Genomic DNA, 134,937 nt, shown 5'->3' with positions numbered 1-134,937 from the left:
CAGTGGCGCTTTGGTAGGGATTCCCAATTCGTCGGTCACGACGTGACGTCGTAGTGACCGACTGAAAGGGAACGTCTCGGTTACATATGTAACCCTCGTTCCCTGAAGGAAGGGAACGGAGACGTCACGTCCCGTCGCCACAGTTTGCTGTTCCACTGCTGATATCGTCCGGACCCTTTCCTTCTGTCCAGCTTTCTCAGCAAAAAATAGCTGATTTGATAACTGCACCTGCCGCTCATTAAATACCTGTGCGGCGGGGCGGCGCCGGCAGATGCAATTATCTGCATGCCAAGTTCATTGGCATTTTAAAGGTTTCTCGAAGCAGATAGGTCACCCGCGAAGCGGTTCCCAATTCGTCGGTCACGACGTGACGTCTCCGTTCCCTTCCTTCAGGGAACGAGGGTTACATATGTAACCGAGACGTTTTAGTATATTTTTATATTGCTACATGGCAAACAAGTTACCAGTAGGTTCAGTAGATTCTCAGAAAACAAATGAGACCCAGCATTCATGATATGCACGCTCTTAAGGCTGTGCAATTGGGCAATTAGTTGAATTAGTTGAAAGGGGTGTGTTCAAAAAAATAGCAGTGTGGCATTCAATCACTGAGGTCATCAATTTTGTGAAGAAACAGGTGTGAATCAGGTGGCCCCTATTTAAGGATGAAGCTAACACTTGTTGAACATGCATTTGAAAGCTGAGGAAAATGGGTCGTTCAAGACATTGTTCAGAAGAACAGCGTACTTTGATTAAAAAGTTTATTGGAGAGGGGAAAACCTATAAAGAGGTGCAAAAAATGATAGGCTGTTCAGCTAAAATGATCTCCAATGCCTTAAAATGGAGAGCAAAACCAGAGAGACGTGGAAGAAAACGGAAGACAACCATCAAAATGGATAGAAGAATAACCAGAATGGCAAAGGCTCAGCCAATGATCACCTCCAGGATGATCAAAGACAGTCTGGAGTTACCTGTAAGTACTGTGACAGTTAGAAGACGTCTGTGTGAAGCTAATCTATTTTCAAGAATCCCCCGCAAAGTCCCTCTGTTAAAAAAGGCATGTGCAGAAGAGGTTACAATTTGCCAAAGAACACATCAACTGGCCTAAAGAGAAATGGAGGAACATTTTGTGGACTGATGAGAGTAAAATTGTTCTTTTTGGGTCCAAGGGCCACAGGCAGTTTGTGAGACGACCCCCAAACTCTGAATTCAAGCCACAGTACACAGTGAAGACAGTGAAGCATGGAGGTGCAAGCATCATGATATGGGCATGTTTCTCCTACTATGGTGTTGGGCCAATTTTCGCATACCAGGGATCATGGATCAGTTTGCATATGTTAAAATACTTGAAGAGGTCATGTTGCCCTATGCTGAAGAGGACATGCCCTTGAAATGGTTGTTTCAACAAGACAATGACCCAAAACACACTAGTAAACGGGCAAAGTCTTGGTTCCAAACCAACAAAATTAATGTTATGGAGTGGCCAGCCCAATCTCCAGACCTTAATCCAATTGAGAACTTGTGGGGTGATATCAAAAATGCTGTTTCTGAAGCAAAACCAAGAAATGTGAATGAATTGTGGAATGTTGATAAAGAATCATGGAGTGGAATAACAGCTGAGAGGTGCCACAAGTTGGTTGAATCCATGCCACACAGATGTCAAGCAGTTTTAAAAAACTGTGGTCATACAACTAAATATTAGTTTAGTGATTCACAGGATTGCTAAATCCCAGAAAAAAAAAAGTTTGTACAAAATAGTTTTGAGTTTGTACAGTCAAAGGTAGACACTGCTATTTTTTGAACACACCCCTTTCAACTAATTGCCCAATTGCACAGCCTTAAGAGCGTGCATATCATGAATGCTGGGTCTTGTTTGTTTTCTGAGAATCTACTGAACCTACTGGTAACTTGTTTGCCACGTAGCAATAAAAAATATACTAAAAACCTTGATTATTCTGGTTAGTCACATTGTACCTCTATTATTTTGAACAAGACTGTATGTATATATTGGGTTTGCCTACCAGTTTACTAGTGGGGGGGGGGGAAGGTACATCTTTTAGATTCTTACAATAATACATAAGACAATCTGATTTTGCTGCTAGTATAAAACAGAGGTAGGATGACCTGAAGGCGCAAAATGCTGTCAGATGATTCTACTAAATTAAAACATTTACTTAAGTACTGAAAACTGAATCACACATTCTCCCTCACACACACCTGAAGTAAATAATGTGCTTTAATTTTGACACGCGACCATCCCCCACATCTCACACAGAGCAGCAGCAGCCAGGAAGACATCATCTCCCTTGCTTGATTTATTTTTTAAAAGGAAAAGAAACCACAGACACTCTATTCAAAAAAACTTTGTGCTATTGTTATGCGTGTAACCTGAACAGCAGTTCAATGTTTTTTTTTACCAAAAAGCTCACCGTCACCAGGTCTCCAACATGTTCAAAAACTTGTAACATGAACTGAATACATCCATAAATTACCACATTTGCAGATGGCTAGGGTCTTGAAAAAGGCATCTATTCAAATATTAACATCACAAAAAAAACACTGTTTGGTGGATAAAAATTCCAATGAAAAAAACAGAACTAGCTTGTTAACATACATCATACCATTTCAAGCAGTAAATCTACAGTGGACAAGTGAAGCAAGACTGACAACATATTTTCAATCAGTCTTTTTCTGTAAGGCAAAATATTGCTAATATTTACATATGAATATGAGTAACATGCTTGATTATGAAACCTAATAATGACCTTGCATTCTTAAGGCTGAAGGTTTTTCTAACTTCTTTTAAATGACATACACAAACACACATTTCCCAAAGTTGTGTCCAATTACAACCTCCATGCACAACACACACCATTTGCAAAAAAAAGAAATCCAAAGTTTCAGTTGTGGTAGATATTGCCCGCCAGAAAATGGAGTGAAAGGTTAACCAGTAAAACCTTAAATCTATGTCATAACAATGAACAGACACGTATGTTAAACTCTGAAGCTCTCTCCTTTTCCATCAATGTATCGAATGCTGATTTTAAATCAGACAAATATGACCTGTGGGCCGGATAAAGATGATTGGAGGCAGTGTCGGCGCCACGAGCGGGCCCTAGGGGGCATGGCCCGGCCACTTGAGTCACTGTGCCCCCTTACTTCACAAAATAATAATGAACTTAATAATTTAAAAAATGTGCTGCAAATAAATTTGGTTATACAATGGATACTGATTAAAATTAGGAGTATAATTAATAAAAAAAATAATAATAATTAAAATACTAACCCACAATGCAATGCTAACATAGTCAGCAAGTTACATACACGCAGCCACTACATTTGAACAATACAAATTCTTAAAGCTATCCCCAGTGTTTTGTCTGCACTGAAAGTTACTGTCACGTTCGGGGTCTCAATCGCCATGCGTTAGAACTCATTCTTTATCTAAATAATGTACCCTTGTAGGCTAAGTCTCGGCATTTGAGCAAGACGAAGACATTTTAAAAGGACCCTCTTAAAAAGTTTTTAAAAGTCCTCTCGTCGCCTGCAGCTCTTCTAAAGGTAAAATGCATAGTTCATTCTGGTGTTAGATACGTCAGTGACATTGTTTTCTTTTGCTGTTATTTGGTTATATACTGGTCTTTATGATTTGCGTGAGTTTTTCAGTATTGCACTTTAGCGTCATGATAAGTTATAGTTTTTTTATAGTGAGGGATTTATTTGCGACAACAAATTGGCCAGCTGTAATAATCCCGCTTATTTCACGACTAGTTGCTATACGAGTAAATATATAGACATAACATTTAGATTTTATGTCTTTTATTAGCTTGTTTTTAAGAAATACAAACCTTCTGGGAACACGTACGTTTCGAAAATGGGTGAAAGCCAGACGCATTAAAACAAGTTAAAAGTCAAAAGACGAACATTCGGTTTAATAAATGTAAATACAATCTCATATACGTTATTAATTATGAATATTTATTCTGTATAATTTGAAGGTGTTAAACTCCCTGTTAACGTGACTCGCACGCAGCACTGGGTGAGGCTGTGTTTCAGGCGGTTGTTCAAGGAATAAAATACCTTTGAATATTGCGACTGGCCAATCAGTACCAAGCATTTTACAGTGCCATGTAGTAATAATAATAATAATAATAATAATAATAATAATTATATACTACTACTAATAATAAAATAATAAGTTGAATGAGGTGCCCCCCCAGTGAAACATGAGGCCCCCTCATTCTGTATTCTCTGGCGCCGACCCTGATTGGAGGGCCGCATTAGGCCCGTGGGCTGCCAGTTGACTAGCTCTGATCTATATCTATACTATCTAACATGAATTTACACATGAGAGGAGATTTTGCTTTATTTGACTGAACTTCATGCCTTTAATGAGGAAATGTTTATAGTAAAGCAAACAATTTGTATATGCATAAAACCATTTGGAACTGCGCACATTTCAACTCATCCAACAGCTAAATGTGCATAGTGGGATAATGGCCTGCACTCAACATGATAAGGTCTTTGGGTAAATAAAAGCTCAGACACCTGATAACGTCTCGGTTACGTATGTAACCCCTTGTTCCCTGAAGGAAGGGAACGGAGACGTCACGTCGTGACCGACGAATTGGGAACTCGCTTAGAGAGACCAATCTGCTTCGTACTCTACTAAAACGCCAATGAACTTGGCATTGAGATATTTGCATAATGCTGGCGCCGCCCCGCCAGGTGCGTATAAGCCACAGGTGCAAATATGGAAATTAGCTTCATTTTGCTGAGAAAGCCGGAAAGTGTGACCGGCCGATAAACAGCAGGGAGCAGCCCTGTGGCGACGGGACGTGACGTCTCCGTTCCATTCCTTCAGGGAACGAGGGTTACATACGTAACCGAGACGTTCCCTTTCAGTCGGTCACTATGACGTCACGTCGTGACCGACGAATTGGGAATCCCTACCAAAACGCCACTGAGGGCTGACCTCTTCCAGTGTCTGCGTAAAGCCCTCCGGTTCCACTTAAGGATAAGGAGAATTAGGTTTTAAGGCAGAAGGCCGGGCACTAGATGTTCCTTTAACCCCACAGTAGTGCCAGCGACTGGGAAGCGCCCTATCTGAGCGGTATAGGGATGCTGCGGAAGCCACCGCCCCGTTAAGGGCTATTGGTGGGCGAAAGTCAACCGTAGTTGAGGTATAAATGACAGCCGTGGCTGTGTAAGCAAAGCATTGCTCTGCTGAGGGAAACGTGGGCTAGTAGGATTAACCCCACGGAAAAATACTCACAAAGGAACCCGGTGGGACGCAATGTGGATGCCAGAGCCAAACACAGGTTCGCGAGGATGCAGCTAGTGAGAGGCTGGCAGCGGATGCTCCGCAACATCAGGCTGCCAAGGCAGCGGAGGAAGGCAAAACAAATTATTACGCGTTTTTGCCTTGTTGGCCTTCCATACTGAGCTCAGTTTGGAGCAGCAGTCGGAGGCTGCAAGCTGACCTGCGAGCCTGTTCTCTGTGCTTCCCCTAACGAGGAAAGGGCACAAGAGGAGACAGGCTCGACACGAAGACTAAAATCTAATGAACGTATTAGGTGTCGCCCAACCAGCAGCTCTGCAGATGTCTGTTAGCGAGGAACCACGAGCGAGTGCCCAAAATGAGGCAACACTTCTAGTAGAGTGAGTAAATAGACACGGAATGCTCTGCAGATTATAAGCAAGGGCGATAATAACAACTATCCAATGAGACATCCTCTGCTTAGTGACAGCTTTCCTTCTCTGCTGACCACCGAACAAACAAAGAGCTGATCTGAGGTCCTGAGGCTTTGTGTGCGATCCACGTAGAGGCGTAACGCTCGTACGGGATAATAATAAAGCCTTGGGTTGGGTCTGCCTCCTCCGGGGGCAGCGCTTGCAAGCTCACCACCTGATCTCTGAAGGGAGTGGTGGGAACTTTGGGCACGTAGCCTGATCTGGGTCTCAGTGAGACAGCAGGACCAAACTGAAGGCACGAATCGTCAACAGAGAATGCATGTAAATCTCTTACCCTCTTCACGGAGGCCAATGCTAGCAGGGTCTGAGTTTTCATTGATAAAAACTTCAGACTCGCAGACTGCAAAGGATCGAACGGGGGACCTGTAGGGCTTCAGCACCATGGACAGGTCTCAGGAGGAATAGAGGGAGGGCGCGAGGGGTTTAGCCTGCGAGCGCCTCTTAAAATCTAATAACCAAATCATGCTGGCCAACTGATCTGCCGTTAATAAGTGAGTGATGAGCAGAAATAGCGGCGATATCAACTTTAAAGGCGGAGGGACAGCCTACCATCTAACCTATGTTGAAGATATAAAAGTACAATGTTAAGCATTCTCAGGGGTCCTCGCGTTGAGAAGAGCACCAGGTGACGAAAAAGGGTTTCATTTAAGCGCGTAAGCCCGTCTTGTGGACGGTGCTCGTACCGCGTTGAAGGTGTTAGATACCGCTTGCGATAAATCACCTAAACCTTGCGCGCGCTCAACGACCATACATGGAAATCCCATAGGTCGGGGCGCAGTGCCATAATGTGCCCCTTCCTTGAGAAAGAAAGTCTTTCCTCAGGGGAATTCGCCAGGGAGGGGCTGTCGCGAGGAGCATTAACTCTGAAAACCAATTCCTGGTCGTCCATTACGGGGTGACTAATAAAAGGCTCTCCTCGTCCTGCCTGACTTTGCACAGTGTCTGTGCGATTAAGCTCACTGGAGTGAATGCGTATTTGCGCATTCCCCCGTGGCCAGCAGTGTGTCAGCGCATCCACGCCGAGGCTGTCCTCGGTTAGTGAATAAAACAGGCGACAGTGGGTATCGTCCGGTGACGCAAATAGATCTTTCTGCGCATGACCGAACTTATTCCAAATTAGCTGGACCGTCTGGGGGTGGAGTCACCATTCTCCGGGGTGCGCAGCTCGGGAAAGCGCGTCTGCCGCTGTATTGAGCGTACCCGGAATGTGAATGGCACGAAGGGACCTCAGATGCTTCTGACTCCAAAGGAGGAGATGACGAGCGAGATGCGACAGGTGACGAGAGCGCAAAAACCGCCTTAACGGTAAATAACGCAACAGTCGCAATGTTGTCGGTGTCGGCTAATACATCCTTCCCTCGCATCTCCATATCGGAGCGTACAAGTCCCAGATATACCGTGCACCGCTCGCGGCAGTTGGGGTGCTATGCACACCCCTGAGACTGCAAGCCCGTCATACGTGGCTGCTCATCCCATGCTGGGGGCATCGCATGTGCTACAGAATGCCAGGAGACCCGACTCAGAGGCATATCTTGCTATCAGAAATGCTGGGTCTGCCACGGGGTAAAATAGAAATGACACGCAGGTGTAATGGTTACACGGTGTATGCCATTGCGCCACGCTCTCCTCGAGACTCGATCGTAAAACCAATTCTGAAGCGGTCTCATATGAAGCAGCTCGAGCAGTGTCACGCCGCAGCTCCTGCCATATGTCCAGGAGCTTCTGAAATTGTTTCAGAGGGACCGCGTACTTCCCTCGAATTAAACCGAGACAAGTCAGAACTGACTGGTTGCGCGCTCTTGTAAAACACGCCAATTAGTCGATCGAGTCTATTTCCATACTGAGAAAAGGATCCTCTGCACGGGGCAAAGTTGCTCTTTTCCCAGTTGACCTGATGACTTAACGAGCGAGATGCTGAAGCATTAAATCTCTGTGTTCGCGCACGTCTGCCAAGAATGAGCTATAATAAGTTGACGTAAATATAAGCAGAATGCGAACAACGCTCTCTCTCTCTGAGATTTTAATGCCGTGACTAGCACTTTCATGGAGACACGGGGAGAGAGAGACAGCTCGAATGGTGTACTTAGTATTAGTATGTCCACTCCATGAACGCAGAGCGAAAAACGGTCTAAGGCGAGGGGAGATGGACACATGAAGTACACGTCTACAGGTCTATGCTGCAAACTGATCTGAATATTGAAATACGAGCCTCGGCGTATCATCCTAAAGGATCACATTTGTAGAGCCGGTGCGTAAATAAATCGGTCGTAACCCACCGCGTATTTTGGGTACTGTGAGATAAGGCTGGAAAAACCCTATCATCATTCTCGGTAAGAGTGACCAGCTCGAAACGTCCTTCGCCAGCAAGACATCGACTTTTGCACGCAGTACATGTGCATCGGACGCTTTCACTATAGTGAAACGAATGTCCGAGAATTTGGGGGAGTGCCGGTAATTGTATTTCGTAACCGAGGCGGATAGTGCGTAAACCCCAACGAGACGGGCTGGGAACTGAAGCGAAGCATCCAGGGACCGTACGAGGAGAATTAACGACACTACCGAAGTACCCGCGGTGGGGCAGCGAAGCGAGACAGGTAGGACTGCCAGTGCGTCTGCTGTGACAGCATAAACATCTACAGTATGTGTGTGTGTGAGACACTGACCTGAGCCCGCTGAGGGTGACCGTATTCTGGCGTACCTCAGGGATCAGTTCTAGGCCCTATCCTATTCTCGTTATATATGTTACCTCTAGGAGACATTATCAGGAAACATAACATAAGTTTTCACTGCTATGCGGATGATACCCAGCTTTACATCTCGTCACATCCTAGCGAAACCCACCAGTTTGCTAAGCTAACAGACTGCATTAGTGATATTAGGGACTGGATGGCACATAACTTTCTTATGCTAAACTCCAATAAGACAGAGATACTTATTATTGAACCAAATCGCTCCAAACATAATATGTCAGATTACAAGTTGCCCATAGATGGCTGCACGGTGGTGCCATCTTCCACGGTTAAGAATTTAGGCGTAATGTTTGACAGCAATCTATCTTTCGATAGTCATATCTCCAACGTCTGCCGCACAGCATTTTTCCATCTTAGAAATATCTCAAAAATACGCCATATGCTGTCTGCATCAGATGCAGAAAAGCTTATCCATGCTTTTATGACCTCTAGATTAGACTATTGTAACTCGTTACTCGGGGGATGCCATGCAAATCAGGTAAACAAGCTACAGCTGGTTCAAAACGCCGCCGCAAGAGTGCTTACTCGATCTAAAAAGTATGACCACATTAGTCCAATTCTGGCATCTTTACACTGGCTACCAGTTAAATATCGCATACAATTTAAAATATTACTAATCACCTACAAAGCCTTAAATGGCCTAGCGCCCTCGTATATAAAAGAACTACTATCAGAATACAATCCACCACGTAAACTGCGATCACAAAATTCGGGTTACTTAATTATCCCTAGAATATCAAAAGTGTCTAAAGGTGGTAGATCCTTTTCCTACTTAGCCCCTAAGCTCTGGAATGATTTACCAAATAATGTTCGAGTATCAGACACAGTCGATCAATTTAAATCTAAACTTAAGACATTCTTCTTTAACAAAGCATTCACATAGAATGTCCAGTAAATGTACTTTTCCCGCAGTAGTTATTTTGTCTAGAACAAAGCACTCACATACCTCATACGGGTAATTTACTCTTGCCGCAATAGTTAGCCTGTCTGGAACCGAGCTGAATTAAACCACTATAATGTATGACACTTGCATTACATGCGAACGGCCCCTACGCTAATAGAATTCTGTTTTTGTCTCCCTGTCTCGTCCTCGACTCTGAGGACAATGAGACAAACAGACCCAGTTCCTGTTGCTGTGAAGGTCATCGCACCACTAATCAACTGGCTGTCCTTCAACGTGACGCCCAACCGATGCGCAACCAACGGCCACCGGCTGAACCAGTTTAATCCGCTTACACGCTTCCTATCCCTACCGTGTCTATATATTATAAATATAAATATTAATCTCTCCCTAGGGTTTTTTGTCCTTCTAGGATTTTTTCCCATTGGGTTTTCTCCTAGGGGGTTTTTTAGTCCCAGGGAGAGTCAGCCAACTTTGGCTTAACTTAGCACTTTACTGTATACGTTACATTATTAATATGCTCGCTTACACGGTTTTTTATCCTTAGCCGCTATATTCTACTTCTTATACTATGTATTGATTTTCAATGTTCTCCTCTACATCTACTCATGTAAAGCTGCTTTGCAACAATTAACAATTGTGAAAAGCGCTATATAAATAAAATTGAATTGAATTGAATTGAACTCCGATGAGGGTGCTGGTGGTCCTTAGTGGAGAGATCGGACTCCTCAGGACACCCGCTGGCGATAGAGGAGAGGTAGGGTGAGCAGGTGTACGCTCACGGCTCTCTCGATCCTCCGGAAACCTGGAGAGGAAAGAGGAATGCACTCTTATGTGTGGTTAAGTGGGTACCGGCTGGACAGCCGGTGGAACATATGCAAACCAAGGATTTTCCACCCGACCCTCTACCGGGGGAAGGAGCGAATCACTGTCTCCTGAAGAGTGATCCTCTGCCACTCCGGGTCGCCCGTCTCTGGCCACTTAAACTCCCGATTTTCACGGGAAGCGGCTAAGCGGGCGGGGCGAGCTGCTGACGGCCGGTTCCCCTGCGCTGCCGAGATGGGGTCCGAGGAGGGGAACGGAGGTGGCCGCCACAGGACGCCGACGGCGAGAGGCAGACTGAGGAACCGGCGTTGGTGGACCAGGGCAGCTCTCTTCCGCCGGGGCATGACCTAGGAGATCGCCTCAGTCTGCGCAGCGGAGCTGTACGACTCCCCGGGCTCGCCGAAGAGGCCGGTCTGTGAGACAGGAGCATTCAGGAAGTTGTTCTCGTCTGCGTCCATCATGTAAGCCAGACACAGCCAAAAGTGGCGATCTTGAACCACTGTGGTGGACATCGCACGACTGAAGGTCGCGGCCTCCCTTGTAAATCTATAAAGTCACTGCAGCAACGTTATTGCGTGCAGGGATGAAGCCGCGTCTCCGCATGCCTGATGGGCAGCGCCCGTAACAGGACGACTGTCTATACAAACACGAGAGGGAAGGGTTGGGTGGTCTCTCCAGGAACGCAGCTGCAACGCAACCCCCGCTCTACTGAAGGGATCCCTGTCCTTATAGCGGCTCCGATGGTGAGGGAGGTGAGGGGTGAAAGCTGAACGGACGAGACGGCCGCAAATCACGTCAGCTCTTCGTGCCGTCGGGAAAGGCAGGCACAGGAGGTGAGGACCGTAGAGGCCCGGGCAGCTCCGAAGTACCAATCATGAGGGCGGGACGGTTCGGGCGGAGAGGGGTTAACCCCTCCAACTCTACCGTCTCCGCCGCTCGAGCGGGCACGGCCGCCATCTCCGGGACGACTCCCCCTCGCAGGGAAAAAATCCTCTGATGCTGCAGAAGTGACGGGACCAGAAGGAGGTCCAATGGATTCGGCAGAAATCGCAGAACACGACTCTGCAGTCTCCACCGGAGCCTCAACCGGCTGAGGATGAGAAGGCAGGTAGGTGAAGGACGCATCCTCCGTCCTACTCAGCGTAGTGATGCGAAGAGCGTCCTGCGAGCGCTTGACAGCCGCACCATGGCAGCGTTCAGCACTGCAAAGGCGCGGACGTCGTTCCCGTAGAAACGACAGTTGTCTCCGCAATCCAAGAGAGTTATGCTCTCACAGAGAGAGCAAAAGCTCTCCACGAACGCAGCCTCGGAGTGCTCGATGCCCAAGCACGAAGACAGCGCTCGTGACCGTCACTGGAATCCCTGTACTTCTCGCATCCAAGATCGCACGGAGGAAAAGCTATCCTGAAAAGGACGCTGATCTCCAAATATACGAGAGAGTGGCTGTCTTTAAAAAGACACAGAGCTCTCACGTATCACTCTTTAGGGAAATCACTCTTAGGTGCTCAGCTGATGATGCGCACAGGGAGAGGCAACGCACACACTAAACTCAAAACAAAAACAAACTGCGAGCGTCCGCTGTGTCAGTACTGCTTGTCAATCAACTTCAGCAACCGTTCCCAGAAGAGCAGAGAGTAGCTTCTCAGTAGCAGATAATGCAGGCTTTCGAAGCGAAAAGGCTAATTTCCATATTTGCACCTGTGGCTTATATACGCACCTGGCGGGGGGGCGCCAGCATTATGCAAATATTTCAATGCCAAGTTCATTGGCGTTTTAGTAGAGTACAAAGCAGATTGGTCTCTCTAAGCGAGTTCCCAATTCGTCGGTCACGACGTGACGTCGTAGTGACCGACTGAAAGGGAACAGTATTTATAAGGAAAACACATGATTATTAAAGTTATTGAAGTATACCAGCGTTTCAAGCTCAATTAGCCTATTTTTTAACACTTTTTTTAGTTTATGGCTCCCAGTTTTTGGGTGTTGCATAGTTTTTCCAACAACAATTGCAATGCAGCACATAACTTAGGTCATTGGCAAACACTCTTAAATAAAGCTGCGTTATTTTCAACCCAGCATTGGCTCAAAAAGGGACAAACCCAGACATTAGTTAAATGAACCCAAATTTTTTTTATAAATGACCCAGCAATGGATTAAAGCAACACAGCAATTTGTGTTGAAACAACCCAGCATAGGTTAATTAATTTGCCAGTTTGTTGGGTTCATCCCTTTTTGACACAATGCTGGCTAAAAAATGACCCAGCTTTAATTAGAGTGAAGGAAGTCATCCAATACCACATATTTTTGTAAATCTGACGTACCCTTATCTATCAATTAAATATGATTTGTTTTATAATTTATAAATAATCTACTGTTAAATAGGGTCAGTTGTGGGATGTAACAGTACATTTCTGTGCAAAAATACTTAATTAGGCCTCAATACGTGTAATTCCTCTTTAATCCTCAAGGTGACATAGTTTGATTAACAATGATAACATTTTATGATAACATACAATGATAACACAAAATTCAACTAGGCCAAAATGCAATTGCGTTCTCATTTTACATTGTTCATGGACACATGTAGATAAAACTGAAATACACATAATTTATATTTATTCACTGTGTGTGTGTGTTTGTGTGACTGGTTAATTGAGAGAGCATCTAATACTAAAAGCAGCTAAACTCAGTACATGTCTGGTCAACCAGTAGGTATAGTAATGGCCTCCGTTTGTTATCGTAGAAATAAGCCCAGACATTGTGATCAAACTGAAGCGGCTTGTTTTACAAAATTATCCCACTTATTAAACAGATATTTATCTCATGCGTAAGGTAAAAACCATTAAATATAAAAAACACCTTTTCACACAGGGCCATGTCGGTTTGGATTTTGTTTTCCCTTAATAATTAAAACCTTCATTTTAAAACTGCAAGTTGTGTTCAGTTGTGTTATCTTTTACTAATATTTTAATTTGTTTGATGATCTGAAACATTAAAGTGTGACAAATATGCAAAAAACATGTGAAAAAGGGTTGGCCCCCTTCAAACTTCTTATCACTGTATATAAATTATATTTACCAATTATTAGACCAAATAGCATGTTTACGACATTTGAACGACTTATTATCTTAAAACCAAAAATAAAGGGGTTTTCCATATTTAAGGTATGCATTTGTTAAAAAAATAGCTAATAAAATATTTCAAATGAATATTTAATGTTCCATATGAGATAGTTGTGTAATAAGTATGTCATATAAAAGACATATTTATATAAAATTTTGTGTGTAATATTAAACTGTACCTGTCAAAACACCTTAAATTCAATTAAAAATATAGCTGCAAGCAGCGATTACCGGGGTTCAAGCTATTTGGGATCACAAGACGTTTAAGGACATGGCCATATAGATATTCTGCATTGTATATTGTACACACACACATTTACCTGAGAAAGGAGAAACAAGACTGTTAAAGAACAAGACTTAAAATTGACATGGTTACACACTCATTTGGTATGTAGTTTTTTAAAATAAAAAAAGTCTTACTGCAAATGTCATGTAAGTGCCTCCAAAATTATGTTCACGTTTCACAGCTATCATAAAGTGACATGAGTGTTAAAACTGATAACTGAGAACAATTGAAGTGGTAGTCTTTCACTAAATGTGATTTTAATATTATAACAGTAAAATCATGAAGTTAAAGGTGCAGTGTGTAAATTTTAGCGGCATCTAGTGGTGATGTCACGAAATGCAACCAATGCCTTATTACACTGCTCACCCCTCGCTTTTGAAACACATAGAGAAGCTACGGAGCCGCCACCAGACAAACATTTCATCTTCGGAGACAACTTAGTAAAAAAATGTCCGTTAAGGGCTTCTGTAGAAAAATGGCAGAACAAAATGGTGACTTCCATGTAAGGGGACCCTAGGTGTATGTAGATAAAAAGGTCTCGTTCTAAGGTAATAAAGGATTTTAAGAATTCTAAGACAACATTTGAAGCTTTATAACTTTATTGGGTTGTTTCCCACAGGTTTAAATTGATGCATGACTAGCCATTAGTTATGTAAAAACATTTAGGTACTTTTTACAAACAAACCTTATAAAAACATTACTGGTGTACATCTTAAGACAAAACTATGGCCCTGATATATTTAAAGGTAGGCCAGTGTAAGCTATTTTCAAGTAAGACAACTAAAACTTAAGCCTAAATTTTAGTCTGGAACTACACTTAAACCAATGGTCATTAACATTAATCTCTAAGACTAGTATTCAAAGTTAGTAATACATTTTTACCTTTTTGATTGAAAATAACTGTTTTAATTATCATGTGAAAAAATATTTAAATTATTTAAATTATATTTAAATCCAAATAGTAAGACTGATTAGCCCTAACTAACTACTAGTTATTCAGACTAGTCCTTAAAGTCTTAATTATATTTTTTATATTATATAGTTTTTTAAATAACATTACTAAAATAGTATGTATCATTTTTTATTACGAGTTGAATTTGAATCCTGAGCAGTTTTAACCTAACAGACATGTTACTATAACAACAACTCTAGGATGAGCTTCGAAGAACCAAATAATTCAACATGAAGCTAAATTGTCAACAATGAAATCCAGCTAACCGAGTAATCTACGTATGAACAACGGACCCAGCAGTGAAAGCTTTTAACAACTATAGTGTATACAGCTCTTGCTTTAGAAGTCCCACAATCAGTTATAAAAGAGGTGGATATTATTTTGTTTAATTTCATATGGAAGAACAGACCGCACTACATTAAAAAGTCAATTCTATGCAATCCAGTTGAGGAAGGAGTTTAAAATGTACTAGATTTTAATACTGCTAACTGTGTTTTTTTTAAATAAGTGGATAAAAAGTTACTGAAGTTGCAAAGGTAGTATATGGAACATCATACCAGAAATGATTTTTAAGAAATTGGGTGGTTTGGAATTTTTTTGCGATACAATTTTGATATAAACTTTTCTCCACATAGATCTGTTATTTGGAATAACAAGAATATTCTATACAAAAACAAATCCTTATTTTATAGAAATTGGTATGATAATAAAATAATATTAGTGAGGCAGTTATTTAAAGATGATGGTCACCTATTTAATAATTGTGAATTCCTCAATCACTATAAGATTCCAGTAACTGCTAAGGAATTTGCAGTTGTATTTGATGCCATACCTAGTGGACTTATTCAACTATTTCAAGGTTATACATCTTATGATTGTAACTCCTTACATAATACTCAGTTATGTATCAAAGAAGTAAATATTCCAGAAAAAAAAATTAATAACTTTTTTATAAGAACACTATGTAGAAATGAATATTTGCCTAGATGTAAACCATACTGGAACTCCTTATATAGTCAACGTGTATGGAAAGAGGTTTGTAGTTTATCACATAAATACTGTCTCATGAATAAGGTTAGAGAAATTACTTATAAATTGGTTCATTTAATTTATCCAGTGAAACAAGTAGTCTTTAGATTCTAAAGAGATATAGAATTTACTTGCATTTTTTGCAATTTGGAAGTAGAATCCATAAAATATTTTTTTATCCATGTATATTTACTTAATCTTTTTGGATTGATGTGGAATACTTGATATTTAAACTCACAAAATATTAATTCAGTTGGCGGGTAAGGATATATTTTTGTATTATAAAAGTAACTGTGTGGAGAAAGACTTGTTAATCAACTTATTGATTATATATGGAAAATTTCACATCCATAAACAAAAATGGGCAAATAATAAACCCAATAGCATTTTATTTAGAACGGAATTAAGAAATTATTTTGAAACTATTAAAAGTCTAAAAAATAAAAAAGCAAAGCAAATATATAACATTTTTTAAACCTTTTCTTTTATTGAATTATTGTAGAATATCCCCATGTTGTTGTTAATTTATTTATTATTTTTTTGATCCATTGTTATGTTGAATGTTAAATAAGCACATTATAAACCTCTTGTATGTATGCAATGTTTTTGATCTTGAAATGAATAATAAAAAAAGCTTTTAACAACTACCCAATTATTAATCCTCTACTGCCATCTAGTGGATAAAATGTCAAAGTTTGGATTTTAATGTTGGTTTAACTCTAATCTGCAGTTCAACCTTTAAACAAGTTTTAATTTAAACTATTTGATTTTAATATTATAGTAGTGAGTTTGTAAAATTAATATATATATATAGAAATTATTCATATTTTAATTTGATAACAGAAGTGGAGATAATTAGATTTTATTTCAAGTTAATAGACACATTTGTCATTTAATACTATTGTTGTTTTTTTAAAAACAGTTTTAATACATTTTGATGATTTGATTATAAAATAAAACAAATATAAGATAGGTTATAAAAGTCAGATGATAAAACATGTAAAGTCAGTCTAGAGTAAGATTTCTACTTCTTAGTTTTCATATTTCTATTCAGAAAGAAACCACCCTGCTGAAAAAAACAATAAAACCATTACAGAAAATTGTAATTGTTTCTGTTAAAATACCAATAGGAACCATTAGCTTTTACCACTACACTATAGTGTATTTTGGGCCATATTCTATTAGAAACAATACATAGAACCAACAAAACCAATACATAGAACCAATAAAACCAATACATACCATTAGAGACCAACAAAGACAAAACAAGGTTTTTTAGCAGGGCAAAGGTCAATTCCTACACAAGCATTATGTCAATACATCACCTTAATTACATAAATTTGTTTGCTTGTTTAAATATTTGAGACTATTTTTAACAAAAGTAATTGTTCTTATAGAACATATATATTCTTTGACATAGATATTGTGTGCAAACTTACAAGTATTTCAGATGACAGAGTCTCTGTCATATTATAGTTGGCCTAAAATTAGTACTAAAGTACATATTTTTATATTTAACCACTGGCTATGCCCATACATAACTGATCCAGATGTGTTGTTTATATCAAATGGAGTTAATAACAAATATGGTGTCATTAAGCAGATGTCAGTCAGATTTGCTATCAAGCACTAATTTGTGTTCACACATGTGCTGTGCTAGAGTAAGTTTTCAGTAAATCATTTACATTTAAAACAACCACTTGTATCATAACATTACAATTTCATTGCAATAATTATATAAACAATTATTAAAAACTTTATAAGACACATCATGACATGTTTATGTCATGGAAAATAGATTAGAATACTAAAGCTACTGATAACCAAATATATATTCTCTTTATGTATGATTATTAGTTATTATTTCTAATGTTGGCCTGTTCTTTAAGGATCCACATATTTACAGCAATCTTTTTCATACCTTTAGGATTTGAAGAATTCTAAGACAACATTTGAAGCTTTATAACTTTATTGGGTTGTTTTCCACAGGTTTAAATTGTAAGACTGATTAGCCCTAACTAACTACTAGTTCTTCAGACTAGTCCTTAAAACACAGTCTTAACTGAATGGCTACTTTATGTTTATTCAACCAGCCCTAGTCTTGGAAAGACATATATTGTCTGATCTTAATAAAACTATTAATATTTTGTCATAAGCTTCACATTACTAGTTAATTAGTTATATATACTTAGTCTGGTCCATTTTGAAAATGTCATATTTCAAAATGCTTGAATTGATTACCTCAAGTCTTTGAGGTAAATGACTGCAAATCATTGAATCTTATAATAATTTTTATACAGATGCAAACCCATGGACAAAAGGAACATAACAGCAGCTACAAATGAAATAACGAATACAGATTACAAATGGTGCCCACATCACTATGTGACATCACATCAAATCTAGGAATACAACGGCAAAAGTTTATCTTATGTTTCATATTGATATTTGCCCAGATAGTACAGCAAATTCACAAAATTGTTTTTCATATAAACATAGAGCAGTACTTTCAACTCAGCGAAATGCAGTGGTTTCTCGAGACCCAATGCTCGGCACATTTTGTATGATTATCTCATCTGACACAATCAGTTCAGTTCATACAAATCTCTACTAATGATTAAAGTAGATTTGTTTAAAATAGAAGACTTTTGTATATGTGCAGATCAGTGGGCCTCCAGGAATAGGACAGTTAACGTAACACCCGTTGTTCTAGATGCAAATATTTCCGGAATGATGAGCCAAAAATCCTCACAGACACTTGAGAACATAAGACACACAGGCCCATCAGTTTAGTTGTAATCGCACACCATTACGCTGGACTCGTACATGGTCAATGCTGGCTGACTGTTGGTCGGCATGTTTTCTAAGATATGTAATTATCCTAATAGACCCTTATAAGAATCTGAAAGCAGATGTTAAGTGCAAAATAACAAGTAGGTCATACAAATATTTATGTGTCGTATACATATGCCATAGTCATCGTTCTTTGTTCTTAGGTTATAGCGCCACCTAGTGGACAATCTCTGGAATTTTTTGCATGTGACCTCAGCCTAGGTCTATACATATGTGTACCAAGTTTCGTGTTGATATCTCATTCCTATCATAAATGATAACCATTGTAGTATTTGTGGCCCCGCCTCTTCTTACTTTTGACCGTGGTGTTGCTACCAGGAGTGCAAAGTTCAACTTTTTTTTGATAATTATTGATATTCAGTGTCTAAGGAATGTTCTAGCACTTGATTGGTTCAGATCGCTCAAAAAACCTAGGACTAGTTCGCAAAAGTAGGTTTCAAAGAAAATGATGAATATCTAATAAACGATTCGACTGAGACAAGTGCTTCTTGAGGAAAAGTTATTCATTGTAAGTACCTCTATTAAATGATATGAAGATCTTGTTGATATCTGAAACACTGCATAATACAGAATCACTTAAACACCGCAAAAACGTGATAGCGCCTCCCGGAGGCCGAATTTTTTCTTACTCTGCACAGACCTTCATGGCCAAGAGACAAACAGGCCCACCGCGTTTCGTTTCGATCGGGCTCCGTTAACCCTGTCTAATAGCTGCTTTTTATTGATTGGCCGATGGCGGCCATGTATTTTTGACCTACGCGAAATTCCTTTCTCACACAGATAGTACCCTAGACCAAGAGTACCCGTGCCAAATCTCAAGTTGATCGGTCCCATATTTCTCTAGTTACAGCCCTTCAAAGTTGAGGTAGTGTTATAGCGCCAACTAGTGGTCAAGCAATGTAATTTTTTTCACGTGACCCCAGAATAGCCCGCTGTATATGTGTACCAAATTTGGTTTCGATACCTCTTTCCAATCCCAAGTTATAGCCATTTAAGTCAAAGAGGCTCCGCCCATTGGGGGCGTCTGGGCGTGGCTTGACGACGACGAACATAAAGTTCAACTTTTTTTTGATAACTTTTTATATTCACACTCCAAGGAATATTACAGCACTGGAACGGTTCCGATCGGACAAAAAACCTAGGACTAGTTCGTTTTTATTTTTTTCGACAAAATCGAAAATAGCGGAAAATTTTTAATGACGGAAATGAAATCGGAGATATACGTTTTATTCGTCTTGACGCAAGGAATCCAGGGATATAAGACACTTGACATTTGGACCAGAATTGTGGAAGTTATGAGCATCAACGCGTTTGCCATCGCTGTAGCGCCCCCCATAGGCCGATTGGGGTGACACTCTGTCAACTTCGCGCACGAATGAGACCTACCATTTGGCCAAGTCTCAAGTCTCTAGGCCTTACGGTTTGGTCTGCACGATCCGTTTTACGGCAGAAGAAAAATAATAAAAAGAATTAAAGCTGCAAGCAGCGTTTACCGGGTTTCGAGCATTAAAGCACATACAACATGTCAGATGTCGTCGACCAGGCTGATACACCACATCGCATCCAGAAAAACGTAAGAGATGGTCAGAAACGGTTCAGACAGACTATGTAGCTTACACACAGGTGCACCTATAGGACAAACATGTCACATCCTTAATGTTAAGTCATTCTGATAATTTGTTAACGAGAATTAGTTTTTCAGATTTATACCGTAAAATACAATTCAGAAATGGCCGTGTTTAGTTGAATTACAAGGCCATTGAGTCGGGTTCAAGCGATTTGGGACCTTAAGACCTTTAAGGGCATGCCTGTGTAGTTTTGCTGAATTGTACAAAATAAATTATAAAAAATAAGCTACCTCACACACCTGTTCAAAGTCATCAGCAAAAAAGGTGCTATCATTCAGTGAAATGTCTCCCTCTCTTCTCACGAAGCATTGACAAATAGAACACTGAAGGAAATGTTTGTGGTGCTTACAGTGGCAAAACTTGGGTCACAAAATGTTAAAATAGTGTAAAAAAGTCAAACGAGCCGAACCCCATATCTCTACGATGTTCTGATACAAAGATACAGCTCTTGCTAAATGGTTGCTAGGGTATTCTGATTGGTTGCTAGGGAGTGAATTGCAATCCACCAATGATTATACTCAAAGCCATGAAAGGCATAATCCACGATGACTCATGATTTTAGATATAAGGTTGCAGTATTTTTAAGTCAAAATAACAAATAACCACTAGGTGGCGCTATGAAAAACTTGTGCATGCAACGTCATGAATGTGTTACATCTAGCTAGTATCATGGCTATACACTTAAGTTTAGTGAAAAAAACTGTTGTATGACCATTGTGCTAGCTCAACGTCAAAGGTTTTGTTCAATTATGAGGCCAACTAGTGGTGCAGGCATACCATTTTTTTTGTATTGCCTCAGACTCTGCTCAGACATCAGCGTATCAAATCTGGTAAAAAAAATATCATTTCGTTGCGGAGTTATAACCATTTATGTGTAAAAAACACAAAATTTGGAGTAAATTTTTCGTTTTTTGCAATTTTCGGCCATTTCTGATGGAAATTTTAACATAATGCCAATAGAACTTTTTGTTCAGAAGGTAATACAATATTCTTCCTATGGTTGTTTCGAGTCGATCGGATGAACCCTCGCGGAGTTATTCGCGCATGTTTTTTAAGCGCTATTTTGCTGTGCAGAACCAACCGTAAAGCAAAACCTGGCATGCTTGGTATCATTGGACTCGGCAACAATTCAGGAGTCCAAGGAAAAACGTCGCATGAAAATACGTTAAACTCAGCCTAAGTTATAAGCATTATTCGATTCGTATGACCACTAGGTGGCGCTGTGACGAAACGATGCATGAAACCTCAGGCCATGACTCTCATCACAAGTACCAAGTGTCGTGTTGATACTTCATTCCTGTCCCCAGTTATAGCCAATAATGTTCTAGTGCCTGCCCACAATTCAGACGTGTGGGCGTGGCATGTTGACCGTGAGTCGAAAGTTCAACTTTTTTTTGATAATTATTGATATTCAAACTCCAAGGAACATTTTAGCACTGGAATGATTCCGATCGGGCGAAAAACCTAGGACTAGTTCGTTTTTATTTTTTTCGACAAAATCGAAAATAGCGGAACATTTTTCATGACGGAAATGAAATCGGAGATATACATTTTTTAAGTTTGGAGCCAGGGATTACAATGATACCAAACACTTGAGTGTAGGATGTCCGGTTTAGGAGTTATGAGCCCCAACGCGTCGGGCATTGCTATAGCGCCACCTATGGGCCGATTTGGCTGATTCACTGTATCTGAGTAGCCTGCTAATATACAACCAGTTGACCAAGTGGCAAGTTTCTACGACTTACGGTTTGTGCTGGGCGACGCGTTTTATGGCGGAAAAATAATAATAATAATAATAATAATAATAAATATAGCTGCAAGCAGCGATTACCGGGGTTCAAGCGATTTGGGACATTAAGACCTTTAAGGGGATGGCTGTGTAGATTTGCTGCATTGTACAAAATAAATGATGAAAAATAAGATACCAGACACACGTGTTCAAAGTATCAGCAAAAAAGTGCTATCATTCAGTGAAATGTCTCCCTCTCTTCTCACGGAACATTGACAAATGGAACACTGAAGGAAATGTTTGTGGTGCTTGCATTGGCAAAACTCGGGTCACAAAATGTTAAAATAGTGTTTGTGAGTCAAAAGAGCTGAACCCCATGTCTCTACGATGTTCTGATACAGAGATACAGCTCTTGCTAAATGGTTGCTAGGGTATTCTCATTGGTTGCTAGGGAGTGACTTGCAATCCACCAATGATTATACTCAAAGTCATGAAAGGAATAATCCATGATGACTCATGATTTTAAATGTAAGGTTACGGTATTTTTAAGTGAAAATAACAAATTACCACTAGTTGGCGCTATGACAAAGTCGTGCATGGAATCTCAGGTCATGACTGTGTTACATCTAGCTAGTATAATGGCTATACACTTTAGTTTAGTGAAAAAACAGTTGTATGACCATTGGGCTTGCTCAATGTCAAAGGTTTTGTTCAATTATGAGGCCAACTAGTGGTGCAGGCATACCATTTTTTTTGTATTGGCTCAGACTGTGCTCAGACATCAGCGTATCAAATCTGGTGAAAAAATATCATTCTGTTGCGGAGTTATAACCATTTATGTGTAAAAAACACAAAATTTTGAGGTAACTTTTCGTTTTTTGCAATTTTCGGCCATTTCTGATGGAAATTTTAACATAACGCCAATAGAACTTTTTGTTCAGAAGGTAATACAATGTTCTTCCTATGGTCGTTTCGAGTCGATCGGAATAACCCTCGCGGAGTTATTCGCACGTGTTTTTTAAGCGCTAATTTCCTGTGCAGAACCAACCGTAAAGCAAAACCTGGCATGCTTGGTATCGTTGGACTCGGCAACAATTCAGGACTCCAAGGAAAAAAGTCGAATGAAAATACGTTAAACTCAGCCTAAGTTATAAGCATTATTTGATTCGTCTGACCACTAGGTGGCGCTGTGACGAAACGCTGCATGAAACCTCAGGCCATGACTCTCATCACAAGTACCAAGTGTCGTGTTGATACTTCATTCTCTGTCCCCAGTTATAGCCAATAATGTTCTAGTGCCTGCCCACAATTCAGACGTTTGGGCGTGGCATGTTGACCGTGAGTCGAAAGTTCAACTTTTTTTTAATAATTATTGATATTCAAACTCCAAGGAACATTTTAGCACTGGAATGATTCCGATCGGGCGAAAAACCAAGGACTAGTTCGTTTTTATTTTTTTCAACAAAATCGAAAATAGCGGAAAATTTTTCATGGCGGAAATAAAATCGGAGATATACATTTTGTTCGTCTTGATGCAAGGAATCCAGGGATATGAGACACTTGACATTTGGACAAGAAATGTGGGAGGTATGAGCCTAAACGCGTTTGCCATCGCTGTAGCGCCCCCCATAGGCCGATTGGGTTCATGCTCTGTCAACTTCGCGCACGAATGAGACCTATCATTTGGCCAAGTCTCAAGTCTCTAGGCCTTACGGTTTGGTCTGCACGATCCGTTTCACGGCAGAAGAAAAATAATAAAAAGAATAAAAATCAGTACAAATACAATAGGGTTTCAGCCCTTCGGGCTTGAACCCCTAATCAGTACAAATACAATAGGGTTTCAGCCCTTCGGGCTTGAACCCCTAATAATAATAAAACAGACAAATACAATAGGTTTTCAGCACTTCGTGCTCGAAACCCTAATAATAATAATAATAATAAAAACCTTGGCAATTACAATAGGGTTTCAGCACTTCGTGCTTGAACCCCTAAAAATCTTAACAATTACAATAGGGTTTCAGCCCTACGGGCTTGAACCCCTAAATATAGCTGCAAGCAGCGATTACCGGGGTTCAAGCGATTTGGGACATTAAGACCTTTAAGGGGATGGCTGTGTAGATTTGCTGCATTGTACAAAATAAATGATGAAAAATAAGATACCAGACACACGTGTTCAAAGTATCAGCAAAAAAGTGCTATCATTCAGTGAAATGTCTCCCTCTCTTCTCACGGAACATTGACAAATGGAACACTGAAGGAAATGTTTGTGGTGCTTGCATTGGCAAAACTCGGGTCACAAAATGTTAAAATAGTGTTTGTGAGTCAAAAGAGCTGAACCCCATGTCTCTACGATGTTCTGATACAGAGATACAGCTCTTGCTAAATGGTTGCTAGGGTATTCTCATTGGTTGCTAGGGAGTGACTTGCAATCCACCAATGATTATACTCAAAGTCATGAAAGGAATAATCCATGATGACTCATGATTTTAAATGTAAGGTTATGGTATTTTTAAGTGAAAATAACAAATTACCACTAGTTGGCGCTATGACAAAGTCATGCATGGAATCTCAGGTCATGACTGTGTTACATCTAGCTAGTATAATGGCTATACACTTTAGTTTAGTGAAAAAACAGTTGTATGACCATTGGGCTTGCTCAATGTCAAAGGTTTTGTTCAATTATGAGGCCAACTAGTGGTGCAGGCATACCATTTTTTTTGTATTGGCTCAGACTGTGCTCAGACATCAGCGTATCAAATCTGGTGAAAAAATATCATTCTGTTGCGGAGTTATAACCATTTATGTGTAAAAAACACAAAATTTTGAGGTAACTTTTCGTTTTTTGCAATTTTCGGCCATTTCTGATGGAAATTTTAACATAACGCCAATAGAACTTTTTGTTCAGAAGGTAATACAATGTTCTTCCTATGGTCGTTTCGAGTCGATCGGAATAACCCTCGCGGAGTTTTTCGCACGTGTTTTTTAAGCGCTAATTTCCTGTGCAGAACCAACCGTAAAGCAAAACCTGGCATGCTTGGTATCGTTGGACTCGGCAACAATTCAGGACTCCAAGGAAAAAAGTCGAATGAAAATACGTTAAACTCAGCCTAAGTTATAAGCATTATTTGATTCGTCTGACCACTAGGTGGCGCTGTGACGAAACGCTGCATGAAACCTCAGGCCATGACTCTCATCACAAGTACCAAGTGTCGTGTTGATACTTCATTCTCTGTCCCCAGTTATAGCCAATAATGTTCTAGTGCCTGCCCACAATTCAGACGTTTGGGCGTGGCATGTTGACCGTGAGTCGAAAGTTCAACTTTTTTTTAATAATTATTGATATTCAAACTCCAAGGAACATTTTAGCACTGGAATGATTCCGATCGGGCGAAAAACCAAGGACTAGTTCGTTTTTATTTTTTTCAACAAAATCGAAAATAGCGGAAAATTTTTCATGGCGGAAATAAAATCGGAGATATACATTTTGTTCGTCTTGATGCAAGGAATCCAGGGATATGAGACACTTGACATTTGGACAAGAAATGTGGGAGGTATGAGCCTAAACGCGTTTGCCATCGCTGTAGCGCCCCCCATAGGCCGATTGGGTTCATGCTCTGTCAACTTCGCGCACGAATGAGACCTATCATTTGGCCAAGTCTCAAGTCTCTAGGCCTTACGGTTTGGTCTGCACGATCCGTTTCACGGCAGAAGAAAAATAATAAAAAGAATAAAAATCAGTACAAATACAATAGGGTTTCAGCCCTTCGGGCTTGAACCCCTAATTAAAGCTGCAAGCAGCGTTTACCGGGTTTCGAGCATTAAAGCACATACAACATGTCAGATGTCGTCGACCAGGCTGATACACCACATCGCATCCAGAAAAACGTAAGAGATGGTCAGAAACGGTTCAGACAGACTATGTAGCTTACACACAGGTGCACCTATAGGACAAACATGTCACATCCTTAATGTTAAGTCAATCTGATAATTTGTTAACGAGAATTAGTTTTTCAGATTTATACCGTAAAATACAATTCAGAAATGGCCGTGTTTAGTTGAATTACAAGGCCATTGAGTCGGGTTCAAGCGATTTGGGACCTTAAGACCTTTAAGGGCATGCCTGTGTAGTTTTGCTGAATTGTACAAAATAAATTATAAAAAATAAGCTACCTCACACACCTGTTCAAAGTCATCAGCAAAAAAGGTGCTATCATTCAGTGAAATGTCTCCCTCTCTTCTCACGAAGCATTGACAAATAGAACACTGAATGAAATGTTTGTGGTGCTTACAGTGGCAAAACTTGGGTCACAAAATGTTAAAATAGTGTAAAAAAGTCAAACGAGCCGAACCCCATATCTCTACGATGTTCTGATACAAAGATACAGCTCTTGCTAAATGGTTGCTAGGGTATTCTGATTGGTTGGGAGTGAATTGCAATCCACCAATGGTTATACTCAAAGCCATGAAAGGCATAATCCACGATGACTCATGATTTTAGATATAAGGTTGCAGTATTTTTAAGTCAAAATAACAAATAACCACTAGGTGGCGCTATGAAAAACTTGTGCATGCAACGTCATGAATGTGTTACATCTAGCTAGTATCATGGCTATACACTTAAGTTTAGTGAAAAAAACTGTTGTATGACCATTGTGCTAGCTCAACGTCAAAGGTTTTGTTCAATTATAAGGCCAACTAGTGGTGCAGGCATACCATTTTTTTTGTATTGCCTCAGACTCTGCTCAGACATCAGCGTATCAAATCTGGTAAAAAAATATCATTTCGTTGCGGAGTTATAACCATTTATTTGTAAAAAACACAAAATTTGGAGTAAATTTTTCGTTTTTTGCAATTTTCGGCCATTTCTGATGAAAATTTTAACATAATGCCAATAGAACTTTTTGTTCAGAAGGTAATACAATATTCTTCCTATGGTTGTTTCGAGTCGATCGGATGAACCCTCGCGGAGTTATTCGCGCATGTTTTTTAAGCGCTATTTTCCTGTGCAGAACCAACCGTAAAGCAAAACCTGGCATGCTTGGTATCGTTGGACTCGGCAACAATTCAGGACTCCAAGGAAAAACGTTGCATGAAAATACGTTAATCTCAGCCTAAGTTATAAGCATTATTAGATTCGTATGACCACTAGGTGGCGCTGTGACGAAACGATGCATGAAACCTCAGGCCATGACTCTCATCACAAGTACCAAGTGTCGTGTTGATACTTCATTCCTGTCCCCAGTTATAGCCAATAATGTTCTAGTGCCTGCCCACAATTCAGACGTTTGGGCGTGGCATGTTGACCCTGAGTCGAAAGTTCAACTTTTTTTTGATAATTATTGATATTCAAACTCCAAGGAACATTTTAGCACTGGAATGATTCCGATCGGGCGAAAAACCTAGGACTAGTTCGTTTTTATTTTTTTCGACAAAATCGAAAATAGAGGAAAATTTTTCATGACGGAAATGAAAACGGAGATATACATTTTTTAAGTTTGGAGCCAGGGATTACAATGATATCAAACACTTGAGTGTATGATGGCCGGTTTAGGAGTAATGAGCCCAAACGCGTCGGGCATTGCTATAGCGCCACCTATGGGCCGATTTGGCTGGTTCACTGTATCTGAGTAGCCTGCTAATATACAACCAGTTGACCAAGTGGCAAGTTTCTACGACTTACGGTTTGTGCTGGGCGACGCGTTTTATGGCGGAAAAATAATAATAATAATAATAATAATAATAATAAATATAGCTGCTAGCAGCGATTATCGGGGTTCAAGCCATTTAGATCACAAGACGTTTAAGGACATGGCCATATAGATATTCTGCATTGTATATTGTACACACACACGTTTACCTGAGAAAGGAGAAACAAGACTGTTAAAGAACAAGACTTAATATTGACATGGTTATACACTCATTTGGTATGTAGTTTTTTTTTATAAAAAACAAAAAATATATAATTCTTACTGCAAATGTCGTGTAAGTGCCTCCAAAATTATGTTCACGTTTCACAGCTATCATAAAATGACATGAGTGTTAAAACTGATAACTCAGAACAATTGAAGTGGTAGTCTTTCACTAAATGTGATTTTAATATTATAACAGTAAAATCATGAAGTTAAAGGTGCAGTGTGTACATTTTAGCGGCACCTAGTGGTGAGGTCACGAATTGCAACCAATGGCTTAGTCCACTGCTCACCCCTCGCTTTTGAAACACATAGAGAAGCTACAGTAGCCGCCACCAGACAAACATGTCATCGTCGGAAACAACTTAGTAAAAAAATTTGTCCGTTAAGGGCTTCTGTAGAAAAATGGCGGCACAAAATGGTGACTTCTATGTAAGGGGACCCTCAGTGTATGTAGATAAAAAGGTCTCGTTCTAAGGTAATAAACACATACCGGTTCATTATGAAAGGTCTTTATACACCCCTGATAATATAGTTTTGTATATAATTTTGCATTTTCGTCAAGAGATCCTTCTAAAAATTACACACTGCACCTTTAAATGTGTACAGAGTTCTATTAATAGTAGACTTAGTTAAAGAGTAATCATCTTCTGGGTTTTCTGTGAGTGCAAATGTCAGCCAGTGATTGATCCTCTACAGCCATCTAGTGGACATAACGGAAAATTGCACCTAAAAATCACAATAAGGAATTTGAGTATATTGCCAGATCTCAATAATACTTGTATGCTTTGTCATAAGCTTTAGGGGCCGTTCGTCAGGGCCGTTTTCAAAATGACTGTGTGATAGCTATACTTCTGCAAAGTTGTTTTTGTATTTGTATTATACAGTGTAGAGAAAATTGTACTGCACTGGCTTTACTGTTGTTGAGTGTAAGAACTGAAACAATTTAATAAAACAAAACCAGATACGTTATCTGAATGGTGGATGGTGTTATTAAATTGTGTCAATAACAAATATCATTTCATTTAGCAGATTCATGTTCATGTCCTTTAATCGAGTACCATGAAGGCTTTCTGTTTTCATTAGGTAAATAAAGTGAGGTATGCAAGTTATTAAACCGTATATATTTTTATGGACAAAAGGAACATATACACAAATATGCTCTGCACATTTTGTATGTTTCTCTCATCTGAAACAGTCATTTTAATTCATAGAGATCTAGGTCTTACTAAATGGTTGCTTGTTTAAATCTTTTAGACTATTTTTTTAAACAAAAGTAATTGTTCTTATAGAACATATATATTCTTTGACATAGATATGATGTGCAAACATACAAGTTTTTCAGATGACAGCCTCTGTCATATTATAGTAGGCCTAAAAATAGTACTAAAGCTGTACATTTTTTATATTTAACAACTGGCTATGTCCATACATAACTGATCCAGATGTGTTGTTTATATCAAATGGAGTTAATAACAAATATGATGTCATTAAGCAAATGTCAGTCAGATTTGCTATTAAGCACTTATTTGTAAATAGAAAATAGAAAATAGATTAGAATACTAACTTTTAAATCTAGATTAAAAACACATCTGTTTAACTCTGCATTTACTGAATGAGCACTGTGCTGCTTTACACTGACTGCACCTTTAACTCAAGCCACTATTACTCCTGTTTTATTCTGTTTAACATTTTAAACTGTTTTTATTAACATCACATTCATTTTCTTTAATTGTTATTCAAAATTCTCATGTATCTTTTTTTATTGTGATTTTATTGTGTATCTATTATTTTTAAATTTTCTTTTTTCTCTTTTATATATTGTTTTCTCATTTCTATGTAAAGCACTTTGAATGACCTCTGTGTATGAAATGTGCTATACAAATAAACTTGCCTTGCCTTGCCTTGCCTTGTGTTCACACACGTGCTGTGCTAGAGTAAGTTTTCAGTAAACATTTATATTTAAAATAACCAAGTGTATCATAACATTACAATTTCATTGCAATAATTCTATAAACAATTATTGAAAACTTTATAAGACACAGCATGACGTGTTTATGTTATGGAAAATAGATTAGAATACTAAAGCTACTGATAACCAAATATTTATTCTCTTTATGTGTGATTATTAGTTATTATTTCTAATGTTGGCCTATTATTGTTCTTTAAGGATCCACATATTTACAGCAATCTTTTTCATACCTTTAAGGCCAGTTCACACTGGTCAGACAACTACCAACTCCAACAGACACCAACAGACAACCACATTCTAAAGTCTCATTTACTTTGATCCAACAACTTCCAACAGGGGTTTCACACTGGTCAGACAGACTCCAACAGACGCGTCTGTTGGAGTCTGTCTGACCAGTGTGAAGTGACCTTTAGGATTTGAAGAATTCTAAGACAACATTTGAAGCTTTATAACTTCATAGGGTTGTTTCCCACAGGTTTAAATTGATGCATGACTAGCCATTAGTTATGTAAAAACATTTAGATACTTTTTACAAACAAACCTTATAAAAAACATTACTGGTGTACATCTTAAGACAAAACTATGGCCCAGATATATTTAAAGGTAGGCCAGTGTAAGCTATTTTCAAGTAAGATAACTAAAACTTAAGCCTTAATTTTAGTCTGTAACTACACATAAACCAATGGTCAGTAACATGAATCTCTAAGACTAGTATTCAAAGTTAGTCATACATTTTTGTCTTCATGATTAAACATAACTGCTTTAAGTATCATATGAAAAAAATATTTAAATTATTTAAATTATATTTAAATCCAAATAGTAAGACTGATTAGCCCTAACTAACTACTAGTTCTTCAGACTAGTCTTTAAAACACAGTCTTTACTTAATGGCTACTGTATGTTTATTCAACCAGCCCTAGTCTTGGAAAGACATATATTGTCTGATCTTAATAAAACTGTTAATATTTTGTCATAAGCTTCACATTACTAGTTAATTAGTTAGATATACTTAGTCTGGCCCATTTTGAAAATGTCACATTTCAAAATGCTTGAATTGATTACCTCAAGTCTTTTAGTTTTAATGAGGTAAATGACTGCAAATCATTAAATCTTATAATAATTTTCATGCAGATGCAAACCCATGGACAAAAGGAACATAACAGCAGCTACAAATGAAATAAAGAATACAGGTTACAAATGGTGCCCACCTCACTATGTGACATCACATCAAATCCAGTAATACAACGACAAAATTTTATTTTATGTTTCATATTGATATTTGCCCAGATAGTACAGCAAATTCATAAAATTGTTTTTCATATAAACATAAACATCTAGAGCAGTACTTTCAACTCAGTGAACCGCATTGGTTTCTCAAGACCCAATGCTCGGAACATTTTGTATGTTTCTCTCATCTGACACAATCAGTTCAGTTCATACAAATCTCTACTGATGATTAAAGTAGATTTGTTTAAAATAGAAGACTTTCGTATATGTGCAGAGCAGTGGGCCTCCAGGAATAATTTTGAGAACCATTGATCTAGGGCACAGTTAACGTAACTCCCGTTGTTCTAGATGCAAATATTTCCGGAATGATGAGCCAAAAATCATCAAAGACACTTGAGAACATAAGACAAACAGGCCCATCAGTTTAGTTGTAATGGCACACCATTACGCTGGACTCGTACATGGTTAATGCTGGCTGGCTGTTGGTCGTCATGTTTTCTAAGATATGTAATTATCCTAAAAGACCCTTATAAGAATCTGAAAGCAGATGTTATGTGCAAAATAAAAAGTAGGTCAGACAAATATTTATGTGTTGTATACATATGCTATAGTTATCGTTATTTTTTCTTAGGTTATAGCGCCACCTAGTGGACAATCTCTGCAATTTTTTGCATGTGACCTTGGCCTGGGTCTATACATATGTGTACCAAGTTTCGTGTTGATATCTCATTCCTATCATAAATGATAGCCATTGTAGTATTTGTGGCACCGCCTCTTCATACTTTTGACCATGGTGTTGCGACAATGAGTGCAAAGTTCAACTTTTTTTGATAGTTATTGATAATCAGTGTCTAAGGACTATTCCAGCACTGGATCGGTTCAGATCGGTCAAAAAACCTAGGACTAGTTCGCAAAAGTAGGTTTCAAAGAAAATGATGAATATCTAACAAACGATTCGACTGAGACAAGTGCTGCTTGAGGAAAAGTTGTTCATTTTAAGTACCTCTATTAAATGATATGAGGATCTTGTTGATATCTGAAACACTGCATAATACACAATCACTTAAACACTGATAAAACGTGATAGCGCCCTCCGGAGTCCGAATTTTTTCTTACTCTGCACAGACCTTCATGGCCAAGAGACAAACAGGCCCACCGCGTTTCATTTCGATCGGGCTCCGTTAACCCTGTCTAATAGCTGCTTTTTCTTGATTGGCCGATGGCGGCCATGTTTTTTGAGTTACGCAAAATTCCTTTTAAACATAGATAGTACCCCAGACCAGGAGCACACCTGTCAAATGTCAAGTTGATCGGTCCCATATTTCCGTAGTTACAGCCCTTCAAAGTTGAGGTGGTGTTATAGTGACAACTAGTGGTCAAGCGGCGCAATTTTTTGCACCTGACCTCAGAATAGTCCCCTGTATATGTGTACCAAATTTGGTGTCGATACCTCCTTCCCTTCCTAAGTTATAGCCGTTTAAGATCAAGAGGCTCCGCTCATTGGGGGCGTTTGGGCGTGGCTTGACGACGGCGAGTCGAAAGTTCAACTTTTTTTTGATAACTTTTGATATTCACACTCCAAGGAATATTACGGCACTGGAACGGTTCCGATCGGACGAAAAACCTAGGACGAGTTCGTTTTTATTTTTTTTGACAAAATCGAAAATAGCGAAAAAATTTTCATGACGGAAATGAAATCGGAGATATACGTTTTGTTCGCCTTGACGCAAGGAATCCAGGGATATAAGACACTTGACATTTGGATAAGATTTGTGGAAGTTATGACCATCAACGCGTTTGTTATCGCTATAGCGCCACCTATGGGCCAATCGGGTTGATACTCTATCAACTTCTCCCCAAATTGGGTCCTACCATTTGGCCAAGTTTCAAGTCTCTAGGCCTTACGGTTTGGTCTGCACGTTCCGTTTTACGGCAGAATAATAATAACTAATAATAATAATAATAATAAAAACCTTGGCAATTACAATAGGGTTTCAGCACTTCGTGCTTGAACCCCTAATAAAACAGACAAATACAATAGGTTTTCAGCACTTCGTGCTCGAAACCCTAATAATAATAATTAAAGCTGCAAGCAGCGTTTACCGGGTTTCGAGCATTAAAGCACATACAACATGTCAGATGTCGTCGACCAGGCTGATACACCACATCGCATCCAGAAAAACGTAAGAGATGGTCAGAAACGGTTCAGACAGACTATGTAGCTTACACACAGGTGCACCTATAGGACAAACATGTCACATCCTTAATGTTAAGTCAATCTGATAATTTGTTAACGAGAATTAGTTTTTCAGATTTATACCGTAAAATACAATTCAGAAATGGCCGTGTTTAGTTGAATTACAAGGCCATTGAGTCGGGTTCAAGCGATTTGGGACCTTAAGACCTTTAAGGGCATGCCTGTGTAGTTTTGCTGAATTGTACAAAATAAATTATAAAAAATAAGCTACCTCACACACCTGTTCAAAGTCATCAGCAAAAAAGGTGCTATCATTCAGTGAAATGTCTCCCTCTCTTCTCACGAAGCATTGACAAATAGAACACTGAATGAAATGTTTGTGGTGCTTACAGTGGCAAAACTTGGGTCACAAAATGTTAAAATAGTGTAAAAAAGTCAAACGAGCCGAACCCCATATCTCTACGATGTTCTGATACAAAGATACAGCTCTTGCTAAATGGTTGCTAGGGTATTCTGATTGGTTGGGAGTGAATTGCAATCCACCAATGGTTATACTCAAAGCCATGAAAGGCATAATCCACGATGACTCATGATTTTAGATATAAGGTTGCAGTATTTTTAAGTCAAAATAACAAATAACCACTAGGTGGCGCTATGAAAAACTTGTGCATGCAACGTCATGAATGTGTTACATCTAGCTAGTATCATGGCTATACACTTAAGTTTAGTGAAAAAAACTGTTGTATGACCATTGTGCTAGCTCAACGTCAAAGGTTTTGTTCAATTATAAGGCCAACTAGTGGTGCAGGCATACCATTTTTTTGTATTGCCTCAGACTCTGCTCAGACATCAGCGTATCAAATCTGGTAAAAAAATATCATTTCGTTGCGGAGTTATAACCATTTATGTGTAAAAAACACAAAATTTGGAGTAAATTTTTCGTTTTTTGCAATTTTCGGCCATTTCTGATGGAAATTTTAACATAATGCCAATAGAACTTTTTGTTCAGAAGGTAATACAATATTCTTCCTATGGTTGTTTCGAGTCGATCGGATGAACCCTCGCGGAGTTATTCGCGCATGTTTTTTAAGCGCTATTTTCCTGTGCAGAACCAACCGTAAAGCAAAACCTGGCATGCTTGGTATCGTTGGACTCGGCAACAATTCAGGACTCCAAGGAAAAACGTTGCATGAAAATATGTTAATCTCAGCCTAAGTTATAAGCATTATTCGATTCGTATGACCACTAGGTGGCGCTGTGATGAAACGATGCATGAAACCTCAGGCCATGACTCTCATCACAAGTACCAAGTGTCGTGTTGATACTTCATTCCTGTCCCCAGTTATAGCCAATAATGTTCTAGTGCCTGCCCACAATTCAGACGTTTGGGCGTGGCATGTTGACCCTGAGTCGAAAGTTCAACTTTTTTTTGATAATTATTGATATTCAAACTCCAAGGAACATTTTAGCACTGGAATGATTCCGATCGGGCGAAAAACCTAGGACTAGTTCGTTTTTATTTTTTTCGACAAAATCGAAAATAGAGGAAAATTTTTCATGACGGAAATGAAAACGGAGATATACATTTTTTAAGTTTGGAGCCAGGGATTACAATGATATCAAACACTTGAGTGTATGATGGCCGGTTTAGGAGTAATGAGCCCAAACGCGTCGGGCATTGCTATAGCGCCACCTATGGGCCGATTTGGCTGGTTCACTGTATCTGAGTAGCCTGCTAATATACAACCAGTTGACCAAGTGGCAAGTTTCTACGACTTACGGTTTGTGCTGGGCGACGCGTTTTATGGCGGAAAAATAATAATAATAATAATAATAATAATAAATATAGCTGCTAGCAGCGATTATCGGGGTTCAAGCCATTTAGATCACAAGACGTTTAAGGACATGGCCATATAGATATTCTGCATTGTATATTGCACACACACACGTTTACCTGAGAAAGGAGAAACAAGACTGTTAAAGAACAAGACTTAATATTGTAATGGTTATACACTCATTTGGTATGTAGTTTTTTTTTTTTAAAAACAAAAAATATATAATTCTTACTGCAAATGTTGTGTAAGTGCCTCCAAAATTATGTTCACGTTTCACAGCTATCATAAAATGACATGAGTGTTAAAACTGATAACTCAGAACAATTGAAGTGGTAGTCTTTCACTAAATGTGATTTTAATATTATAACAGTAAAATCATGAAGTTAAAGGTGTAGTGTGTACAATTTAGTGGCACCTAGTGGTGAGGTCACGAATTGCAACCAATGGCTTAGTCCACTGCTCACCCCTCGCTTTTGAAACACATAGAGAAGCTACAGTAGCCTAGCCTGGTCCAACCAGACTCTCGTACATTCATTTCATTTGTACAGAGAGTCTGGCCACGCTCCATTGCAAAGCGTTACTTCCGTTAAGGAGGGTCCTCTCTGTTGAAGTTTAAAACTATTGGATCTGCCCAGAGTCACTCAGGATCTGCCATAGGCGATCGCTAACGTGTGGTCGTGACGTATATCATGCGCCGAAACCGGCCGGAAACAACAAGTCCGAATAATCAGAACAACAAAACTTAGCAAACCTGGTTCTTGCTCCTTCTTTAACTTCTGTATATTCGGCAGTTTTGCAACAACGGACCGGATAGCTTTCTCACGTCTTTGTCCGCTGCCATAACTGAACTACATCAGCGTCATCGTTCTTAGCCAACCCCCTCTGTTCGCTGATTGGACCTGCAGATTTTTGCAGGAGAAAACGAAACCCTATACAGCAGTCCCAGACGTAGTACTGAAGCTAAATGAAAATTAAGCGGAAGCACGTAGGAGGGCGGAGCCAGGCTAACAGTAGCCGCCACCAGACAAACATGTCATCGTCGGAGACAACTTAGTAAAAAAATTTGTCCGTTAAGGGCTTCTGTAGAAAAATGGCGGCACAAAATGGTGACTTCTATGTAAGGGGACCCTCAGTGTATGTAGATAAAAAGGTCTCGTTCTAAGGTAATAAACACATACCGGTTCATTATGAAAGGTCTTTATACACCCCTGATAATATAGTTTTGTATATAATTTTGCATTTTCGTCAAGAGATCCTTCTAAAAATTACACACTGCACCTTTAAATGTGTACAGAGTTCTATTAAAGGCGGAGTCCACGATGTTTGAAAAACGGTTTGGAAAAGGAGACGGGCCGACTACCAAAACACACTTATAGCCAATCAAATCAAATCAAATGCCGGGTTGCGTATGTGTGGGGCGGGTCTATCAACAGAAGGTCCAGATTCTATTGGGGTAGGGGCGTGTTTGTTTAGGCGATTTCAAATATCAACACTGGCTTTCAAACATCATGGACTCCGCCTTTAATAGTAGACTTAGTTAAAGAGTAATCATCTTCTGTGTTTTCTGTGAGTGCAAATGTCAGCCAGTGATTGATCCTCTACAGCCATCTAGTGGACATAACGGAAAATTGCACCTAAAAATCACAATAAGGAATTTGAGTATATTGCCAGATCTCAATAATACTTGTATGCTTTGTCATAAGCTTTAGGGGCCGTTCGTCAGGGCCGTTTTCAAAATGACTGTGTGATAGCTATACTTCTGCAAAGTTGTTTTTGTATTTGTATTATACAGTGTAGAGAAAATTGTACTGCACTGGCTTTACTGTTGTTGAGTGTAAGAACTGAAACAATTTAATAAAACAAAACCAGATACGTTATCTGAATGGTGGATGGTGTTATTAAATTGTGTCAATAACAAATATCATTTCATTTAGCAGATTCATGTTCATGTCCTTTAATCGAGTACCATGAAGGCTTTCTGTTTTAGTTAGGTAAATAAAGTGAGGTATGCAAGTTATTAAACCGTATATATCTTTATGGACAAAAGGAACATATACACAAACATGCTCTGCACATTTTGTATGTTTCTCTCATCTGAAACAGTCATTTTAATTCATAGAGATCTAGGTCTTACTAAATGGTTGCTTGTTTAAATGTTTTAGACTATTTTTTAAACAAAAGTAATTGTTCTTATAGAACATATATATTCTTTGACATAGATATGATGTGCAAACATACAAGTTTTTCAGATGACAGCCTCTGTCATATTATAGTAGGCCTAAAAATAGTACTAAAGCTGTACATTTTTTATATTTAACAACTGGCTATGTCCATACATAACTGATCCAGATGTGTTGTTTATATCAAATGGAGTTAATAACAAATATGATGTCATTAAGCAAATGTCAGTCAGATTTGCTATTAAGCACTTATTTGTAAATAGAAAATAGAAAATAGATTAGAATACTAACTTTTAAATCTAGATTAAAAACACATCTGTTTAACTCTGCATTTACTGAATGAGCACTGTGCTGCTTTACACTGACTGCACCTTTAACTCAAGCCACTATTACTCCTGTTTTATTCTGTTTAACATTTTAAACTGTTTTTATTAAAATCACATTCATTTTCTTTAATTGTTATTCAAAATTCTCATGTATCTTTTTTTATTGTGATTTTATTGTGTATCTATTATTTTTAAATTTTCTTTTTTCTCTTTTATATATTGTTTTCTCATTTCTATGTAAAGCACTTTGAATGACCTCTGTGTATGAAATGTGCTATACAAATAAACTTGCCTTGCCTTGCCTTGCCTTGTGTTCACACACGTGCTGTGCTAGAGTAAGTTTTCAGTAAACATTTATATTTAAAATAACCAAGTGTATCATAACATTACAATTTCATTGCAATAATTCTATAAACAATTATTGAAAACTTTATAAGACACAGCATGACGTGTTTATGTTATGGAAAATAGATTAGAATACTAAAGCTACTGATAACCAAATATTTATTCTCTTTATGTGTGATTATTAGTTATTATTTCTAATGTTGGCCTATTATTGTTCTTTAAGGATCCACATATTTACAGCAATCTTTTTCATACCTTTAAGGCCAGTTCACACTGGTCAGACAACTACCAACTCCAATAGACACCAACAGACACCAACAGACAACCACATTCTAAAGTCTCATTTACCTTGATCCAACAACTTCCAACAGGGGTTTCACACTGGTCAGACAGACTCCAACAGACGCGTCTGTTGGAGTCTGTCTGACCAGTGTGAAGTGGCCTTTAGGATTTGAAGAATTCTAAGACAACATTTGAAGCTTTATAACTTCATAGGGTTGTTTCCCACAGGTTTAAATTGATGCATGACTAGCCATTAGTTATGTAAAAACATTTAGGTACTTTTTACAAACAAACCTTATAAAAAACATTACTGGTGTACATCTTAAGACAAAACTATGGCCCAGATATATTTAAAGGTAGGCCAGTGTAAGCTATTTTCAAGTAAGATAACTAAAACTTAAGCCTTAATTTTAGTCTGTAACTACACTTAAACCAATGGTCAGTAACACGAATCTCTAAGACTAGTATTCAAAGTTAGTCATACATTTTTGTATTCATGATTGAATATAACTGCTTTAAGTATCATGTGAAAAAATATTTAAATTATTTAAATTATATTTAAATCCAAATAGTAAGATTGATTAGCCCTAACTAACTACTAGTTCTTCAGACTAGTCCTTAAAACACAGTCTTTACTTAATGGCTACTGTATGTTTATTCAACCAGCCCTAGTCTTGGAAAGACATATATTGTCTGATCTTAATAAAACTGTTAATATTTTGTCATAAGCTTCACATTACTAGTTAATTAGTTAGATATACTTAGTCCGGCCCATTTTGAAAATGTCACATTTCAAAATGCTTGAATTGATTACCTCAAGTCTTTTAGTTTTAATGAGGTAAATGACTGCAAATCATTAAATCTTATAATAATTTTCATGCAGATGCAAACCCATGGACAAAAGGAACATAACAGCAGCTACAAATGAAATAAAGAATACAAGTTACAAATGGTGCCCACCTCACTATGTGACATCACATCAAATCCAGTAATACAACGGCAAAATTTTATTTTATGTTTCATATTGATATTTGCCCAGATAGTACAGCAAATTCATAAAATTGTTTTTCATATAAACATAAACATCTAGAGCAGTACTTTCAACTCAGTGAACCGCAGTGGTTTCTCAAGACCCAATGCTCGGCAGATTTTGTATGTTTCTCTCATCTGACACAATCAGTTCAGTTCATACAAATCTCTACTGATGATTAAAGTAGATTTGTTTAAAATAGAAGACTTTTGTATATGTCCAGAGCAGTGGGCCTCCAGGAATAATTTTGAGAACCATTTATCTAGGGCACAGTCAACGTTACAGCCGTTGTTCTAGATGCAAATATTTCCGGAATGAAGAGCCAAAAATCCTCACAGACACTTGAGAACATAAGACAAACAGGCCCATCAAGTTAGTTCTAATCGCACACCATTATGCTGGACTCGTACATGGTTAATGCTGGCTGGCTGTTGGTCGGCATGTTTTCTAAGATATGTAATTATCCTAATAGACCCTTATAAGAATCTGAAAGCAGATGTTATGTGCAAAATAACAAGTAGGTCAGACAAATATTTATGTGTTGTATACATATGCTATAGTTATCGTTATTTGTTCTTAGGTTATAGCGCCACCTAGTGGACAATCTCTGAAATTTTTTGCATGTGACCTCGGCCTGGGTCTATACATATGTGTACCAAGTTTCGTGTTGATATCTCATTCCTATCATAAATGATAGCCATTGTAGTATTTGTGGCACCGCCTCTTCGTACTTTTGACCGTGGTGTTGCGACAATGAGTGCAAAGTTCAACTTTTTTTTGATAGTTATTGATAATCAGTGTCTAAGGACTATTCCAGCACTGGATCGGTTCAGATCGGTCAAAAAACCTAGGACTAGTTCGCAAAAGTTGGTTTAAAAGAAAATGATGAATATCTAACAAACGATTCGACTGAGACAAGTGCTGCTTGAGGAAAAGTTGTTCATTTTAAGTACCTCTATTAAATGATATGAGGATCTTGTTGATATCTGAAACACTGCATAATACACAATCACTTAAACACTGAAAAAACGTGATAGCGCCCCCCGGAGGCCGAGTTTTTTCTTACTCTGCACAGACCTTCATGGCCAAGAGACAAACAGCCCCACCGCGTTTCATTTCGATCGGCCTCCGTTAACCCTGTCTAATAGCTGCTTTTTCTTGATTGGCCGATGGCGGCCATGTTTTTTGAGTTACGCAAAATTCCTTTTAAACATAGATAGTACCCCAGACCAGGAGCAGACCAGTCAAATGTCAAGTTGATCGGTCCCATATTTCCGTAGTTACAGCCCTTCAAATTTGAGGTGGTGTTATAGCGCCAACTAGTGGTCAAGCGGCGCAATTTTTTGCCCCTGACCTCAGAATAGTCCCCTGTATATGTGTACCAAATTTGGTGTCGATACCTCCTTCCCTTCCTAAGTTATAGCCCTTTAAGTTCAAGAGGCTCCGCTCATTGGGGCGTTTGGGCGTGGCTTGACGACGGCGAGTCGAAAGTTCAACTTTTTTTTGATAACTTTTGATAATCACACTCCAAGGAATATTACGGCACTGGAACGGTTCCGATCGGACGAAAAACCTAGGACGAGTTCGTTTTTACTTTTTTTGACAAAATCGAAAATAGCGAAAAAAATTTCATGACGGAAATGAAATCGGAGATATACGTTTTGTTCGTCTTGACGCAGGGAATCCAGGGATATAAGACACTTGACATTTGGATAAGATTTGTGGAAGTTATGACCATCAACGCGTTTGTTATCGCTATAGCGCCACCTATTGGCCAATCGGGTTGATACTCTATCAACCTCTCCCCAAATTGGGTCCTACCATTTGGCCAAGTTTCAAGTCTCTAGGCCTTACAGTTTGGTCTGCACGTTCCGTTTTACGGCAGAATAATAATAACTAATAATAATAATAATAATAAAAACCTTGGCAATTACAATAGGGTTTCAGCACTTCGTGCTTGAACCCCTAATAATAAATATAGCTGCAAGCAGCGATTACCGGGGTTCAAGCGATTTGGGACATTAAGACCTTTAAGGGGATGGCTGTGTAGATTTGCTGCATTGTACAAAATAAATGATGAAAAATAAGATACCAGAAACACGTGTTCAAAGTATCAGCAAAAAAGTGCTATCATTCAGTGAAATGTCTCCCTCTCTTCTCACGGAACATTGACAAATGGAACACTGAAGGAAATGTTTGTGGTGCTTGCATTGGCAAAACTCGGGTCACAAAATGTTAAAATAGTGTTTGTGAGTCAAAAGAGCTGAACCCCATGTCTCTACGATGTTCTGATACAGAGATACAGCTCTTGCTAAATGGTTGCTAGGGTATTCTCATTGGTTGCTAGGGAGTGACTTGCAATCCACCAATGATTATACTCAAAGTCATGAAAGGAATAATCCATGATGACTCATGATTTTAAATGTAAGGTTACGGTATTTTTAAGTGAAAATAACAAATTACCACTAGTTGGCGCTATGACAAAGTCGTGCATGGAATCTCAGGTCATGACTGTGTTACATCTAGCTAGTATAATGGCTATACACTTTAGTTTAGTGAAAAAACAGTTGTATGACCATTGGGCTTGCTCAATGTCAAAGGTTTTGTTCAATTATGAGGCCAACTAGTGGTGCAGGCATACCATTTTTTTTGTATTGGCTCAAACTGTGCTCAGACATCAGCGTATCAAATCTGGTGAAAAAATATCATTCTGTTGCGGAGTTATAACCATTTATGTGTAAAAAACACAAAATTTTGAGGTAACTTTTCGTTTTTTGCAATTTTCGGCCATTTCTGATGGAAATTTTAACATAACGTCAATAGAACTTTTTGTTCAGAAGGTAATACAATGTTCTTCCTATGGTCGTTTCGAGTCGATCGGAATAACCCTCGCGGAGTTATTCGCACGTGTTTTTTAAGCGCTAATTTCCTGTGCAGAACCAACCGTAAAGCAAAACCTGGCATGCTTGGTATCGTTGGACTCGGCAACAATTCAGGACTCCAAGGAAAAAAGTCGAATGAAAATACGTTAAACTCAGCCTAAGTTATAAGCATTATTTGATTCGTCTGACCACTAGGTGGCGCTGTGACGAAACGCTGCATGAAACCTCAGGCCATGACTCTCATCACAAGTACCAAGTGTCGTGTTGATACTTCATTCTCTGTCCCCAGTTATAGCCAATAATGTTCTAGTGCCTGCCCACAATTCAGACGTTTGGGCGTGGCATGTTGACCGTGAGTCGAAAGTTCAACTTTTTTTTAATAATTATTGATATTCAAACTCCAAGGAACATTTTAGCACTGGAATGATTCCGATCGGGCGAAAAACCAAGGACTAGTTCGTTTTTATTTTTTTCAACAAAATCGAAAATAGCGGAAAATTTTTCATGGCGGAAATAAAATCGGAGATATACATTTTGTTCGTCTTGATGCAAGGAATCCAGGGATATGAGACACTTGACATTTGGACAAGAAATGTGGGAGGTATGACCCTAAACGCGTTTGCCATCGCTGTAGCGCCCCCCATAGGCCGATTGGGTTCATGCTCTGTCAACTTCGCGCACGAATGAGATCTATCATTTGGCCAAGTCTCAAGTCTCTAGGCCTTACGGTTTGGTCTGCACGATCCGTTTCACGGCAGAAGAAAAATAATAAAAAGAATAAAAATCAGTACAAATACAATAGGGTTTCAGCCCTTCGGGCTTGAACCCCTAATAAAACAGACAAATACAATAGGTTTTCAGCACTTCGTGCTCGAAACCCTAAATATAGCTGCAAGCAGCAATTGCCGGGTTTCGAGCTTTAAGGCAACGTCAAAAACCTCACACTTCGCTTACCAGGCTGAGCAGTTAAACCCGAACACAGCCACAATGAATGTTAGACCACCTCGCTTCAGAAAATGAAAGAGATGGTCAAAAAAGGATCATACAGACTATGTATGCTTACACACAGGTGCACCTATAAGACAAACATGTAATGTCCTTAATGTGACGTTATGAGGATAATTTGTTAAGGAGAATTAGTTTTTCAGATTTATAACGTAACATACAAGTCAGAAATGGCCGTGTTTAGTTGAACTACAAGGCCATTGAGTCGTGGTATGGTGCAATGGTGCAAACAGACTGCACAAGTGTACATAAGAAACAAACACAGCAGCGCAGCAGACCGCAAGGACCTACAGTGAACATCAAACACAGCTGGAAAGATAATGCTTGACTTATTTAATGTCCTCCTGAATTGTGTTATGATAACCCCAGGCAGGGCCGCCTTAACCTAATGTGAGGCCCCGGGGCTAAGAGGTTTTGTAGGCCCCCCTTCCCCTCGATTTATAGTCTAATTTTTTTTTAAAGTGTAATATCTAGGTACATCACAAAATGCATTAGTTTCTTTCGAGACATACAACAGTGAGTTTTCCCTCTTTGAGCCAGAAAACACCATAATATTGTTATTAACATATCACTGAGCCCACTTGAGCATAAACACAAGACACTTTATTTAACAACCACACACAGCAACATGTGGTGATAATATAACCAAAATGTGTGAAAGTATATATGTTTATAAGCTTTATATTTATATAGTTTTTGGAAAATACAAATTTGCAGAAAATTGCCACTCACAACTAAATGCTCACCACAGTTTTAAAAATATAATAAGTTAAAGTTAGTTTTAAAGTGAAAATGCATTAATGATAACAAAAGATAAGTCTTTATAGACAGAATCTTGTTAAATGCATTAATGATAACAAAAGATAAGTCTTTAGACAGAATCTTGTTTTTTAATCAGTTATTTATTTTGTAGGCTATTGAAGATATAGTATGCATTGTATTTAGTATTTATGCATACATAAGCATGTAAAACGACCAAGTATGAATATGCACAAGACAGACAGGGAACATACCTGTATATAAGATCTTAAGATAATGAGATTATAATGGTGCTATCAGGGGATGATCATTTGAGATGGTCTAGTCGCTCTTTACTTTCTTAGACTTGCACCTTTACCGTTGCGTCTCTTTCTCGTCTTTCTAAACCAACAGATGTGTGTACTGTGAGCTAACGTCGCATCAAACATCGCTCCAGCTGCGCACGCGTCACTGATATAAACGCGAGTAAACTTAAACTTTATAACAATTAACAGCATTATGTGCGGGAACTCCTTTCTTAATTTAGCGGCACAGTTTCTTGTGCACGTTTGGAGAGACTTCTGCATGCCAGAGACTCAGACAGCTGCAGGAGCACAGAGAGAGCAAACGAGCGAGCGTGCGCGCGAAAGAGAGAGAGACCTGCACCTCAGTGCTTATTATGAAATTTCAGAAATTACTCTTACATTTGTTGGTGGATTATTTCCCGTTTCTCTGTCACACTCAGTCTAACATGCAGGAATGTCAAGTTGACAACGCGCACTTAATTACATCACGCGGAATAAAAAATATGTTACGTCTAACATTTTATTTCACGTAAGTTACAACGGACCAATCAGCAGCCATGTAACGTGCAATTAGAGTGATTGACAGAAAACCTGACAAGTTACAAAACAATATGACCTTTTCAGCTCATCATGAACGCAAACTTGGGAGGCCCTTGAACTTGGGAGGCCCCTGGGCTTCAGCCCAGGTAAGCCCGTGCATTAAGGCGGCCTTGACCCCAGGACTAAGCACAAGGCAAAACCGGGCATGTTTGGTATCGTTGGACTCTGCAACAATTCAGGACTCCTGTGAAAAAAGTCCCATGAAAATACGGTGACTGCAGCCAAAGTTGTAGGCATGTAAAATATGCGTCCGAAACTGCAGGCTCCCTCAGGTCCTGACTGCCATCAGAATTACCGAGTACAATGTCATTACGCATACGTTTGGTGAAGATACAACCTTAAATACATTAGTTATCAGCAAGAAAACGGCTCTCATTCAGTGAAATCTCTCCGCTCTCTACTCACTTCTAAGTGAAAATAACAAATAAGCACAGGGTGGCGCTACGACAAAATTGTGCATGCAACGTCAGGTCATACCTTTGTTACATCTAGCTAGTATCATGGCTAAACACTTCAGTTTAGTGAAAAAACTGTTGTAAGACCATTGGGCTCGCTCAATGTCAAAGGTTTTGTTCAATTATGAGGCCAACTAGTGGTGCAGGCATATAATTTTTTGGGTATTGCCTCAGACTCTGCTCAGACATCAGTGTATCAAATCTGGTGAAAAAATGTAATTTCGTTGCAGAGGTATAACCATTTATGTGTAAAAACGACAAATTTTGGGGTAATTTTTCGTTTTTTGTAATTTTCGGTCATTTCTGATAAAAATTTTAACATAACGCCAATAGACTTTTTTGTTCAGAAGGTAATGCAATGTTCTTCCTATGGTCGTTTCGAGTCGATCGGAATAACCCTCGCGGAGTTATTCACGCGTGTTTTTTAAGCGCTATTTTCCTGTGCAGAACTAACTGTAAGGCGAAACCTGGCATGCTTGGTATCGTAGGACTCGGAAACAATTCAGGATGCTAAAAAAAACAACTCCCATGAAAATCTCTTGACCACAGATAAAGTTATAGGCGTGAAAGTTGGAACCATTGCATAATCACAGTATTTAGTGCCATTTTCCCCGTTATAGCGCCATCTAGTGTCCGATCGGCGAGATTTTTATATCACGACCTTAGACCGATGGCCTACACATATGATTCAAGCCCTATGATGATATCTCAAACGCCTCTCGAGTTATGGCCGTTTAAATGTTTTAAGCTCCGCCCAGTTCGGTTTTTGGCCACTCCTTGCATGTTTGAATACAAATTTCAACTTTTTTTCGATAATTATTCATATTCACACTCCACAGAATCAATCAGCCTTGGTTAGGTTCGGATCGGGCAAAAAACCTAGGACTAGTTCGCAAAAGTATATTTGAATGTTATCGTCAATAACTAACGAACCGTTTGATTGACAGCAATGCTTCAAGAGGCAAAGTTTTTCGTCATGAGCCGATCTATCATATGATGTCATGTTTGTGTGTGTATGTCAAACGTCACGTGATACAGGCACCGAAATACGGTATTACGCCCCCTAGTGGCCAAATTACACCACAAATCTTACAGGCCTTCAGGAGCAGTACACGAAGAAGCACAGTGCATTTCTTTCCGATCGACCTCCGTTAACCCTGTCAAATCAGTCCTCAACATTCATTGGCTGATGACGGCCATGTTTTTGGAGAAACACCAATGTCCTTCTAGACCCTCATGGTACATTGCACAAAGACACACCATACAAAATATTACGTGTATCGGGCTAACGGTTGTGTAGTAATAGCCATTCCCGAGCTCAAGCCTGTTATAGCGCCACCTAGTGGCCAATATCTGCATCTTTTTTACTGTGACCCCGGACTGAGCTAGTACACATGTGTACCAAACCTCGTTAAGATATCTCAAACCGTTCACCAGTTATAGCCATTTCATTGATGGTAGGCTACTTCCTGTATGGAGTTTTGGCGCCCCTTAGTGACCCTAAAGCGTAATTTCAAATTCTGTTCGATAATTATTTACCTACTCACTCCACAGATTTCTCCTGCATTGGAACGGTTCCGATCGGGCGAAAAACCTAGGACTAGTTCATTTTGGCTTGAAATGTATATTATGCAAATTAGCGGAAAAATTTGCATACCGGAAATGAAATCGGAGATATACATTTTTTAAGTTTGGAGCCAGGGATTACAATGAGACCAAACACTTGAGTGTATGATGTCCGGTTTAGGAGTTATGAGCCCAAACACGTCGAGCATTGCTATAGCGCCACCTATGGGCCGATTTGGCTGATTCACTGTATCTGAGTAGCCTGCTAATATACAACCAGTTGACCAAGTGGCAAGTTTCTACGACTTACGGTTTGGCCTGGGCAACGCGTTTTACAGTGGAAAAATAATAAATAATAATAATAATAAAACAGACAAATACAATAGGTTTTTAAGCACTTCGTGCTCAAAACCCTAATAATAATAAAACAGACAAATACAATAGGTTTTCAGCACTTCGTGCTCGAAACCCTAATAAAACAGACAAATACAATAGGTTTTCAGCACTTCGTGCTCGAAACCCTAAATATAGCTGCAAGCAGCAATTGCCGGGTTTCGAGCTTTAAGGCAACGTCAAAAACCTCACACGTCGCTTACCAGGCGGAGCAGTTACACCCGAACACAGCCACAATGAATGATAGACCACCTCGCTCCAGAAAAATGAAAGAGATGGTCAAAAAAAGATCATACAGACTATGTATGCTTACACACAGGTGCACCTACAAGACAAAAATGTGATGTCCTTAATGTGACGTTATGAGGATAATTTGTTAACTAGAATTAGTTTTTCAGATTTATAATGTAACATACAATTCAGAAATGGCCGTGTTTAGTTGAACTACAAGGCCATTGAGTCGTGGTATGGTGCAATGGTGCAAACAGACTGCACACGTGTACATAAGACACAAACACAGCAGCGCAGCAGACCGCAAGGACCTACAGTGAACAGTAACCCCAGGACTAAGCATAAGGCAAAACTGGGCATGTTTGGTATCGTTGGACTCTACAACAATTCACGACTCCTGTGAAAAAAGTCCCATGAAAATACGGTGACTGCAGCCAAAGTTGTAGGCGTGTAAAATATGCTTCCGAAACTGAAGGCTCCCTCAGGTCCTGACTGCCATCAGAATTACCAAGTACCATGTCATTATGCATACGTTTGGTGAAGATACAACCTTAAATACATTAGTTATCAGCAAAAAACGGCTCTCATTCAGTGAAATCTCTCCATATAACCATTTATGTGTAAAAAACGACAAATTTTGAGGTAATTTTTCGTTTTTTGCAATTTTCGGCCATTTCTGATGGAAATTTTAACATAACGCCAATAGACTTTTTTGTTCAGAAGGTAATGCAATGTTCTTCCTACGGTCGTTTCGAGTCGATCGGAATAACCCTCGCGGAGTTATTCGCGCGTGTTTTTTAAGCGCTATTTTCCTGTGCAGAACTAACTGTAAGGCGAAATCTGGCATGCTTGGTATCGTAGGACTCGGAAACAATTCAGGATGCTAAAAAACTAACTCCCATGAAAATCTCTTGACCACAGATAAAGTTATAGGCGTGAAAGTTGCAACCATTGCATAATCACAGTATTTAGTGCTATTTTCCCCGTTATAGCGCCATCTAGTGTCCAATCGGCGAGCTTTTTATATCACGACCTTAGACCGATGGCCTACACATATGATTCAAGCCCCATGATGATATCTCAAACGCCTCTCGAGTAATGGCCGTTTAAATGTTTTAAGCTCCGCCCAGTTCGGTTTTTGGCCACTCCTTGCGTGTTTGAATACAAATTTCAACTTTTTTTCGATAATTATTCATATTCCCACTCCACAGAATCAATCAGCTTTCGTTAGGTTCAGATCGGATGAAAAACCTAGGACTAGTTCGCAAAAGTAGGTTTGAACGTTATCGCCAATAACTAACGAACCGTTTGATTGACAGCAACGCTTCAAGAGGCAAAGTTTTTCGTCATGAACCGATCTATCATATGATGTCATGTTTGTGTGTGTATGTCAAACGTCACGTGATACAGGCACCGAAATACGGTATTACGCCCCCTAGTGGCGAAATGACACCATAATTCTTACAGACCTTCTGGAGCAGTACACGAACAAGCACAGTGAATGTCGTTTCCGATCGACCTTCGTTAACCCTGTCAAATCAGCCCTCACACTTCATTGGCCGATGACGGCCATGTTTTTGCAGATACGCCAATGTCCTTCTAGACCCTCATGGTACATTGCACAAAGACACAACATACCAAATATGAAGTGTATCGGGCTTACGGTTGTGTAGTGATAGCCATTTTCGACCTCAAGCTTATTATAGCGCCACCTAGTGGCCAAAATCCGCGTATTTTTTCCTGTGACCCGGGAGTGAACTGATACACATGTGTACCAAACCGCGTTAAGATATCTCTAACCGTTCACGAGTTATAGCCATTTTCCTGGAGATAGTCTACTTCCGGTATTGAATTTTGGCGCCCCTTAGTGACACTGAAGCGAAATTACACATTCTGTTCGATAATTATTTACCTACTCACTCCACAGATTTCTCCTGCATTGGAACGATTCCGATCGGGCGAAAAACCTAGGACTAGTTCATTTTGGCTTGAAATGCATATTATGCAAATTAGCGAAAAAAATTGCATACCGGAAATGAAATCGGAGATATACATTTTTTAAGTTTGGAGCCAGGGATTACAATGATACCAAACACTTGAGTGTAGGATGTCCGGTTTAGGAGTTATGAGCCCCAACGCGTCGGGCATTGCTATAGCGCCACCTATGGGCCGATTTGGCTGATTCACTGTATCCGAGTAGCCTGCTAATATACAACCAGTTGACCAAGTGGCAAGTTTCTACGACTTACGGTTTGTGCTGGGCGACGCGTTTTATGGCGGAAAAATAATAATAATAATAATAATAATAATAATAATAATAAATATAGCTGCAAGCAGCAATTGTCGGGTTTCGAGCTTTAAGGCAACGTCAAAAACCTCACACGTCGCTTACCAGGCGGAGCAGTTACACCCAAACACAGCCACAATGAATGATAGACCACCTCGCTCCAGAAAAATGAAAGAGATGGTCAAAAAAGATCATACAGACTATGTATGCTTACACACAGGTGCACCTACAAGACAAACATGTGATGTCCTTAATGTGACGTTATGAGGATAATTTGTTAACTAGAATTAGTTTTTCAGATTTATAATGTAACATACAATTCAGAAATGGCCCTGTTTAGTTGAACTACAAGGCCATTGAGTCGTGGTATGGTGCAATGTTGCAAACAGACTGCACACGTGTACATAAGACACAAACACAGCAGCGCAGCAGACCGCAAGGACCTACAGTGAACAGTAACCCCAGGACTAAGCATAAGGCAAAACTGGGCATGTTTGGTATCGTTGGACTCTACAACAATTCAGGACTCCTGTGAAAAAAGTCCCATGAAAATACGGTGACTGCAGCCAAAGTTGTAGGCGTGTAAAATATGCTTCCGAAACTGAAGGCTCCCTCAGGTCCTGACTGCCATCAGAATTACCAAGTACCATGTCATTATGCATACGTTTGGTGAAGATACAACCTTAAATACATTAGTTATCAGCAAAAAACGGCTCTCATTCAGTGAAATCTCTCCATATAACCATTTATGTGTAAAAAACGACAAATTTTGAGGTAATTTTTCGTTTTTTGCAATTTTCGGCCATTTCTGATGGAAATTTTAACATAACGCCAATAGACTTTTTTGTTCAGAAGGTAATGCAATGTTCTTGCTATGGTCGTTTCGAGTCGATCGGAATAACCCTCGCGGAGTTATTCGCGCGTGTTTTTTAAGCGCTATTTTCCTGTGCAGAACTAACTGTAAGGCGAAATCTGGCATGCTTGGTATCGTAGGACTCGGAAACAATTCAAGATGCTAAAAAAGCAACTCCCATGAAAATCTCTTGACCACAGATAAAGTTATAGGCGTGAAAGTTGCAACCATTGCATAATGACAGTATTTAGTGCTATTTTCCCCGTTATAGCGCCATCTAGTGTCCAATCGGCGAGCTTTTTATATCACGACCTTAGACCGATGGCCTACACATATGATTTAAGCCCCATCATGATATCTCAAACGCCTCTCGAGTTATGGCCGTTTAAATGTTTTAAGCTCCGCCCAGTTCGGTTTTTGGCCACTCCTTGCGTGTTTGAATACAAATTTCAACTTTTTTTCGATAATTATTCATATTCTCACTCCACAGAATCAATCAGCTTTCGTTAGGTTCAGATCGGATGAAAAACCTAAGACTAGTTCGCAAAAGTAGGTTTGAACGTTATCGCCAATAACTAACGAACCGTTTGATTGACAGCAACGCTTCAAGAGGCAAAGTTTTTCGTCATGAACCGATCTATCATATGATGTCATGTTTGTGTGTGTATGTCAAACGTCACGTGATACAGGCACCGAAATACGGTATTACGCCCCCTAGTGGCGAAATGACACCATAATTCTTACAGACCTTCTGGAGCAGTACACGAACAAGCACAGTGAGTGTCGTTCCGATCGACCTTCGTTAACCCTGTCAAATCAGCCCTCACACTTCATTGGCCGATGACGGCCATGTTTTTGCAGATACGCCAATGTACTTCTACCTCATGGTACATTGCACAAAGACACACCATACCAAATATGAAGTGTATCGGGCTTACGGTTGTGTAGTGATAGCCATTTTCGACCTCAAGCTTATTATAGCGCCACCTAGTGGCCAAAATCCGCGTATTTTTTCCTGTGACCCGGGAGTGAGCTGATACACATGTGTACCAAACCGCGTTAAGATATCTCTAACCGTTCACGAGTTATAGCCATTTTCCTGGAGATAGTCTACTTCCGGTATTGAATTTTGGCGCCCCTTAGTGACACTGAAGCGAAATTACACATTCTGTTCGATAATTATTTACCTACTCACTCCACAGATTTCTCCTGCATTGGAACGATTCCGATCGGGCGAAAAACCTAGGACTAGTTCATTTTGGCTTGAAATGCATATTATGCAAATTAGCGAAAAAAATTGCATACCGGAAATGAAATCGGAGATATACATTTTTTAAGTTTGGAGCCAGGGATTACAATGATACCAAACACTTGAGTGTAGGATGTCCGGTTTAGGAGTTATGAGCCCCAACGCGTCGGGCATTGCTATAGCGCCACCTATGGGCCGATTTGGCTGATTCACTGTATCTGAGTAGCCTGCTAATATACAACCAGTTGACCAAGTGGCAAGTTTCTACGACTTACGGTTTGTGCTGGGCGACGCGTTTTATGGCGGAAAAATAATAATAATAATAATAATAATAATAATAATAATAAATATAGCTGCAAGCAGCAATTGCCGGGTTTCGAGCTTTAAGGCAACGTCAAAAACCTCACACTTCGCTTACCAGGCTGAGCAGTTAAACCCGAACACAGCCACAATGAATGTTAGACCACCTCGCTTCAGAAAATGAAAGAGATGGTCAAAAAAGGATCATACAGACTATGTATGCTTACACACAGGTGCACCTATAAGACAAACATGTAATGTCCTTAATGTGACGTTATGAGGATAAGTTGTTAAGGAGAATTAGTTTTTCAGATTTATAACATAACATACAATTCAGAAATGGCCGTGTTTAGTTGAACTACAAGGCCATTGAGTCGTGGTATGGTGCAATGGTGCAAACAGACTGCACAAGTGTACATAAGAAACAAACACAGCAGCGCAGCAGACCGCAAGGACCTACAGTGAACAGCAAACACAGCTGGAAAGATAATGCTTGACTTATTTAATGTCCTCCTGAATTGTGTTATGATAACCCCAGGCAGGGCCGCCTTAACCTAATGTGAGGCCCCGGGGCTAAGAGGTTTTTAGGCCCCCCTTCCCCTCGATTTATAGTCTAATTTTTTTTTAAGTGTAATATCTAGGTACATCACAAAATGCATTAGTTTCTTTCGAGACATACAACAGTGAGTTTTCCCTCTTTGAGCCAGAAAACACCATAATATTGTTATTAACATATCACTGAGCCCACTTGAGCATAAACACAAGACACTTTATTTAACAACCACACACAGCAACATGTGGTGATAATAAAACCAAAATGTCTGAAAGTATATATGTTTATAAGCTTTATATTTATATAGTTTTTGGAAAATACAAATTTGCAGAAAATTGCCACTCACAACTAAATGCTCACCACAGTTTTAAAAATATAATAAGTTAAAGTTAGTTTTAAAGTGAAAATGCATTAATGATAACAAAAGATAAGTCTTTATAGACAGAATCTTGTTAAATGCATTAATGATAACAAAAGATAAGTCTTTAGACAGAATCTTGTTTTTTAATCAGTTATTTATTTTGTAGGCTATTGAAGATATAGTATGCATTGTATTAAGTATTTATGCATACATAAGCATGTAAAACGACCAAGTATGAATATGCACAAGACAGACAGGGAACATACCTGTATATAAGATCTTAAGATAATGAGATTATAATGGTGCTATCAGGGGATGATCATTTGAGATGGTCTAGTCGCTCTTTACTTTCTTAGACTTGCACCTTTACCGTTGCGTCTCTTTCTCGTCTTTCTAAACCAACAGATGTATGTACTGTGAGCTAACGTCGCGTCAAACATCGCTCCAGCTGCGCACGCGTCACTGATATAAACGCGAGTAAACTTAAACTTTATAACAACTAACAGCATTATGTGCGGGAACTCCTTTCTTAATTTAGCGGCACAGTTTCTTGTGCACGTTTGGAGAGACTTCTGCATGCCAGAGACTCAGACAGCTGCATGAGCACAGAGAGAGCAAACGAGCGAGCGCGCGCGCGCGCGCGAAAGAGAGAGAGACCTGCACCTCAGTGCTTATTATGAAATTTCAGAAATTACTCTTACATTTGTTGGTGGATTATTTCCCGTTTCTCTGTCACACTCAGTCTAACATGCAGGAATGTCAAGTTGACAACGCGCACTTAATTACATCACGCGGAATAAAAAATATGTTACGTCTAACATTTTATTTCACGTTAAGTTACAACGGACCAATCAGCAGCCATGTAACGTGCAATTAGAGTGATTGACAGAAAACCTGACAAGTTACAAAACAATATGACCTTTTCAGCTCATCATGAACGCTAACTTGGGAGGCCCTTGAACTTGGGAGGCCCCTGGGCTTCAGCCCAGGTAAGCCCGTGCATTAAGGCGGCCTTGACCCCAGGACTAAGCACAAGGCAAAACCGGGCATGTTTGGTATCGTTGGACTCTGCAACAATTCAGGACTCCTGTGAATAAAGTCCCATGAAAATACGGTGACTGCAGCCAAAGTTGTAGGCATGTAAAATATGCGTCCGAAACTGCAGGCTCCCTCAGGTCCTGACTGCCATCAGAATTACCGAGTACCATGTCATTACGCATACGTTTGGTGAAGATACAACCTTAAATACATTAGTTATCAGCAAGAAAACGGCTCTCATTCAGTGAAATCTCTCCGCTCTCTACTCACTTCTAAGTGAAAATAACAAATAAGCACAGGGTGGCGCTACGACAAAATTGTGCATGCAACGTCAGGTCATACCTTTGTTACATCTAGCTAGTATCATGGCTAAACACTTCAGTTTAGTGAAAAAACTGTTGTAAGACCATTGGGCTCGCTCAATGTCAAAGGTTTTGTTCAATTATGAGGCCAACTAGTGGTGCAGGCATATTATTTTTTGGGTATTGCCTCAGACTCTGCTCAGACATCAGTGTATCAAATCTGGTGAAAAAATGTCATTTCGTTGCAGAGGTATAACCATTTATGTGTAAAAACGACAAATGTTGGGGTAATTTTTCGTTTTTTGTAATTTTCGGCCATTTCTGATGAAAATTTTAACATAACGCCAATAGACTTTTTTGTTCAGAAGGTAATGCAATGTTCTTCCTATGGTCGTTTCGAGTCGATCGGAATAACCCTCGCGGAGTTATTCGCGCGTGTTTTTTAAGCGCTATTTTCCTGTGCAGAACTAACTGTAAGGCGAAACCTGGCATGCTTGGTATCGTAGGACTCCGAAACAATTCAGGATGCTAAAAAAAACAACTCCCATGAAAATCTCTTGACCACAGATAAAGTTATAGGCGTGAAAGTTGGAACCATTGCATAATCACAGTATTTAGTGCCATTTTCCCCGTTATAGCGCCATCTAGTGTCCGATCGGCGAGATTTTTATATCACGACCTTAGACCGATGGCCTACACATATGATTCAAGCCCTATGATGATATCTCAAACGCCTCTCGAGTTATGGCCGTTTAAATGTTTTAAGCTCCGCCCAGTTCGGTTTTTGGCCACTACTTGCATGTTTGAATACAAATTTCAACTTTTTTTTGATAATTATTTATATTCACACTACACAGAATCAATCAGCCCTGGTTAGGTTCGGATCGGGCAAAAAACCTAGGACTAGTTCGCAAAAGTATATTTGAATATTATCGTCAATAACTAACGAACCGTTTGATTGACAGCAATGCATCAAGAGGCAAAGTTTTTCGTCATGAGCCGATCTATCATATGATGTCATGTTTGTGTGTGTATGTCAAACTTCACGTGATACAGGCACCGAAATACGGTATTACGCCCCCTAGTGGCCAAATTACACCACAAATCTTACAGGCCTTCAGGAGCAGTACACGAAAAAGCACAGTGCGTTTCCTTCCGATCGACCTCCGTTAACCCTGTCAAATCAGTCCTCAACATTTATTGGCTGATGACGGCCATGTTTTTGGAGAAACGCCAATGTCCTTCTAGACCCTCATGGTACATTGCACAAAGACACACCATACAAAATATTAAGTGTATCGGGCTAACGGTTGTGTAGTAATAGCCATTCCCGAGCTCAAGCCTGTTATAGCGCCACCTAGTGGCCAAAATCGGCATCTTTTTTACTGTGACCCCGGACTGAGCTAGTACACATGTGTACCAAACCTCTTTAAGATATCTCAAACCGTTCACCAGTTATAGCCATTTCAGTGATGGTAGGCTACTTCCTGTATGGAGTTTTGGCGCCCCTTAGTGACCCTAAAGCGAAATTTCAAATTCTGTTCGATAATTATTTACCTACTCACTCCACAGATTTCTCCTGCATTGGAACGGTTCCGATCGGGCAAAAAACCTAGGACTAGTTCATTTTGGCTTGAAATGTATATTATGCAAATTAGCGGAAAAATTTGCATACCGGAAATGAAATCGGAGATATACATTTTTTAAGTTTGGAGCCAGGGATTACAATGATACCAAACACTTGAGTGTATGATGTCCGGTTTAGGAGTTATGAGCCCCAACACGTCGAGCATTGCTATAGCGCCACCTATGGGCCGATTTGGCTGATTCACTCTATCTGAGTAGCCTGCTAATATACAACCAGTTGACCAAGTGGCAAGTTTCTACGACTTACGGTTTGGGCTGGGCAACGCGTTTTACCGTGGAAAAATAATAAATAATAATAATAATAAAACAGACAAATACAATAGGTTTTTAAGCACTTCGTGCTCAAAACCCTAAATATAGCTGCAAGCAGCAATTGTCGGGTTTCGAGCTTTAAGGCAACGTCAAAAACCTCACACGTCGCTTACCAGGCGGAGCAGTTACACCCAAACACAGCCACAATGAATGATAGACCACCTCGCTCCAGAAAAATGAAAGAGATGGTCAAAAAAGATCATACAGACTATGTATGCTTACACACAGGTGCACCTACAAGACAAACATGTGATGTCCTTAATGTGACGTTATGAGGATAATTTGTTAACTAGAATTAGTTTTTCAGATTTATAATGTAACATACAATTCAGAAATGGCCCTGTTTAGTTGAACTACAAGGCCATTGAGTCGTGGTATGGTGCAATGTTGCAAACAGACTGCACACGTGTACATAAGACACAAACACAGCAGCGCAGCAGACCGCAAGGACCTACAGTGAACAGTAACCCCAGGACTAAGCATAAGGCAAAACTGGGCATGTTTGGTATCGTTGGACTCTACAACAATTCAGGACTCCTGTGAAAAAAGTCCCATGAAAATACGGTGACTGCAGCCAAAGTTGTAGGCGTGTAAAATATGCTTCCGAAACTGAAGGCTCCCTCAGGTCCTGACTGCCATCAGAATTACCAAGTACCATGTCATTATGCATACGTTTGGTGAAGATACAACCTTAAATACATTAGTTATCAGCAAAAAACGGCTCTCATTCAGTGAAATCTCTCCATATAACCATTTATGTGTAAAAAACGACAAATTTTGAGGTAATTTTTCGTTTTTTGCAATTTTCGGCCATTTCTGATGGAAATTTTAACATAACGCCAATAGACTTTTTTGTTCAGAAGGTAATGCAATGTTCTTGCTATGGTCGTTTCGAGTCGATCGGAATAACCCTCGCGGAGTTATTCGCGCGTGTTTTTTAAGCGCTATTTTCCTGTGCAGAACTAACTGTAAGGCGAAATCTGGCATGCTTGGTATCGTAGGACTCGGAAACAATTCAAGATGCTAAAAAAGCAACTCCCATGAAAATCTCTTGACCACAGATAAAGTTATAGGCGTGAAAGTTGCAACCATTGCATAATGACAGTATTTAGTGCTATTTTCCCCGTTATAGCGCCATCTAGTGTCCAATCGGCGAGCTTTTTATATCACGACCTTAGACCGATGGCCTACACATATGATTTAAGCCCCATCATGATATCTCAAACGCCTCTCGAGTTATGGCCGTTTAAATGTTTTAAGCTCCGCCCAGTTCGGTTTTTGGCCACTCCTTGCGTGTTTGAATACAAATTTCAACTTTTTTTCGATAATTATTCATATTCTCACTCCACAGAATCAATCAGCTTTCGTTAGGTTCAGATCGGATGAAAAACCTAAGACTAGTTCGCAAAAGTAGGTTTGAACGTTATCGCCAATAACTAACGAACCGTTTGATTGACAGCAACGCTTCAAGAGGCAAAGTTTTTCGTCATGAACCGATCTATCATATGATGTCATGTTTGTGTGTGTATGTCAAACGTCACGTGATACAGGCACCGAAATACGGTATTACGCCCCCTAGTGGCGAAATGACACCATAATTCTTACAGACCTTCTGGAGCAGTACACGAACAAGCACAGTGAGTGTCGTTCCGATCGACCTTCGTTAACCCTGTCAAATCAGCCCTCACACTTCATTGGCCGATGACGGCCATGTTTTTGCAGATACGCCAATGTACTTCTACCTCATGGTACATTGCACAAAGACACACCATACCAAATATGAAGTGTATCGGGCTTACGGTTGTGTAGTGATAGCCATTTTCGACCTCAAGCTTATTATAGCGCCACCTAGTGGCCAAAATCCGCGTATTTTTTCCTGTGACCCGGGAGTGAGCTGATACACATGTGTACCAAACCGCGTTAAGATATCTCTAACCGTTCACGAGTTATAGCCATTTTCCTGGAGATAGTCTACTTCCGGTATTGAATTTTGGCGCCCCTTAGTGACACTGAAGCGAAATTACACATTCTGTTCGATAATTATTTACCTACTCACTCCACAGATTTCTCCTGCGTTGGAACGATTCCGATCGGGCGAAAAACCTAGGACTAGTTCATTTTGGCTTGAAATGCATATTATGCAAATTAGCGAAAAAATTTGCATACCGGAAATGAAATCGGAGATATACATTTTTTAAGTTTGGAGCCAGGGATTACAATGATACCAAACACTTGAGTGTAGGATGTCCGGTTTAGGAGTAATGAGCCCCAACGCGTCGGGCATTGCTATAGCGCCACCTATGGGCTGATTTGGCTGATTCACTGTATCTGAGTAGCCTGCTAATATACAACCAGTTGACCAAGTGGCAAGTTTCTACGACTTATGGTTTGTGCTGGGCGACGCGTTTTATGGCGGAAAAATAATAATAATAATAATAAATATAGCTGCAAGCAGCAATTGCCGGGTTTCGAGCTTTAAGGCAACGTCAAAAACCTCACACTTCGCTTACCAGGCTGAGAAGTTAAACCCGAACACAGCCACAATGAATGTTAGACCACCTCGCTTCAGAAAATGAAAGAGATGGTCAAAAAAGGATCATACAGACTATGTATGCTTACACACAGGTGCGCCTATAAGACAAACATGTAATGTCCTTAATGTGACGTTATGAGGATAATTTGTTAAGGAGAATTAGTTTTTCAGATTTATAACGTAACATACAATTCAGAAATGGCCGTGTTTAGTTGAACTACAAGGCCATTGAGTCGTGGTATGGTGCAATGGTGCAAACAGACTGCACAAGTGTACATAAGAAACAAACACAGCAGCGCAGCAGACCGCAAGGACCTACAGTGAACATCAAACACAGCTGGAAAGATAATGCTTGACTTATTTAATGTCCTCCTGAATTGTGTTATGATAACCCCAGGCAGGGCCGCCTTAACCTAATGTGAGGCCCCGGGGCTAAGAGGTTTTGTAGGCCCCCCTTCCCCTCGATTTATAGTCTAATTTTTTTTTTAAGTGTAATATCTAGGTACATCACAAAATGCATTAGTTTCTTTCGAGACATACAACAGTGAGTTTTCCCTCTTTGAGCCAGAAAACACCATAATATTGTTATTAACATATCACTGAGCCCACTTGAGCATAAACACAAGACACTTTATTTAACAACCACACACAGCAACATGTGGTGATAATAAAACCAAAATGTGTGAAAGTATATATGTTTATAAGCTTTATATTTATATAGTTTTTGGAAAATACAAATTTGCAGAAAATTGCCACTCACAACTAAATGCTCACCACAGTTTTAAAAATATAATAAGTTAAAGTTAGTTTTAAAGTGAAAATGCATTAATGATAACAAAAGATAAGTCTTTATAGACAGAATCTTGTTAAATGCATTAATGACAACAAAAGATAAGTCTTTAGACAGAATCTTGTTTTTTAATCAGTTATTTATTTTGTAGGCTATTGAAGATATAGTATGCATTGTATTTAGTATTTATGCATACATAAGCATGTAAAACGACCAAGTATGAATATGCACAAGACAGACAGGGAACATACCTGTATATAAGATCTTAAGATAATGAGATTATAATGGTGCTATCAGGGGATGATCATTTGAGATGGTCTAGTCGCTCTTTACTTTCTTAGACTTGCACCTTTACCGTTGCGTCTCTTTCTCGTCTTTCTAAACCAACAGATGTGTGTACTGTGAGCTAACGTCGCGTCAAACATCGCTCCAGCTGCGCACGCGTCACTGATATAAACGCGAGTAAACTTAAACTTTATAACAATTAACAGCATTATGTGCGGGAACTCCTTTCTTAATTTAGCGGCACAGTTTCTTGTGCACGTTTGGAGAGACTTCTGCATGCCAGAGACTCAGACAGCTGCACGAGCACAGAGAGAGCAAACAAGCGAGCGCGCGCGCGAAAGAGAGAGAGACCTGCACCTCAGTGCTTATTATGAAATTTCAGAAATTACTCTTTCATTTGTTGGTGGATTATTTCCCGTTTCTCTGTCACACTCAGTCTAACATGCAGGAATGTCAAGTTGACAACGCGCACATAATTACATCACGCGGAATAAAAAATATGTTACGTCTAACATTTTATTTCACGTTAAGTTACAACGGACCAATCAGCAGCCATGTAACGTGCAATTAGAGTGATTGACAGAAAACCTGACAAGTTACAAAACAATATGACCTTTTCAGCTCATCATGAACGCAAACTTGGGAGGCCCTTGAACTTGGGAGGCCCCTGGGCTTCAGCCCAGGTAAGCCCGTGCATTAAGGCGGCCTTGACCCCAGGACTAAGCACAAGGCAAAACCGGGCATGTTTGGTATCGTTGGACTCTGCAACAATTCAGGACTCCTGTGAAAAAAGTCCCATGAAAATACGGTGACTGCAGCCAAAGTTGTAGGCATGTAAAATATGCGTCCGAAACTGCAGGCTCCCTCAGGTCCTGACTGCCATCAGAATTACCGAGTACAATGTCATTACGCATACGTTTGGTGAAGATACAACCTTAAATACATTAGTTATCAGCAAGAAAACGGCTCTCATTCAGTGAAATCTCTCCGCTCTCTACTCACTTCTAAGTGAAAATAACAAATAAGCACAGGGTGGCGCTATGACAAAATTGTGCATGCAACGTCAGGTCATACCTTTGTTACATCTAGCTAGTATCATGGCTAAACACTTCAGTTTAGTGAAAAAACTGTTGTAAGACCATTGGGCTCGCTCAATGTCAAAGGTTTTGTTCAATTATGAGGCCAACTAGTGGTGCAGGCATATTATTTTTTGGGTATTGCCTCAGACTCTGCTCAGACATCAGTGTATCAAATCTGGTGAAAAAATGTCATTTCGTTGCAGAGGTATAACCATTTATGTGTAAAAACGACAAATTTTGGGGTAATTTTTCGTTTTTTGTAATTTTCGGCCATTTCTGATAAAAATTTTAACATAACGCCAATAGACTTTTTTGTTCAGAAGGTAATGCAATGTTCTTCCTATGGTCGTTTCGAGTCGATCGGAATAACCCTCGCGGAGTTATTCACGCGTGTTTTTTAAGCGCTATTTTCCTGTGCAGAACTAACTGTAAGGCGAAACCTGGCATGCTTGGTATCGTAGGACTCGGAAACAATTCAGGATGCTAAAAAAAACAACTCCCATGAAAATCTCTTGACCACAGATAAAGTTATAGGCGTAAAAGTTGGAAGCATTGCATAATCACAGTATTTAGTGCCATTTTCCCCGTTATAGCGCCATCTAGTGTCCGATCGGCGAGATTTTTATATCACGACCTTAGACCGATGGCCTACACATATGATTCAAGCCCTATGATGATATCTCAAACGCCTCTCGAGTTATGGCCGTTTAAATGTTTTAAGCTCCGCCCAGTTCGGTTTTTGGCCACTCCTTGCATGTTTGAATACAAATTTCAACTTTTTTTCGATAATTATTCATATTCACACTCCACAGAATCAATCAGCCTTGGTTAGGTTCGGATCGGGCAAAAAACCTAGGACTAGTTTGCAAAAGTATATTTGAATATTATCGTCAATAACTAACGAACCGTTTGATTGACAGCAATGCATCAAGAGGCAAAGTTTTTCGTCATGAGCCGATCTATCATATGATGTCATGTTTTTGTGTGTATGTCAAACGTCACGTGATACAGGCACCGAAATACGGTATTACGCCCCCTAGTGGCCAAATTACACCACAAATCTTACAGGCCTTCAGGAGCAGTACACGAAGAAGCACAGTGCGTTTCCTTCCAATCGACCTCCGTTAACCCTGTCAAATCAGTCCTCAACATTCATTGGCTGATGACGGCCATGTTTTTGGAGAAACGCCAATGTCCTTCTAGACCCTCATGGTACATTGCACAAAGACACACCATACAAAATATTAAGTGTATCGGGCGAACGGTTGTGTAGTAATAGCCATTCCCGAGCTCAAGCCTGTTATAGCGCCACCTAGTGGCCAAAATCGGCATCTTTTTTACTGTGACCCCGGACTGAGCTAGTACACATGTGTACCAAACCTCGTTAAGATATCTCAAACCGTTCACCAGTTATAGCCATTTCAGTGATGGTAGGCTACTTCCTGTATGGAGTTTTGGCGCCCCTTAGTGACCCTAAAGCGAAATTTCAAATTCTGTTCGATAATTATTTACCTACTCACTCCACAGATTTCTCCTGCATTGGAACGGTTCCGATCGGGCGAAAAACCTAGGACTAGTTCATTTTGGCTTGAAATGTATATTATGCAAATTAGCGGAAAAATTTGCAGACCGGAAATGAAATCGGAGATATACATTTTTTAAGTTTGGAGCCAGGGATTACAATGATACCAAACACTTGAGTGTATGATGTCCGCTTTAGGAGTTATGAGCCCCAACACGTCGAGCATTGCTATAGCGCCACCTATGGGCCGATTTGGCTGATTCACTCTATCTGAGTAGCCTGCTAATATACAACCAGTTGACCAAGTGGCAAGTTTCTACGACTTACGGTTTGGGCTGGGCAACGCGTTTTACCGTGGAAAAATAATAAATAATAATAATAATAAAACAGACAAATACAATAGGTTTTTAAGCACTTCGTGCTCAAAACCCTAATAATAATAAAACAGACAAATACAATAGGTTTTCAGCACTTCGTGCTCGAAACCCTAATAATAATAATAAAACAGACAAATACAATAGGTTTTCAGCACTTCGTGCTCGAAACCCTAATAATAAAAATCCATACAAATACAATAGGGTTTCAGCCCTACGGGCTTGAACCCCTAAAAATGCACCTTTCACTGCCATAAATGCGTAACCTTCTGTGTGATCGACCCAAAATAAAGCCAGTGCGATCCACGTTTTTAATCGTGAAAAACATGTTTTATGTGATCGACCACTAACTCCTCCTTGTGGATACATGCAATTGTCAACAAACTCTGTGAACAGATTTCTTTGTAGTGTATCATTTTATATCTCAAATGGTTTTGTCATGGCAAGGCAATAGACCAATAGGTCACTGAGTAGCAGTTTTCCAGACAACTTATCCTATTTCCAAACAAAATGCATGTTTGAGTTGCCTTAATTTAAAAGCAGCTTGTAATGAAATATACTATATAGGATCTTAACTTATTACGCTGCACATTAAAATGCTTGATTCTGATTGGCCAGTCGCGACATTCCAGTGTATGCTATTCTGAGATACAACAACCTGATAACACATGGCTACAAATAATTTTGACAGGTACCTCATATTACACAAAAATTAAATATAGTCTTTGAAATAGGCCTTATAATATAGTAACTGTATATAGTATAGTAGTATAGTACAGTGCTCCCCAACATGGTCCCTGCACAGAGTTTGTGAGTGCCCACCAAAGAACAATAGCCTCAATATTAATATTTGTTCATTACATATTTTTTATATTAGCTTAGCTTCTTTTATGTATGTTAACATTTTAAAAATTGATAAAACATAAAATCTAAATCAACAAGTAAAAGAAAAAAGTTTTGAGTAGACTATATAAAAAAAGTAGCCCTATTATCCAGTTTGGTAGCCCTTGCTTACAAAAAGGTTGGAGATCCCAGGTATAGTATAGTATAGTGCTAACTTTGAAAACTTTCCAGCAAAGAGACAAACAGTTTACACAATAACAGCAGGGTTTATATTCAGCCAGCACATGTAACAAAATAATTCTTTTTCTGTTTTTACAACCATTATTTTTCACAACCTTTATTGACAGCATTAGATGTTTTATTTTGAAACAAACACAGCACCAGTATTTAGCTTTTTCAATTTGTGATTATGTCCTTTTGCTTCTTCCTCGCTCACTCTGTTGTTTTAGATAAGAATCTCCAGCAGGTCGAGGTCAGGAAGGGGAATCTTCTGTCCTCCACTGAGCTGTGCTTGACCCTCTAGGCCTTTAGTGGATGAATACTCTGCACACAATTACAAACACACAGTATCCATAATTAAAGGGATAGTTCACCAAAAAAAAAAAAAATCTGTCTTCATTTACCGACCCTCATGTTCTTACAAACCTGCATATTCTTTGTTCTATTGAACACAAAGGAAGATATTTTGAAATGCTATAAAATTGGTAAATCACAGCATGAATTATGTTCATTTTGAATGAAATTTTATTTACACCATCAGTAAACAGTGTCTGGGGTATACATTGTGATATCTTGTATATTTTTGTACTGAATGGGCTATGGTGTAAGTAAAATGGAGAAAATGGAAATATATAGTACATTGTAACACCTTTAAAAATTTTCCCAGATACAACATTCACCAAGCATAAATAAGGTGAAGTGTAGATACTCCAACAACATGTACAAAATCATACTAAAGATTATACAGCATTTATAGACAACAACAATTCGTAAGCAAATAATTAATAATGTATCATTCACTGCGACTGCGCTACAATTTCCCAGTGGAACTGTAAGCAAATGTTTATTTATCAATAGAGATAAAATCATATTACTTCTGGAATAATATATGCAATATGCATCTAGCTCGAGTGTGAGGGAGAACCGTGAGTCTGTTAGAATGTGTTTTAGCTCAAGTTTTTTGTTTTAACAAGTAAAGAACTACACTACCCAGTACCCACTATCTTTAAAGGCGGAGGGCACGATTTCTGAAAAACGCTTTGGAAAAGGAAGTCGGGCCGACTACCAAACCACACTTGTAGCCAATCAGCAGTAAGGGGCGTGTCTACTAAACCGACGTCGTTGCATGGGTTGCGTATGTGTGGGGTGGGTCTATCAAAAGAAGGTCCACATTCTATTGGGGTAGGGGTGTGTTTGTTAAGGTAAACTCAAATGTCAACATTGGCTTTCAAAGATCATACGTCCTGCCTTTAAGTGAGATCACGATTATAACAGCAGCAGCCATCATGAGACCTCATGCAAGGGAACCCCAATAGCATAAGAACAACAGGCGGATGACATCAAAGTACCACAAGGGCGAAATCATACGGAAGAGTTTGCTTTCAGATCGCTCCCATGGCACTTTGATGTCATCCACCTGTCTGTTCCTGTGGTGTAGCATGAAGTCGAACACACATGTAAATGATCACTGTAAGTAATGTACTAAAGTTCAGATATGTTATTCTAAAAATATTTAAAATAATCTTTAATAAAAACCAATAGCCTGTTCATTTCTGCTGTTTTGTCTGAATACTAGTGTACGCCCCTGGAATCAGGCCTATTGTCTGCAGAACCACATTAGTTGGCAGCATCAAGTTTTGAACAGCAAGAATTTTTCTTAATCTATACTTTTGGTATTGGCCAATAGCTGTTTTTTACAATGAGTATCGGCCTTAAAAAATCCTACTGGTGCATCCATGTAATATCAATATCTGCTGGGAGTCAGGAAACCTGAAATAAGCTTTCATTGCTTTATGGCCTGGTTTCACAGACGTGGCTTAGCTAAAAGCCCGCACTAGGCCTTAATCAAATTAATACATTTAAGCATCTTTTGTGAACATGCCTTAGACAATGACGTTACTGGTGTGTATCTTGAGACAAATCAATGACAATGGCATATTTAAAGATCTGTCAGTGCAGGTTATGATTAGCTGAATCACCTCAATCTTGTGTTTTAGTCTTGGACTAGCCTTAAGCCTTGTCTGTAAAAACAGGGGTATATCTCCTTACAATGTTACAAACTTCAGATATGTTTGGGTGAGCAATTAATTTTAAAGCCTATTTCCAGCACAATTGTACAGATACAGAAATAGAAGTTTCAAGCTTTTTCATTAGTCAGTTTCTTGTGTCTCACCTGTCTTCTGGTGTCTTGTAGAGGTTGCAGCTCTAAACATCTCAGGACTTTGTCCTGTTTGACTGCTGCTGTCTCTGCTGGCTGATTTTGAATGAAGGGACAGAAGAGGAGTAGATGGGAGAGAGAACGAAGCAAGAGGAGGTAGAGAGGCAGAAGAGGGCAGGGGTAATGTGGAAGAAGTAGAGGGAGGGCTGGAGCGAGGAAGACAGGACAATGAGGGTATCAATGATGATCTTGAACCAGCAGAGGTCAGGAAGGGAGAAAAAGAGGATGACGAAAAAGATGGAGAGAGAGAGGAAGCAGCAGAGACAGAGACTGAAAGAGAGGGCAGTGAGGGTAGGATGTGCTGTACTGTATCTTTTCCCAGAAGTACACCTACAAATAAAAACACAGATATTTCTTTAGTAACACCAGAAGTAGGAATCAGGAAAATAATCCAAATGAGCAATTTTAAAAAAGCATGTAAAAATGTAAAAGTTGTACTGTACCCTATTTAAATAATGAGAAGCTACAAACTTCATTAGTTATCTTTAAAGGATTACCTGCCAGCTGAAATTAAATCAAGTCAGGTTTTTTGGCCATGCAGTGTGTACTTGGCCATTTACGTTTTACTTACTAATTACTTGTTTTCTTCTGGGCCTGTATTTCCAAAAGCATTGTAAGCCTAAGTAGATTGATCCTTAAGAAAAGTAAATCCTAAAAACGATCCTACAAATCATCTTAGACTTACAGACCATTTACATGGTGCATGGTGCCCGCACAGAGTCTGTGAGGTGCCTGACAAAGCCCATTCTAATAATAGTCTCAATTGTTATTTATTTATTAAATGTACTGCTTTTATGTATGTTAACATTTTAAAGAATGATAAAACATATCAACAAGTAAAATAAAAAAGTCAAAACAAAGTAAAACAAAAAATATTTGAGTATACTATATCATACTTTGTATACATTTTTTAAGTTTTGGCTGAAAAAAGTTGACATATCTTATCAAATTAAGTTGAAATTGTTTAACTTAAATTAACCAATGGTCCGATTCACAATTTTACATTTCTTTTGGTGTGTAAGTGTATATTAGTACATGTTAGTGATATGCAAAAGATACAAACCCCAAAGTAAATGATGACGCAAGTTATCGTCTCCAATGTAAATCTCTTTTCTTGGACTACAACAAACACACGGATTGTAGGCAACAGTTTACTTACTGGGATTTGTTACGTAATGAAGATCGACATTATCATAATTCCTCCCGCTTCAGACTCACCATGATCAAAAAATTCAGTTGCTAACAGGAGTGTAAGGAGTGTCAGAGGTATACAGACCAATCACAACGTACAGATTATCTGGCCTAATCAGGGACAGTTTTGTACAAAATCTGTGCGTTTTAGGAAGACAGGAAAATCGGGAGCTACAAAAATACGATGTGTTGAAAATAATGTGTTTTCTGAACCATAAACCACGCAAACACATTGTATTATACCAAATACACAAAATAACGTTGTTTTTAGCAATGAAATATAGGTGTTCTTTAAAGTAACATAAAAATGTATGTTGATTTGACAAAAAAGCTGCATATTTTTTACCGTATGTGATTAAATGTTTTCATGTATCATACACTGCCTACCATCTATTCTACTAATAAAAGGCCCTACCTGAAGTCACTGAATACTTGATTTGCTAAGAAATTATATTGATTTGACCTTCCCTTAATTTATTTTGAACTTTTAAGGTTTATAATGACCAAAGATTGTGCTCGATATGAATACTGTATAGAACAGTGTATAGAAAAATGCACTGAAAAAATGATTCATTCAATTTACATATTTTTTTAAGGTTAGTGGTTGCAATCAATTTATTTCAGCTACTTTTAAACAAAACAAAAAAATTAGAAAAACTAATTTGTTTAAATGTAGCTTAAATAAATTGATCTGTCTGCACACACAGAAATTCAGAAGCTACACAATTAATTTGCCTTAATAATATAAATTATAAACTAACAATATGAACTTCATTTTAAATAGCAGCAGACAACCCACAACTCAATCCCAGACTCAAGATATAAAATGTATAGAACTTCTATCCTTATGTTTGAAAAAACTATTAGCCGTTAACTAATCAAAACACTACTGGATAAGAAAACTTATAGGCTACTGAATTATTTCATTGGACCTTATGCCTTGAGTGGTTCAGCAAATACATGTATATATATTAGTCAACATTTGAAGTGGATCAAAACCTTTCCTAAAAGTTGTTATAAAACCAATACCCTTTTGTCTTAGGACAACTTTGATGAATGTTTTTGATCCAGTTCAAAATGTTGACTAGTGTATATTAAAAAATACACTGTAAAACCTAACAGTTATCTTAACTCAAACCATTTAAGGAAACCGGTTGCCTTAAACCATTTAAGTTTTAAAATGCATACATTTGAGCACTGTTAACTTGAGTCATGTGCAATTATGCACTTATACATGAATAACAGATGACGTCACTCACTTGTCTTCCGCCATTTTGAGTACCTGAAGTGGTCGCAAAAGAACTAGAAGCTATGCCTTTAATATGCTGTGAGTATCAAAATCGCTACTTTTACAACACTAAGAAGGCCCAACACAACATGATGACTTTGTGTTCACAAACAATGTTCTCAATGTTTGAGTTCATGTGACACATGTGATACTTCTAACAGAGTTTACTAAAAAGAAGGTTTTGAACAACTGACTTTGGTTGATTTGGCGTCTGCTCGCCGCCTTCTTCCCAGTCAAGATGTATCGATCTCCGAATGCGACGTAAGGATAGAGGAGAGTAAAGATGGAAAGCTCCCAAAGCAAAGTTCCATATAAATACACAGATATTTCATTGTTTTGTTGCAAGTGAAAAACAATATTGACCTTCTAGTTGAAAAAAGAGCCTCATATGAGATTCTTTCGCATTGAGAGATCGATTCTTTATGTCTGGCAAAGATGGCGAGCGGACACCATAACAGCCAAAGTCAGTTGTTCAAAACCTCTTTTTGGTAAACTCTGTGTACACAAACAATGTTCTCAATGCTCAAGTTCATGTGTAGAGATCCAGGTGATACTTTGAGCAAAGTTTCATGTTGTGTTGCGCCTTCTTAGTGTTGTAAAATAGTGGTAGTTCGGTAGCAGCGGACAGCGGCTGAAAGAACGCATCAGGGATCGAGTAGGCATCACACCCTTTCTTTTCATGACAGTCGAGGTGCGACATGTGGTCTTTCGTAGCCCTTTACTGTATCCGTAAGAATCATAGACAGTACAAGATAAGAAATCCGTAAATCGTAGCAAGCTAGCCAATGCTTGTCAGTAGCCTACTGGTACTCGGTAGGTACTCAAGATGGCTGCATGACATAAAAGGTCACATGACTGATTTCCATCTATATCACTCTGGGGTCGGCTGCGGCGCGGGCGCCGCAAACTCTTTATTTTTCGATCACTCCCCAAAGAGACTTGGATAACTCTGCTGATTTTTGACATACAGATATGATTTATACATCATTTAAAACGTTAAATTGTCTAGTTTTTTTCTGTCCACTCCCAATAAAAACAGCATGTTGTGCTTTTCGCAAAATTAAGAAAATAAACATGATGCACGTTTTGTTCTCTCTCCCTCAGTGAAGTCCTTTCAGAAACACGTCAGAAAAATGAACTGTAACTTAACGAATATTTGTCATATAAACAAAAGATAAATGTCTACATAGGCCTAATGCTTGGAATGTCTGCTTGTGAAATCGAAAACAAATATTGTAATTCGTTGTTAACTGTATTAGAAGAGAGAGATGTACCGTCTTTCTTCTGTTGCTTCATTATCTATAATGAGCCACGCCCCGCTCCATTGAAGAAAAGAGCAGAGATCATCCATATTCATTAGTCAACCCCACAGCAGTGTTGCCAGATTGGGCGGGTTCCCGCCCAATTGGGCGGTTTTGAATTTGATTGTGCGGGTAAAAATTGGCTTGGGCGGGTGTGCAAAAATTGGGCTGGTTTGGGATCAGTTGGGCGGGTTTGAAATGTGCATTTTATAGGCTAATAATTTAACAAAAAACCCAAGTGTGCATGTATTTCATGGCGTTACTAAACACACGCCCACTGCATGTGTTTGCGTTGACGCCACGCCGATGATGAGTCCGCGTTTAGCCAATCACAAGTGATAGCAGCCAGCCAGCTCTCTCAGCGGGAAATGAAGATGTTACAGATAGGAGTGGGAGAGTGACCCGGGCCTGAAGCAAATGGATAATGCCTTTTAAATCGGAAAATAGCACTGCAAATTCTGCAACACGGACTCCGGATTGCAACGTATACGTTGCTTGTCATACATCGGGCGTGTCTCAATGCGAATGCTGCAGCCTCCGGAGGTCGCATTTCTAGGCTCCATATACGTCATCAAGACTGTCTTGTTTCAGAATATTAACAGTTATAAAGTTGACTTTTATTCTTAGTTAATAGTAAATTGTTGTAATATGCTTATACCTTGCGAATATAATGGTCAGTTAACTAAAATAAACCAGGCTTGATGACGTATGCACCCTGCATATGCTACCTCCGCAGGCTGCAGCTGGAGTGAGAAACGGACATCAATTACACGTGTTTGAGCCGTGGATGAATTATCGGAGCATTTCAGGTGAACAGAACCAAATGTTCGGCTGTCATTTAGTCAATTGTGGAACCATGAACTTCAGCCAGACAGACTGTACATAGTTCTGAAAAGTTCAGATTTTCACAGTGTTCTTCAGCTTCCTTGCAAGTTAACACACAACCAACAACCTATTATTATTGTTCTGCATTTACTGCTTAAGGTAAGCCTATTTACGATCTCTCTTTCACACACACCTATTTATCAAGAGTAAAAATACATTATTAATAATAATATAAATAGATAAAAAACGTTATTAACGAATTTGGTATTTGAATAGTCATAAAACACTTAAATATACGCTGTAAAAGTGCATTGTGCGTGTAGGCGAGGGAGCATAATGTAGCTGTTGTGAACAAGTTAACGTTATGTCATTTTGCTAGTGTGGTTCTGTTCTGGTGTCGCTAGCTATAGTATGTTGCATTAATTGTGTAAGTTAAAATAACTAAATGCTAATCAAATTAAACCAAAATGTTGATTTAAATATTTTGGGCGGTTTTTGTGCGTTTGGGCGGGTTTTGGAACACTTTTGGGCTGGAAACCATCAACTCTATCTGGCAACACTGCCCCACAGTCAATGGACATTCCATTCCGTCTCTGCAGCCATTCACTGCTGTGTTGAGTTTTAATCCGAGTGCTGGAAACATGACATCTACTTGTTTACTCGTGACTGTAACTAAAGTTATCTCCAGACGCGAGTGTGACTCGATCGAAGTCCAAACGCACACACAAACACACACCTCATATTTGAAGCGCTTTGTGGTATCATTATAAAAGATGCGATTACACACATCACATACTTGTTTACTCGTGCCTAAATCTCCAGACAGACGCGAGTGTGTGTGCTTCGTCAGTGTGACGGGATCAATGTCCGACATATAAATCCTTATTTACTTGCGGATGTGTGTCAGTTTCTTCAGACGCGAGTGTTTTCTTTGTCTTCCGTCAAACAGCTTGCGATGGGAACGCACACACACAAACACGCGAGTCAGGAAACTCAACGCGCTTTTTGGTATTCTTATAAAATACGCGATTGCAAACAGTACAATCCTTATTTAGTTGCGTCATATCTCCGCACAGCAAGTTTATTAAACACAGGATCACTCGCATGTGCACACATTCACTGCTTTCATGATCAACACGTGAGGTAATGGCGGCGGCTGTAAACAAACATTGATAAGTTTATCACGCGTGTCCCTGGTTGTGTTTCTACTATAATGATTACAAAAACACAAATAGGAGTCCAGACAACGATAGGCAGTTGTTCTTTTGAGCTTTTTACTGCACAAAAGTAAACCTCTCGCTGGCCAACCAAACACAAACCCTGTGTTTACTTTATGATGGCCAAACAGTACCTTTACCATGATTAGGCTACTATGGTTTTTAAAAGGTAACTTATACTTGTGATATTAATAGAAAATATTTCTATATATATGTATATAGAAATATTTATACATATACACACACACACACACACACACATATATATATATATATATATATATAGGGTGCGATTTGTGAAAAAAACAGAGGGGGGGATGTTTTCATAGGCGTCGAGTTATTTTGTACCCACCACTAGTTTTTACTTTTTTGACTGTTTTCAGTGGTTATGAAGAGCAATATGAGAGAGAAATTTGGTAATTATTGTCTGACCTAACAAAAATCCATTATAATATTATTTTTTTTATATATATTTCTAATTAAAATATTTCTAATATTCAGAAATGCGCTCTCCGCTCACGAGCTCTGATCGGAACAAACCCGAACCTCACTGTCTGCTGAACTTGCGCAGAAACATCAAAATATAACCAGCTTTTTAAAATGGTTTTAAAACTTAACATTTAGACTATTTTAGCCCAAATTATGAGCTTATTGACGATTTTTTATCATTCTTGACATAATGCGTCTCTGTCCACAGCACATTTCAAAACATTTTAATTCATAAAAATAAATAATGAGAACATGAACTCATCACTGCATTTGCAGGAATTGTAAAATCTTTTTTCTTATTAACTCATGAAGCAGCCTTACGCAATATTTTTATTCTAATAGCTTATCTTTCCCCACACATATGAGCTGTGATCATGCACAACGAAAAAACACGCAAGAATTAAATCTTGAATGGCAAAACTGTATGGCACAATGTAGTGTCAACTTTAACATAAATATGAACAATGTATTTATTGCAAAGTTAAACCATTACAGTAGAAACAGTTTTACTGCTGCTTTTAAAGTAATAATATTAACTTTACACCGCAATGCGGAGCTACAGTGAAATGATAGAAAAGACAGATGCATTCTGTTAGTCACTTAGCCTCATTTGCGCAAACTGGACGCGCCCGCGCCTCGCTAAACACCTCATCTGCGTGTAACTTCGGCCATTCTCAGTGGTGTGACTGGGACACTAACTCTGCTTGTCATCATAAACAGATAATCAGATTGTGATGTTTATTCCCGCTTTATTAATATGCGGATGAATATGCTGCCTTCCACCGTTTCGACACACAGCTCCATAACCATCTCGCATGTGTTGATAGGCTACTCGTGAGGTGTAACCGGGTCTGTAACCAATCAGATAGCGCCGTGGGCCGGACATTGAGCAAGTCTGCAGAGTGGTGAATACAGAGAGGCTGCGCGAGGGAAACGGTATCAGAGCCAGCCAAAGCAGCGCATTTTAAAACAAAATTGACTTTAATCAAACCACGGATCAGTGATATGTTTTGTGATCCGTCTCGCCACTAGTGTAGTAGCACTGATCACTTTGAGGGGGGGATAAATTTATCCCCACCGGGGATAAAAATAATTAAGCAGAGGCAGGGATACATTGACCAGAAAGGGGGAAATCCCACGCATCCCCCCCGGCAAATCGCACCCTGTATATACAGTCTTGTTCAAAATAATAGCAGTACAATGTGACTAACCAGAAAAATCAAGGTTTTTAGTATATTTTTTTATTGCTACGTGGCAAACAAGCTACCAGTAGGTTCAGTAGATTCTCAGAAAACAAATGAGACCCAGCATTCATGATATGCACGCTCTTAAGGCTGTGCAATTGGGCAATTAGTTGAATTAGTTGAAAGGGGTGTGTTCAAAAAAATAGCAGTGTGGCATTCAATCACTGAGGTCATCAATTTTGTGAAGAAACAGGTGTGAATCAGGTGGCCCCTATTTAAGGATGAAGCCAACACTTGTTGAACATGCATTTGAAAGCTGAGGAAAATGGGTCGTTCAAGACATTGTTCAGAAGAACAGCGTACTTTGATTAAAACGTTGATTGGAGAGGGGAAAACCTATAAAGAGGTGCAAAAAATGATAGGCTGTTCAGCTAAAATGATCTCCAATGCCTTAAAATGGAGAGCAAAACCAGAGAGACGTGGAAGAAAACGGAAGACAACCATCAAAATGGATAGAAGAATAACCAGAATGGCAAAGGCTCAGCCAATTATCACCTCCAGGATGATCAAAAACAGTCTGGAGTAACCTGTAAGTACTGTGACAGTTAGAAGACGTCTGTGTGAAGCTAATCTATTTTCAAGAATCCCCCGCAAAGTCCCTCTGTTAAAAAAAAGGCATGTGCAGAAGAGGTTACAATTTGCCAAAGAACACATCAACTGGCCTAAAGAGAAATGGAGGAACATTTTGTGGACCGATGAGAGTAAAATTGTTCTTTTTGGGTCCAAGGGCCACAGGCAGTTTGTGAGACGACCCCCAAACTCTGAATTCAAGCCACAGTACACAGTGAAGACAGTGAAGCATGGAGCATGATATGGGCATGTTTCTCCTACTATGGTGTTGGGCCTATTTATCGCATACCAGGGATCATGGATCAGTTTGCATATGTTAAAATACTTGAAGAGGTCATGTTGCCCTAGGCTGAAGAGGACATGCCCTTGAAATGGTTGTTTCAACAAGACAATGACCCAAAACACACTAGTAAACGGGCAAAGTCTTGGTTCCAAACCAACAAAATTAATGTTATGGAGTGGCCAGCCCAATCTCCAGACCTTAATCCAATTGAGAACTTGTGGGGTGATATCAAAAATGCTGTTTCTGAAGCAAAACCAAGAAATGTGAATGAATTGTTAAAGAATCATGGAGTGGAATAACAGCTGAGAGGTGCCACAAGTTGGTTGACTCCATGCCACACAGATGTCAAGCAGTTTTAAAAAACTGTGGTCATACAACTAAATATTAGTTTAGTGATTCACAGGATTGCTAAATCCCAGAAAAAAAATGTTTGTACAAAATAGTTTTGAGTTTGTACAGTCAAAGGTAGACACTGCTATTTTTTTGAACACACCCCTTTCAACTAATTGCCCAATTGCACAGCCTTAAGAGCGTGCATATCAAGAATGCTGGGTCTTGTTTGTTTTTTGAGAATCTACTGAACCTACTGGTAACTTGTTTGCCACGTAGCAATAAAAAATATACAAAAAACCTTGATTATTCTGGTTAGTCACATTGTACTGCTATTTTTTTGAACAAGACTGTGTATATATATATATATATATATATATATATATATATATATATATATAATGTGTGTGTGTGTGTGTGTGTGTTTACATTATAATGAAAAGTAAACCTTATCATAGTTTTACTACAGAGAAAGTTGCATTCCTGTTGAACATCCCCACAAGGCTCATTATGTGGCTCATTATGTGGCTCATTATTCAACTCTTTTGTCTCTCAGCTGTCAATCACTGATTATTCAGGAGCTTTCCCGCCTCCACGCATACAGCCTTGCCCAAGCAAAAGTGTCTTAGAAATTGTAAATCAATGTATTGCTTTATGTGATTGAGTAGGCCATATGATTTTCACATCATTTTGAAGAAAAAACTCTAGACTACTAGATCCAGTTTGGAAAGTCTTGGGAAAACATGTTTAGAATGAGTTTTGTGGTGTTATATCAGTGACTTAAAAATTTTGCTTTTTCAAAAACCACGCATAAACATTTTTCTCTCAAAAATACAAACATGTACATACATGTTGATTATATGATATTGTAGCCCAGTTTGTGATGAACACAGTGTTATGAGACTTTTGCCATTAATATGTTTTCAAGCAACTTAAAAAAGCACAAATGTCACTGCATGTCAAAACTTCCCCAGGGCCCTAAAAACCCCTTAGACCCCAGAGGGATATTTAAGTAGTGTGAAATTAAACCACCGGTTGCATTAAACCATTTAAGTTTTAAAACACACACATTTGAGTACTGTGAACTTAAACAAATTGAGTCATATGCAGTTATGCACTTATATTTGAGTTGAGTTAACTTTTAGGTTTTACAGTGTAGGAGCTGCAAAAGACATGGCACAAAAAGCCCTTTTAGTTAAAATATTTTGAAACAATTCAGCCATCACTGTTACTGTACATTGCACTATACTGTTGACATGGATTAGAAGTTTTATACTACAGTACTCACTTGTGCTGCCCTTCCAGCTGTGCTGGTCTCGGCGTTCAGTCTGCGATGTCTGCCTTATGTGCAGCCCTGTTGCTATTGAAATGGAGGGCACAGAGTGTGCAGGTCGAAGAGGGGCAGGTTCACGACGGGAGCGGTGTTGTAGGACTTTAATCATGGCGTCTTTCTCTAGCAGCTGAGCATGCAAGTCCTTCATCCTATAACAGGACACACACAGAGTGAAGCATTTTATATATATAACGGTACGTGTATTCGTACCGGACCGTTTCGGTACAGGGCTTTCGGCACGGTGCACGTGTGCACCGAATGGCCAAATGCAATCTTTTGTGTGCGGAACCTAGGTCAATTTTCGTGTTTCCACACGAACATATTAAGTGGCGGAAATCTCCGCGTTCAGCGCAAGTCTGTCAAACATACAAATCTTTCTGCGGGCCGGATTATGTTATATTTACTTAGTTCTATATTCATTTGATTACCGATGTAAACGTTTACGTGTTGCATCTAAAAGCTTGTGTTAAATGCGTGTTAACACGCTGTTTTGTTCTTTCAAAGGCGCGCGAGAGGTTGCGCGTCTTTCGTTGCTAGGCAATCATGAGACGCGCTTTCTGTGAGACGCGAGAATACAGGAATGCGTGATCTGAATTTTCATCTGCACCTCACGTCAATCATATCATATTCACAATGGGATAATTTAATCTGGTCGGGACAGAGAAGAGCTGTAACCCAGGCTTACTCAGCTGCGGAGGGGTTTGTTAGTTTAAGTCACAGCTTACAATGACGACACAAGCAAAGATTAGGAGAAACGTGCAAAAGATAAAAGAAGGCTATGTATGCAACTCACTAATCTCAATATGAGTGTATAATAAGTATATCATCATGTTGCTTGCTATGCAGTTACACATAAAGCAGTTATATTATTTTTATACAGAGATGGTACATAACCAATTCAATACTGTGACTTAAAAAAATAAAAAATAAATAAAAAAAGGAAAATTTTTTGGCTGCAAAAATGTAGGCTAATAGTTCATAAATGTATTCAGGAAATTAATTTGTTAAGTGCAAGGTTTTAGTAGAAAAAGTTTAAGAGAAGGTTAAGAAAAGATTAACCTACTGTTATAAAATAATGTAAAAAAGTATGTTATTAAGTGGAGAACTTTGCAGCAGTATTTTATTTATTATTCTTTTTTATTTTATATATACATATATATATATATATATAGTGTTTAAAAAAAGTGTAAACAAATTGTTAAAAAAAGTTTATAGTAATAAACAACCTGCAGTTTAATGTTTGCAATTTTCCTTTACTGTACCAAAAATGAACCGAACCGTGGCCTCAAAACCGAGGTACGCACCGAACCGTGATTTTTGCGTACCGTTAAACTCACTGGGCACTTTATTAGGTACACCTGTGCAACTGCGTGTTAATGCAAATTTCTAATCAGCCAATCACATGGCAGCAACTCAATGCATTTAGGCATGTAGACATGGTCAAGACGATCTGCTGCAGTTTAAACCGAGCATCAGAATGGGCAAGAAAGGTGATTAAAGTTACTTTGAAAGTGGCATGGTTGTTGGTTCCAGACGGGCTGGTCTGAGTATTTCAGAAACTGTTGATCTACTGGGATTTTCACACACAACCATCTCAAGGATTTACAGAGAATGGTCCTGATAGTTGGCAAAAGTAACTCAAATAACCTCTTGTTACAACCGAGATATACAGAAGAGCATCTCTGAACATACAACATGCCGAACCTTGAGGCAGATGGGCTACAGCAGCAGAAGACCACACCAGGTGCCACTGATGACAGTTAAGAACAGGAAACCAAAGCTACAATTCACACAGGCACACCAAAATTGGACAGTAGAAGATTGGAAAACGTTGCCTGGTTCGATGAGTCTCGATTTCTGCTGCGACATTCAGATGGTAGAGTCAGAATTTGGCATCAACAACATGAAAGCATGGATCCATCTTGCCTTGTATCAATGGATTAGGCTGGTGGTGGTGGTGTAATGGTGTGGGGGATGTTTTCTTGGCACACTTTGGGCCCATTAGTACCAATTGAGCATCGTGTACTGTTTCTGACCATGTTCATCCCTTTATGACCACAGTGTACCCATCCTCTGATCTACTTCCAGCAAGATAACATGCCATGTCATGAAGCGCAACTAATCTCAGACTGGTTTCTTGAACATGACAATCAGTTCACTGTACTCAAATGGCCCCCACAGTCACCAGATCTCAACCCAATAGAGCATCTTTGGGATGTGGTGGAACGGGAGCTCCGTTCCCTGGATGTGCAACCAACAAATCTGCAGCAACTGCGTGATGTTATCATGTCAATATGGACCAAAATCTCTGAGGAATGTTTCCAGTACCTTGTTGAATCTATGCCACAAAGGATTAAGGGAGTTCTGAAGGCAAAAGGGGGTCAAACCCAGTACTAATAAGGTTTACCTAATAAAGTGGCCAGTGAGTGTAATATATATATATATATATATGCTAGATTTTATGATATAATCAACCACCATGGATTTCAAAAGAAAACTGAACTGGCGAGAGGAAGAAGCTCTGACTGCTCATTCAAGGGGCGCTAATTCAAAATAAGTGTTCGGAGTGTCATGTGTGTTGCTTGCATTTTTAAAGTGTGTGTTTGTTGCGTCATGTAAACCATGTGCATCACGTGATATGAGATAATAAAAGTATCTGGCAAACGCGAGCGTCTCTTTTATCATAAACCCTTTAGACGCATCTGCAGCAGGCACTTATTTAGACAAGACACGTGATGCACATAGGATCGCTCGACACACAGAACACATATTTAGGGCACGAGCACACTGGGGTGTGAGGACCCTATTGTTTTTGCTCAGTTTTTTTCTGCTTTTTCTTCTCCGAAATGAATCGCATTTTTGAGGGCCTAAACATGCTCGAAAACTCATGCAACTTTGCACACACGTCAGAAGTGACGAAAATTTACAGGGTCATCTATCACCTTAAGATCTACAAAAAAGTCCCTTGGAACCAGGCTCTAAAACCCACAGGAAGTCAGCCATTTTGAAATTTTGCTGTGATTTCTGTGCAAATTTTGGCATTTCCAGGCTTCATACTTTAACGAACTCCTCCCAGAGATTTAATCCGATCATCATCATATTTGGTCAGTATCATCTAAAGGCCTTTGGGATGTTAAATTGCGGAGCTTTTGACTTTTCATTGGAGGGTGTGTCCATGGCGGCCTGAAAGATTTTAGTGTTTTCGCCATGAAACAGGATGTTGTTCTTACTCAGGCATACAATGTTCAATCTGACCCACGCTTCACATGTTTGATAAGGGTCTTGCCCTGAACACATTTCCATGCCAAAATTCAGCTTCAGTCATAGCACCACCTAGATGCAGCAGGAAATGGCATGTTTTACGCCATGATTTACTGCTCTTAGAGATTTAATCAAATCATCATCATATCAGGTCAGACTGATCTTAAGCCCTTTGCGATGATACATTTTGAATATCTTGACTTTTCGTTGAAGGGCATGTCCGTGGCGGCCTGGCAAAGTGTGATGTTTCGCAATGAAACATGAAGTTGTTGTAATTCAGGCATACATTGTCCGATCTGCCCCCGACTTCACACATTTGATAAGGGTCCTGTCCTGAACACATCAACATGGCATAATTCAGTAACAGTCATTGCACCACCTAGAGGCATCAGGAAATGCCACGTTTTACAGTATGACTTACTGCTCTTAGAGATTTAACCATATCAACATTATATTTCATCAGTCTAATCTCAAGACCTTGTGTGATGATAAATAGCAATGACCTTGACTTTTCGTTAAAGGGCGTGTCCATGGTGGCCTTGCAAAGTATCGACAAATGAATCGCAATTTTGGCAGCCTAAATAAGCTCAAAAAGTCATGAAACATTGCATACGTGTAAAATGTGATTAATTTTTTTATTTGAAATAGGCTTTAGAACTGGAGGTGTAAAAATGGATCTATAGCGCCACCTACAAAACCTTAAGAGAGCAGCCCCCCCGCCACGGTAAACATACAAATATGAAATGTGAGAGGATAATGTATCACCCCAAGACCTACAAAATAGTCTTTTGGAGCCAAGCTCTAAACCCCACAGGAAATCAGCCATTTTGAATTTTCTCTGTAGTTTGAGTGCAAATTTTGGCATTTCCAGGCTTCATACTTTAACGAACTCCTCTTACAGATTTCATTCGATTAAAACCACATTTGGTCTGTGTCATCTAAAGGCCTTTGTGATGCTAAATTGCGGAGATCTTAACTTTTCGTTGGAGCGTGTGTCAGTGGGGGCCTACCAAATTTCTGTTTTTCGCCATAAAACAGGAAGTTGTTCTAACTCAGGCTTACAATATCTAATCTGACCCACACTTCACATGATTGATAAGTGCCCTGGCCTGAACACATCAACATGGAATTATTCACAAACAGTCATAGCGTCACCTGCTGGCATCAGGAAATGCCAGGTTTTAGAAATTTTATTAGATCATCATCTTGTTTGGTCAGACAGATCTTAAGGACTTTGCAATGAAAAATTGTAAAGATCTTGACTTTTCGTTGAAAGGTGTGTCCGTGGCGGCCTGGCAAAATTTGATGTTTCACCATGAAACTGGAAGCTGTTGTAATTCAGGCAAACAATGTTTGACCTGCCCAATACTTCACAGGGTTAATAAGGGGCCCGGCCTGAAACCATCATCAACATCTAAAAAGTATTGAATACATTAGTCCAATTCTGGCATCTTTACACTGGCTACCAGTTAAATATCGCATACAATTTAAAATATTACTAATCACCTACAAAGCCTTAAATGGCCTAGCGCCCTCGTATATAAAAGAACTACTATCAGAATACAATCCACCACGTAAACTGCGATCACAAAATTCTGGTTACTTAATCCCTAGAATATCAAAAGTGTCTAAAGGTGGTAGATCCTTTTCCTACTTGGCCCCTAAGCTCTGGAATGATCTACCAAATAATGTTCGAGTATCAGACACAGTCGAGCAATTTAAATCTAAACTTAAGACATTCTTCTTTAACAAAGCATTACCTTAAAATGTCCAGTAAATGTACTTTTCCCGCAGTAGTTTGTCTAGAACAAAGCACTCACATACCTCATATGGGTAATTTACTCTTGCCGCAATAGTTAGCCTGTCTTGAACCGAGCTGAATTAAACCACTATAATGTATGACACTTGCATTACATGCGAACGGCCCCTACGCTAATAGAATTCTGTTTTTGTCTCCCTGTCTCGTCCTCAACTCTGAGGACAATGAGACAAACAGACCCAGTTCCTGTTGCTGTGAAGGTTATCGCACCACTGATCTACTGGCTTTCCTTCAAAGTGATGCCCAGCCCATGCGCGACCAACGACCACCGGCTGAACCAGTTTAATCCGCTTACCCGCTTCTTATCCCTACCATGTCTATATATATATATATATATATATATATATATATATATATATATATATATATATTAATCTCTCCCTAGGGTTTTTTGTCCTTCTAGGATTTTTTCCCATTGGGTTTTCTCCTAGGGGGTTTTTTAGTCCCAGGGAGAGTCAGCCAACTTTGGCTTAACTTAGCACTTTACTGTATACGTTACATTATCAATACGCTCGCTTACACGGTTTATTCTTAGCCGCTATATTCTACTTCTTATACTATGTATTGATTCTCAGTGTTCTACTCTACATCTACTCATGTAAAGCTGCTTTGCAACAATTAACAATTGTGATAAGCGCTATATAAATAAAATTGAATTAAATTGAATTGAACATAGCAAAATACAGATACAGTCATAGCGCCACCTAGATGCAGCAGGAAACACTGATTCACTGCTCTAAGAGATTTTTACAATATCAACATCATATTTGGTCAGTCTAATTAAAATATCCACATATATTTGCACACTAAAATTCATATCCCCACTGTTCACAGTTTTTCCTACACTTGTGCCCTTCCATCGCTGCTTGCAGCTTTAATTTGAAATTACAACCACACACGACGGGCTACACACATGTTGTGACGAACTTTGCATCAAGCGCACCTCAAAAAAAGAAGTCACCGGCCGCCACTGTTCTCCTAAAAGATGTGTGTATGTAAAAATATGTTATATACCGTTTATTGTATATGTGTGAGCATATGATGTTTAAAATAATTGACCTTTGCTCCATTTCTTGACAGCGCCGGCCGGTCTGGCCCCTTTTCTCATCCTCATACTGCCAGAGTGAGCCATCGCTGTAACTGCCATTGCGAGAATGGTGGATTATAGTTGTGTCTCTGAAAACCGGCAAAACACACAACCACAAAATCACTTTTGGGTGATTGAATATTTCAAGTTTAAGAAAACAAGACATTTGTAACATCTGCTGCACAGTGTTTTAGGTCAGGGGTTTGCCTTCCAGGGTACACAAACTGATACATTTTTTTATGTTTTTGTAAAGTCCATTGGTTAAAAGCATCTTCCGAATACATAAATAAACTAAGGTTGTAAACTGTGATGTAAAGGTTTTATCTTGCAGCCTGGTAGTTATTATTAAGGAGAGTTTTGTGAACACAATTTTCTTTGCTATTGAAACAGGATGCTAGGGTGCAACATATCAGAGGGGTGTTTTTGTAAAAGGCAAAAGCCTTTACCTTCTCTTACAACCTTTCTCTCACAGCCTTGTATTTGCCCCTTTCTGGCACAGTGTGTCTTACATTTTTGGATGCAGGAGAAATGTGCGATCTGAGTGACATTGAAAAAGGCCCAATTGTTATGGCAAGGCAACTGGGGCTGAAACTTTTAAGGAAAATGCCCAGATTTTGGGAATTTAGCTTATTCACCATATCCCCAGAGTTAGATAAGTCCATACATACCTTTCTCATCTCCGTGCGTCCCGTAACTCTGTCTGACGCAGCCCCCGCTAGCTTAGCACAAAGTCTGGAAGTGAAGGGCTCCAGCTAGCAAACTGCTCCCAATAAGTGACAAAATAACGCAAACATTTTCCTATTTATGTGTTGTGATTTGTATAGTCACACCGTGTACAAATAACAAGGTGATATGAGACACAGCGATCTTTTAACAGTATACATACTGGGAACTATATTCTCAGAAGACGAAGCATTGCTACGTAGGCGGAGTGATTTGCTCGCAGCACCCGAGAAGCCCTTGGTGAGGAGCAGAGAGTTCGGTCAGAGTTGTGCAAATCACTCCGCCCACGTAACAGTGCTTCGTCTTCTGAGGATATAGTTCCCAGTATGTATAGTGTTAAAAGATCGCTGTGTCTCATATCACCTTGTTATTTGTACACAGTGTGACTATACAAGTCACAACACATAAATAGGAAAATGTTCGCATTATTTTGTCACTTATTGGGAGCAGTTTGCTAGCTGGAGCTATTCACTTTCAGACTTTGTGCTAAGCTAGCGGGGGCTGCGTCAGACAGAGTTACAGCACGTACGGAGATGAGAAAGGTATGTATGGACTTATCTAACTCTGGGGGATACGGTGAATAAGCTAAATTCCCAAAATCTGGGCATGTTCCTTTAAGGCAGCAATGGTTACCAACAGTGGTCAGAGGAGGGACGAACCACAAACAAAGGGTGCTGTAAATAAGCACAGTTTTATAACAACACATAAGCAAAGAAGTGAACCTTTGGGTCTGCACACTGTCTATGTTAATTTGCTTAAGCAGTGTGTGAGGCTTTAGGGACAAAATCAGTCCAAGAATTTAGTTTGTCAAAAAAAAAAGAATTCGCTGCACAAAAGGCCGTCAAGTGCATCTCGGAGAATAGCGCGGACATGCTTCACAATGTGAGCGGGCACGTGCGCCACACGGCCGAAATGACATGGTCCGTCACTGTCTGGAGGATAACTAGCCAGTTGATAAAACATCTCAGTGTATATAGGCATTTATCGTCGCATACCTAATTTATATATGTCTTAAAGTCTCAAAAAATTATATACCGGTCAGATTACAATCTTTATATGAATACAATAAAATTTGCAATCATAGCATGTATTAAATTTTTTATGTATGCTACCTATTTAATATGTTTCCTGATTTTTGTGTTTTTATTCTTGTGAAGCTTCTTTGAAACAATACAACATTGTAAAAAAGTATTTATTAAAAAAAATTGAATTCAATAGTATAAATGCTTAAAGGGACACTTCACCCATTTGCATTAAGCTTTGTATTGTTAGAACCCCAGTCATGTTTTTGAATGGTCATGCATAATTTCCTCAGTTACCGCTGAGACAGGAGAAATACAGATTTCAGTGTTGCACTTCCTTCTTTCAATGATGTAAAAATCATAATTTTGCATCATTGAAAGAAGGAAGTGCAATATCTTTGTTGAGGGGGTGAGACTACAAACACCGCTTTTCTCGGTCAAATAGGCACAAAATTCTAAATGTATGTTACATTTCGACTACAAATATGACACACTTTCAATAAAGATTAATGTTTCTATAAGTGAAATGCTCCTTTAAATGCTGCATATACACCAAATGCAAGGATTGTGTTTCTCTCTCTAGATTAATTGGGGGATTTAACTTCGTGTCATGCGAATTTTTCGATTGAGTTGAATATTTGCAACTTGCGCAAAAATTGAGGCGTATAGTGCGTGTTTTTGCATCATTCGCGTCACCCAATTTGCTTCTTTACACTGACTTTGTATGTAATCTACTCGCGCAAATCATTGAATTCGCATTTGGTGTGTACACCCCTTAAGTTTATACTGACCTCTGTGCTGCTGCTGTTGCAGCGGCCTCCATGGCGAAGTGTCTCATTGCACTTTCCTCTAAATACTTCTGCTCCCAACGTGTCATATCAGCCTCTAATCCCAGAATCCTCTCCTCTCTTTCTCTCAGTAAATCTAGCAGAGCAGGGGCATTGGTCTCACAAGCAGCAAGGGGTACTCCTATGCCAGCACGCTACACACAGACACACAGACACACACACACACACACAACAGACAGTGATTATGGAAACTGTCGGGCTGGATAATTGTAGCCCTTCAACCTTTAGCCCTGCTGTGGTTGACAACTCCCTTGTGTGGCACTAAAGAAAGCAGACAATATGTCTCTGAGCCTGCACGTTGTAGGGTGATGTTCAGTACGTAATATATGTTGATGTATGTGTAACACTATTTAGGCCAATAAAAGACATGGTGAATAAATGTGTCTTTTGCATGCCTGTTGTGTTCGCAAGGCCTCCAGTTCTCTTTCCAGGCGAGTACGCAGACGTCTCTCAAGTTGTTCTCGTTTCTCACATGCTGCCTGGAGCTGTGCCAGTGCCTGCTGCAACCGTTCCACCCGCTCCACATACATCTGTTTTTTACTTAACTGTAACACAGAAAGAGAAAGACATGTACACTGTTTTATATCAGTTCACATTTTTTATTATTATCATAATATCAACTTGTATTAATTACTTTGACGTTTATGTATCATGTTACTTATGATCCAAGATGCTTCAAAGAAACAATGATATTACCATGACATATGCTTTGAAACAATATAACCATAGTAGATGTTATGAAAAATGTTGGCATGGAGATTAGAGGCATGTCCTTAAAAAATTAAACAACTTGTACTGAATAATCCTTCAATAGTTATCTTGATTTGAACCAAACACACACATTCATTACAGTATACTGTCTGGCTTTAACATTACATAAAAGCGGCCTCTACACTGATATCAGCTTGTCTGGTCTCCTTGTCTTATCCTTGGGTTACCGAGGACACCCGAGATGGACAGACCCTGTTCAAATTTGGCCTGATGTTATTCTCAGAAATATAAATAAAATGTCATCTTCATTTCATAAATTAAAATAATTAATCCTTTTAAAGTTACAGAAGTGATTTTTTTCTTCTGTTGTTTAATTAATTAAATTAATGACAAAAACATTTTGCAGATTTCTTGAGGGCACTCAGGCACTGCCACTAAGCACGGATCCATATACTGACACATCTGATTTCTTTCTGAACAGTTTGCACTTATTTAAGACATAACTGACTGCTTAAATGAGAACACTTGCCAAAACTGTGGTATTTCAAGATAATTTTGTGTTTTTGAAACGCACGTCTCCGTGCGTGCACTTATGAGTAAGGGTCGATTTGAGTATGTCTGTGCCATGGTCTGTGCGCACAAAAAAAAAAAAAAACAGCTCACTTTAACATCTTCTTGCGCTCATATTGTTTAAAATCACCAGCACAGCACCAGAATCTTACATTTATACAGTGTTTTAATTTGAATAGAAACCAGGAAACCCCCCTAATAATTTTTTTTTGCTTTATTGTCCTGCCCATGGGGAGGCTTATACAACGACAGTCTTTACAACATGTTAAAAGACAACTGCGCTTATCAGTCACATTGGGAAACCGTGAGCTAGTGTTACAGTACAGTACATAACAGAGACCTGGCTTAAAGCAGACGATTACATCAGTTTAAACGAATCCACCCCACAAGACTATTATTATAAACACGTTCCTCGTCTAAAGGGGAGAGGGGTGGTGTAGCTACAATATACAACAAAATGTAAGTAAACCATAAATCCGAACTAAAATTAAATTCGTTTGAAATAATACTGTTGAATATGGAAATAACTGATCGTAACAACAAACAGCTTTCGTTCATTTTAGCTACCATATATAGGCCTCCGGGCCACCACACAAATTTTCTTAAAGAAATAGCAGACTTCCTATCTGAGCTTACAGTCACTGTAGATAAAGCTCTTATCGTTGGTGATTTTAATATCCATGTGGATAACCCAAAAGATGCATTAGGACGTGCGTTTATCGATGTTCTAAATTCTCTCGGTATTAAACAAAACGTGTCAGGGCATACTCGTAAGCACACATTAGACTTAATTCTGTCACTCGGACTCAATATTAATGACATCGAAATATCACCCCAGAGCGATGCCGTTTCAGACCATTGCCTTGTGTCATACTCAATACTTCTAGATAGAACCGCTCAGTCTACAACATGCTACAGATTAACCAGAACAATAATTTCCACCACTAAAGATAGCTTTATTAGCACTCTTCCAGACCTGTCTCAAATGAAACATGTAGCAGATAACCGTGAAGTTCTGGATAATGTAATAGAAAACCTGAACAACGTTTGCTCTAGCACATTGGATGCCGTTGCTCCCATTCGAAAAAAGAGAATCAAAGAAAAAACGCCAGCTCCATGGTATGACCATCATACTGCAGCCCTTAAAAAAGTAGCTAGAAAAATGGAAAGAAACTACCGAAACACAAAGTTAGAGGTATGGCGTTCAGCATGGAAAGAGAGTGTTCAACACTACAGACAGGCTATTAAGACAGATCTACCTATCTCAGTACGCTTATTAAAAAAAATCATAACAACCCTCGTTTCCTCTTTAGCACAGTTGCGAAACTGACTAGAAACAAAGAACAAACAGAAACCAATAGTAAACTCCAACACAATAGTAACGACTTCATGAACTTCTTTACTAACAAAATTATGTTTATTAGGGAAAACATAGAAACTACGCAAGCAGCCACCACTCTACCCAATAGTACATTTACCACTAGATAATCATACGAACATCTTGAGTCATTTAAACCTACTACAATAGAAGAGCTCTCTAAATTAGTAACGTCATCTAAATCATCATCCTGTATATTAGACCCCATTCCCACAAAATTACTAAAAGAGGTATTTCATGTAGTGTCCGACACGGTACTAAATATCTTTAACTCATCGCTAGAATTAGGATACGTTCCAACAGCTTTCAAACTAGCAGTTATTAGACCGCTCATTAAAAAACCAAACCTTGACCAGGGAGATCTTAACAATTTAAGACCAATCTCAAATCTACCTTTTCTTTCTAAAATATTAGAAAAAGTAGTGGCAAGTCAGCTACGCACATTCATAGCGAATAATAATACATATGAAAAGTTCCAATCAGGATTCAGGCCCCACCATAGCACAGAAACAGCGCAACGTCTGCCGCACAGCATTCTTCCATCTTAGAAATATCTCAAAAATACGCCATATGCTGTCTGCATCGGATGCAGAAAAGCTTATCCATGCTTTTATGACCTCTAGAATAGACTATTGTAACTCGTTACTCGGGGGATGCAATGCAAATCAGGTAAACAAGCTACAGCTGGTTCAAAACGCTGCCGCAAGAATGCTTACTCGACCACATTAGTCCAATTCTGGCATCTTTACACTGGCTACAAGTTAAATATCGCATACAATTTAAAATATTACTAATTACCTACAAAGCCTTAAATGGCCAAGCGCCCTCGTATATTAAAGAACTACTATCAGAATACAATCCACCACGTAAACTGCAATCACAAAATTCTAGTTACTTAATTATCCCTAGAATATCAAAAGTGGCTAAAGGTAGTAGATCCTTTTCCTACTTGGCCCCTAAGCTCTGGAATGATTTACCAAATAATGTTCGAGTATCAGACACAGTCGAGCAATTTAAATCTAAACTTAAGACATTCTTCGTTAACAAAGCATTCACATAGAATGTCCAGTAAATGTACTTTTCCCGCAGTAGTTATTTTGTCTAGAACAAAACACTCACATACCTCATATGGGTAATTTACTCTTGCCGCAATAGTTAGCCTGTCTGGAACTGAGCTGAATTAAACCACTATAATGTATGACACTTGCATTACATGCGAACGGCCCCTACCCTAATAGAATTCTGTTTTTGTCTCCCTGTCTCGTCCTCGACCCCAAGGACAATGAGACAAACAGACCCAGTTCCTGTTGCTGTGAAGGTCATCGTACCACTGATCTACTGGCTGCTTCTTCAACGTTGTCCTTCAACGTGATGCCCAGCCGATGCACGACAAACAACCACCGGCTGAACCAGTTTAATCCGCTTACCTGCTTCCTATCCCTACCGTGTCTATATATGTAAATATATATAAATTTCTCCCAAGGATTTTTGTCCTTCTAGGAGTTTTTCCCACCGGGTTTTCTCCTAGGGGTTTTTTTAGTCCCAGGGAGAGTCAGCCAACTTTGGCTTAACTTAGCACTTTACTGTATACGTTACATTATTAATACGCTCCCTTGTACGGTTTATCCTTAGCCGCTATATTCTACTTCTTATACTATCTATTGATTTTCTGTGTTCTCCTCTACATCTACTCATGTAAAGCTGCTTTGCAACAATTAACAATTGTGAAAAGAGCTATATAAATAAATTGAATTGAATTGAACTTTTGTTTAAAAACATTCCTAGACAACTTGACATTTGACAACTGACAGTTTTAGTCCAAAATATATTTAAAACTCATTACTAAGCCTATTTAGTCAGCCAAAAAGCTCCTATCATGATTCCTATTTAAATCTTTTTCAGTTGCTTACATCTGGCTGCCACAAAATCAGAACCAGCAGCTTTAAACAATATAAAATATTCACTATAATAAGCCCTGTTATTCACTTGCATCAGTGGTCTCAAACTTTGTGTCCCGCATGTGCTTTTAAGAAATTAAACATAATTGGGTACGAAGAACAACTTTTATTTACTTAGTTTCAAATTTGTTTGATAATTGATTTAATGGGTTTAAAAATGCATGTTAAATGCCAGTCAAGGCGCTTCTTCCCAAAGCGCTCGGGAGGATCTTCCGTTGCTACACAACCATGAGCCGTGCTCTCTGTGACAGTGAAAACAACGAAAAAAGCCTGATAAGAGTTTATTTGCTAATCTGCTCTTCACGCCAATCATATCATTGTCACCATGCGATCAGTTAATCTGGTCAGGACTTTGGAGATATGTTAAGGTTACTTTGTGGGGTTACTCAGCTGTTACTCAAAGAGATGCAGCGAGGTTAGTTCATGTCAAGTAACAGCTTCCAAAATTGACACCTTAGAGAGAGAAAGCGGGAGAAGTAATGCAACACATATTGAACTATGGATGAGAAACAGATGTTGATAAGAGGAGTGATAATGTATTCAGCTCACCCATCTTAAAAGGTGCAAAAAAGGATGTTTGTTTTATACATTTTTGCAATATTACTTGAAACTGTCTTTACTAAATGATAAAAGACTATTTATTAGCTGCACTGAAAGTAATTATATTTATATACGTCATCTGTGCACAAGATAGGGCCTTAAAAACATCAGCCAATTGCTTGGTCATCACATAACCGATTGGCCCTCTGGCTTGTCAATCACTGCCATTACGATCCCTGTGAGAGACGTGCATGCTCCAGTAACTAAACACAGGCGACGCATGCGCACAGCGCATGAAACTCTGTCTTAAGTTTCGGTTTGTTTTCATTGTCGATCCTGCTTTCTCCTCGAATTTGCACCACGGTAGAGAAGAAACTCGAAGGAGGACGCAAAAGAAAGACTTTTTTAAGCTGATGGGAATTTGAGAAAATTGTCAGAAGAACGTAATGTAAACAGAGTCGTTATTGGAGAAACATTTCAACGCTGGAGAGCAATGAAGGAACAGAGGGGTGTCAAGACAGACGCGCAGTTCGCAAAATTCTTCCCGACAGTGATTATTTTTTCTTTGGGGAATAATTATTGTTGTACTGTTATTCAAGTATATTGACGTTGTTCTTGTACTGTAGTTGTAAGGCAGTGACCAGTCTGCTACATGCTAGTTGAAATGGGAGTAGCGTCGACTGATCTAACGTTTTAACGTCTTATTTGATTATTATTAAATCATTTCACATAATGAATCCACTGACGCGACACAGCATATGCCGGTGGTAAACAAACACTCATGTTCAAATATTCGTGCACAAATTTTGGAAGGCGTTCCCTAGAAATAAGCCGTGAAGGAGGGAGGCTGTTCTTATGCATGCGCTCATTTCAAAAACTCAGTAACCGTTTTTGGATTCTCAGTCGGCGAAAAACATCCTCTTTTGCGCCTTGAATATTAGTATATAATAAAGTATATCTTATATATCATGATGTTGCTTGCTATGCAGTTACACAGAGCAGTAATATTAATTTTTACAGAGATTGAACATAATCAAGTCAATACTGTGACTCTTAAATCTTAAATAAAACAAAGCAGAATCACTAGGTGGCAAAAGATGTATAATAGTTCATAAATGTTTTAAAACAATTGAATTTGTTAGTTTAATGCAAGGTTTGAATAGAAAAAGTTATTTAAGATAAGGTTAAGAAAATAAGTCATAAAATAATAATAATAATAAAAGACGAGATAACTCGTCAATTAAGGGAAAACGCTTCCTTGCCAGTGACAAGAATTTTCCGGCTTTCCGCAATACCGCTATTATCCACCAGGTGCAACTTATACAACCCGGAAGTAACGCCTCACGTGAAAGAGAAAGACCTCCGTGTATGTTTTAAAGATCGCTTTGCATCTGATCTCTATCAAAAGTCCTTCACAAAAATGGAATTATCTCAGCTTTTTGCTCAAAATTGGGTGTTTTTGAAGAAACCTACCCATATTTGAGAGGTGATAAAAAGAGAACTAATGAAGGTAGAATGAAACATTTTTTTTGTTTGAAAGCAGAGAGTCTGTTCTTTCATTTGATATATAGTTTGTTTATATATTTAAAGAAGAACATTTTCTGAAAGGCATTAAACTTTTGTAAAAATTATGAAAAATGCTGGCGCTGGCTGGCAACTTTTTTTTTAAACGCTGGCGGGGAAAGAGTTAAATAGTACAGTACTCAGTAAATTGCTGATTGTGATGTTTTAAATGAATTATGGGTTTGTATGTTTTATTGTATTGTTTTTTTCATGGATTTATGTAATATAATGTAATCTTGTTTTATTTACTTGTCGGACCCCATGAAGAATTGCCACTACCTTGGTAATGGCTAATGGGGATCCAAATAAACAATAAACTTGTCACTTGAATGCTTTCATTATTTTGATTAATGGTTGTGTAATGACTCACCTCTTCTTCTAGTCTGACAACTTTACTTTGAGCATTATTCAAAGCCTGTTCTAATATTTCAATGTGTCGCTGCTGATCTTCATTGGTTGATCGAAGACTTGATGCCTCCATTTGTAATTTCTCGAGATCTTTCAGACTTTCTCTTTCTGAGAATAAAAAAACATCATGTTAAATTCAATGTAGTTTATTTTAGAATTAGTACCAGAGGCTTGTATAACCTCTAGAGTCATATGATCACATTTGTGACTGAAAAAAGCTGCCACCAAGGTGGACAGTCACACACTCGTACATTCAGCTGCACAAATGGTCTTTTTAAACACACAAAGGGCGGCAGTGGTTCAGTGGTTCATGTAGGTTCTCTACAAATTGGAAGGTTGGTGGTTCAATCCCCAGTTTCACCAGACCAATTGTCGAGGTGTCCTTGAGCAAGACACCTACCTCCAGCTGCTCCCGATGAGCTGTATGGCCCCCAAATTTTTCCAGAGAGTTATTGATAAACGAGTGTTTTGGTGGCATGTAAGTACATTTTTTCATCATATGTTTTTTTCAGTTTCTAAGTTGGGTGTGTAAGTTACCAAATCTAATGTTTTGTCATATTACTAGGTGTCTTGTTGACTAAAACATAGCATCGTTTTGAAATATGTCTGCAGCTATTAGCAACTTTTTTTGTGGGCTTGAAAATATTTTAAAGCTGTGTTACAACTAACCCCTCAGCACTTATGATATGAAAACCGCTTAAGTAAGCATAATTCTTGCTGTTGTTTTAAATAGGCTACACACAAATGATTGCTGGCTGCTAATAGACCTTTTGCGAGTTGACGTCACAGTTACATCACGCGCGCATGTGGTGGCAGAAAAACAGTGGAAATGAATGAGACACGAGTGAAACGAACAATATAACTCACTAGAAAATGTTTTGTTGTGCTGTTGAGTGTCAGAATAGGAATGCCAAAATAGATGACCTTCGTTTTTATAGTATATCGTCGTCGAAGACACATTTGAAGATAAACGTAGGTGTTTATGGTTGCAATAAAAGCCCTTAACCGGACAGACTGGAGTGATGAAATCATCTGAAAATCTTTTAATTATTTGAATAGAAAATAATTAGAGAAGATATCCGGTGTTCTGTCGAATTCTGATCCCTCTATGTGTTTCTTATAGCGTTTTCATCACGTTACGTTTATAATTTATTTAGAAAGATTAAAGATTTGAATTAGTTCATAATATCAATAATATTACCATTTATTAAAGTTTTCGTATTTTTTTCATTTTCTATTACTTCTTTTTACCATATATCTTAGCCTATGTCTTCTTCCTGTTTGTTCTAAATTATGATGTTTACTAATAAATATATAAACATAGCACACACACACACACACACACACACACACACACACACACACGATGTAAAGTGTTAATAATATATAAACAGGCCTATACAAGTTAATTTGTATGTAAACATAATAGTTTTAGATCAAACACATAGGATAAAAATATAAGGAAGAAATTGAAAACAGGAAATGATTAAATGTTTAATAAATGATATTATACAGAATACATGATAGTATTGCTCTTATAAGTAATTCAGAGATTCATACTGTAAAAATAATTGATTTACCAATAAAGAACAATACATATACATTACATACATGCAAGCAAGCATATCAGTGGCCAAGCCATTAAAACTTTTAATTTATTTAAAAAATAAACGTAACTTGGTGAAAACGTTATAAGAAACATTACATTTAAGAGAAATATAGGGGACCCAGACTTCTACAGAACACCGGATCCTTAAAAATCACAGTTTAATGCTAAAACACTTCACACAGCTATTGAGAAGCATTCACTTTCTGCCACCAGTTGGGCTCCGCCCACAAAAAACGTCATCTCTGTTTGCAAACACGCAAAAGGTCTATAAAATAAATGTGCCCGTCTTATCAAAAATTGTGTGTCAAATGTATCTTTGTTCATATCTTTAATATTGATTATTGAATAAGGTCACGTCAAAGATTGAAATCATTATAAAATGAATGGCTAAAATCAGACCTTGATGCTCATTATCTCAGAATATAATTTTTGAAACTGTAGTCTAGTTATTACAGACTGGGTCACATATAAACAAATGTTTTGTCATAATTGTTCTCACATTTTTAGACATTTGTATCCATTTATAATTGAACTATTGTTAGAAAAGGGCTGGATGACTGAATATAGTGTGGATACCTGTCTATTATAGACAGATAAATAAACAATATCCACTTCAAGTATATAGACAAAATAGTATTAAAATATTTGCCTGCAAGCTTAATTTTTATCAAGTGTTACAACTAACCCCCTGCCTGTTACAATTAACCCCACCTATGGGGTAAGTTGTAACGTTTGCACTTCTTTCACGTTTGGTGTAATTGTTCAAGAATGGTAAGTACTAGAAACAAACTTCAAATGTTCATTTGTAGCAGAGATGTGTGTGTTGCTTGTGTAAAAATATAATTAATCAAACTTAAATATTTTTTGAATGATTGAGCCAAAACCAAAAAGCATTAGGTTGTGCCCTGCTCTTCCCTACTACTTGTCTTGTGGCTTACTGTAATGCTTGTTTACACAGACAGAATTATTTAAGTGTAAGAGATAAAGTGAAACAGGAAGTAAAGGGAGGCGCATAGGAAATCATTTAGGTAGAGGGATTTCTAGACACATTTATTGCAGAGATCAGAACTGTAATCAAAATTTTTTTCTAACAAACATTTGTGTAATAATGTACAACAACCAGAAAAAGATAAGTGTCTTACTTTGTGAAAGATAAAAGTGTCCGTCTTCCTGTACCTTTAGCTCCTGATTGGCCAATTGTTGATTTGCAGTTTCCAAACGGTCTAGAAAACATAATAAAAAAGTCTTATTACCAAGTGCCCCAAAACAGCAACATCATAACAATGTACAGCTTTGTAAACAAATTAAATAAAACAATGTTTTAAATATAACTGCAGGCACCAATTACAGGGCCAATTGTAACATTAACAGCTTAAAGCAAATGAGCTTTAACACAAGAGTCATCAGAGAAATGCCTATTTAAATACACTTTTATCAACTTTTTGTAGACAATATTTGAATACTTTTTTTTGTGAGTGTTCCTAGATAAGACATTTTGGGCCAGATTTACTAAACAGGGCAAATTAGCGCATGAGCGCAATTCCAAAAATGCGCTGATGGGAGTGGTGATATCTGCGGGTTATTTACTAAAAAAGCGCTAATTAAATAACACAGGCGCAACAGCTGATTTCCATAATGACCAACCAATCTACTAAGAGCAGCGCAAATTAGCGCATGGTTGCAAATAAGCAGAGATGATGCTCCTGCAGGTGCATGTGATATACAGGCCGATAAATAAAGGCAGAGAGACGCGTGAACTTATCTGGTAAAATGATCCTGGAAATCCTCTCCCTTCTACCATGCAGTCTCTGATTTCTGCGATGTCTCCTCCTAGCAACAACAATTGCAGCCATTTCGAGCGCAAAATGATTTAAGACATGCTTTTTTTCGGCGTTAAATAGTCGCGCAAATGCCATACATAACACATGCGCAAACATTAGTAAATCGCGTTGCGTGAATCATTTAAATAGCCTCCTCCCAAAATGTTTGCGTCTGAAAGGGAAACTCCTAGAAATGCATATGCAATCAGGTCAGTCGCAAAAAGAACTAGACCACACCTTTTCAGCGCTAATGATCCACTGCGCGTCTTTAGTAAATTCCGACATCGCTATTTACCGCCAAAATGATGGTTTACGCTGGCGCAAGCGCTTAGTAAATCTGGCCCTTTATATTTGCCCAAAATATTGCAACACCGCTCTTCCCAATTTGTCTGTAACTCCTTGTTACTTCTGGACTCTATGACCCTCCTTCTGAAGGAGACCAGAGCATGTTTTATTTGAATAAATGTCAATGGATGAAAGGCTTCAAGCATTTTTGTGAGAAACAAAGTGTATTTATTAGTGTACTAAATTGACAGTTAATCTTCAACAAGTTTTACAATAAACAATACTTTTGTTAGGAACTGTATTTACTGTAGGGTTTTCAGTAAAATGCTATTTTATAAGAGAAGGCAGAGTAGTGAATGTTACAAAAGGTAGGACTCTTTTATGACATAAAACAAATTTATGACATTACCACCAGGGCCGTACACAAGATTTTATAAATACAGAGGTTCAAATATGGATTTTTGGTAGCACTTTATTTTACAGTACGTGTACTTACCTTGTACATATATGGTAAATAAATTGTACTTACTGACAAATGTGTGGTACTTACTTTTAGGTATCTACATGGTAATTAATTGGTATCATTACTGTACTTACCAGTGGTACATACTTGGTAGTTATTATGTAACTCTAGATAAGTACTGGGTTATAACAGATACATACTTATAGTGTAGGTATACTGTAACTAACAAAAAACATTACTGTACTTACAAATAAATGTACAATATAAGTATTTAGTATTTACAGGCCAATTAGGGTAAATGACAGGTATTTATACTGTACATATATGATAACTAATATCAAACACAACTGTACTTACAAATTGTATATACATGATAAGTGTGTAGGCCAGTGTAAGTTCATGAAAGGCACATATGGTGTATGTATACTGTAACTAACAAGAAATTCATATATTTAATTTATATATATAAAATAAATAAAGTATAATATATGTGCTGTTAATGTCATACTTAACATATTAGATCGGAAATAAACAGTGACACAAGGTTCTGTCAGTTTGTGTGATTACTTTGTTATAGAAGTCTGTATCAGACCTAAATCATCTTTACTACATAGTTTCATTTTTTCTAGTTACGGAAACTGTTACTGTAGTTAATGTAGTGATTACTTTTATTTCTGGCGTTATATTACATTATTATGTCTCTAATAATATCGGTCACAAACATGATTCCTGCACGATCTAATGTGTTGCATGTTATTAACTTACTGTCATGCATTGTGTGCAACATTATTTGTCTCCCTCTTCATGTTTTGTCCACTTTCCCGGTTGCTAAAAAAACTCTTAAGCCTCCTAAAAGTCCTCGTCTGTGCTCCTAACAATTTTGACCTTAAGACCTCTTTTAAGGGTTAAGATGCTTTCTGAATTACTTGTTTCTTTACTAGGATTTTTTTCTTTAATTTTAAGAGTAAAAAGAGTTTGCATTAAGATTCTAATGAATACGGGCCCATGTAGATACCTAAAAGTAAGTACCACACATTTGTCGGTAACTACAACGTATTTACCATATACAATAGGGATGCAACGATACCGATACTGGTATCGGGTATCGGCCTCGATACCACATTTTCTAAAGTACTTGTACTCGTTAAAAGTCCCCCGATACCTGGAATCGATACCACGGTCTGAGAAATGTCTATGTTTGAGCGGTGTGTAAGGGGTTAATGCCTCTTGTGTTGTCTAAAGAGGCAGAGTTTACAACAAACTGGAAAACTAGTCCTTTGTTTTTTGTTAAATTATATGACTAAAGCTGTTAACTGTAAATTTAAATCATGTTTTTTTAAGTACTCGGTATCGGTATCAGCAAGTACTGAAATGCAAGTACTCGTACTCGTACTCATATTCCAAAAAAGTGGTATCGGTGCATCCCTAATATACAAGGTAAGTACACGTACTGTAAAATAAAGTGCTACCGGATTTTTTTAGGGCCGGTTTATTCAAATCTTACCCTGGAGCCGAGCACTACAGAGTTTAGCTCCAAGCCTAATCAAACTTAACTACCTGTGATTGTTTAGTGATCATGAAGACCTTGATTAGCTTGCTCAGGTTTGTTTGATCAGGGTTGGAGCTAAACTCTGTAGTACTCCGGCCCGCTAAGGTAACATTTGAATAGCCCTGTTCTAGGGCATGCATCCCAGAAAAAAAATCTTATTTCCCTGCTCAACATACATGAATTTAAAGGTCACATTCCTCCTGATCCCAACTTTTAAACCATGTTAGTGTGTAATGTTGCTATAATATCATAAATAATACCAGTAAAATGCTAAAGCTCAAAGTTCACTGCCAGGCGATATATTTTCTTTAACAGTAGTCCCCTTTCAAACCCTACAGTGAACAGCCGGTTTGGACTACAGCCCTCAACTTCCTGCTTTAATGACGTCACTGTTTTTTTGACTATCCGCCCACTGAAAATACATCAGTCGCCAGCTAAGCTAACAATGCTGTTTTTTCTTTTCAATGCCCTCGGGAGGTTGCAATCCCATGACGGCTTCCTTTGCTAAGGTACCATGATTGTGTTCTCAATGGTAGTTTGTATCAAATCGCTTGCAATTACAACACCTCATAGGGAGGGAGAGCAGGAGATGTAATGCAACACATATTGAACTACAAAAAAAAGAGAGTCTTAAGCCATCAGGGATTTACAAAACATTGTTAAAGCGTAACTAAACCCCTGGTCAGAGCCTGACTCCACCCACTGGCAATATTTGAAAAATGAAAGAAAAGTGGGCAGATCCCAACGGAGATAGAGAGGTGTGGTGAGATTGTAACAAGGGCGTGGTGAGCTTGAACCTGCTTACGTCACAAGGTATTTTCTGGGCCCAACGTCCAATAGGAAAATTCAACTGCAGTAGCCACCTTTCAACCTGAAGAGGGCAGCACTCAGATGTTTTTACACCATATATTGTAGTATTGAAACACTTTATATCCACATGTCAAAAAAGTTACTCAAATAAAAAAAACAGCACTGATCAAGCCCCATTCTTACAGATCATTAACTAAAAAAAGTTGGTTTAGGGTTTAGTTACTCTTTAAGAAAATGTGTCTTAAATGCCATTTTTATCTTTAATTCAAGCTTAGAAAAAATATAATATTTTGTATTCTCAAAAAAGCTTCTTAAGAAAGTTCTTCTTTTTTCCTTAACCTCCTAATACCCAAGCTTTGGGTTGTCTTTTTTCAGATTTCTTCCAGCTATTTGGGGTTAGGAAGAACCAATAAATATAATAACCAAATATTTTTCTTTGAACATGGTGCAGTGTTATTTTCCAAGTTTGTGTACAACAGGTTCCAGTTATACAGAATTAAGTAGTATGGTCCAAACAACAAAAAATGTGACGTCCACGTTTGTGGACATCCATCCCTTAGGAGGTTAAGGATGTTCTTAAAAAACCTTAAGAATTCAAATTCTCGAAAAAGAAACGTTAGGATAACCTTACAGTAGTCTTAAATCTCAAAATGTAAGACGTTTTATAAGTTAAATTGATTGTTTTAATTTAATTAGGAATTTCACACTCATAATTAATAAAGTTTAATGGATTACTTATGTGACGAAACACATAAGTATTAGTGAAAATATTGCAGTAGCAAACATTTTACTTCCTTCATTATACATTCATTGTGAAATTACTAACAGCTCAAAGACGCAATGAGAGCGAGTCGAACCGGCAATAGGGCAGTCATGTGAGTTGAGCGCTTCAAAAGCCTAGGCACACTTCACTCCCCATGTCCGTGTCTGTTGTACTGCGAACGTGTGTGCTTGGGAGATGGAGCCGGGCATGCAAAGTAAAGCATGCAAGGGCCCAGAGCGCTCCATCCGCATGACAGACTGATTGGGAGATTAGGGAATGATGTTTACTCACCACACCACCTTCATACACTAGCTGGCCTCTGTTACAACAGCAAATAACATATTTTATAGTGTTAACACCTGACTTATTTATGTAGTGTATATATATATATATATATATATATATATATATATATATATATATATATCGAGAAAAACTGTAATGCGATATATATACAGTATATATATATATATACAGTATATATATATATATATATATATATATATATATACTGTATATATATCACATTACAGCTTTTCTCGATTGCTAAAACACTGAAAACAATTTCATAACCATTAAGTCATTTTTTAAAAACCACACCCATTTTGCTGAACTATAAACCCTATTCCCTTGCTTTTACACATGAGTCAGATTTGGTGAACTGTTACTTCAAAACTCTACACACAAATCCCTACATTTCTCAGTGCTTACACCATGTGGTCATATGGGGAGCACTACTGTTCACTCAAGTCAGCACAGCTTAAGTTCAATTAGCAAACAATTACTTTGTTGGCATCGGTTTGGTGTCCCTACCCTTGGAAAAAGGCACAAATGTAAACTAAAACGTAAAATCTAGATTACAACAATTAAGTTACAATTACATTTTTAGTGACTAAAATCATATATAGACAGTTTTAGCAGTAACAACATAAACAAGTGGCTTTCGTGAAACACACATAACTTCCGGTAAACTCCATTAAGAATACATAACAACAAAGTCCTTCTAAAGTAGTTTATGTAACAAGCTAAATAAACAACGCGTAGATTACCTAGTAAACCAAAACTTTTGTTATTTTCGACTAGGTATTTCTTCAATAGTTTAGTTTAGCAACTAGTCAGACCATTAAACAAACAGAAACCGGATGTAAAGTTCCGACCAGACGCGTAATTGCGTCACCGCGCGTGCGTCCAATATCAAATATCAAATATATATACATCATCATAGTATAGGTGAAGCTCTATCTATATAGCCAGACCTACACTGCAAAAAATGATGTGTTTACACTTGCAGACAAGACATTTCTGATTTAGCATCGCAGGACTGTGGCAGGCGGCACAATGAATATTAACACAGAAGGTGTGTTAGTTCAGGGACAACACATTTAATGTGTCGTCCCTGAACTAACAAACCTTGGGCCCCATCTTGCACCCAGCGCAATTGACTTTGTCAGTGACGCATGTATCATTCGTATTTTGCACCGGCGCACAGCAGGTTTTTCCCTCCACAGACGTACGTCGGCAAACTAGGGAATGAATTTGCGCTCCCTGGGCGCTTCAGCGCAAAAAAGGAGGCATGTTGCGGCGCAAACCATACCTGATGCTATTTTGCATTTTCAAAAAACAATTGCGCCACTGACCAAAAAAAAACTAGTCTAAAGTCAGTGGCGCGTTGCGCGTGGTTCATTATGCTATTTTAAGGGCGCATGCTTGACCATAATGTATAGCGTGCACAACGCGCACACAATTTGCTTATCTTATCTACACAGATGCAACAGTTATTTTTGCAAATCATAAATTGTTACAATAAAAAATATTAACACATGAGATAAGGGGAATCATAGTGGTGAGCATTGTGGTGATAATTTTTATTTATTGTGTGGCTGCGTTAAAAAATTCTCATGCAAATAACGATTAAAATATTTTCATAAGTTTGTTGTGTGGCTGTATTACGTTAATTGTATGTAAATAATAATTAAAATGTTTTCATAAGAAACCTCAATGTATATGAACTTGATTTGTAAGTGTTCTTTGGGGTTGGACCTTGCTTGCGTTTCTTGGGTCCGATTTCAAAGCCCCCAAACCCTTTCAGCGGTGCGGGTGGATGCAGATTTGTGTAGAGGCAGATCCACCTCCCGTTACACGGCGTGCCCGATTTATGCTGGCAAGCTTGGGATTCCCCCGTCTCCTGACATCATTGTAGCGCTTGGCGCAACGATGGGGATCCCAGCTGATGAGACAATTGTGGCCATTTCCTCTCACGCATGTTTAACCTCTGCTGATTTGGGCTGGTTTCTCCTATCGCCTTACAAAACAACTTCTCTGTCTTTGACTGCTCTTACAAGAACGTCGGTCTCCTCGGCTGTGAACCGCTCCTGGCGTGCGCCTGGTAAATCCGTCATAATAATAGCAGCCCGCCATGGAACTTGCGCCCTTGCGTTTAAAGGGAATGTTGGATAGCGTTCTGATTGGTTTATTTGACGTTACGCCCAAACCACACCTATGAATAATGAACCTACTTCAGACCAACCTCTTATTGATTTGCGCCTGGCGCAAGAGTTATTTCTCACGCCGGGAAAATAGCAACAGCGCCCAAGATCCGCCCACAAAGTCACTTGCGCATTGCGCTTCGAACTTGCGTTTCAGATCGTTAAAATAGGGCCCCTTCTGTGTTAATATTCATTGTGCCGCCCACCATGGTCCTGCAACATTAGATCAGAAATGTCTTGTCTGCAAGTGTTCATTTATCACAAAATAGAGTAACGCGAGTAACCAACTCATTTAAATTTCAGTAATTGTAACTGCGTTACTTGATTTAAAAAAAAATACTTCGTTACATGCTCGTTACCGCTAAAAGTAGTGGAATTATATTAACGGAATTACTTTGTAACCCGTTACTCCCGTCACTGTTTTTAACACAACTTGTGTTGGCCCTTTCATTTATTTGAACATGAAATAACACCTTAAATGGCATGACACACAATGTGAAAAAATTTAACACATAATTTTTTGCAGTGTATGAGCGGTGTACAGAGTCAATCAAAAATGAAGCTAAAAAAACATCCATGTTTTTAGAAAGGCAGAACAAAGTGGGTTTAGAATCAAGGTCGAAAAAAACGTTTCTTCAGCATAGTCAAAACATGTGTAAAAGTATGTGTCTGTGTGTGTCTGCGTGTGTATGTGCACAACACTCTCTGTAGTCACACATTAGACGCATCAAACTTTATCAACTTGGTGACAAAACAAAATCAATTCAAATACAAGTGCTTGTGCTGTCTGTTCAAAACTTGTCAAAGCAGATGCAAAAATCTGCATTGTATGTAAGGTCAAGCTCAGACAGCACAAACCCAGTTTTTAAACAATCTTTTAACCCTACACAGACCAACACAAGGACCATAAAGCATTTTGCAGACAGACATCCCAACTCGTGCAATTCAGTTACATAACTGTCATTTTTTATTTAAACAAAGGGAATTAAATGCTTAAACAAGGCAGGAACATGGTGACCAAGAGAGAGTTTTAATGGTTTATTAGAATTAATCATTAAAACTGTCCTCAGGTATACTTGAGTACTGACCAAAGTATCACTGGTATCATGACAACACTTCGAGCCATGTTGTAGCTATTGGAAAGTGTTTTCTGTTAGAGAGAATATCTTGGAATGGACTCGGAGGTTTGTAACTTTGCAGATCTTTACTTGCTCAAACAGCAACATTACATACTAACTAAATTTGAAAAGCACAATAGATCCAATTTGAAAATTCTTTTGATTATACAGATAAACTATGCAAAGTTTTGAAATAATTATGCTATTGCATTCAAAATACTGTTACAAAACTATATGTCATGGTCTTGTCAGACCTTCTGTACTAGATTAAGGTCTGAGTGCATCTGACAGGACCATGACAGTATTATGTTCTGTGTGGGGACACGTGGAGTCATATTGTGTATGTGGCTTCCACGTGTTCCCACTGTCTTGTCGCTGTCATGGTCTTGCCAGACCTTCATGGCAGCATTTGTGTTTTGTGTGGGGACACGTGTGTTCACATTATGTATTTGTGTCACGTGTTCCCAGTGTCTCGTCACTTTTACCCTACTCCCTTATGTGCTCGTGTCTTACGTAATTAATTATGTTCACCTGTTCCCCATTGATGTCTTGTCTTTATATTGCCCTCTTGTTCTCTGTCGTGTGCGCGTTCATTCGTCCTGATTCAGTGTTGTCATTCCTGTTATCCGGTTTACCTGAATCGTGTGATCTACATCAATGTTATTTTGTTCCTGTGTTTTGTGTTCATCATCCGTGTTTATTTACCTGTTTCACCCCCACGTGGGTTTTTGTGTTTGTTTATTAAATAAACCTTCAGTTTATTTTATACTTTCGTTGTGTCTGCATTTGGGTTCTCCTTTGTGTTAAAGCATACCGTGACACTATGACAATTTTCTAAATGGCAATCTTTCAAAATTCCCATCCAAGGAACACTGATCAAACTCTCAAATCAAAACTTAATGCCCCTTGCAGCACTGCATGAAGTCGAACATGCGTAAAATTGCTGACCTCCGAGCACTCGTCTCTGCTCCTCCACATAATGGAGCAGCTGTATTTGCAAATACAAACACACGAAACGAGTTTGCACAAACATAAATGTGATCATGGAAGCGTTCAGAGTAACAGCCACATGTAAACAGAGGTCGTAGTTTCGAGCTTTGGCGCATACTGTGACGTTGGCCGCCTAAACATCTGTTTGTCTCAGTTCACATGCAAGCATGCAAAACAAAGGTTTTCAAAATATCCACTTAATATCCACAATAAGTTTTGCCAATACTCATTCTCACCTCTCAAGTCTCTGTTAAAGTCATGAAGTCGTCTGATCTCCCCCTCAAGTTTATTCCTCATGGTTTTATCTAGAGCCTCCCTTTTGGATGAACTCTTTACTAAACTCTCATATGTTTCAGATAGGTGCTCAACCTCCATCTCCAACTGCAAAACAGAAAAAGTGCCCATAAATGTTGCATAATAGAACAACCATATATGTCTATCATATTTAAATAAAAACAATGTTTAATTCATTCATTAAATGATAACAAAATGTAAACAAGATTTACCATTTCATTATAGAAAACTGTACACAAAATATGTTCTAAAAATGAAAAGATAATTACATGACCTGGTGTGGCCACATATACTGTATATGGGCATCACATTTTTTGTTGTTTGCACCATAATACACATAATACATAATTCTGTGTAAATGGAACCTGTTGTACACAAACATGGACAAAAACACTGCTTTTTGTTCAAATAAAATATTTGGTTATTATATTTATTGGTCCTAATAGCTGGAAGAAATCTAAAATGCAAGCCAAACCAAAGCTCGGGTCTTAAGCCTGGGATACACTGCACGATTATTGACTATCCCAGATGAAAGATTACCATCATGAAACAATCGTCGGGATTTCTGTGATCGTGGCTCTTAAACAGTGAGTGAGGTTCAAAGGCTTCCATTTTCCCGGTCTTGTGCCCAAAGATAGCCTACGATAGTTTTCGGACAGTTGCGCTAATATGTGACGCAGCCGTCGAAGCCTTCATGTCATCGTCGTACAGTCTGACGTACCCAAGTTTAAACGATCCAAGTCGCACAGTGTGATAAGGTCTTATAAGATCTTATAGGAGTGCAAAAATCCTGCAGTGTATTCCGGGCTTTAGGAGGTTAATTTTCATGTTGGCAATGCATTGTCTCTGTCAAATTGAAATATAATATCCAACAGATGATGTGGCATTTCATTTACACTAAATTTAAATATTTGCGGTGTTGCCTTGAGATAAAGGCAAATATGAAAATTATTTTTAAATGATTTTTTTAATTAATGCTCAACACCATTATAGTGACAAAAACAAATTAAAATGTAAAGTTCAGTTTTCATGTTTTATTTTAGTAAGAACATACATTAAATAATGCAAATTATTGATGTAGATATTGTTGATTAATGAAAATGTAATTAAATTAGAATAATATAGATTTTCAACATAATGCAACAGTATTAGCAGCAGGAAAAAAGTAACAAGTGTTACTATCGTCCCGACAGGAACTCATGTCATTTAAACCTGATTTACTTGTATTTTGAAAAACTCTGAGACGGCAAACTTTGGGATGTATGTATTACAGCACTATATAACATGTAGATTGCTCAGTGCCGTAACACATGAAATGAGAAACACAACAAATGACTGCTTTAGGAATTTACTTATCATCATTGAAAACAGCTTTCTGGACCTACACGTGCAAAACCGTGACAAATAACACGATATTTGTCAGCTCTGTCAAGGGTTGCGGGCTAAAGATGCTGTCATAGTTTTGAAAGCAAATGTAATCAGGGCTCTAAGAAAATAACTTTGTAACTTTCTTCCCATGTTACTTTCGGCTCGGATCTCCCCTACACTGAAAAAATGATTCATTCAATTTACTCATTTTATTTTAAAGGGGGGGTTTAATGGTATTTCAAGCATTCTGACTTATTAACACAGTTATAGAGTTGTTTCCTCATGCTAAACGTAGGCAAAGTGTCAAAAATGCAGTATTTCTGTGCCGAATGCACTTCGCCAGGGTTCGTACAAGTTTCGGCAAATTTTTTTCGATTACGGTTCTAACTGACGTTTCAGGGGTTTTCGATACGTATCACTTCTTTATATGGGCTTCCGCCGGAAAACTTCCCCCGGAAAACCCCGCCCAGCCGTCAGTCAGCGGGAGACGCTAGAGCTTGCTAACAGCTTATCACGCCACTCAGCTTTGTTTAATTTCAAAAGTCAACAATGGCACAACAAGAAGTGTGTTTTTGGATGTAAGGAGAAGACATCCAGCCTTATGGAAACAATGGATATAGTTTATTATACGGATTAGCAGCGGAGTTTTGCGTGTGTGTTTGATGCGGTGGATTTTCATGACGAGTTACACGTGGTAAGTAAGACTTCTGTCTTATGTTGGAAATAGGCGCGTGTATATTATATAAATGACACAAACATGTAGTGAATCATAAGTTAAAACAGTGTTGTATAGTGTTCCATGACTCGTACTCGCTCCTCCCATGTTATAACTCCTCCTTCTTCATTTTTTCGTACGTTATCGGAAAGATTCGGTAAAGCTAATCTTTCTTTTATAAATCTGATTAAACTAAAGACTCTTCAGAGATATAAAGGATGTCATACTACTCCATAGGTACTCCAGATTAATATCAGAAATGCAGAAACAGCGTGTGTTACGTGAGCTTTAAAGTAAGCGGTTGCAATCAATTTATTTAAGCTACATTTAAACAAAATGTAAAAAAAATAAATGTATTGCGACCAATTACCTTAAAAAACTTAGTAAATTGAATAAATGATCTAGAAAGGATTAAGATCTGAACAAAATTGTTTATTATATTAGGCAATAAAAACGGTTTTCTTTTCAAAAAGTGGAGGAAAGGATGACAGTGAGTGACAGATGATATTTATGACCGTGTACATTAGCCTTTCCCAAAGACTGCAAAATACCAAAATGTGTTGTAAATTAAAAGTTTATCTTATATGTCACTTGTAAATTATGTTGTTAAGCCACATGCATGTATGCATCAGGATAGCACCACCTCCACCCTTATTTTGGGCCAGGAAAAACCCTGCAAGAGCGACGAGCATTTCATCAAAAAAGCAAGCCTTCACATTCATGGGGCAGCACAGGTGATGCGTGGCACAGAATACAGATGTGAAGCTACTATGTGCTTTTTTGTAAAAAAGTTGCTATGTTGGGAACCCTGCATCAGACACTCTCTGCTTTGTGAGCAATTAAACCCACCCAATAAGCCTTAAAACAAAAAATTATTTAGCGATTTTTTTCACATTTTCATTTTAGTATTGGCAGTTTTGCCTTGAGTAGTGCAAATGTAATGTCAAATCATCAGTTGGATTTTATTTTTCAATTTGACAGGGAAGATGCATTATCACATTGTAAATGAAATTAGTTATTTACATTTTTAAATTTGTCATGTTTTGCATAAAGTTTTCTATATTGAAATGGTAAATCCTGTTTTCATTTTTATCATTTAATTATTTTATCTAAAATTGAAAGAATATGCCTTTCATAAAATATTTTCATTTTAAAATTTTAATTACTCATGCCATATTTATATTGTATTCTTTATAGTATATTAAACTGTACTACTGTATATAATTTACATCCTTTAATATACAGTATAATTATATTTTTCCCTGCCACATGTATGCTATTGTTATGGAACAATTAAAAAATACCTCTCATACAGCTACATAAAAAATTGTTTTTATAAAGTCAAATGTGTGTTTTGTGTTTTCTAAACAGACATATAGATAGATATTAGATCTACATATTGTACCTAGACATTGTGCCACTGTGTAATTTTACAAAGAAAAAAAATGTCAGATACCCGCTTTAGTTTGCCGGCTTTCTCACTTTGCTTGAGAAGTTCTTGTCTCAGACTTTGGTTCTCTTCTTTTAGGATCTCTAGCATCTGCTGGGTATGGCTTACCATAGCAAACACTTCACCTTGGAAAGGCTGCCCTACAGGGGCCAGACGAACAGATGGCCCTCGGTTTACAGATTCAACCTGAGCAGAAGGAAATCTCATGGTATGTGGTTGTGATGTATCCTGATTCTGCTGTTGAGAACCCTGTGAAGGCAGGATACAGCTCTCAGTGTACACTAGACTGTTCGTCTGTTGGCATTGTGATGAGGCACTGGGAGATTCGGGCCACTGTCTAGAATGGAAAAAGACTGAGAGGTGAGTTGTGTTAACAACTGTCTATATAAAATTGCAAGAATGTAGTGTGCAACCTCTGAGCCTTTACAGCCACCAAACAGAACTACAAAACATAACTGTTCACATTCTGACATAGTTTGAGAACTTAAAAGTCCCTCTGCAAAATCATGCCATTGGCTGAAGTATACACTTGAAAAAATGCTGGGTTATTTCCAAACCAGGGTTGGGTCAAAAAAGGACAAACCTAGACCTTTGGGTTATAATTCAACATATACTAGGTTGTTTCAAACCAAAATGCTGGGTTGTTTTAACCTATTGTTGGCTCAAATATAAAAGTTTTAACCCAACTGCTGGGCTTTTCCCTTTTTGACACAATGCTAGGTTGAAAATAACCCAACATCTTTTAGTGTAAGTTGAAGAACAGACCAATGTTTTGAAAGTTCTATTAAATGATTCCTGGGATAAGAAAAAGTCTTTTAAAAGGCAGCACATTACTTTTAATAGTCTGTAACAGTTACCTGGCTACATTTGTATGTTGTACTGTTTCAAGCAGGGGTGATGTCAATGTGTCACTGTGATGGTGAGTGTGTTCCAGAGACCCTGGGTTTAAGTTTAAAGAAGGTGGAAGTATTGTCTGTACCCTGAATTTGAAGGGATATTCTGGGGGAGGACCTCTTTGCTCCAAAGACCATTTTGGTGAGGGTAAGGGAGATGGTGGTAGTGTATTCGTAGCAGCCTTGCGAGTTGCAGAAAGGAAATTTGGTGTGCTTTCAGCCTCATGAGTAGAGTCTCCTGCACTGGAGGAAGTAGAAGATCCTGCACTTTGCTTAGCTCCACTGGATTCCAGACCGAGTTGCAGGATTCTTTCACTAAGTGAACGAACATGACCATGTTTCAACTCTGACAGGGCTTCATCTTGAAGAAACATACCACCAGTGCCCCCTGGCTGGACCCATGGACGACCCTCCGCACTGGCCTTTACAGGTACTGCAGGGAGAGAGGTTGACAAAGATGACAGAAATGAAAGGGAAGAGAGCGAATGTGCACTGGACAGTGATGGAGGACAAGAGTGTGAACCAGTGGTGCTGTCAGATACTGTAGAACGTTGTTGCATCTGATGAATCTGGTTGCATTGTTGCTGACATTGGTGAACAAGGTTTTCATTGCTCTCAAGGCTCTGGGGGCTTTGATTTTGGGACTGAGGGTCAATTTGATCGTGTTCTCTTATGTATTGCGGAGATTGGACCTTAGCCTCCTCATAAGATGGAAGCTGCAGGGTGTCAAACCCGGACAAATTAAGAGTTGGTTGGACTGCTCCACCTGCACCCTGGCTTACTCCAGAAATCTTTTCCATAGAGCTACTATCCACTTGATGCTCCTGGCCTTGAGGTTCTTGTCGTGGCTGACTTTGTGGGAGCACAGGGTGATGGGCTATCTGACCCTCCTCTTGAAGGAGTCGGTTCTCTGTAAAAGGTAAATTGCTTGGCATGTGAGAGCTGTTGCTGTCTATCTCTCCTCCAGTTCCACTTCTTCCGTATCGCAAATGTTCTTGCATGAGCCTCTGAAGTACGGTTCCAGATTCACTGTCCTCAGATCCATGCATGTCTGCTGAAGTGGAGTTGGGCAGGAGGTAGCAGGGATATTCACAAATGACCTTGATGATGTTACCTGAGAAAAGAGAAGCATTAACATTTTTCATAGATATTTATTCATTTAGTAAAAAGACTTACAAATGAGAGAGAATTTGACATTTTTCTAAAAGCAACAATAATCCTAATTTTTACATCCTTTCACAAGTAAAAATTACTAAATCATCCTAACAGATTCTATATTTTGTCTTTTTTGAGAGTTCTAATGTACTGTTGTGTATATGTGTCATTTAAATATCTGCAGTGACATTCAGGATTACCAAATGTTTCAAGGTTGACAATGTAGAACCACTTACAAATTAACTGACCGACTCCACATATTAAAGGACCTGAGTCCTTTCAGCAAGTATAGTAAGATGCTTCATTCTTTTGATCTGTTGTCACCAGTGCCTCGTTCTACAGTATGCTGTATTGTGCCGTGGCACCAGGTTTTACTTACTTACTTATTCATTTAGCTGACGCTTTAATCCAAAGCGACTTACAATTGCTATATATGTCAGAGGTCGCACGCCTCTGGAGCAACTAGGGGTTAAGTGTCTTGTTCAGGGACACAATGGTGTATCACAGTGGATTCGAACCCGGGTCTCTCACACCAAAGGCGAGGGTCTTATCCACTGCGCCATCACAGTGGATAAAGACTGATATTATGAGTTCAAGCTCTGGTATTGGAGTGAATCTGGACATGCTTGAGGCTATTGCAGAGAGGAGATTCATACTCAAACTGCTGACCATCATGGACAACACCTCACAATACAATCGTGACATACTTGCTGAAATGAAAAGTACATTCAGCAATTGACTGATTCAGTCCAAGTACAACGGAGAACACTAGAGGAGGTCATTCATGCCTACTGCCTTCAGACTTTACAATTCATCCACCTTGTGCAGAGGTATCATTCATTAACCCTCTGTCATGGAACTCTGCATCTATTCTACACTGTGTTAAAACACAACCACAGTCTAAACACAAGCACCACTCTTCTAAAGAATGGTAAACACAAAACACCAATTTAAAACAGAAGCTCTTCTAAATCTTCAAGATAAATATAACAATGAATAAATTAGTTTAGATTAAACTCCTTTTTACAAATTTAAACACAACAAAATTAAGTAAGATTCACTTAATGTGTTAATTTAGAATTACTCATATAACATTTTTATATATTTATAACACAATGTATCAATACTATTAAATACACAACAAAAAAGTTCAATATATAATGCAAATTAATACAAAATAAAATCGCTTAGTTGTACTATTTCACTGTTTCATTATTATCCAATGGTGGTTGAAATCTCTATTCTTATTTTACCTTGGTGCAGCATTGACACAATAGATTACACAATCTTACTCGATCGACTAGAAAACTATTGGCATCAGTGGTCAGGCGTTAGCATGGTTTCGATTATATCTAACCAACTGCTATCACTTTGTTTATGTAAACGAGGAAGAGTCATATCACGCCCCTGTTAAATACGGCATACCACAGGGAGTCTGTGAGGTACCTGCCAAAGCACATTCTATTAATAGTCTCAATTAGAGCTGTAACAATTACAGTTTTTCTGAATTGCTAAAACACATTTTTTGAAACCATCACTCCTTTTCTCAAAACCTTAAACACAAATCCCAATTTCAAACACAATTTACAGAACCCCTGACTCTTCCAGCAAAATCAAGCAATTCCTTCAAAACCATTTCACTTGTACTCAAAATCAAACTAAGCTTTCAAATCATACACACATAAGTCTATTATATAAAACACTACAAGCATCCATTAGACACTAACTTAAAAAATGGAAAGCACAGCATCCAGGACATCTGCTTACAGAAAAATACACGTTTATTGTACATAACAACACACTTGACAAATACTGTTAAAAATCTCTATTACTGTAATCACAAGTTTAGTTCAGTAAATATAGTGAATACTTTACTGTAAGTATTGCAAGTAATAGTACATTTTCAATATTACTGTAAGCAGCACTTGTATTTTGTAAAAAGTCAGCAATCCAACTGCAAATTTTGCCAATTGCATCGTCTCTGGTGTCCTTTTCTTCCTCATACTCCTCATCCGCCTCTCATACTGTTTCCAATCCACACAATTGGTAAAAAATACCATTAGATAAAACAATTTTGAGTTGTTGTGTTTACTTGATGATAACTGTGTTGTAGTTGTGTTTAACTTTTGTATGCCTGTGTTTAGCATTTATAAAACAAGTGCATTGCAGTGTGAAATGTGTGTTTTAGTGAGAAGTTTGTGTTTAGTGTTTTGCAAAAAGAGTGCATGATTTGACAATCACCACTTTGAATTTGGTTCAGAGATTGGGGTTTAGTGTTTTAGCAATTCAGAAAAACTGTAATCGTGCAAATGCGCGTTTTATCAATGAATGAATTTTAATGAATTACGGTGAAATCCCGGCACATCCCAAAGCCAGGGGGCGCTCTCGTGCAAAAACTCCCTTTGTGCCACAGAAGAAGTAGCATTACAAACGCTATTCCAGGAAATTTCTGCAGGAATATTTATATCGCTGCTCTTCAAAGTTTCAGGTATTTTCATGATAATAACGAATATTTTGAATGATTTTGTTTAATGAGTGTTGGTTTTTGAATGCACGTTATAAACGACTCCGAATGATTTTAGATTGATAAGGACTTCTGACCACATGCCATAGTACACGCACAAGCTGTGCATGAAACACAGAATTGCAGCCTTGCGATTCAGAATCGATTTCAGACAAGCATTTTTAATGGGACACACGATTAATCGTTACAGCCCTATTGTAATATTTATTTATTACATATTTTTCATATTAGCTTGGCTTGGTTTACGTATGTTAACATTTTAAACAATACTAAAACATATCAACAAGTAAAACAAAAAGGTTTTGAGTAGACTATCAAAAAGTAGCCCTCCAGATTGTTTTATCCATTGTGGTAGCCCTGTTCTAGACCCTTTAGAAATCAACACAGTTCACATTTTCAGTCATTTTATATAATTTTCATTTAAATGAAAAGAAGAGTTTTATTAGCTTGCGCACAAAGGTAGTCTCAGGGCCAAACCATAAGCCTTACCGAAAGAATTAACCATTGTGAACTACAAACACTAAATGTTTTACGTTTCATCCTACATTCATTTAAATGTAAATACAAAATTAATTATTTTGTAAAGTAGATTATTTTAAAGATTTTTTTACAGTGCCACAAACACAAGCTAACCTTTAATGAAATAAACTGGGAATCAACGATACTTTGCAGTACAGTATTTTGCGATACTAAAAACCTGTAATGATACAATGTGCTTAACAGAGTGATTGGGATGTTTATACTCTTTTCATTTTATTTGATGACCAACTCTGAGCCAGCATCACATGTGCTTCACCACAGTCACACAGATATCGCTTGAATCACCTGCAGCTTGAACTAAAGGTCAGAGCAACATAACTTTGGACGAAAATGAAATTGAAATAGAGGATGCCCCGTCATCTTTTAAGTCCGACATCTGGAATAAACTAAACTTCTTTTAATGTAGGCACAATACTTAGTCCTAAGTATATTGCATGTCTGTGCAAACATATTTTTATATTGTATATAAAATTTATATTGTCTTTTTCACCATTATTTACTGTGGAACCATTAAGGTCCACCTTATGTGTTTCAATGAGGAATCCATTTAATTACAAACTTTGATGATTTTCTAAGTAAAAAGTGTTTAATGATAACATATCTTTGTGTGTTTTCACCTTACCAGCCTTTTACCTAACCTTACTTATTACCTCAATTTACAACTATATTTAGATGGGCCTGAAAATTACACACCGTGTAAGATCATTATATAATAGTTGTCTGCTAATGTGTATTATTTGTTCCCAGCAAGAAAAAATACAGCACCTGTCCAAAAATTGCTGAGGCATGATGCCTTAAACATAAGGGCACAGTACATAAGTTGTCTGTGTTAGCAAATCAGTTTGGTGTGGACAGAAAGTCTTCGAAGTAATAAATGAAGGTCAAGAAAGCCAAGAGTTTATGCTCATTCGGGATGACAACCTGATGAATGTTACTGTCACGTACAGGTGATGAGCGCTAGCAAACATTAGGAAAAATTTTTTTTATATATATTTCCCTGTAACTGAATAAATATACAGAATTTTCTTTAATTAATATTTTTTATATTTGTGAATCAATCATGCTGTGGGCGTATTTGGAACACATGTGGGCTTGCATGGGCTTTATTGGCACCATTTTAGACTTTTGAGTTTATTCTTAAATAAATTAAATTTAAATAATATATTTCCAAATGAGAGAGATATTGCATTTTAACACACCTTCCTTTTTTATAAGCCAAGTAAATATCTATGATAAACACCTAAACATTTAGTGGTCTTAATGGGTACACTTACCCTGAATCAAAAGATGTTTTTATGGGCTTCTGTTTTGGTATTATATTTTTATGCAAGGAGTAAATTAAAAACAAAACCACACTATTTATCTATAATTTAAGTACATACTGTAACCTCTGTGTGATTTGGCTATTTCAAATTCTATTCTATTCTACTTGGTTCTAAAATGTTAAATGTGTACTTCATGGGGTCTATTACTTTTCCAAGTGTCATTTAGTTTAGGCTTCACTTAATACAACAAAAATGTGATATGACTTAATGAACCTAACCAATTTTTTTTATAAGATTACGTTTTTTTATCATTTATTCATAAGCGTTATTTTAATAAGCACTATGCAGCTTCTTAGTGTACATTAGTTTCTAACAGGAAACAAATATAACCAAGCCACGATTTTAAAGCTAATACGGCAACACAAGAGAAATGGCAGTAAGGGTGGGCAGGGAAACATCTTCAGACCAGCAACACAACACATGCTGACACACATTTAACAAGTCCAAAATAGCACCACCAGAAGAACTTCAGCATTACGTAGCGAGCTTTTTATAAAGATTCCACAACACAGCAGACTCAGTTAAACACTGCAGGATTTTACCAGCCGAAATGTGTAATTAATGTATAGACTGAAGGCTTAAAAGTTTAAATTGAAACTTTGAATCCATTGTCCTGAAAAATAAATCTACCACAAGAAACCTTGGTGCTTGATAGACTTTTCTGAAATACAGATGAGCGTTAGTAAACACGAGTCACATGTTACATTGATCCCATCATCCGCTACACTGAAACAACCAGACAAACTGCACCCAAGGCGGAAAAGTGAGAAAACTTTCGTTGAAACATTACCCGGTAAAACCTTGACCACGGATTTATCAGTCTGTCACTTTTGTGAGTTTCCCGGGACCCTCAGGAGCTGATCGGAGGTCTGCCTTCGACGGCACATTTGTCGGATTCGCAACAATCACGTCCATTCACTGCGGCATGACAGGAATGCGCGTGTGCTCAGAGCGCTAACCTACGCGTGCACCTGGGTCCTAACGCCATACCCACTCTTCATCTAAAACGCACGGGCAGTAAAAACTGTTTAGTCAGCTAAAGCAGTGCTTGAATTGAATCAAGTCTTATGGGGGGTCCTCAATAGCAAATCCAAAACGGCAAAACCTTTTTAACACAACTGGATGGTTATAATTATAATACTTATATGATATCAAATAAAGAAAGAATATAACCCCCTAAAAATGTCAATAAAATGCTGTCTCTTCCTTTCGCTGAGAAAAAAATATTATTCTCCTTTTTAAAAGTTAAAGTTAGACAGTTTTGAGCTTAGAGTTCTTAGATGTATGTGCGTTCACATGTTCAGAGACACAACAAAACTATAAAATAACACTAAAAACAGACTTCACATTTATTACTGTAAATAATTAATTCATAAAATATACTGCATCCAAAAGATATTTTGTGAGTATGAGTATGTCTTATTCAAGCTCTCAAGTCGAGCACTGAGCTAAAGCAGGGGATGTTTGCTAATCAGGGGTGCAAAAATGGGTTATGCAGAACACACATTCCCATTGTGCCAAAATCATTCTTTTTTTTTTTTTTTTTTTTAATATTAATTATTAATGGAACGTGTTTGACCGTTACCGGAAGCTAGTTATTATTTATTAATTTATAAAATTTTATTTGTGTAGCACTTTTAACAATTGTGCATCGTACCAAAGCAGCTTCACATAAAATAGAAACACAAAAAAGCAAAGAACAACAAAGCATGTCAGTTTTTAAAAATAGTTAGGATGGAGTATTTGCAGTTACATGGAGTCATTTCTTACTAAATAATGTAATAAGTAGTACTCCATTCCAGGCCATAATATGAATACAGACTAGGATGGACTACATGGAGGTAACTTGAGCTCCCCCTGTTGGAAAGAAGTCCATACAGGTCAGAGGTGAACACCCTATTTAGGGAACACCTACTACTAATGGGTAAAATCGCCATTACGTGCTGAAGAAGGGGTTTATTCCGAAACGTTCGTTGTTGGTGATTTAAAACTAGGTTGTAAGTGAACTGTGAGTGCTGTCCTTGCTTACACTACACAATACCATTGTATATGAGGGATTCACCACCCAGTTCAAGATAAAAGCTACTAAATAAGTGTGAGCGTGTTGTTTCATATATTAGCATGTTAAAATGGCCACTTACGTGCAATCAAAAATGTACTCTTTTTAAGTGTGTCCTTTATAATGCAAATGAGCTAATGAAATGCAAACACTGATAGCAATGATGGTGACTACAAATGAAACAGCTGACAAACTTTACATGTTTCAAACAGAGATGGTGATAGAGAGGATAAAGTTACAGATTGCATTACAGGAGCATTAAAATATTAGTGCAAAAAAATAGTTTTATTTACTGTTCAATCTGCAGGACAACTCTGAACAACAATTTACTCTAAATTTGTTACATTTACTCTTAAGAGGCCCTATTTTAACGATCTGAAACGCAAGTGCGAAGCGCAACGCGCAAGTGAGTTTGTGGGCGGATCTTGGGCGCTGTTGCTATTTTCCCGGCGTGAGAAATAACTCTTGCGCCGGGCGCAAATCAATAAGAGGTTGGTCTGAAGTAGGTTCATTATTCATAGGTGTGGTTTGGGCGTAACGTCAAATAAACCAATCAGAACGCTATCCAACATTCCCTTTAAACGCAAGGGCGCAAGTTCCATGCCGGGTTGCTATTATTATGACGGATTTACCAGGCGCACACCAGGAGCGGTTCACAGCCGAGGAGACCGACGTTCTTGTAAGAGCAGTCAAAGACAGAGAAGCCAAGCGCTACAATGATGTCAGGAGACGGGGGAATCCCAAGCTTGCCAGCATAAATCAGGCACGCCGTGTAACGGGAGGTGGATCTGCCTCTACACAGGACCTGACGCCAGCAGAGAACATCGCTGTGTCCACCCTCACCGCTGAAAGGGTTTGGGGGCTTTGAAATCGGACCCAAGAAACGCAACCAAGGTCCAACCCCAAAGTACTCTTACAAATCAAGTTCATATACATTAAGGTTTCTTATGAAAACATTTTAATTATTATTTACATAAAATAAACGTAATACAGCCACATAACAAACTTATTATTATTAACTTATGAAAATATTTTAATCGTTATTTGCATGATAATTTTTTAACGCAGCCACACAATAAATAAAAACTATCACCACAATGGTCACCACTATGATTCCCCTTATCTCGTGTATTAATATTTTTTTGTGTAACAATTTATGATTTACAAAAATAACTGTTGCATCTGTGTAGATTAGATGCAAAGTGTGTGCGCGTTGTGCACGCTATACATTATGGCCAAGCATGCGGCCCTTAAAATAGCATAATGAACCACGCGCAACGCGCCACTGACTTTAAACTTTTTTTTTCTGGTCAGTGGCGCAATTGTTTTTTGAAACTGCAAAATAGCATCAGGGATGGTTTGCGCCGGAACACGCCTCTTTTTTTGCGCTGAACCGCCCAGGGAGCGCAAGTTCATTCTCTAGTTTGCCGACGTGCGTCTGTGGAGGGAAAAACCAGCTGTGCGCCGGTGCAAAATACGAATGATACATGCGTCACTGACGAAGTCAATTGCGCTGGGTGCAAGATAGGGCCCAAAGTGTTGAATTCCACTCAGAAATGTTTAACATTGAAAATTTTAGCTGTGTGCCAATTTCCTGCCCCCTCAAAACTTGCGACATCTGTGGCATTGTACTGTGTGATAAAACTGCACATTTTGGAGTGGCCTTTTTTGTGGCCAGCCTAAGGCACGCCTGTGCAATAATCAAGCTATCTTATCAGCATCTTGATGCGCGACACCTGTGAAGTGGATGGATTATCTCGGCAAAGGAGAAGTGTTCACTAACAGAGATTTAAAGGGATTTATGAACAATATTTGAGAGAAATAGTCCTTTTGTGAACATTGACAAAGTCTTAGATCTTTGAGTTTAACTTAAAATGGGGACAAAAACAAGGGTTTTGCGTTTATAATTTTGTTCAGTATAATTAAGTAGTATCAGATATAAGGCAGTGAGTGTTTACCAAGAAATATCATTATCACAATGCTTTGTTCTTTCTGGATATTTAAGGAAAGTGGTAAAAGATTCAGGCAGGATTTTCTATATTTAGAAAAGCACCCCATGATGATGTGTTTTGGCATCGTGTTGTAGATTGCCATGTAACTGCTAGATACAGTACTGATCAGTGAAAACAAGTAAAATATATTGAGATAAAGGAAATATGATTTTATGCTTACTAAATCAGCCTTTACAAGGCGTTCAGTTAAAGAATAAATAAAAGATTAAGATGCTTGGACCAGATTGCAACGTACTGGTTTATGAAACTCTGTGTGTGTGTGTGGGGGGGGTTTGCAAATGTGGTTTACGTGTGTGTGTGTGTGTGTGTGTGTGTGTGTGTGTGTGTGTGTGTGTGTGTGTGTGTGTGCGTGCGTGCGTGCGTGCGTGCGTGCGTGCGTGCGTGCGTGCGTGTGTGTGTGTGTATGATTACAGTACCTTGATTAGTTCATTACTGATAATAACCCAACATCATACTCAGATTTACAGATTTATAGTACATTTATTTCATGCTTTAGTTGACTTCAAAAGTAAAATTTTCAGGTGATATTTATTTTTATATTTATTTTATATTTACAGACCTGCATTACTACAGTAAAAGTTTAATTTCAAGTTTGTATGTGCCCCCCCCCCCAAATTTTTTTAGAATCAGCTGCCACTGCCTAATAGTTTGTTTTTGCAAGCACCATAATACGACATCAAGGTACGTATAAGGGATCAGTGCCCTCTGGCTGCCATCAGGTTATACATCCTGTGGTTACATTTTAAGGTTTTTTGCCTGATATTTTGGAGCATCTAACCCCACCCTTACCTTAAACCCAACCAGTTCTTAACCATATAAAACACAACACGCAAGCAATGGTACAGTCACATTGCATAAATTGACAAAAAAACAGCAGTATAGATGTATTACAAACAATTTGCATTGCAAACCTTGTGAACTGAAGCCATATCACTTTATATGAAGAAATCTATGAATGCAATGCACAATCAAACATAAACCAGGGCCTGGTTCCACAATAATGCTTGTTCTTAGTGCGAATATATTAAGTCATATCACATTTTTGTTGTATTAAGTGAAGCCTAAACTAAATGACACTTGGAAAAGTAATAGACCCCATGAAGTACACATTTAACATTTTAGAACCAATAACTATCTCAAAAAGATATATCTTACCAAAGTTGTTTATGTTCCTAAGTGTGTTCCCCGAAGTGTCCCTAAGGAAGCTTCTTAACACGCTGCCTCTAAGTTCGACATAACAAAGGTGCTGTCCCAAGTGAAGGTGCTGAATTAGTTGGGATCGATTGTTCAGGGATCAATTTTTCACTTCAAGCGAAGGTGCATTACGGAGTTAAATAAGACAACACGTTCTATGCAAATGAAACATTCCTTAAATTATTCCAGTAACATTTATTTTAACATAGTTTAAGTTATCCGTACAATATAGACCAGGGGTGTCCAAAGTCTGTCCTGGAGGGCCTGTGTCCTGCAGAGTTTAGCTAAAACTTCCCTCAACACACCTGCCTCAAAGTATCTAGTCTGCCTAGTAAGACCTTGATTAGCTGGATCAGGTGTGTTTAATTATGGTTGGAATAAAACTTTGCAGAGACACCGGCCCTCCAGGAGCAGGAGTGGACACCCCTGATATAGACTATAAATTAAATTATCAAATTGTCAGTAATATGTTCACACGATATGTTGTGACGGGTAGACAAACCGTAATTAATACACTTTAAGATTAATGGTAAGGTACTTTACAATAAGAATGTATTGGCAAGCAGCTGTAGTTACTTTTGTTTAATGCGTTATTGATTGTCATTGGTTAATATTTTCAATAAAAAGCAACCTATCTACAACCCAGCAGGCATTTCAACATTGGTTCACCAATAAATCAACGCCAAGGACAAGGTTGAATCAACGTTGAATTACCTTTTGATTTTGCAAATGTATTCAACGTTAAACAACTGACCTTATTTAAACTATATTTAAAAGTTGAAGGTCGGTCATATGCCTGCTGGGAATGAACAGAGAGAGAGTGAGAGAGAGTTAGATACAGAATATGGTGATGAATTTATTTTATTGTAGCCACGTCAGGCAAAATGTGAAAAGGGCTTAAGTTTTGCAGAATAAATAAATTAACATGGACTAAACCGAAGTCTGTTCCCCTTCGAAGTCTGGTTATACTAGAAAGCAATAAATATGTATTATATAATACAATTTATTAAATATTTCATACATTTGACAGTTTTCTATTAAGGTAAATCATTTCCAAATGCATGTCATTACAGTAAAATTATACCCCAAAATATAATTTTATACCCTAATATTTAAAGTTTCACCTGTGGCCAGTAGAGGTGCCTGATTAAGTAAACGCATCCGTTAGTCATATTTGAGGGAATAGACAAACGACCAAAACAGTCGTATGGGTTGGAGGATACTTTGTATGTTATGGTTGCACATTTGTTTGTATACAGTGATATGCACACGGGTAGAGATGTATGAAACTGTGTATTTAACTGTGTATCTATCAATCTATCTTTATTCATGGCAAAAATCAAATATTTTAAACAATGTAATCTGGACAGTTGATAACACACATTGGAGCATGGCAATTCGGCATCTCCAATTTGTCTAGGCTTCTGTAGGAAGAAACCAGAGTATCCAAGGAAATACATGCTGACATGCAAAAAAATAAATGTAAATTTACAGACTTTATTAAAGTAACAGTTAACAGAGATCTAAAAAGGTCCTGTTATTAAAGACGGACTGTATTTTTGTCTGCTGGAAGTTTTGTAGAATGTTTTTAAATATGCACTGTTATATGTTGCTGAACAGTAATTTTTTCAATGCTGTAAGGCAGGGCTATTCAATTGGCGGCCTGCGGGCCACTCCTGGCCCCCAAGGTAATTTGATCCGGCCCTTAATGTAGTCTGTAAAAAAGACATATCTAGAATAAATTAAGTAAGTTAGACAATGGGCCCTACATTTACGAGTTGAAGCGGGTGCGTCTGTTTCATACAGCATGAAACAGTCTTGTGAATAGTATGCCATACAGACCCGTTTGCCACTGAACCTGCATTAACGACGACAGTGGGGCCTCCAGCCTTAGTCAAACGTGTTGGTATGTATGGTCGGGTTGCGTTTTTCGCGCTTTCGTGTGTCTTGTGAATAGTATGCCATACATACCCATTTGCCACTGAACCTGCATTAACGACGACAGTGGGGCCTCCAGCCTTAGTCAAACGGGTTGGCACGTATGGTCGGGTTGCGATTTTGGCGCTATCGTAAGTCTTATGAATAGTATGCCATACAGACCCGTTTGCCACTGAACCTGCATTAACGACGACAGTGGGGCCTCCAGCCTTAGTCAAACGGGTTGGTATGTATGGTCGGGTTGCGTTTTTCGCGCTTTCGTGTGTCTTGTGAATAGTATGCCATACAGACCCGTTTGCCACTGAACCTGCATTAACGACGACAGTGGGGCTTTAGGCCTTAGTCAAACGGGTCGTCAGGTTTCATTTTCTCTTAAAGATCGGAAGGTGACCCTTATTTACCATATATACCCTCGCATTGGGCCCCCAATTTGCTAAATCCTCAACTGTGGATAACATAATTATGCCGCAATATTTAGTCTGTCTGGAACTAAGCTGAGTTAAACCACATCACTGTGTGACACTTCAATACATATGAACGGCCGCTACGCTAATACGATTTTGTTTTTCCCTCCCTGTCTCGTCCTCGACCCGAGGACGAGACAAACAGACCCAGTCCCGGTAGATGTGAAAGTCGGCACACCTCTGATCTACTGGCTGTCCTTCAACGTTATGCCCAGCTGATACCTGACCAACGAGCACCGGCAGAACCGCTTAATCTCCGCTAAATCTCCATTTCCGTTCTCCCAAGGGTTTTTCCCTCCTAGGACTTATTTTTCCTCGGATAAAAGCCCGGGGTTTATTTTTCTCCTAGGGGGTTTTTTACCCTGGGGAGGCAGCCTTTTTGGGCTTTACCTAGCTTCCTCTTCTATACGTTGCTTTAGTAATACGTGCAATTATAATATTGAGTCATAGCCGCAGCAAATTTAACTGCTCATGCTATCATGTATTTTGTTGTGCTATCTGTCGTTTTCTGTGCTTTTCACTGCTTCTATTTATGTAAAGCTGCTTTGAAACAATTGACTTTTGTGAAAAGCGCTATATAAATAAAATTGAATTGAATTGAATGAGCTGCAGAGCGCGAGTCACGTGACTGGTGCGAGCAGCTGTGTCACGTGTTTATATTCGCGCTTTGGTCTACAAGTTCAACGCGATCACCTCCCCCGCTCGCGCCCGCGTCTCGAGACGCGATAGCTGACAGTGGTGAGTTAAGAGACCGGACTCTATGGCTGTTTTAACTTTATTTGTTGTATTTCCAGCTTAAAAACACTGCCTTTTCAGACAATTGTTGTCTGATATGTCAGCTCAATTATGACTGGCTTATTCACAATGACAATTACGTTAGATGTCTTAATAAAGGAAACTCGTTGAAACGATTTTGTGAACTAGACAAAATGATCCTGCCGTTTCTCCAAAATGCAAAGCAGACAAAGGCTCAAAATTATGCGAGTCATCGTTCTCACACAAGAATGCAATTAAAATGAGTAACAGTTAGTCGGCCATCGCTCACAGCCCAGCACCTGCACCACTGAATGCAGGGTTGCCAACTCTCACGCATCTGGCGTGAGACTCACGCATTCAGCCTCAATCTCAGTTCTTGTCACAGGGTGACTATTATAGGGCGGAACCAAAAGCGGCGAAGATTGGTTCTGCCCGAAGATGGTTTCCGCCCAGACCTTTTTGAACACCATTACTTCCTGGTTGCTGGGGCAACACAATCACGGCTTTTACGAGCAACAGGTGCGGGAAGTTAATGTGGCGATTCGGGATTGGAGGATGTGTGAAGATGAGACGGATAAATAGAGTGGCAGAAACACCAGAGAACGGAGTTGATTTCGGGGCGAGCTCCGCTCCGCCAAGGGCGGATCAAATACCCATTTCTCCGAAGAGTCTGAAGGCGCCGTTGATCCGGGGATCGCTAAGTGAGCGGAAAGAGTGCGGGGCCGAAGTAGGCGAAAGGAAGGAGTGGAGGCCGTTTGTTAAAGGAGCACCACGGAATAAGTGCTTTTCTCTGCTGTTGTTGTGTGTTGCGAGTTCAATGAACAGTTTGCGGCCCCACCGTGGAGAGAAGCGTGGGTGAGCCGGGGAGTAATACTGGAAGTCTATATAGAGAGCCAACGCTGTGAAGCATTGACATCGCACGTGAGTAACGCTGTACATTGTACTGTGCAGAGTGGAAGAGGGTATATTACCTAACGTGTGTTGTGAGTTCAATGAACAGTTTGCGGCCCCACCGTGGAGAGAAGCGTGGGTGAGCCGAGGAGTACAATTAGGAGTAAACACAAGAGGTCCGGCGTCCATCATTTGGGTGCTTTTCCCTTCCTTGAAGAAACACTGCCTAACCAACCACACGACGAATCCGGGTCGAGTTTGGCTCAGTCCTTAGTCACATAAAGTGGGTGGAGTGTCGTGGGTGAGTCTTTGTCTTCATTGTGTGTGGGTACACCTAAAGCTTGCAGTGTAGTGTTTGTGTTGACAGAAGCCACTTCGAGTTCAGAGGAATCGTGAGGAAATTACAGCAAAGAATCTAATGAGCGAGAAGGAAAAATTCCGGTCACCTCGCTGTGGAAAAGTAAAAGTCCCAGTCATCTGTGTAATTCTTACCTCTGCTTACAGCCACGAAGCTGAGGAGGAACAGTAAAAGTTCTAGTTACCTAGGAAGGATTTACCTCTGAATATTTAATAAAAGTTGTTAAATTTTAATCCTCTGTCTGTCTGGTCATTGGGGTGTTTTGGGACCTCTTGGGGTGGAACTAGGAGGAATGTGACCCGCGACAGGGGCGGTCCGCTTCTCCAACCTGTGACACTCTCACGCTCAAAAAAGAAATCTCACGCTAAAATAGACATTCTCTGCTGTATTTTTTTCACTCATGTGCATGGCCGTACCGACCATTGAGGTATTCGTCTTTGTCTTATTTAACCCAATGCTCAGCGCTCGTTTGGCTTCTTGCGCTGCCACGCAGACCGATCTGCATGTGACGTCTTAGCACCGCGAGAACGATTCAACAGTAAATGACTCAGTATGCATTTAAACGAACTCGCGGCCGTGTGATGTCACATGCCAACTTGTCTGAGCTCCGCCCAATTAAGAAAGACAGTCAAATTGACTCCCAGATGACGAATCAAATCCCAGACAGAGGTGCAACTCAAAGGAGGACAGCTGCACGATTCCTCGTGGAAGAAAGTGCAAGAAAGATGTAAGTAATTATGGTTAGAGGTCGACCGATTTATTGTCCGGGCCGATTAAATGGCCGATTTTTGGCATATTTAAAAAAATCGGGTTTTGCCGATTTTGCTGCAAAATTAGACCGATTAATAGGCAGGCGCATCTGCGGGCACCTAAGCGTTGTTGTAGAACTCGTGACGCTGCCTCTTGCTGCAAGCAGATTGCTCCCGTGTGTGTGCAGCCGTGCCTTGTTCACAAACAGCTTAAAGTAAACGATGGCGGGATTGCGCGAATTAAGCAGCCAGTACAACAGCGCGACGGGCTTATGTCTCACGGTGCACTGTCCGTGCAAAGATTAGGCTCATTTCATGTGATTAATGAGTGATGATGATCTTTGTTTGCATGACAGAGAGAGCAGAGCCGCGCATGCACGCTTTCTGTCTTTAAACTGTCTCCCTGCTTTTATTACTCAAAACAAAACTGACTCGATGGCGAAAGGTCGGAATACCAAATCATATCCACCGAGGAAATGTTTTTCGTGTTGTTACAGTAACACTTTGTTTACAGTTTTGCGCTGCTGAGCCTGGATTAGAACACAACGCGTCCGATTCGCGAACTGACTCCTTTGAACGGATTCGTTTGAATGAACGGTTGAAACAACAGATCTGTCCCAACACTAACCTCACAAGCAGGGGCGCCGTTAGGGGGGGTGCAGAGTATGCAAGGCATGTGGGCCCATGAGTACGCTAGGGGGCCCCACCGTCATCACTTTTCCATTTTTTTTTTTTTTTTACACGTTTAATTATTAACACTATAGTAAAATGTAAAGTAAATGAATATAAAACTAATGTAAATGACTTTGTGATAAGTAAAATTGAGACACTTTTTAAAACAGCGTGCAAGCATGACCTTGTAGATGCAATTACATATTTGGCGGTTCTGGTGGTTTTTAATTTGATTGTGCAGGTATGGATATGGGTGGGTAGGCAACATTTTGGTTTGGGATCAGTTTGGTGGGTTTGCTATGCAATCCTTTTAAGTTACCACAAACAGTCGAAAGCTCTACTGTTTGGCATTTCAAGGTAAGATCTCACATGCCACTAAAAAGCGCTCATGCTGATCCGTAAACTGTTTGTTTCATGAAAAATTTAAAATATTTGTGTTAAAACAAAAGGACAGCAAGGCCTTTATTTAAGGAAATATTAGGATAGCGACTGCTGAAAAATAGGCCATTGCATTTCTAAGACGGACAATTACTTAATAGGCGCAGTTAAAAATATTATTTTCTGCAATTGTGGAATCTTTATTAAATAAAAATGAAATAGGAGAATTGTCTTAGCCATTGTAATTGAGTTAAATTTTAAACGACTAAGAGCTGGTTTTAATGTGACAGCGCATCATTTTCAAAGTGAAAGTGATTCATTTTTATTCAGGTTTGCAACGGAGGTTTAGCCCTTAGTACAGCTATATCAGATTGTTTTTAACATGTATCCGAATAGAGAATGTCTGTTCTATATTTATGTTTAAGTATTGTTTTGTTTAAATATTGTTGTAATGTTATTACTGTTTTGTTTCAATTTAATTCGATTATTAAGACTGTAATTTTAAACGCTATATATGGGGCGTTGTAATGGATTGAAGGCTAATATGACGGTAAAAATAGAGTGAATCATAAGACATAATTTTCGAGTTTAATTTAAGTTTTTGCTTTAAATGTTTGCTTAAAATAAATTTCGTTTAATATAATTAGTCTCTTAATTTTAATGAATGTTTTGTTGATAAGTGTTGTTAATATTAAAGAAAAAGTACATTAAAAAGAACACCGTGCATCATTACGTAACAAATATAAACTACTGCAATATGCTATCAAATGCCAAAACATGCAGTATTATTTTTGTAATAATATAGTTGTTGTTGGATGTGCAAAATCATATTATGGATTGCGGCATGCTTTTGACTGAAAATCAACGTCATATTATTTTTTAAACTTTTGCCGGCCACGCTTTTTGTCATGAGCGGAGGACGCGTGTGGGGGTTGCGGGAAACACATACCACACGCACAGAGAACAACGACATAAAGAGAATATAAGTTATTTGGTGTTTTCTGATGAATACAATCGGTTTGTAAGAACATTTTTAAATGGACTAAATGGACTATAAGATCATCAATATGAATTGAATTGAACTCTGAAGAATGAACTATTATAGGCTAAACATAAATGTACACATTTCGCTTCTAAAACCGCACAGAAAACTCGACTGGCGCGACTTTCAAAGCCCCTTCCATAGATTTCCATAGATTCAGAAAAGCATCTCCATGCATTATTCTTCTTTTAGTTATCTCTTTAAAATCAGTCATGTGAATGTTTTCTGCCATTCCAGATTAAAATGGTATTCGTTTTTCAAATGCAAATGCGACTTGTAAAATTAAATAAACACACTCAACTGAGTAATTTTCTATAGCTACACATTATGGTATGAAAATCAAACAATCATCTAAAGAAAGGGGCCCAAAATTTTGTCTCGCATACCCCCCTTGAAACTGTTCATTGCGCCCCTGCTCACAAGACGTCACTGTCAGCACAATCAGTCACTTATAGCGCCTCAGAAATGAAAATGTAAATGTGTTTAGAAAGATTTGCCCTAAATAACAATCTCAACTAAAAAACATAGACATTTACTATGTTAACTTTATGATGAATAAATAATTTATCAGGTCTACCAAATAAGGATTTTATCCTACAAAGCAATAAAAGCCATGGTAAAAAACTGATCAAAGATGATGACAGCAGAGTGTCAGGTAATATCTGTGTCTGATAAATGCATGGTGCAGAGGAGGTTGTAAAACTCTTCAGTCATAATTTTTTTAAACTTTGACTTAAATAGTGACATTTTTACATTTAAAATATCTGCTAATGATGAGAACATTTTGATTATTGTGTACATATAGAAAATCGGCCAAACATATCGGCCATCGGCTGTCCTGATTTCTAAATATCGGCATCGGCCAGAGAAAAAGCCATATCGGTCGACCTCTAGTAATTAAACGCTGACTATTGTATAGCTGTATAATGATTAGATTCACAGCCGTGAACTTGTAAATCTGACGCATCGTGCGCGGCACAACGCTTAAATAAGCCCATGTTCGTTTTTAGCTTAAACGGATAAATTCACATAACATTTGTGAATGTAGCTGTCTTAATGAGTATCATGGAAAAAAACTGATTATGTCTTAACCGAATGTAAACATTTTATTGCATTTTGTCTAAAGCCTGCCTAATAAACACTATCCATTTTGAAGTCATTTAAGTTAAACAAAAGAAGAGAAAATCACTCACTTGTCTGTAACTTTTGTAACTTTGTAAAAAAAAAGGATTAATCCATATTTACTTTTAAATAAATTACTTTTTTGCCAAAAAATCTTAGTGTTGAGCTCTTCTATTGAAGTAAGTTTAAGGTTTATTATGGAATTTAAATTTCCTGAACAACTTTTACTAAAATTACTTCTTCATTAACAGACATCAAATGTGAGAAGTTTAAAATGCAGCCTTGCATCATATCTTAAAGCAGGTAAGTTCAAAGATGATTATTTGTAACACCTGACCCTAGATAATAAACATGTGAATATTATCCAAATCAAAATTCTTATGACAAACAGGAGGCTGATGGACCATAAGGGCCCAATATATAGTAATTTCCTGAATATAAGCACCATGCATTGTTTTATTCACCGTGTTTTATGCAAACAAAAAACAAAAGCATGTATTAACCTCATCTGTGTATTAACCTCAGTTTACTAACACAACCTATTGAATCAGATCATGAGTTGACGATAAAGTAGAATAAATGCAATGCCATGTATAGTCCTCACTCATGCATTAACCTCATAGATTATGACCTTAGTTAATCAACCATACTTATTCAGGGGAGCTTGATGAACTTTCAGCAATGCCCTGATCATAACAATCACATAATAAATCAAATAGTCAAAGTAACATTTAACAAAAAGAAACTTATCAAAACAAAAAGAAACTTGCCAGAAACACAAAGAAACTTTAAAACAAAAAAATCTAAACAAAAACATCAAACATTTGGAAATGAATGTAGTAGGTGTAGGTATAGATGTTAAGAGGCTTGTGGTGTCCACCGGCCAAAATTTCCATTAGGCCGCTGCATGCGCACGTTTGGGGAGAATTCTCACTTCAGACAAAGTTGGCAACCCTGTGAATGCGTATTGTGCTGACAAACATACACCTGATTTTACTGCTCTTGCGCAATGTAAAAACATATTCTATCTTATTAGAAGGTAGGCTAATGTTTGTTATTAAGATGGCTGTTGTAGTTTAAATAGGGCTACTGTATTAATTAGCTTTAACAAAAATCAGCATAAAACAATTATGTTTCATATTATAAACTTTTTTGTTATGTGCACTGGTGTGAGTAAATGAGTTAAATTCTCAATGAGTGTGATATGGATCTTATTTACCTATTTAAATGTAGAATAAAGCGTACTTGGTAATCTTACAACGCACTTATGTTTTATTGCAATTTGAAAATACAACATATGAACATGTCTGGATGTAGAAAAAGCCTACTTAGATATCTAACAATGCACTAATGTTGTTGAATGCAATTTCACAATACATGTTTGTAGAAAAAGCCTATTGTACAATGCACTGATTTTGTTTTTATGCAGTTTCAAAATATAACATTAGTATGTTTAAATGTAGGAAAATGTAGTCATCATCACTGTTATATCTCCGGCCCCTTATTTGAGATGCTTTTCATGAACTGGCCCCCACGACAAACTAATTGAATAGCCCTGTTGTAAGGGGAGTAAAAGTTTGAATTATTGTGTTCATAGCTACACAGATATAGTTAGACTAAGCGCAGTGTGTTTATGTCTACAGTTCATACACCCTTAGGCAGCTTATTTGGTTGTCTACTTATCAGGGTACCAAGAAGAGTAGAGACACTAAACAACTGACATTCTTAAAGAATAAAAAATACAGCTATCCACAAACTGTGAAGGTGTTTAATCCACATACATTTTAAATCAATCTCAAATACTATTAAAATCAGTAATATGTGTTTATCAGAACGATATTTCTATGTTAATTATTTCTATGTAACAAAGGGCAGGAAAAACACATACATCCTTCTTTTGCCTTTTTTCCCTCCCAGATTATAATTTGTTTCCTACCTGGTTTGATGCTCCCCGGCTGTCGTTTTGCTGCTTCTAAATATAGTATTATGTCTACTTTCTACTACTTTCATCATCTATCTTTTTAAAAATATGTTTTGCAATCAAGGAAAGAGGGTGGTGTTCAGGAATCTGTGAGCATTGATATGAAAACAACGTAAAATATGCTGCTGTGCATGTGTCCTGACATGCCAGTCGGAGTTACATACATCCTCTGCCCAGACATGCAAGTGTAAGCAAACTCAAAAGACCTTGGAATGGGAACAAAGAATAATGGGAAAAGACATTGGTTGAGGAAAATACATGAGACAAACCATGCAGACGTATTATAGCTTGATATGCATGTTAAAGTATACAGAAACAGAGCTTTGAAATAAGGAATAAACTACAAACATGAACATTTCATAACAAGAGGTCTATCTAGCTCATTTTTTCAAACATGTAAGGAACACACAAGCAACACAGACACACGCACACATGTTGGCATATGTGGTTTACAGGGACGATTCCATAGATGTAATGCATTTTATACTGTATATTCTATTCACCTAATCTACCCCAGTCCCTCAATGTCACAAAAACCTATTGGCAATCTGTAATCTATGAAAAAGTACCATTTAGTATGTTTTTTAAGACGTTCAGTTTATAGCATAATAAACATGACATTATACACTATTCATGTCCACATGAGGAAACCAATTATAGGACCAAAGACCAGAGATAGGAATACCAGTGTTTTGTTGACCTTGTGGGGATATTTTGAGGTCCCCATGAGGAAACAAGCTTATAAATCAAACAGAAAGATGTCTATTAAAATCTGAAGTAGCAGAAAGTTTTCTGTGATGGTTAGGGTTTGGGTAGGGGAATAGAATATGAAGTGTGTACAGTAAAAATACCATTACGTCTATGGAATGTCCCCACAAAACATGGACACCAGAATGTGTGTGTGCGTAAGTATGTTGGATTTAGTTATTGTGCACTTTTTTTTAAAGTATATTTGATTTTATGGTTCAGTGATGCTTTTTGCAAATGTTCACTTGTAGAAAATGTTTACATTTTATTCACATAATATGCAACAGCAGTATTTCCACTGTAAACCTATTTTATTTATATGAACTTAAACTGTATGGCTATGCTGTGGTTCCTGTAGGCTTTGCATGCTTGGGGGGCCTCCATGTCCATTTTGCCTGGGGCCCCCAAATTCCTTCAAACGACCCGGGTCTAAATACCTTTAGTCCAATAACAAATATATAATGTCAAATTACAATTGGAAAAATATAGATTGTAATTCTTGGCAGGGTACTCAGTGAAATACATGGAAATACATGTTTAACCATATGCTGTATGGTCACTTCTTCGCTACCAAGGGTTATATACTACAAGATGTGTAATCAGGTGACTAATTGAAGGAAAAGCCTAGAAGATGAGGGGAAAAACAATAAATGTAGTTCCTCAACCAGAGCCGGATTAAATAAATGGACTACACTAGGCAGGCTGCATTTTTGCCCCCCCCCCATCGAGGTTTTTTATTAATTGAAATCTGAAACTTACCAAAGTTACTAATAAAAGTTAATTCACATTTACATAGCCTAGTCTTTGGTTACAAATTGGTTGTTTGTATGCCAAATTAAGTTGTGTTGTATATTAACCAGTCTATCAGACTATTTTTTGCTAAATGTAGTATTTATACGTCATTACACGGCTCTATTAAATTATCCTCATCTTATCCATTGGGAGTGTCATTGTTAAGGCAGTAGTACCAGTAAATCTAAAGTTTATCTTATTTGCTCTCTTTACATTTAATCAACACATTTAATTAAGATTTTCTGCAAAATGCAATAGCTTACAACATTTATAAATGTTGTAATTAGGAATAAGAAGGCAAACATGACCCCTTCACATTCATCAAGGATGGAGGATTTAAACTATGGAAAACTAAAGGTTTTCAGACTATTAAAGACTTATATATGGATGGGATACTTCTTACATTTCAAGATTTGTGTGATAAACACCAGATTCCCTTTTTTTAATATTCACAGCTTAAAAAGTTTTATGTCTTCCAGGTCTACAGATATTATGTACATTCCCAAACTGTCATTAATTGAGGAAATAATTGGAAAAAGAGGTGAAAAGGTCCAATTGTCAAAATATTATAATTTAAAGAGTCTGGAGGAAAGACATTCAAAAAGAAATAGAGGAATTTGAATGAACTGAAGCATGTTAAAAGGCGCAAAAACAAATTATTGGATTGTTACAGAAGAGCCATTGCTTTGAACTGGAAGAGCTCTGTTTTAAAGGTTTACTATCTATAAGTGATGCAATACAAAACACGATGAGCGGACTATGCTGTCTAATAAGTGGATCTGCTCGCAAACTTACCTTCGTGGCTCACGGGCTTCTTTCTGAGTGTTTTGAGGACATTTACCTCAGTGGACGTTTTGCTCGATGAGGATTTCGTTGCGATTCTCCATCTTGAAGAGAAATATTCAGCGAAGCTCTCCCGCGGAGTGAAGAAGAGGTGGAGTTACGAGGTTTCTCAGACAGTTGAAATGTCCAATGGAGTTAAGAGGTTTGCGCTCAAGCTTTTTCAGGACTTTAGATTGGTTAATAAATTGTAAAAGTAACAGACTCACGTGGGGACTGACCAATAGCATTGAATTGTGAAAAAATATGAAATTGACAAATTTTGGACATACGAGGTTTCCGCCCGACAGTGACGTTGTAGATGGGACATTTGTAAAAAATTTTCCCCCTCTGTCTGGGCCCCATCCCGCCAATCGGGCCCTAGGCACGTGCCTAGTTTGCCTTGGCGTTAATCCGGCTCTGCCTCCAACACATATTAACTTTATCCCATAATCTCAATATTGATGGGAGTTGTCTTTCAGAATGATAATGCTTCAATTCACAGGGCAAAATATTTAATCTTCCAACTAAAAAACTTAATTGTATTTTAGCTGATATTAACTCATTTTGAATTTGAGGCCTGCAACATACTCCAAAAACCTGGGACAGGATCAAGACTGGGAATGTTTGGAACGTTCCACAGGTAAACTGGTTCATTGGAAACACCTGAGTGTCATGATTGGGCATTAAAGGGGCATCCACTGGCATTCATTTACATGCAAGTCATCCTTGGTTGTGAATGACTATGGCTGCATCCGAAACAGCGAACTACCATACTACCAGTGCTGGGCAAGCTACTTGGAAAATGAAGTGAGCTAAGCTACCAGTTACTTCACATTAAATGAAGCTTCACTACACTGAAGCTACCCCCCTGGGAAATGTAGCAAGCTAAGCTACATCAATAGTAGGGTGGCCATTCGTGCCAGTTCCGCCGGACACGTCCCGAACATGTTTTCGGGTTCGTTCTTCGGAAGTCGCGTTGGTCGACCGCATACGTCATCAAGGTTTAATATTTCTGGTTTAATTTCAGAAAAGCAACCGTTATATTTCAAGGTAAGAATGAAACTACAATGATTGTATGTCTTAAAAGAAATAAATATTACTTTTCTAATGTATTTTAACTGAAATGTGAGAACCTCAATGACGTATGCGGTCGAGCAACGCGACTTCCGGAGAACGAACCCGAAAACATGTTCGGGACCTGTCCGGCGGAACTGGCACGAATGGCCACCCTAATCAATAGTAGCTTGCTACATCCAAGCTACTTTTTTATTTTTAACTAGTTTTATTATGTAATTATTTATTCAGTTTCAATTTATCATTTTGGTAATTATAGGCAATACAAGCATAATGTAGGCCTACATACTTCACATTTTGGGGCTGTTTGCTGAACTTATCCTACTCCCAGAATAAAATGCATGTTTGAGCTGCCTTTATTCAAAAACACCTGGCCCTGACATATCTTAACACAAGTCTCTCCAACGTGGGCCCGCAGGTAGCCTGCACAGAGCCTGTGAGGTGCCCGCCAAAGCACATTCTATTAATAGTTTCAATTGTAATATTTATTACATGTTTTTATATTAGCTTGGCTTGGTGACATAACCCAGTCAGAGGTAGAGCACGAGTCTTCACAGAATGCGAGTGGTAATGTTTTGTATGAATGAAGGCTGCACAACTTCGAAAAATACGAAACAAATGACCTCCTGTGACGATTCAAATGACGCGCATATTCTCAAATTCAGGACGACTTCAGAAATGTTTGGAAAATTGTAGCTTGTGTGGAAGCTACCTCACTACTTGGTCAAAAAAAGAGCTTAGCTACTGAAAAGCTATTTGATTTAGAAAGCAGCTAAGCTACCGCCAAGCTACTGAAAAATGCTAGTTAAACTACTAGCTTCGCTACTTGTAGTGAAGCTACTGCCCAGCACTGCATACTACACTGTAAAACCTAACAGTATAAGTCATTTAACGAAATTAGTTTATTTAACTTATTGTTTTTTAAAAAGTTAATTTCACTTAATAAAAACTGTGATATGAACTCAAAAACTGCAAATGATTAACCATAACTGAAACCGAATAAGTACCCAGCTAACAGGGAACGTTCCTGTAACTTTGGCTAACATTCTCTAAAGGTTCTCCTAAAGTTATCAAAAAACGTTCTTGCAATAACATTACTAGAACGTTTCTTTAACGTTATCTGCAATTTATAAATGTCCTTAAAACGTTAGCATTAGAAACATTATTATTGTATTGTTAGTGGAACGTTCTACACTTGTATTGAAAATGTTACTATTGTGTATGTAATGTAACGTTCCTTAAACGGTAGCATGACAAACGTTATAATTGCATAGTTAGCAGAACGTTCTTCATACCTTAGCATTAAAAACATTACTATTGTGTATGTAATGTAACGTCCTTAAAACTGTAGCATTGAAAACTTTGCCATTGTGTATGTAATGTAACGTTCTTAAAACAGTAGTATTGCAAACGTTATAATTGCATAGTTAGCAGAACGTTCTTCATACCCTAGCATTGTAATCGTTACGGTTGTTTATGTAATTGTCATGGTTTGTAAACAAGACACGAACCCAAGTGCAGACGTAGACAATAATAATGGAATTTATTGCAGAAAAACAGGGAAAAACAAAATGCAACTAGGGTTTCACAACATATAACAGACTAAACTAAATTACTCTCCATACTCACAGAAGACTGACACAGGAATACAACAAGACGAATGTGCACAAAACAGCAAATACAAGGACAATAAATAGGGAGAAC

General features: G+C 38.5%; 1 protein-coding gene across 3 annotated transcripts; it reads right to left on the bottom strand.

Moving 5' to 3' along the window:
• Window positions 1–63,875: 63,875 nt before the first annotated feature.
• Window positions 63,876–129,892, bottom strand: amotl1 (angiomotin like 1). 3 transcript variants are annotated; one of them, XM_065281899.1, is made up of 12 exons: window positions 129,754–129,892; window positions 108,603–109,752; window positions 107,752–108,082; window positions 104,155–104,299; window positions 94,777–94,857; window positions 91,988–92,133; window positions 85,293–85,442; window positions 84,841–85,031; window positions 82,277–82,393; window positions 76,093–76,286; window positions 66,022–66,396; window positions 63,876–64,172 (listed from the first exon to the last, which is right to left on the bottom strand). In XM_065281899.1, the coding sequence occupies exons 2-12, from the start codon at window positions 109,685–109,687 to the stop codon at window positions 64,075–64,077; spliced, it is 2,913 nt and encodes a 970-aa protein (XP_065137971.1). In that variant the 5' UTR covers window positions 109,688–109,752; window positions 129,754–129,892; the 3' UTR covers window positions 63,876–64,074. The 3 variants fall into 3 exon arrangements, with proteins under 3 accessions (XP_065137971.1, XP_065137970.1, XP_073671740.1); XM_065281898.2 differs by lacking the exon at window positions 129,754–129,892 and adding an exon at window positions 114,973–115,142; XM_073815639.1 differs by lacking the exons at window positions 82,277–82,393; window positions 129,754–129,892 and adding an exon at window positions 114,973–115,147.
• Between the last annotated feature and the right edge of the window lie 5,045 nt (window positions 129,893–134,937).

This window comes from Paramisgurnus dabryanus, chromosome 8 (assembly GCF_030506205.2).
Source record: "Paramisgurnus dabryanus chromosome 8, PD_genome_1.1, whole genome shotgun sequence".
NCBI lineage: Eukaryota > Metazoa > Chordata > Actinopteri > Cypriniformes > Cobitidae > Paramisgurnus > Paramisgurnus dabryanus.
Note: the sequence above shows the minus strand (reverse complement) of the source record. Positions and strands in the feature narration are given on the sequence as shown.

Excerpts from the sequence above, each read along its gene's own strand:
- amotl1 (XM_065281899.1), bottom strand. The coding sequence starts at position 109,687 with ATGCATGGATCTGAGGACAGTGAATCTGGAACCGTACTTCAGAGGCTC. Across the intron at positions 104,300-107,751 it reads AAGCCGGCAAACTAAAGCGG|TTGGAGATGGAGGTTGAGCA; the intron begins GTATCTGACATT and ends TCTGTTTTGCAG. Across the intron at positions 85,443-91,987 it reads TTGTCAGACTAGAAGAAGAG|TTAAGTAAAAAACAGATGTA; the intron begins GTGAGTCATTAC and ends TCTGTGTTACAG.